This window comes from Pristis pectinata, chromosome 32 (genome assembly GCF_009764475.1).
Source record: "Pristis pectinata isolate sPriPec2 chromosome 32, sPriPec2.1.pri, whole genome shotgun sequence".
In the NCBI taxonomy this organism is placed as follows: Eukaryota; Metazoa; Chordata; class Chondrichthyes; order Rhinopristiformes; family Pristidae; genus Pristis; species Pristis pectinata.
Genome location: NC_067436.1, coordinates 1979019 through 2123197, shown reverse-complemented (window position 1 = coordinate 2123197; position 144179 = coordinate 1979019). Strand labels below are relative to the sequence as shown.

Below are 144179 nucleotides of genomic sequence, written 5' to 3'. Positions count from 1 at the left end.
TGTGTCCATCCCAGCACCACCAACCCCCAGTTGTGCACCTCTCTGTCCCATTCCCTCAGCCAAATTAGTTTAAGCCCTCCCCAAGAGCAGGAGCAAACCCCTCCCTGACCCCACGAGGATGGTGGACCTGTTCTAGTTCAGGTGCAACCCACCCACCTGGTACTGGTACCACCTACCCCAGAAATAGTCCTGGTGATCGAGAAACCTAAAGCCATCCTCCCTGCACCATCTCTTCAGCCACACGTCCATCTGACCTATCCTCCTATTCCTGCACTTGCTGCCATCTGTTACAACATTAGAGGTCTCGCTTTTTAATCTGTGACCTAGCTCTTGAAATTCACATTGCAGGACCTTATCTTTTTTGCCTCTGTCATTAGTACCCATGTGAACCACCACCTCTGGCTGTTTATCCTCCCCTGTAGACTAGAAAATAGAACATAGAACATAACAGCACGGTACAGGCCCTTCGGCCCACAATGTTGTGCTGACATTTTATCCTGCTCTAAGATCTACCTAACCCTTTCCCCCCACATAGCCCTCCATTTCTCTATCATTCATGTGTCTGTCTAAGAGCCTCTTAAATGTCTCTAATGTATCTGCCCCCACAACCTTTGCAGGCAGTGCGTTCCACACACCCACCACTCTCTGTGTAAAAAACTTACCCCTGACATCCCCCTTATACCTTCCTTCATTCACTTTAAAATTATGTCCCCTCGTGTTAGCCATTGCCATGCTGGGAAAACGTCTCTGACTGTCCACTCGATCTATGCCTCTTATCATCTTGTCCACCTCTATCAAACCACCTGTCATCCTCCTTCTCTCCATAGAGAAAAGCCCTGGCTCACTCAACCTATTGACTACCCTGCTACCATTTTGTATGTCACTGCCTCTGACACCTGGGAGGTAACACACCTTCCTAGATTCATCAGCAGCCACAGAATCACCTTCCTCTCCCCCCTCACCATCATCCCCTACCAATATCGCCCTGGACACTTGCTCCTCCTCCCTTGTGGACACAGCCCTGGGCTGAAAGGCATGTTTTCATGTTACATGTCAATGACACTCTCTGAGGAAAATTTATCCTGTGTTTTCCAACATGGAAAAACAGTTCTGGAGTGAGGTGCATGCTGAGACTTCCCTGAAGGCCCATCTGCCTCACTGCATCTGCCTGGTGGTCACTCATTCCTTCTTCTGACTGCTTTAAGTTGCTGGGTGACCAGTCTAAAATCACACTACCCCTGTATCTCTCCGCCTCACAGACGTATTGTGGTGCATCCAACTGGTGTTCAAGTTGATTAACCAGGTAGCACTTCCTATCGATATGGTCGTCCAGGCTGCAAGGCCAGCCTCAGATTCCCACAACACAGGGACTGCACTCCCTGTCACATGTTTACCTTCACATGGAACTTCTTTATGTGAAAATAATTCAAGTGGAAAAGAATTACTCTTAAATAAATTCATAGTTACCCCCTTAATTATTGAACACTAATCACACATCTAAACATTTTGGTTTTATTTTATCTTGAACTATTAAACTATAGAAGTAGTTGAAGTACTCACCAGCCTACTTCCCAATCAGATCCCTCTCCTGCTGCATGTCACTGTCTGAAACAAAGGGGTCACTGTCTCTCACCCTCACATCACTCCTGGTCTCTCCCTCTCTCCCACTCACTATATAATGCAGCCTCTGTCTCACTCTCTAGGTCATACACAATCAATCACTCTGTGTCATACACAGTCTCTCTCTCACTGCATCACACACTCACTCCCACTGCAAAACTTAGAGTCCCTATCTTCATCACACATACTCAACCCACCTCTCACTGTGCAACACTTATCTGGTCTCTCTCACACTACGTCATGCACACTCATTCTCTCACACACTACACCATGCACTCTCATTCTCTCACACTACACCATGCACACTCATTCTCTCACACTACACTATGCGCACTCAGTCTCTCTCACACTACACCATGCACACTCACTCTCACACTACACCATGCACACTCACTCTCACACTATGCCATGCACACTCAGTCACACTTTTCCCACTTCATACACACTCAGTGTCTCTCTCCCTGTGTAGCACTCACTCAGTCTCTTTCTCTCTCAGTAACTCTGTCCCACACACACTCACTTTCTGTCTGTGTCACATACGTACATGCACACTTGCTCACTGGATCACACCCGTTCATCGGCTCTCTCTCTGAATTACACAGTCACTTTCACAGTGTCACCAACGCTCAGTCTCCCTCTCACTGTCATGAACACGTTCCCTCCGACTGCGTTACACTCGTTGAATCATTGATTCAGCTGATCATTGCCCCTCTCAGTCCTTCACATACACACTCCCTCTCACTACATCACCCCCAAACCATCTCACTGTGCCTTACACCCACATGCCCTCTCACTGGGACATACTCAGTGTCTCTCCCACTGTGTGATGCTCAGACTCTCTCTGTCACATATTCTCAGTGTCTGTCTCACTGTCGCACACACACTCCTTCACACTCTGACACGCACACTCAGTCTGTCCACTACTGTCACTCACTCCCTCACCTTGTCACTTTGTCACACTCTTGCTGCTGTCACTGCATCACACCTACACACTCTCACCCTCACACTCATTCCTCACACACACTCACTCCCTCGATCTGCATCATGCACACACTCACTTGTTCACTACATCACACCCATCCAGTCGCTCTCAGTGTCACACACACTCAGTCTCTCTCACAGCATCTTGTACACTCAGTCACGATCTCACTGTGTCACCAACACTCCATCACTTTCACGCTGGTTCATAAAATTCTCAGTCTCCATCTCACCGTAATGGCCACGCGCTCTCTCTGTGATGCTCACCCAGTCTCTCCCTCACCACATCCTGCACATGTCTCTCTCCCACTGTGTCAGGGACACTCTCTCTCACTGCATCACGCACACTCGTTCTCTGACAATCCTGTGTCATGGGCACACGGTCCCTCTCTCCGTTGTCCACACTCAATTTCTCTCACTGTACCACACACATTCAGTGTCTCTCTAACTGCACCACGCACACTCTCTCACTGTACCTCACACTGTCTCTCACTGTACCACTCGCACACACACACACTGTCTCTCAGTGTACCACTCACACACACACACTGTCTCTCACTGTACCACTCACACACACACACATAGTCTCTCACTGTACTACACACACACACTGTCTCTCACTGTACCACTCACACACACACACACTGTCTCTCACTGTACTACACACACACACACACACTGTCTCTCACTGTACTACACACACACTGTCTCTCACTGTACCACTCACACACACACACACTGTCTCTCACTGTACTACACACACACACACTGTCTCTCACTGTACCACTCACACACACACTGTCTCTCACTGTACTACACACACACACACACACAGTCTCTCACTGTACCACTCACACACACACACACACTGTCTCTCACTGTACCACTCACACACATACACACTGTCTCTCACTGTACTACACACACACTGTCTCATGTTGTCCCGCACACTCAGTCTCTGTCTCGCAGCTTCACACATGTAGGTGCCTTGCCTGGTAATGCTCCCTCAGTCTCTCACAGCTTCATGCTCTGTCTCTAACAGTCATGCACACTTATTCCCCCTGTCACTCCAACAAGCACATTCAACCTCACCCTCGCTCTCTGTGTCATGCACAGTCCCTGTCAGCACAAATGCTCGCTGCCTCTCATTGTGTCATGCACACTCATTTTCTTTAACACAGAATCACACACACTTTCTCTCTCTCTCACTGTATTACACACTCAGTCTCTGCATTACACACTCAATCTCACTGTATTACACACTGTCTCTCTCACTGTGCCATGCTCCCTCACCTTGTCACTTTGTCACACTCTTGCTTCTCTCACTGCATCACACCTACACACTCTCACCCTCACACTCACTCATTCCTCACACACACTCACTTCTCATCCCCCCCCCCCAATTCTCACTTTAGTAAAATTCAGTGATTGCAGCATGAAGTATCACTGGAGATAATTCATTACTCAGCAATACTACACTTCGCTCACAGATGTCAAAGTTTCCATTTAAATTCCCAAAATTATTGACACAAGAACGTGAAATAAAAACAGAAAGCGTCAGAAACACTCAGCAGGTCAGGCCGCATCTGTGGGAAGAGAAGCAAAGTTAATATTTCAGGTTGAATACCCTTCATCAAACCTGAAATGTTGACTGTTCCTCTCCCAACAGAAGCTGCCTGACCTGCTGAGCGTTTCCAGCATTTTCTGTTTTTATTTTAGATTTCTAGCTTTTTTTTCTCATAAGAACATAAAAATTCAGAGCAGGAGGGGGCTGTTCGGGCCTTGTACCTCACCGTCATTCAATTAAACCATGGCCTTGATCTTGGTCTCAGCTCTGTCTGTACCTGCCCATTCCCACAACTTAATTCCCCACTGGACCAAACATCTACAGAAAGAAAAACAGAGAGAGATGTGGCTTGCTGGGTGAATCATGTCATTTCTTCTCTGATTTGTTCTGGGTGTTAACTGTCCCTGAGCTATAACAGAGTCACAGAGTCATGCATCAGGGAAACAGGCCCTTCGGCCCATGATGTACATGTCAACCTAATAATATTCACAATACTGTCCTAGAATGGACTCCATGTCTCAATTCTGTCCTCAGAGTCTTCTGAAATGCCAATAGTTGAAAATTATTGAGACAGTTAAAGAGTTGTTTGTTTACATATGATATTTGATATCAATATGGGGCTGCTTAGTTTGAACAGAGGCTAGGAGCTGGGAAGTTTTTAAAGTTCACATTTTCCACACCTGATAGAAAGTCCATTTTGAATGTGTAATCCCATTGAAACTGCTTCCCCACTTAAACATCTGTTGAAGTGAAACGTGTAATCTGATTGTAACTGGTCAACTTGTGTTTGACCACATGGAATGTAATTCAGCGAGTTTGATGTTGTAATATTAAAAATTGTACGGCTGGCATGGACACCTGACAGGAATGGGGAAAGAGGAAGGGGGAGTGTGGAACTCATTCTTACATCAAAGGGAAGCTGCAATTGCAGATGTTTATCACAGAAGCATTTTACCTTAAAGGTAAGACCTCTCTGCCACAAGAAGGATGCAGTCAGGAAGGGTGATCTGCTCTGTCAGCAGGTCACATTGTCTGTGGATTGACCCCAAGGATAGTCACGAGAGTATGCAGGTTCACCTTGTACCGTAAAGGAGCAGAAAGGGAAGGTTATGCTGGAATCAGCCGTTACACTGATTACTGCAACCTCTCAACCACAGCTGAAGGCATTTCACTGCAGAATAAGGAATTCTGTTTCTTTTGTCATTCTTGTCCCTTGGCAGGACTTCTGCCCAATTGGCGGTACTTCAATTACTGGCCCTTTGTGAGCGGAGGAAGGTGTGGGACACACCAGTTATACACCCAGGTGTCCTGTGCAGGACTGGAGATGCTCTCTGCCCTCAGTGAACATCAAGGAGATCCCAGGGCACAATTCAAAGAAATACATCAGTTGACATTATTAACGTGTTGGAGGCACAGTAGAGAGGCTTCCTCACAGATCCAGGGACCCGGGTTCAATCCCGACCTCCAGTCCTGTCTGTGCGGAGTTTGCGTGTTCTCTTGTAACTGCATGGGCTTCCCCAGCTGCTTTGGTTTACTCTCATATCCTGAAGATGTTTCATTGGGTAAGTTAACTGGTGACTGTACATTGCCTTATTGCACGAGAAGATGGGATCAGTGTAGGATCAATATGAGAGGGTTGGTGTGCACTCAGTGGGTCTAAGGGTCTGTTCTGCAACCCATAAGTGCACAAATTGAAAGTTGGGTTTCCAGTGCTATAAACGTTGGGTATATTTCAAACATACTTAATGGTTTGTACATACTTAGCGATCCCAATGTGTGAAAAGCTCAATGGAAATGCAAAACTTTGTTCCAACTTGCAATCAGTGAAATGTTTTAAAGTATTTCTCAGGTGGACAAGTCCTCCCCAGGTTATGACAGGGTTCTGTTCCTGTCAACTGTTTGTAACTTGAACGTTTCTCAAGTCAGAACTGTGGTTGCAAACCGAGTTGCCACCCAGAAGAAGATGCCTGCAGCCCTGCAGCAGCCGGTAAATCCATCCCCATCCATCCCGCCTGTCTCCCAAGCACTCATCCTTATGTATGGGGTGTCCATAAGTTGGATATTCATTACGCGGGAGGACATGTATCTTCAAACTGAAGCCACATTTATATAGGGTTGGGACAAGGGGGTGAGGGAGAGTGTGGGGAATTCCAGAACTTTGCACTCACACAGCTGGATGTGTAGCTGTTGAAGGGAGAGGGGCAGGACACAGGCAAGTGTTAAAGACAACGGTGTTTCAAATACAACATTTGATTTATGTAACTTAGAATTACCTTTTAATTTTCTGGTTTGTGGAACTTCCATTTTACTTATTTTCGGAGATGTGATAGGAATATTTATTGGGCTTCCATCAAATCCTTCCGGTATTTGAAGTGAGCAGTTAACCTCATTGCTTTGAGTGAGTTACACCCTCCAACAAGTTCGCCAAACTATGATTCAGGCTTTGCATGTTGTCCGTACTCAGCAGTCCTGGGAAAACTGCTCCCGTCTACAGAAATGATGCAAATTCCCATTGTAACTCATTCACAAACAGTTAGGCCATGATTTAAAACTTTGTTGCACTGAAGCAGATACCTTGAAATACTTCAAATGGCATGATATGGCTGAAGTTAGTTTTGTAACATAAAATAGATTTTCTGTCTCTCTCCACCTGATTTTTTTGAAGAATTTAAAATGGCTTTCAACAAAAATTACAGAGAACCATTGAATTGCTTCATTGGTATACAGTAGACAATTTCTTAATTTTTTTTAGTTAAGCGTCTTTCAAAAATTGCCGATGAAACTCTTGAACCAAAAAAAATATTGAGCGTCTCATTAAAGGCACACAGATGGACATAATTAACAGAAACTCGCCAACAGAAGAAGTATCTGGATGAACACCTGAGGGGCCTTGTTACGGAAGTCCAGGAAATGAGATTTGGCGCCTGGTGGCTGGAAGGGGCATGTTGTGCCGGTTTCTGAGCTGTATGACTCCATAACAAGTGACACATCAGTAAATTTTATTTAGTATAATTATAATTATATATAATTATATATTATATTTTTATATATTATATTATATTATAATATATTATATATATAATAATATATAAAAATATAATTATAATTATAATAAATTAAAACAACAGGAAACATCAGTAAATTGGGTGCATAAAGAGATGGAGTGGGTAATGTGCCATCTGTTTATGGGCAGAGTAGATTGGGCCAGTGGCTTCTTCCAGTTTGTACTCTCCAACTCAGCAGCCAATCAGAAGCCGTGAGGGGTGACCACAGTTCAGGGTGCCCATGATACGTCACAGTGTCAGGTATGGCAAATGACAGAATGTGTTTCATGTTTGTAGATTTATCAATGAGTTTAGAGGAGAAGATAATGCAAGATAATTCCTGGACACAAGGGATTGTAGCTCAGCTCAGAGCCTCTCTAAACTTGCTACCTTTAGTAAAATGCTCACTGGTTAATAAGCCTGATTTGAATTTGGATGCCCATCTAGTGGTCTGTTGCTTCTTCCACAATTTCAAAATTCAGTTGGTAATTTGTGCCATCTCAGTTACGTTCTCACTGCAGCCTCCAGGTTCAGTAAAATTACCAAATGAACAAGGGCTGACTGAGGGGGTGGAGTCTGATACTGGGTTGACTCCTGAGATGAAGGACTTGATGTGTGAAGAAATTTGAGCAGGGCTTGGGTTAGGGTTACATTGGGCCCGTGCTTATTGGAGTTCGGAAGAGGTGATTTTGAGGGGGATTGGCAGGGTTGATGCTGAGAGGGTGCTTCCCTATCGGGGCATAGGTTCAGAATAAGGGCTCACCTATTTCAGAAGGAGATGAGGAACTTCCATCAGGGAATTATTAATCCTTGGAATTCTATACCCAGTGGCGGTAGAGGAGGGACCGCTGATGAAAACCCCACAAAAACAAGGTAATTTCCTTAAAGAAGCAAGAAGAGATTTAGAGGAAGCAATAAAGTCACATGTGGACCAAGGGGTTTTACAACATCTGGCAACAGACATACGTTCACCGATTTTGCCGAATGGGAAACCGGATGGATCATGGAGAATGACAACTGAGGGTGAAGCATTGAACGAAAACCATTCCAGCATGTGTCCCGACCATTGCTACTGTGGTAGATTTACTCAGCAGCATACTAAGCTCTAGAGCAGCGCCCAGTGTTGGATGTCTCTAATGGGCCAATTGGTCTGTTCCAGTGAGAAAGGAAGTTAAGTACAAACGTGCCTTTACCCTTAAGAGGCAGCAATACACCTGAACAGGCCTGCCGTAAAGCTCCACAACAGCCCATCTCTCTTCCATTGGCAAAGGGCCAAGTGTTTGGAAGGGTTTTCCAGCAGATGTAGATGGCTTGATGCTGTTTACAGACACAACTGAGGAGCAGAGAGTGTTGCTCCAAGAATCGTTACACTCCTAACACAATGTGAGCTGAAGATAAATGCTGGATAGGGCAAAGAGACATACAGTTCTTGGCATCATGTTACAAGGAGGACAGTGAAGCACAGATAAGGCATAAAGAGAAACAGTGCAGGGTCTACCGATACCTGAGCATGTTTCATTCTTCAGCTAACAATAATTCCTGGGACTTACAGAGTATTGCCATGAGTTTATAATGGTTCATGCAGATACCTCTGAATGTACAAACATGAAGTATTAACAGGAGTCAACAGAAAATGTGAGAAAGTCTCGGGCAGCTCCAGCTCCGGATACAACCAACCCCAGGCAGGATGCCTGGCTGGTGTGTGCAGAAGCTCGGGTTGGGGCAGCACTGCCACAGTGAGGAGCATCGGAACCTGAGACCAGGGCTTCTCGGACTTTTATCTCCAACAGAAATATTCATCATGCGAAAAACATCCATGAGTGGTGAGAAGCTAATGGATACCTTTCACATGATGAAAATGCCTTTGCTACCCCAGCTACATTCTGCTGTACTTACAGGAACAGTGCAGTAACTTTGAGAACTGAGCACCCCCAACACAATAATTGGGAGATTGGAGGGTTAAAGGACAGTCCATCCCCACCGTGAATGGAGGGTCTGGGATCATGTGATCTGAAGCTGGAATTGTTGAATCACCCAACCCTGGCAACAGACATGGGGCATGTTGGGAAACCATGTCAGTGTACAGTGGGGAGGTGGGAGGGAGGGGGGTATGAGAGGGGCATTCATCCACAGGGGCGAGAAAAACTGTAGATAGATTCAGCTCTGTGAAAAAGGCAGTGAGGCAGACAGATGTGGAATTGGAATCTGAGTGCAGGTAGTTCTATAACACGATTGTTGTGTTCCTAAGAAACTTCGCATTATGGAAACTAGCTTTATAAAAACAATTGTGTCAATGGAAAAGGAGAGGGGGTAGGGGCTAGGGAGTTTCAGACACAATAACAAAGTTATTTTTCCTGCAGGATTTTCAAAAGTAAAGGAGTTTTTAATAGCTATAAGTTTATTCTGTTACTGCAGGCTAAAAAATACTCAAGGCTGTACGTTACATTATTGAATACACTCTCCTTGCACTAGTGTCAATAGAAGCGATTCCTTGTCAGTTTCCACAGGCCTCCCGTGGTGAAACTTGCAGTCCGTGTTCTTCAGAGACAGTGGTGTCTGATTTCCACGGGGAGGTTACATGGAAACAGGTTCTTTTCTCTGAGACTACTTTTTTCCCCAATGCAGCTTTTTTACTGTTTATCAATTTCCAAAGGTTCTCTAGTTCCCGATTGAAATCGCATTAGAACCATTTCAGGCCGCGTAATAGTCTTCCCAAATTCACCAATCACGTTATATCCAATTTACTTAATGGACACACATGTTACAGTAGAACTACTTGTAGTGAAGTAACAGTATCACTGAAATGACCAGATCACCTGAGTGCAGTGATTCACACAGCTGAGTTCCCACCTCCATACACTACCTGTTCAGATTCCACGTTTGTCCATAATTTCTGGCCTTTTTTGGGAAGAATGAGGATTTAAATCAGCAGACAAAAACTACCTTCAAGTGCTCCATTGTTACAGACAATCCTGCACGTGTTCACAGTAATGCAGGGAAACATGATTACTTGATACAGAAAGTGAAAGCTCATTCTAAAACAGAGCCAAGGTGGGAAGGTAAGAGGAAGGTTGACAAGTTCGTGACAGAAGGTGCTGTGGAAGGGGGTGCCTTGGGATCCCACAGATGGAGAAATCACAATGACCACAGCTGAGCCAGTAGTATTTCATGGAGATACAGGAAACAGACCCAGTGATTTGTGGAGCAGGTAAGTTCATCACCAAACTCTTGGACCTTGGCCTTGGAGCCTCCATTGATAAGGCCTTTGTTTCTGCATGGTGGGCTGCAATGGAAAGTTAAATTGTATGGGATCCAGGGAGAGCTGGCTAATTGGATACAGAATTAGCTTGACGGTAGGAAGCAGAGGATGAGGGTGAAAGGTTATTTTTGGACTGGATGCCCGTGACTAGTGGTGACATGGTGTCATGACAACAAACTTTCCCACAATGTCAGCAAAACAAAAGAGCTGGTCATTGACTTCAGGAAAGGGGGCGGTGTACATGCACCTGTCTACATCAATGGTGCTGAGGTTGAGAGGGTTGAGAGCTTCAAGTTCCTGGGAGTGAACATCACCAACAGCCTGTCCTGGTCAAATCATGTAGATGCCATGGCCAAGAAAGCTCACCAGCACCTCTACTTCCTCAGGAGGCTAAAGAAATTCGGTTTGACCCCTTTGACACCAATTTTTACCAATGCACCATGGAAAGCATCCTATCCACATCTATCACGGCTTGGTACAGCAACTGCTCTGCCCAGGACCGCAAGAAACTGCAGAGAGTTGTGGACACAGCCCAGTGCATCACTGAAACCAGCTTCCCCTCCATGGACTCTATCTTTACCTCTCGCTGCCTTGGTGAAGCAGCCACAATAATCAAAGACCCCACCCACCCGGGTCATTCTCTCTTCTCTCCTCTCCCATCAGACAGAAGATACAGGAGCCTGAGGGCACGTATCACCAGACTCAAGGACAGCTTCTATTCCACGGTGATAAGACTATTGAACAGTTCCCCTATACGATGAGATGGACTCTTGACCTCACAATCTACCTTGTTGTGACCTTGCACCTTATTGTCTACCTGCACTGCACTTCCCTGTGACATTTTACTCTGTATTCTGTTATCGTTTTTACCCTATACTACCTCAATGCACTCTGTCCTACCTCAATGCACTGTGTAATGAATTGACCTGTACGACCAGTATGCAAGACAAGTTTTTCACCGTACCTCGGTACAAGTGACAATAATAAACCAATAGCAATATCAATAGTGGTGCTCCCCAGGGGTCGGTGCTAGGCCCATTGCTATTTGTTATCCAGATCATGTATAAGGCATAGTTAATAAGTTTGCAGATGACATTAAAATAGGTGGTGTCGTTGACAGTGAAGATGGTTATCAGGATTAATGGAGGGACCTTGATCAGCTGGGTAAGTGGGCCCAGGAATGGCAAATGGAGTTTAATTCAGATAAGTGCGAGGTGTTGCATTTTGGGAAGACAAATGAGGGTAGGACTTTCACGGTGAACCGTAGGGCCCTGGGGCATGTTGTAGAACACAGGGACCTCAAGAGTACAGGTACGTGGTTCCCTGAAAGTGACATCACAGGTAGACAGGGTGGTGAAGAAGGCTTCTGTCACGTTGGCCTTCATCAGTCAGGGCACTGAGTACAGAAGTTGGGATGTTAGGTTGCAGTTGTACAAGATATTGGTGAGGCCGCATTTGGAATATCATGTGCAGCTTTTATCACCCTACCAGAAGAAAGATGCCATTAAGCTGGAAAGAGTGCAGAGGATGTTGTTGGGATTCAAGTTATGGAGAGAGGTTGAGCAGGCTGGGGCTTTATTCACTGGAGCGTAGGAGAATGAGGGGTGATCTTATTGAGATGTATAAAATCATGAGGGGCATAGATAGGGTCTTTTTCCCAGGATTGGGGAATCAAGAACTAAAGGACATAGGTTTAGGGTCAGAGGAGAGAGATTTAATAGGAACTTGAGGGGCAACTTTTTCGCCCAGAGGGTGGTCCGTATGTGGAATGAGCTGCCAGAGGAAGTGGTTGAGGCAGGTACAATAACAACATTTAAAAAGTACTTAGACAGGTTCATGGATAGGAAACGTTCAGAGGGATATGGGCCAAATGCAAGCAGATGGGACTAGCTTACATGGGAATCTTTTGGTCGGCATGGACCAGTTGGGCTGAAGGGCCTGTTTCCTGCTGTATGACTCTGTGACTGTCTGTAACTGGCTTCTAGAGCAGTCCGTTAGAATCGGTCATAACATTTCATCCACCCTGATCCTAAACACTGGTTCTCTCCAGAGTTGCTTTCTCGTCCCCTGCTCCACTTCCTGTACACCCATGACTGTGTGGCCAAATACAGCACCAACTCAATCTTTAAGTTCACTGATGACACCACAGTTATCGACCAGATCAACAACAACGATGAGACAGAGTACAGGAAAGAGATCACAAACCTTGTGTCCTGGTGTCAGAACAACAACCTAACTCTTAATGTCAGCAAAATAAAAGATTTGGTTGTTAACCTACTGATGTGGGGGGTGGGGTGGGGTGGGGGTTGGGGGGGTGATCACAACCCTGTCCTCATCAACTGAGCTTCTGCAGAGATGGTCAACAGAGATAGTTGCCTTCTTCATGAAATAGGACATAACAACTGTCCTTAGAGAGGATATTCTTTTGGGGGATCATCCAGTGAGGTCATATGGGTCAAACGCAGGAACAAGAAGGGGATGGTCACTCTGAAGGGATTGTATTATAGACCCCCCATAGTCAGCGGGAATTGGAGGAGCAGATAAGTAGAGAGATTGCAGCTAGTTGTAAACATAATAGGATAGTATTAGTGGGAGATTTTAACTTCCCTAAAAAAGACTGGGCCAACCACAGTGTAAAAGGCTTGGACGGAGTGGAATTTGTGAGATGTGTCCAAGAAAGCTTCCTTGATCAATATATAGAGGGACCTACTGGAGAGGGTGCAACACTGCAAACTCCAGGGCAGAGTACAGGGTAAATGGCAAGGTACTTGGCAGTGTGGAGGAGCAGAGGGATCTGGGGGTTCATATTCACAGTTCGTTGAAAGTTGCCTCACAGGTGGAAAGAGCAGTTAAGAAGGCCAATGGGATGTTGGCTTTCAGACGTCGCGGGATTGAGTTTAAGAGCCGCGAGGTGATGATGCAGCTTTACAAAACTCTAGTTAGGCCACACTTAGAATACTGTGTTCAGTTCTGGTCGCCTCATTGTAGGAAGGATGTGGAGGCATTGGAGAGGGTGCAGAGGAGATTTACCAGGATGCTGCCTGGATTGGAGAGTATTGAATATGAGAAGAGGCTTAAGGTGCTAGGGCTTTATTCACTGGAAAGGAGGAGGATGAGAGGAGACATGATAGAGGTATATAAAATATTGAGAGGAATAGATAGAGTAGACAGTCAGCGCCTCCTTCCCAGGGCACCAATGCTCAAGACGAGAGGTCATGGCTTTAAGGTTATGGGTGGGAGGTTCAGGGGAGATGTCAGAGGGAGGTTTTTCACCTAGAGAGTGGTTGGTGCATGGAATGCACTGCCTGGGGTGGTGGTGGAGGCAGATACATTGAACAAGTTCAAGAGCTTGTTGGATAGGCATATGGAGGAACGTGAGATAGAGGGATATGCGGGAGGAAGGGGTTAGGTAGTGTGAGGGTGGTCTGATGGATGGCACAACATGGTGGGCCGAAGGGCCTGTTTTGTGCTGTATGGTTCTATGGTTCTATGGTTCTATGGACCTCCTCCTAGGGAATGAGGTAGGGTAAGTGGTGGAAGTGTCTGTCGGCCAGCACTTTGGGTCCAGTGACCAAAATTCTATTAGTTTTAAAATAGTTCTGGAGAAGGATACCACTAGTTCACAGGTTAAGGTTGGGCGGCACTGTAGTGTAGCGGTTAGCACGACGCTATTACAACACCAGTGATTGGGGTTCGATTCCCGTCTCTGTCTGTAAGGAGCTTTTATGTTCTCCCGTGTCTGCGTGGGTTTCCTCCGGGTGCTCCAGTTTCCACCCACATTGCAAAGACGTACGGGTAGGTTAATTTGGGTTTAAAATCGGCGGCGTGGACTCATTGGGCCAGAAGGGCCTGTTACCACGCTGTAAATAAAATTTAAAAAAAAATTTTTTTTAAATGTTTAAAAATTTAAGGTCCTGAACTGGGGCAGAGCAAATTTTGAAGCCATTAGCAGGATCTTGCAGAGGTTGATTGGGTGAGATTGTCTGCAGGGAAAGGAGTGTCTGCCAAGTGGGAGGCTTTTAAATGTGTTATGTCAAGAGCCTGCATGTTCCTGTCAGGGTGAAGGGCAAGGCTGGCAGCATTTGGGAACCTTAGTTGACGAGATATATTGAGGCTCTGGTTAAGAAAATGAAGGGGGCATACACTGCACATAAGCAATTGGGAACTAGTGAATCTCTTGATGACGACAACAAGTGCAGGAGTGCACTGAAGAGAGAAGTTTGGAGGACAAGAAGAGGATATGAGAAGGATTGGCAGGCAAGGTGAGGCAAAATCCCAAGAGATTCTATAGGTATATTGAGAGTAAAAGGGTGGCCAAGGAGAGAATAGGTCTTCTTAAAGATCAGCATGGCTGTCTGTGTGTGGAACCAAATGGGAGAGATTTTTAATGAATATTTCTCTTCAATTTTTACTGCGGACAAAATGATGGAAACTAAGGAAAAAGGGGAAATGAGTGGTGATGTCTTGGACTACATATGAATTAGCAAGGAGGAGGTATAGGAGGCCTTAAAGTGCATTAAGGTGGATAAATCCCCAGGGCCTGACCTGGTGCATTCACGGACCTTGTGGGAAGCTGGAGGAGAAATTGCGAAGGCCCTTGCGGAGATCTTTGCTTCATCTCTGCCCACAGGTGAGATTCCGGAGGATTGGAGAGTGGCTAATTTGGTACTGTTGTTTGAAATGGATAGCAAAAGCAAGCCAGGAAACTACAGGCCAATGAGTCTGACATCGGTGGTGGGTAAATCGCTGGAGGGGATTCTGAGGGACAGGGCCTACCAACATTTGGAGAGACAGGGTCCAATTTGGGACAGCCAGCACGGCTTTGTGCATGGGAATTCACATCTGGAAAATCTCTTGGAGTTCTTTGAGGTGGTAACCAAGAGAGTAGATGAGGGGAGGGCAGTGGATGTTGTTTATATGGACTTTAGCAAGGTCCCTCATGGCAGGCTAGTCTGGAAGGTTAGATCACATGGGATCCAAGGAAAGGTAGTAGATTGGATTCATAATCTTCTCAGTGATTGGAAGCAGAGGGTGATGGTCGAGGGTTGTTCCTTAGACTGGAGGCCTGTGTCCAGTGGTGTGTCACAGGGGTCGGTGCTGGGACCTTGATTGTTTCTAACTTATGTATACGATTTGGGTGTGAATGTACAAGGCCTCGTTAGTAAGTTTGTGAATGATACTAAAATAGCTGCTGTTGTAGATAGTGTAGAAGTTTATGAAAAATTACAGGGGGATTTTGATCAGCTGAGTCTGTGGGCTGAGGATTGATGAATGGCTTTCAATCCAGAAAAATGTAAGGTATTGCATTTTGGCAGATCAAAGCAGGGTAGGGCATATACAGTGAATGGTAGGGCCCTGGGGAGTGTTATGGAACAGAAGGACCTAGGATTGCAAGTGCATAGTTCACTGAAAGCAACGTCACATGTAGATAGGGCAGTAAAGAAGGTGTTTGGCACACTGGCCTTCATCATTCAAGGTATTTAGATACATAAGATGTTGGTGAGGCCTCAGTTGGAGTACTGTGTACACTTTTGGTCACCCAGTTACAGGAAAGATGTTATTAAACTAGAAAGAGAGCAGAAAAGATTTACCAGGATGTTGCCTGGACTTGGGGGCCTGAGTTACAGGGAGAGTTATTCCCTGGAACATAGGAGATTGAGGGGCAACCTGGTAGAGGTGTATAAGATCATGAGGGGCATAGACAGGGTGAAAGCACACAGTCTTTTTCCCAGGGAGGGGGTGCTAAAAACACGAGGGCAGAGGTTTAAGATCAGAGGCAAGAGACTTAAAGGGATATCAGGAACAGCTTTTTGCAGTAAGTGTAATGTTATTACAGCACCAACGATTGGGGTTCGATTCCCGCCGCAGGCTGTAAGGAGTTTGTATATTCTCCCTGTGACAGTGTGGGTTTCCTCCGGGTGCTCCGGTTTCCTCCAACATTCCAAAGATGTACGGATTAGTAGGTTAACATGGGTGTAATTGGGTGGCATGGGCTCGTTGGGCTGGAAGGGCCTGTTACCATGCTGTATAAATAAAGTTTTTCACAGTAGTGTAGCAGTTAGCCTAATGCTATTACAGCACCAGCGACCTGGGTTCAATTCCGGCTGCTGTCTGTAAGGAGTTTGTATGTTACTCCCGTGTCTGCGTGGGTTTCCTCTGGGTGCTCCAGTTTCCTCCCAAATTCCAAAAAAAAGACCTACAGGTTAGGAAGTTGTGGGCATGCTACGTTGGCGCCGGAAGCGTGGTGAGACTTGTGGGCTGCCCCCAGAACACTCTACGCAAAAGGTGCATTTCACTGTGTGTTTGATGTACATGTGACTAATAAAGATACTGTATCTTATCTGGAATGAGCTGCAGAAGTAATGGTTGAGGTGGGCACATCAGCGACATTTAGAAGCTATCGAGATAGGAAAGGTTTAGGGGTCTATTGGCCAAATATGGGCAGATGGGACTAGCTCGCTGGGCAACACAGTCAGCATGGACGAGTTGGGCTGAAAGGCCTCTTTTCCTGCTGTAAGACTTGATAACTCTATGACAGCTTCCCAGGCATCCATATCACTAGCAACCTCTTCTGATTAAGAAAGCACATCAGTGTATGTACTTTCTTGGGCGTCTGAGAAGATTCGGCTTGTCCATGAGGATTCTCTCGAACTTCTACAGATGCACCATGGCAAGTATCCTGATGGGCTGCATCTCAGCCTGGGACGGCAACTGCTCTGCCCTGGACCGACGGAACCAGCAGAGAGCGGTAAACACTGCCCAGTCCATCCCAGGGTCCTCACTTCCTTCCATCCAGTCCATCTCCACAGTGCATTGCATCAGGAAGATGAACAGTATCGTCAAGGATGCCTGTCACCCTGGTCATTTCCTTTTCTCCCTTCTACCTTCTGGGATATAATAACAGAGTTGTTGTGATGGGAGATTTTAATTTCCCAAATATCGATTGGCATCTCCCCAGAGCAAGGGGTTTAGATGGGGTGGAGTTTGTTAGGTGTGCTCAGGAAGGTTTCTTGACACAATGTGTTGATAAGCCTACAAGAGGAGAGACTGTACTTGATTTGGTATTGAGAAATGAACCTGGTCAGGAGTCAGATCTCTCAGTGGGAGAGCGTTTTGGTGATTTGGAGATTACAATAGCATTGGAGAGAGATAGGAACAGACAGACCAGAAAGGCGTTTAGTTGGAGTAAAGGGAATTATGAGGCTCTCAGGCAGGAAATTGGAAGCTTAAATTGGGAACAGATGTTCTCAGGGAAAAGTATGGAAGAAATGTGGCAAATATTCAGGGGATATTTGTGTGGAGTTCTGCAATAGGTACGTTCCAATGAGACAGGGTGTTATGATAGGGTACAGGAACCATGGTGTACAAAGGCTGTAATAAATCTAGTCAAGAAGAAAAGAAAAGCTTACAAAAGGTTCAGAGAGCTAGGTAATGTTAGAGATCTGGAAGAGTATAAGGCTAACAGGAAGGAGCTTAAGAAGGAAATTAGGAGAGTCAGAAGGGGCCATGAGAAGGCCTTGGCGGGCAGGATTAAGGAAATCCCCAAGGCATTCTACAAGTATCTGAAGAGTAAGAGGATAAGATGTGAAACAATAGGACCCATCAAGCGTAACAGTGGGAAAGTGTGTATGGATCCAGAAGACATAACAGAGGTACTTAATGAATACTTTACTTCAGTATTCACTATGGAAAAGGATCTTGGTGATTGTAGTGTGGACTTGCAGCAGGCTGAAAAGCTTGAGCATGTAGATATTAAGAAAGAGGATGTGCTGGAGCTTTTGGAAAGCATCAAGTTGGATAAGTCGCCAGAACCGGATGTGATGTACCCCAGGCTACTGTGGGGGGCGAGGGAGGAGATTTCTGAGGCTCTGGTGATGATCTTTGCATCATCAATGGGGACGGGACAGGTTCCAGAGGAGTGGAGGGTTGTGGATGTTGTTCCTTTATTCAAGAAAGGGAGTAGAGACAGCCCAGGAAATTATAGACCAGTGAATCTTACTTCAGTAGTTGGTAATTTGATGGAGAAGATCCTGAGATGCAGGATTTATGAACATTTGGAGAGGTATAGTATGATTAGGAATAGTCAGCATGGCTTTGTCAAGGGCAAATCCTCCCTTACAAGCCTGACTGAATTTTTTGAAGATGTGACTAAACACATCGATGAAGGAAGAGCAGTTGATGCAGTGTATATGGATTTCAGCAAGGCATTTGATAAGGTACCCCATGCAAGGCTTATTGAGAAAGTAAGGAGGCATGGGATCCAAGGGGACATTGCAATGTGGATCCAGAACTGGCTGGCCCACAGAAAGAGTGGTTGTTGACATGTCATATTCTGCATGGAGGTCAGTGACCAGTGGTGTACCTCAGGGATCTGCTCTGGGACCCTTACTCTTTGTGATTTTTATAAATGACCTGGATGAGGAAGTGGAGGGATGGGTTACTAAGTTTGCTGATAACACAAAGGTTGGAGGTGTTGTGGATAGTATGGAGGGGAGTCAGAGGTTACAGCGGGACATAGATAGGATGCAAAATTGGGCTAAGAAGTGGCAGATGCAGTTCAACCCAGCTAAGTGTGAAGTGGTTCATTTTGGTAGGCCAAATATGATGGCAGAATATAGTATTAATGGTAAGACTCTTGGCAGTGTGGAGGATCAGAGGAATCTTGGGGTCCGAGTCCATAGGACGCTCAAAGCGGCTGCACAGGTTGACTCTGTGGTTAAGAAGGCATACGGTGTATTGTCCTTCATCAATCGTGGAATTAAACTTAGGAGCCGAGAGGTAATGTTGCAGCTGTATAGGACCCTGGTCAGACCCCACTTGGAGTACTGTGCTCAGTTCTGGTCGCCTCAATGCAGAAAGGGTGTGGAAGCCATAGAAAGGATGCAGAAGAGATTTACAAGGATGTTGTCTCGATTAGGGAGCATGCCCTACGAAAATTGGTTGAGTGAACTTGGCCTTTTCTCCTTGGAGCGACAGAGGATGAGGGGTGACCTGATAGAGGTGTATAAGATGATGAGAGGCACTGATCATATGGATAGTCAGAGGCTTTTTCCCAGGGCTGAAATGGTGGCCACAAGAGGACATAGGTTTAAGGTGCAGGGGCGTAGGTACAGAGGAGATGTCGGGGTAAGTTTTTTACTCAGAGAGTGGTGAGTGCGTGGAATGGGCTGCCGGCAACGGTGGTGGAGGCAGATACGATAGGGTCTTTTGAGAGACTTTTGGATAGGTACATGGAGCTGAGAAAAATAGAGGGCTATGGGTAAGCCTCGTAATTTCTAAGGTAGGGACATGTTCAGCACAGCTTTGTGGGCTGAAGGGCCTGAATTGTGCTGTAGGTTTTCTATGTTTCTGAGGTAGAGAAGCTTGAAAGCCCAGAGACCAGTCTGAAGAACATGGTGCTGCCACATTCTCAGACTCTAAACTCCACCTCCCCCGGTTAATCTATTATTGTCACTATAGCATTCCTTTCTCCACTACCTCAGTTTGCACTACAGTCTTTGCACTGTTTTGCTGTTTTGTGCACGTTGTTCTATTTGCCGTTATATCTATTATTAGCATGTGCACCGTTTACTCTTTGAGCTTCACGCGAGCAAGGGATTTCTTTACATCCTGATGTAAATGACAATAAACTTATCTGTATTTGATCTGAAAAAGAGAGAAACACTGGAAAACATCAAGTGTGAATAAAAGAGGTAATGCTATTTACAGACAGCACCAGCAGCCCAGAGGGAGGGTCAGGACATCCCAGCGCAGATGAAACAGGGAGAAGAGTAGACGTAGTGAGATGGTGGCTGGTTCAGAAAGGATGTGTGGAAGGTTTTTGTTGCAATGTGTGACCTGTGGCTCATAATCCAGACCTGCAAAGGAGGAAAGTGCCTCTCAGACAGACTGAAGATCAGAGGGCCCTGGCAGTGCAACAGATACATTTTATTGGACCTCCTCCAGCTTCAGACGAGGGAATAAATGCTGCCTTGTTTTAAAGAATAAATTCACTGTATGGGTTAAGGCTTTTGCGTACAAGGCAACCACAGCCCTAACCACAGCTTAGGGACACAGGCCTTTCCAGACGGGAACTGCTGAGAATTATGGAACTGGGTCAAGGAAGTCATTTTACAGGACAGGTGATGCAAGCAACCTTGACACCGTTAGTTATTGAAGGGGAGTGGTGTGTGAGTCATAATCCACAGTTGTCAGGAACTGTCAAACTTGTGATAGAATGATGGAAGACCAAGAAAAGCTTTCGATGAACAACAGAAAAGTGGGAGGAAATCTAACCACTGGTGCTAATGAGTATCTGGGGAAGGGCCTCCCACGCAAGAGGATATTCACCCCACCAGGTAAGACAGGCAGAACCATGAATACTTGCGTTGGTACCTGCTCTGACCAAGGGGCAGGAGAAGGAGGGAGATGAGAACAGGTTTGTAGAGGAAGAGAAAGTTGGAGGACCAAACTGACAGAAAACATAAAACCAATAAAATGGGTTTAGAGCCACATAAACCACATAAACAAGTGGTGAGAGAGGGTACGGACAAGGAGGTGTCCAAGGACTGCCATCTGGCCTCTGCAAGGTAGAGGTCAGTCTGACAGACTACAACGGCACCACCCTTGTCTGCGGGTTTGATGACGTTGGGATTTGTGCAAAGAATGTTGGAGCTGCGGATTTGGATGGGCTGAGATTGGAGAGGAGGAGTGGAGAAGTCAAGGCAGTTGAGGTCGTGATGACAATTAGAAATGAAAAGGTCAAGAAAGAGTCAGAGACCTGAAGGGTGTGTCCAAGAGGCAGGCACAAAGAGGGGTATGAGAGCTGCCACCTGACCTCTGCAAGGTAGAGGTCAGTCTGCCAGACCCCAACGGCACCACCCTCATCTGCAGAAGAATGGGACACTGGGGACAGGTGATGGTGAAAGACTTTGGACGAGCTGTGTAAGGGTCTGTACAATTCTGTGAAGAAAATTAATCCAATAGTTTAAACTGTGCAACTTCCCTAATAGATATAACGGTTCCACATCACCCTGGTGGAATTGTAAAACCCTCATAAGAAGCCAGAGAATGTGAAAGGGACTGTTACAAGTAGAGTGAGACAGTGACTCACAGAGGAGGAGGACCCTCAGGGAATGGGCAGGAGACAACACAAGGTGTCACACATGCCAAGGAGCATTTGCACATTTTGTCAACAGATAAGTAGTTAATTCAAGCAGGGAGATCTGTGGAGCCCAGATTCATTTTCTGATCTGGTTAGAAGCGTGTGATTGCATTGGCTGTTAAAGTTTTATTTAAATTTGGAAATCAACTGTTTATTCTAAGTTTTACAGTTAAAGTTGTGAAGAAGCAAAGTGCAAAGTGTTGAGGTAGTTCGGAACAATCTGGGGTAATCTCACATGTTATTTTCCATAACAAGGTTTTTTTCCCGAAAGGTTGGAGCTGATATTGCTTGGGTCTTTGATACACTGATTCTGGGGTTTTGGAATTCTTTTGGGAAGCTTGTTTAGATATAATTACAGCATTTGTCTTGTAAAATGCAATTCAGAAGTTCTGTTTATTACTAATTGAAACATTTGCTACGACACAGTTTTTCTTGGGTTACTGAGTTTTTGTAAATTAAGAGTGATCAGTATTTTTTTGACTGGTTTGTAAACAAAAGTTAATTTTAGTGGAATAAAATGAAGATGAACATGGGGAGTTGTGAGGGAATTGTGGGTTTCTGGAGGTGGCAGGTCTTCCACTCCCAAGTACGAACCTTGAGCCTCATCCAAAGAGGGATTAAAGCACTAACTGTGGGTCAGTATGAACAACGAAGAGTGTAGTTTTTGTAACCCTAAGGCCTGATTCACAGTGGAAAGATGCCAGAGCTGTTTTCTTTTTTGTGTTTTGCGGATGAAGTGACTCTTAAAGCTGAGGGGCATTCTCGCTGTGTGCTCTGCCTGTGTGACTGAGACAGCTATCATGGAAAATCGGCAGACCAAGCTATTCATTTAGAAAGTATTCCATAATAGACTAAAGAAGTAGCCCCAGTTTTTTTTAAAGTTTTATTTACAGCGTGGTAACAGGCCCTTCCGGCCCAACAAGTCCGCACCGCCCATTTTAAACCCAAATTAACCTACCCATACGTCTTTGCAACGTGGGAGGAAACCCGAGCACCCGGAGGAAACCCACGCAGACACGGGAGAACGTACAAACTCCTTACAGACAGTGACGGGGATCGAACCCCGATCGCTGGCGCTGTAAAAGCGTCATGCTAACTGCTACACTATTGTGCCGCTTATCCTTCTGTATCAGGAAGTCCAACCAGTAAGGCTTGGGATGGGATTGTTTTTGTTAAACATGAGTGGGTAAATGTAGTGACAGCAGAGGGGTGTTTTCTGAGCAGAAAAGGGATGTCTGTAACCCAGAACTGTTCAATGATTTAACACAGATGTTGTCAGGTACATCCAGTTCTGCAACTGACTCTTTGTATTGTGTCAACTACTGGACACAAAACCCTACAAACCTCACACCAAGGAAAAGAAACGAACATCACTGTATCCAATCAGCTGCCTAATTTAAAACTGGAGGAATATGTTGGTCGATGATATCGACCAACTTGAACATGAAGTCCAGACTGAGGAAACCAAACTGGTAAATGACTTTGATGTCAGCCAGCACTTTGAAACAAAGACAGAATGAAACACGATGAGAATTAAGAAACTGCAGTTCATGCTTGTAGCAAGTTGGAATTGAGGAACTACAATCGAGATAAATTGGAGGAACACGAAACTGCAGCTGCTTGAATCCGGAGTGACAAACAAAATGCTGGAGGAACTCGGCAAGTCAGGTAGCATCTGTGGAGGGAAACGTGGACCCTACGTCGGGACTTGACCCGAAACGTCGACTGTCGATCTCTCTCCACAGATGCTGCCTGACCCGTTGAGTTCCTGCAGCATCTCGTTTGTTGATCGGGATAAATTCTTGGAGGATTGTGAGCCGTGTACTGGCTGTGATCCAATTGGTCATTTGGATAGGGCAGTGAAGGAGGCAAGAACAGGAGAAGCCAGTTGGAAGTGACCACTGCTGTGGCCCCCGCTCACCAGAGGATAGACTCCTGTGGTCGGATGCCTTCAGCAAGAATGCATAACTCATGATGAACCAAAAACTGAGCATGTCCTACCCCAGGGTACTGTGAGGAATTCAATTATCAGTGCTGAACTTCTCAACAGTCTGTGAGTGGGAAAGGAACCCTGGAGAATCTGTTTATACAAGGACAAGCTTTTCCTCAGAGCCCCTGCTGAGTGACAATATCACCAATGTAACAGGTCTTCTCCGAGACAACGGGATGGCTCCGGGGAACCTGGCTCGGCCTTCAACAGACACTGGTGGGCTGGAAGATGGTACAAGCAAAAGGGAAGGTTGTCGATCATTTCATCACAGGTGTGAATTTTGGATTAGAGGCAGTAACTCAGAGAGAGGGAAAACAAGAAAAACAAGAAGACATAGGAGGAACATCGTGAGTGGTGAAGTGTGTCTAAGATACTGCAGAGTTACAGGAGGAATAATGTTGTTAAATGGGCAGGTCACAAGGGAACTACAACAGTTAACCACTTGTGCCGAGAAGGAGTTAAAGTGAAGCGGTCTAAGGTAAGGAACACAGAGGTCATGTCAGGTTGCAGCAGTTTGTAATGTTTAATATCTTGGGTAATATCAGGTAACATCAGTTGTCAATTTATTTCAAGTGTTTGTATTTATATTATTCTATTTGTTGCATTTGGTCAGATTTAAATAAACTTTTAAAAAGAATTTTGAGTTGTGCTGCTCTGTGAACCGTAACTGGGTCCCCCACCCCAACAGGTTCAGCCTGATCTCAGAATAACTGCAGGAGAAACCACGTATACAAACCTCCCCTGTGTTTGTGTCACCCCTCTGTTGCGCCTCGAAACAAGGAGCAGATTTAAAGATCATAACATGTTATTTGAGTCCTGAGCAAGTCTTGGGGGGATTTTTGTCTTTATTTTCATGAGGATCCGGATGTGATTTATGTTAAAAACACTGCTGTTGTTAACAGCCTCTCTGAGGGGTTAACACTGGAGCTAGAAAATACAGATCCAGGTCTGAAGCAGAACCACTGGAGCGCACAGCTTACTTCCTGGATCCCATGGCAGCTGATATTGGTATCAGTTCCCAGACTTTCAATCCCTTCCATTCTCTCAATGGGAAAGTATTCCCATTCCGCAGCAGGGTAGTGAACAGCGTTCCTTCCCGTCCACCCTCAAAACCAACGACTTTCTGCGGCATCAGCTGGAACTGGGATCCGATGTTCACAGACACGTGCCTCTGTCTGTAAAGAGTGACATTTGTGAGGAAGGGAGATGCACTGATGCTCAATCCAGGGAACCAAGCAGACCCTTAAAGAACTCTTAAAAAGAACAAGGAGTGCCAGCAGGTGACACACCGGTGCTTAACCCCTTGTTACACAAGAACAGCCTGTCCCCACAAGTACTGTACCCCGGTGTTATACAGTGACAGACCTGTCCCCACCGGTACTGTATCCTGGCATTATACCGTGACAGACCCGTCCCCACTGGTACTGTACCCCGGTGTTAAACAGTGAAAGACCCGCCCCCACCCATACTGTACGTCAGTGTTATACAGTGACAGACACGTCCCCACCCGTACTGTACCCCAGTGTTATACAGTGACAGACCCACCCACACCATTACTGTAACCCAGTGTTATACAGTGACAGACCCATCCCCACCAGTACTGTACCCTGGTGTTATACAGCGACAGACCCGTTCCTACTGGTACTGTACCCAGTGTTATACAGTGACAGACCTGTCCCCACCAATACTGTACCCCAGTGTTATACAGTGATAGACCCATCCCCACCAGTAGTGTACCAAGGTGTTACACAATCAGAGACATGTCCCTAACAATACTGTACCTCATTGTTATACAGTGACAGAACCAAGCCACCAGTACTAAGCATTACGCTTACACAGGAACAGCCAGCCCCCACCAGTAATGTACCCCAGTGTTATAAAGTAGCAGACCAGTCCCCACCAATACTGTACCCCAGTGTTATACCGTGACAGACCCATCCCCACAGGTACTGTATCCTGGGGTTATACAGTGACTGACCCGTCCCCACCAGTACTGTACCCCATTGTCATACAGTAACAGACCTGTACCCACCAATACTGTACCTCGATGTTATACAGTGACAGACCCATCCCCACCGTTACCGTACTCCGGTGTTCTACAGTGTCAGACCCGCCCCACCAGTACTGTACCCCAGTGTTAGACAGTGACAGACCCGTCCCCACCAGTACTGTACCCCAGTGTTATACAGTGACAGACCTGTCCCCATCAGTATTATACCCCAATATTATCCCAATATTATATGGTTACAGACCCGTCCCCACCAGTACTGCACCCTGATGTTATACAGTGACACACCCGTCCTCACCGGTAACGTACCCTGTGTTATACAGCAACAGACCCATCCCCACCGGTACTCTACCTGGTAATATACAGTGACAGACCCGTCCCCATTAGTACTGTACCCCGGTGTTATACAGCGACAGACCCATCCCCATCAGTACTGTACCCCAGTGTTATACAGTGACAGATCCATCCCCACCCCTACTGTACCCCAGTGTTATACAGTGACAGACCCGTCCCCATCGGTACTGTACCCCGGTGTAATACAGTGACAGACCTGTCCCCACCGGTAATGTACCCCAGTGTTATACAGCGACAGACCCGTCCCCACCAGTACTGTACTCGGTGTTATACAGCGACAGACCCGTCCCCATCAGTACTGTACCCCGGTGTAATACAGTGACAGACCGGTCCCGACCGGTACTGTACCCCAGTGTTATACAGTGACAGACCAGTCCCCACCGGTACTGTACCCCGGTGTTATACAGTGACAGATCTGTCCCTACCGGTACCTTACCCCGGTGTTATACAGCGACAGACCCATCCCCACCGGTACTGTACCCCAGTGTTACACAATGACAGACCCATCCCCACCGGTACTGTACCCCAGTGTTACACAATGACAGACCCATCCTCACCGGTACTATATCAGTGTTTCCAATTAATATATGACAAGGAAGTAGGCCATTCCATCCATCAGATCTGTGTGAAACCCTGTCCCCCAATTCTCATATTGGGCTGCTGAACTGGAGAAGACAGGTATTGTCTGTGTAGTCTGCTCTGATGGTCATGTCCCCCAACCTTGCCAATACACAGACCAAGAAGCTTAATGTGCTTGTAACTGCCCCAGAGGGTCATTTTGACTCACCCTACGGAAACATTCTCTCTGTTCTAAGACAGCCCTCCCCCACATCTCTCACACCTCAGTTTGTAGGAAGTGCACCATCGGTTGTCTAACTCAGGCTTTACATTGTTTGAGTATGACACACCTTTTATATGTTAGTCTTGGACAGACCAATTGGTGCTCTGTTATCTCTTATGGTTATAAAATGGATGGTTCAGTGTTCTAGGTACATGAAGCCTCAGCCTCTGCACCCCCATTATCAACAGCATTTCACTGCTCAGAAAGTGCCCTGTGTAGTCCTTTACGATCCATATTACACAATTTACTCTTGCTGTGTTGAAACTAAGTTGCCCAGATTTTTCCATTCATTAAAATACCTTTGCATGTATACTGTAGGTGGAAACATAAGTTACAATACTGCTTTTGCTTATCATCCACTGACATGGAAGTATAGCTCCCTATCCCAAAATCAAAGTACTTAATAAATCAACACAGAGTTGGGATTTGGCACATGTCTCTGAGAAATGCCACTCCACACCCTGACAACTGGAGAACGTGTTCTGTCTCCTGCCAGTCAGCAACTTTCTTAATTAGGTCAATAATCTTTTTTAAAATTCCATAAACTATTGTCTTGAGGGATTTTATTCAGACCCTTTTGAATGTCTCTATAAATAACACCCATTGATATTCCTTCATCCACTATTACTTCAAAAATACTTACAGGTTCATGAGTCAGGGACTACATTTTGGAAATCCACACTGGATCAGCTCAAAATTCCCACTGTTTGGTCACTGAATTATAAACCCTGATAATTCTCCACCTTCAGGTCTTGGGCTGTTGAGTCTATAATTCCCGATTACAACAGCACTGTGGGAGCACCCCTTCCAGCATGACTGCAGCAGCTGAAGGAGGCAGTTCACCACCATCTTCTCAAGAGCAGTCAGGGATGGTCAATCAATGCTGGCCTTGCCAATGACACTCAGATCACAAAAATGAATAAATGAAAAAAATTCTTTCATTTTGGTGAAAATGTTGAAAAGGATGTGGAGTTTTCCAACCTCAAAGAACAATTTCTGAATTGAGAAGATTGGAAAGTTATGGCTGGGTCATCTGCAGTATTCTCATCAACTTCCTTCTATCCCTGGGGTGAACCCACGGATTTGTCACTACATTGCACTGTCATTTCTTCCATTGCTATAGTTTGCTTTTGGTGGATATGGGTTCTCAAACTCCACTTGTTACTGTCTTTAAGGATCTCCTACTGATTTTTGTGTCTGTTTATTGGTCTCTCATTTTCTCAATTTCCTGTTACCTTCGCCTTGTGTCACTCTCAGTTCTCACCTCCTGAGGTTCACTACGACCAATAAGTTCTCCTAATACCTGACCTGTTCTGGTTCATCATCCATTCCAAGACCTAGCAGTCATACCATTCTCGTTGGGTTTTATGGCAAAGAGTCTTTTACGCAATGAAAACACAATTCCTTCTCTTCTCATTGCTTCATCTTGACAGTTTATTTAGGGAATTTTCTCTCCTGAAATCCTGGACAGACTAGCTGAGAAAGCCATGCAGAAAACTCTGCACCATATTCTTTCCCAACACAGAAACTCATGCCGACAACTTTGAATGAAAAACTAATGCAGTCATCGATCTTGAACAAGACAGATCTATTGAATAAGGTATCCACTGAGAATTTTAGAATTGGTAGTAGAACGTAAAGTTTAAATTCCAGGGGACCAATGATCATTTAAGTATACTCAGCTATTTGATGAGAAGTTTGATAAGGATTTACAAAAGGAATCCAACAATACATACAAGTGACAAACAATCTGCTGGAGGAACTCAGCAGGTTGAGCACAATCTGTGGAAGGAAAGGAATTGTTGATGTTTCAAGTCAAAACCCTGTATCAGGACTGCATACAAGTACTCCCCAGCCTACAAACGCCCAACTTATGTACAGCCTGTACATACAAACCAGCATTCGGTAGACCAGGGGAACAGATTTGCCGGCTGTAGGAACTCAGTTCACAGCCCTATTTCCAACTTGCAAATTGTTCAGGTTACGAACTGTTCACATGAACAGAACCCTGCTGTAAGCTGGGGATGACTTGTGTTAGCAAAACCGAAGCCTGAGAACGTGCATGGGAACTCTGTAGATTTTGCCCAGGAGTTGCTGGAAGTTTGCAACAGCACAGGATCCATGATTTGCATTTGAACTCTGGGTCACTGGAAAATGTCCCATATTATATGTAGCATGCTCCAACTGGACACCAAGACTTCTCCTTTACAACTTCTGAATGGTTCACTGAAGCAACAAAGTGATTATCACAGTAGGGAAATGGCTGTCAGGGTGACAGATGTGGTGGGCATCAGACTGGCTACAATTATCAACTACAAGACTGTTATTTCTTGCAGCTGTGTGTGAGCATGTGTGTTGGTGTGAGCTGGTGGGGGGGAAGCAGTGTGAGCTGGCGGAGAAAGAAACAGACTCAGAAAAGGAGCAGATTAATGAAGATTAATGTAAACTATAAAAGGCACTGGTTTGGTTTCAGCTAGAGTATGGTGCCCAGTTCAGGGAAAGGATCCCTGGAGATGGTGCAGGGCAGGTTCACTGGGAGGAGACAAAGGATGAGGGATATGTTAATGGAAAGACAAGGGGAGCTGGGGTTGTTCTTCTTGGAACACAGAAGATCAAGGAGAGATTAGGGTAGGCACGGTAGTGTAGCGGTTAGCGTAACGCTATTACAGTGCCAACGACCCGGGTTCAATTCCGGCCGCTGTTTGTAAGGAGTTTGCACGTTCTCCCCGTGTCTGCGTGGGTTTCCTCCGAGTGCTCCGGGTTCCTCCCAAATCCCAAAGACATATGGGTTAGAGGGGTTGTGGGCATGCTATGTTGGCGTCGGAAGTGTGGCGTCACTTGCAGGCTGCCTCCAGAACTCTCTACACAAAAGATGCATTTCACAGTGTGTTTCGATGTACATGTGACTAATAAAGATAATTTATCTTATCTTATCACACCTTTTCTAGTGGTTTCAGAATTATGAAGGAGTTTTAACATGGTAAAAAGGAGAACAGTGTGCATTGATTGGTAATATGAGGAGAAGATTTAGGATAAGTTATCATGGAAACAATGATTTTTTTTCCCCAAATATATTATGTTGAGAAATATTTGAGAAGAGGGATCTCATTGAAACCTACTGGATACTGAAAGGCCTGGATAGAGTGGACATGGAGAGGATGTTTCCATCAGTGGGAGAGTCTAGGATCCAAGGGCACAGCCTCAGAATAAAGGGACATACTTTAAGACTGATATGAAAAGAAATTTCCCAGCCAGAGGGTGGTGAATCTGTGGAATTCTTTACCACAGAGGGCTGTGGAGACCAGATCATTGGGTGTATTTAGAGATTGATAGGTTCTTGATTGGTTGAGTGTGGGGAGTTAAGGGTTATGGGGAGAAGGCGGTACAATGTGGTTGAAAAAAATCAGCCATGACTGAATGGTGGAGCAGACTCGATGGGCTGAATGGTCTAATTCTGCTCCTATAGTACACAGTTTTATGATCTTAAAATGTTATGGTCTGGAATACACTGCTTGAAAGGGCAGAGAAAACAGATCCAATCATAACTTTCTAAAGGAGCTTGGATAAATAATTGGGAAATTTTTTGAGGGCTACTGTGAAAGTAAGGGCAAGAGCATAAGAAATGGAAACGGGAGTAGAGTATTGTCCCGTTGAGCCTGCTCCACCAGGGAATGAGGTCATGGCTGATCTTCTATCTCAGTGATACTTTCCAGCACCATCCCCATAACCCTTGATTCTCATAACGGCCAGAATTCTACCAGTCTCTGTTTTGAAAGAACACAGTGACACAGCTAGTAGAGCTGCTTCACAGCTCCAGCAATCCAGGTTCAATCCTGACCTCAGGTGCTGTCTGTGTGGAGTTTGCATGTTCTCCCTGTGATTGCATGGATTTCCACAGGGTGCTCCGGTTTCCTCCCACATCCCAATGACATGTGGGTTAGTAGGTTAAGTGGCCTTTTTAAATTGCCCTTAGTATGTAGGTGAGTGGTGGAATTTGGGGAGAGTTGATGGGGTGGCATGGTAGCGTAGCGGTTAGCGCAACGCTATTACAGCGCCAGCGATCGGGTTTCCATTCCCGCCGCTGTCTGTAAGGAGTTTGTACGTTCTCCCATGTCTGCGTGGGTTTCCTCCGGGTGCTCCGGTTTCCTCCCACATTGCAAAGACGTATGGGTAGGTTAATTTGGGTTTAAGATGGGCGGCGCAGTCTCGTTGGGCCAGAAGGGCCCGTTACCACGCCGCAAATAAAATTTAGAAAAAATTTTAAAGGAATTTAAATAAAAATAAAAAATGCTGGAAATCGTTAGAAGTGCAAGTAGAATTTGTGCAGTATAAACAGAGTCAATGACCTTACACCAGTACTGACATGTTAACTGCTTCTCTCTCCATAGATGCTGCCTGACCGGCTGAGTGTTTCCTGTGTTTCCTGTCTCCACACTACATTGCCACAGTTGCCATCCTGAGTGAAACGTTAAACCCAGTGCCAGCTTCTCTCTCGGCAAGGTGTAAGAGAAGAAAATCATGGGAGTTAACCCTTGTGTTCTGGCTAACACTGAACCCACAATCAGCTGCAGTAAAACAGTCGATCTGTCCTTATTAGTGTTTGTGGGAGCTTGCTGTGCACAGATTGGCTGCCATGTTGCTTGCCTCACAACAGTCAAAGAATCATAACATGAAAATATTAAAAACTGCAGCTGCTGGAAACACTCAGCAGGTCAGGCAGCATCTGCGGAGAGAGAAACTGGGTTGATGTTTCAGGTCAAACCTTCCAGAAGGTTAGAAGGTCAACATCTGCTGTCTGTATCACAGAATCAGGGAATATTTACAACACAAAGAACAGGCCATTCGGCCCATTGAGTTCATACAGTAAACAACAACACATCGAGTCCAATTCAATTGGAGGGTCATTGACCTGAACCACAACACCTGTCCCTCTCTCCACAGATGCTGCCTGACTTTATGAGTATTTCCAGTACATTTTGTTCTTGTTTCACAATTCACAAGTACTTCACAGTCACGTGTTCTAAGGTCATGAATGGCAGAAATTTAAGTCATTTTTTTAATTGCTTTCAGTAATGCCTTGCACCTTCTCCAGACACCCACCCCTCCCTGAATCAATATTGTTCTGTAACCAAAGTGTTTACAGCAAAAGGGCTGACACTGTGCAATACAGCAGATAATTTGCGCTGCAACTTGTACAGTTGTGTTTGATCAAGGGAGAGCCCAGGGCTGCACTGCGCAAATACACTGGGAACGTAACAGGAATCGGTTATTCGGCCCTTCAAGTCTGTTCTGTCATTCAGTAGTATAACTCCACTAACACACCTACATGCTTCCCATCACCCTATCCAACAAAAATATTTTCATTACAAAAGTGAAAGACTGCATATGCTGAAAACATGAAACAAAAATCTCCGCAGGTCAAGCAGCATCCATGGTGACAGTAACACAGCCATTGTCCAAGGCAGTGCCCCTCACCAGAACCAAGTCCTACTGGTTTCCACCTCACGATTTCCAATGAACCCTGAAGATCAGTGACAAGAGCTGCTGGCTTTGAAATGTCCTGTGTGAACCAATGCTTTCTGACACCGTCCCTGGATCATCTGCTTCTCCTCCTCTACTGCCAGGGTACAGCAGTGTTTATGGTTTCTGCTGGGTCCCCTTGAAGGCCCCCTGAGCCTGAAGTAGTTGGCAGCACAGCTGGAAGTCTGAGGCTGGCGTGTTAACACGCACACATTCCCTGTCTGAGGGTGACCACTCTCCTGTAGCAGCCAGGAGAGCTGTCAGGCTGGTGGGCAGGGAAGAGCTGCAACTGTGCTCCCAGATCCTGCCCCTTACCAGGTACTAAACCCAGCCACAAGGGGGGAGAGCCCGCACCAGGGAGCAGGGCGCTTCCTCCATTCCCTCAGTACACAATGCACTGATGTCACTGGTGGTCCATTTAACTTCTCCCTTTATTTCTCTCCAATATAACAGGTGGAAACCTGAGTGATCACAGCTGGCAGAGAGTGGATAACACACACACAGCAAGGATTGCCAACCCTGCTCACACCTTGTCTGCAGTGTTGATCAGGTGATAAACAGTTGGAAAACTGCAGTTGAAAAACTTCCATAAAGAGCTGGATCAGCTCACAGAACAGCCCACTACTCACAGGAGGAGCCACCAGGAGATCACCAAACCTGGGCCACCCCCTTGTGAGGTAAACTTTCTGATCTTCAACTCCTTCTGAGAAACCCATTTCATAGTCAAATGGCAGGTTTAGTCCTCTCGAGCAGATTAAGCTGATCAGGAGTTAACAGTACACCTTCAAAGTCAAAGTAGAGTTTATTGTCACATGCACAAGTCCATGTGTGCACAGGTGCAATGAAAAACTTACTTGCAGCAGCATCACAGGCACATAGCATCAGATAAGCAGCATTCACAAGAAAAACATAAATTAAACCCAATTTTTACAAGAAAGAACACAATTAGAACAAAACAGAAACAAGGTCCATTGTAGTGCAAAGTGATCAAAGTGGTCACAGTGTTTGATAGTACTAGTCATTGCCATACTGAGGTAGTGATTAGGGTTGTGCAGGTTGGTTCAAGGAACAAATGGTTGAAGGGAAGTAGCTGTTCTTGAACCTGGTGGTGTAGGACTCGAGGCTTCCATACCGGTTTCCTCCCACGTTCCAAAGACGTATGGGTCAGGAAGTTGTGGGCATGCCACGTTGGCACCAGAAGCGTGGTGACACTTGCGGGCGGCCCCCAGAACACTCTACGCAAAAGATGCATTTCACTGTGTGCTTTGATGTATGTATGATTAATAAAAGAAATTTAATCTAATCTAATCTAATCCTGTCCGATGGTAGTGAGAACACAGTAGAGTGCGATGGTTTGCTTTCCGTTAACTTCAAGCAAGCGATCTCACAGATCGTACAACACAGAAGGCTGTCATGCACTGTATCTGCCAACAAACTCCCCCATAGCCCAACTCCCCCTCTTTTGTTGCTGTCTCAAAAAATATCCCTTTCTAACTTACCTTCAATATTCAGTGCTGTCACTGCCGGCCGCACTCCCCAGTGAGGCACTGCTGGCACAGCAGCAATGCCAGCAGCTGCCACACCTGTATCACTCATCTCTGCACACAGTGCTCCTCCTCAGAATGAGGATGTATTTCAATAGTGCTGGTGTGTTCAGAATCATTTATAACAAGAAAAAAATGAACAATACAAACATAAGAAATCATAACATTTTTCAGATTCCAACCTACCCTACCAGTCCACTACCCTGAGGTCTAGATGTCCCAGGACCATGTTGTACAGTCTGCCCAATGGATGCTGCTCTTGTGTAACTGAATCTGTACGTGTTTCTAGATGGGAAGCTCTTGCCTCGGGTGGGACGGTTTCAAACTGCTGCCCAAGGCCCAGTGTGAGGAGATTAGTGGTGGGGCAGGTGGAGAATCCTTGTATGAGGACTTCAGTGTGGGAGCCCACACACCAGATACCTCTCAGGGGGCTGGATGGACAATGGACAAACAATCTGCCGGCACCGAGGACGTTCATCATTGCCCCAACCTCCAGACCTGAAGCTGAGCCAGCTGAGAGACCCCGAATGACGAGAGTCCTGCTCCAATAGGCTTCACTCTGCTCCGCAGACTCAGCTCTGCACGGTCTGAGCAGGACCCTGCTCACGGTGAAGACCAGTGTGAAGGTGAGCAGGTCACTTCAGAGGAGGGACCAGTTCCTGTGTGCCATCCCTCCGCTGGAGAAGGAGTGAAATCTGCTCGTGTGTGGTCGCACACTTTGTGCAGAACAGCCTGCTGCTGATGTGGCATCTCTTCACTCCTGAGAACTGTGGGCAGACCATGGGAGACATCCTTGTGCCCACTGAGGTCAGCGGCCTGTCCATGAATCCTCGCTTTGCCCCGTGAAGACATCAGCTCCTCCATGGTCCCACCACTGCTCCCCAACAGCGTCGGGCTCCTCGTGTGGCAGAGATCGGAGTCAGACTGTGAGGAAGCAGCAAGACTTTGCATGGCCTCCATCAGCATCTCCCCAGCAGCCATGGCCTGAACCAGTCACTGATCTCCTGTGGAAAGGTGCACATGGCCTCCACGGCAGATGTCGTGGTCTCCTGGTTCCCCGGAGGGCCTGCAGACAGACCCATCCAGGCAGATTGTCATCGCCGTGCTCACTGGGATGGGACGGACAACGTGCTGTGTCACCAGTCGTGTATGGTATCCCCGTCGCAGACCGCAGCTCAGCCCTGGGTAGTGTCCCTCAGTGTCCCCCTCACTACATCTGCTGCCAGGGTCTTGCCTTCTGACACGGTCCCCAGACTCAATGATGCCCTCTGCCCCTTGTCATCCTCCTCCTCCTCCTCCCCCTCCCTCCAGAGCCCCCTCTTCATCCTCCCACTCCTTCCAGTGTCCTCTCCTCCTCCACTCCCTCCAATATCCCACCCTCCTCATCTTCCACTCCCTCCAGGGTCCCCTCTTCCCACTCCTGCACCAGGCCCGTCCCCGGACTCTGCAGTGGAGGAACATAACACGGGAGGTGTAAGCTGCAGACGGTATGGTTTACTGGTGGTGCAGCAGCAGATTTTGAACTTGAAGGGCCCCGTCCCTCACTGGAGAAGGTGAAGGACCGAGTGACCTATGTTTGGGGGAATGACCTATGTTGGGAGTGTTGGGGGTGGAACATCAGTGGTGCAGTGATGTTGGGGAGTGGTCTTTGAGAGACTGGGAGGAAGTGTAAGTTTGTAAGATCCTGAGGTTTGACGGGGTGGATGTGGAGCCGATGTTTTCTTTTGTGGGAGAGTTTAGAACCAGGATTCACATGTTCAAAAGTAAGGCTCAGATTTTTTTCACTCCGAGGTTGTAAGCCTTTGAATCCTCATCCTCAAAGTATGGTGGGCGTGGATCTTGTTACAGTGGAGCTAGATTGATTCTTGATAAGCAAGAGGGTGAAAGGTCAGCACAGGTCAGAGAAAATGCAGGGTTAAGGTGACAATCAGATGAGCCATGATCTCATAATATGGTAGTGTGGGCTTGTGAGGCCAAATGGCCTACTCCTGCTCCTACGTTCAGGTGTCCATTTGTGTAAAAGTGAGTGTGAGAGCATGAGGGAAAGTTTGAGAGAACATGAAACGTTACCATTTACAATAATTTGACATATCTCTGTTGTAAATGATACTGAACACACCAGCACTCGTGAAATGCACCCTCACTGATGACCAGTGGCATCCCTCATTGTGCAGAGATACGTGACGCTGGTGTGGCACCTAGAGAGGCTCCTCATGGACTGCCGCCAGTGGTGTCAGCACTGAATAACCCAGCAGCTAAATGCTGGAGGAAAGATTCCTACTTGGTCAAAGTGCACGCTGCGTATGCAGGAAGGTGTTTGAGCAGCCTGCAGTGTGTTCTGAAACCGCCCCTTCAGGTTCCCCCACATTAGGAGAGCATCTCTTTAAATAATGAAAGAAGTAACAACCATGGAGATGTGTTCCTCCATTCTATTTCATTGTTTAATGAAGGTTGTAGGTTGCACCCAAATACTCCAGATTGTAAAGGCAACAGAGGAATTGTGAGTTGGAGACACAAAAGACTGCAGATGCTGGAATGTGGAGCAACACAAATCTGCTGGTGGAACTCAGTGGGTCGAGCAGCATCTGTGGGGGGAAGGATCTGTCAACGTTTTGGGTCGAAACCCTGCATCAGGACTGAGAGTGGAGAGGGGAGATGGTATAAAGAGTAGAGGGCAAGGGTTGAGACAGGGGCCGGAAGGTGATAGGTAGATCAAGGAGGGATGAAGGATGGAGATGGAGCCAGGTGGGGAAGGGGAGGGCTGGTGTGGGAGACAGCGGCAGATGGGTGATAGGTGGAGGCAGACAAAAACTAGGCTGATGGAGCCAGGTGGAGACAGCTGGGTGGGTGATAAGCAGGAACACAAAGGCGACCAGAGCTGGAGTTACTTTTGATAAATAAGGAAGGTGAGAATGGGAACCATTAGGGGAGTGGTGAGGGGAAGATGGAATCAGAACCACATGGGCAAGGGGAAACCAGTGGGTGATGTGTGGGTAGTAGGTGGATGGGTTCAGGTGGGGGCACAAAAATGGAAGATGGGGGGGGCAGAGCGGGGTATGGGAAAGGGGACAAATGAGTGGATTAGAGGAGGATCAGAGGAGGGGTGAGGTGTGGGGGGTGAATCATACCAGAGGTGTGGGTGACCTAAAATTGGAGAACTCAGTGTACATGCTGTCGGGTTGTAGATGACCCAGGCGGAATGCGAAGTGCTGTTCCTCTCGTTAACACTGCGCCTCATCCTGGTCATGGAGAAGGCCGACGATGGACAGGTCGGTGTGGGAACGGGAAGGAGAACTGAAATGTCATGCAACTGGGAGCTTGGGAGTCCATTGTGGACAGAGTGCAGTCGCTCAGCAAAACAGTCACTTAACCTGCGCCTGGTCTCATCAATGTCCCTGTGGAAGGTGGAGAGGGGTGGGGAGGAGATGGTGTGGCTGGCGGTGGGGTCCTGTTGCAGCTGACAGAAATGATGAAGGATGACTTGTTGGATGCGGAGGCTGGTAGGGTGAAAGATGAGGATCAGGGAAACTCTATCGTTGTTCTGTCTGGAGGCAGGTGTGGTGAGAGCAGAAGTACGGGGAACAGAGGGGATGTGAGATCAGGCTCCATCGACCTCAGCAGATGGGAAGGCATGTTCCCTGAAAAAGGAGGACATTTCAGATGTCCTGGAATGGAAGGCCTCATCTTGAGAGCAGATGCAGTGGAGACAAAGGAACTGGGAGAAAGAAATAACTTCCTTACTTGAGACAGGGTGTGAAGAGGTGTCATCTAAGTAGCTGTGGGAGTCAGTGGATTTATGGTAGATATCAGTGGATTGCTTGTCTCGTGAGCGATCTGGAAAAGGGAGAGAAGTGTGGGAAATGGTTTAAGTGAATTTGGGAGCAGTTCCACATCTGCTATCTGTTCCACATGGCCAACAAAAGGCAGGCGTAGCTGGGGCCCATGCAAATGTTGGAAGTGAGAGGAATCAAAAGAGAATTTGTTCAGGATAAGAACGAGTTCAGCCAGAGGGATGAGAGGTGGAAATATGAGTTGTGGGACCTGTGATGTCATTGGGCACATGGATTACATCAGATGCAGTCAGGTGAGATGTGCCCAGAGTGCTGGGCTAATTTGCCGGCGGTGCAGTCACACCAGGCAGTGTGATCTACATTGGCTATAAATTGCCTTTATATGTTGTCTCCACAGGAGAAGCAGGTGCTGAAGGATCCAACCTCCAGGCTTACATTCAGGTCATCCAACTAAATATAAATGTCCCTGACCCCTGACCCCCGTGTTACAGCCAACAGGGTTACGGACATTTGTCCGTACGGAATTCACAAATCACTACCCAGAAAAACAACGGTAAAATTCACTCATAGTGAATTTATGTGGGGGAAAGTTAAATAAATAAACACAAAATGCAAAAGAAACAACAAATTTTGTCTACTTTTTTTTTCAACTCACATTTCTTGACACATGGTGGTTTTCCTCGCGCGGGAGGTTCATTTTGCTGTTTAGCAGCTTTTTTTAAAGAGTTTTCCACATGATTTACTTTCAAGATGTCTGAAACAGGGCCAGCAAGTTTAAGTGCAAGTTGTAAACCTAAACAACCATTCTTATTTGTTGTGCCTTATATCATTAAAATATATTACCTATGTTCGATATGCATTTAAAAGCATACGTCCTTATGTTTCCAAGTGAGCAGTTGGTCACTTAAGACATTTGCTTTGGAAACTGCCAAGGCAATCTCTTAAGTGGACCCCAGCAGCTGTGGTGCTGTCATTACTATTGAGAGAAAAACGTCCTGTGGGAACGCATCTCTGTTTGTGACTTGGGATTGAATGGGAAATAGGGTTTCGCATTACAGAAAATCATAATACAGATAGTTTTCTAGGAACGCAATACCTCTGTAGCATGGGGGTCACCTGTCAGCTGAAAATATTTCACAACGTGTAATGGTGGACATTTGAGAAGAGGGCAAAGACTTGATAGTCCTTTTCACTGTCTGGCCCATCAAATTTATTCATCACTGTTCTTTGTCCCAGTTCACAAAGCAGAGGAACTGGTGAAAAATTTACCATTTCCACAGAGTGACTGACTCTGCAAACCCTGCTCTCACGCAGCCTTGCAGACACTTGTGTCTGAGCAGCATTCTTTTATACACATTTATTTACATAAAATATACTTTTATTAAACATCTTCTGTTTCTGAGGCTTCGTGAAATTAAATATTGTCCACAGAAGTTTTAGATGGTAAAGTTTTATTTTTGCAGCGAATGATCTTGTTATTTCCCAGGAAGGCACGTTTTTTCCCATTGTCTAGATCTTATACAACACTAAACAACTTCCTGAACTTCAGATAGTTTAATTCTTAAAACTCTGAACAGTCAAATTTACCTGAAACCTGTCTACAAACAAAAGTTTTTAACATGATTGGTACTGACAAGGCATGAGGTGAGCCGATGGAATAGACTGATGAATGAGGCGTTTTCCTCCACAATTAATAGAGATTAATTTTATTTTTTTCAACTCACATTTCTTGATGCATGGTGGTTTTGCAATAATGCAAATTTAACACAAGAACAAAACAGTGCACATCTAATGCATTTCAATCTGCACACAGGTTATGAGTCTAAGTTTGCAGAGGAGGTGAAAATTAGATGCATAACAACTTAAGGTCAGTCTCTCTACATCTTGTTAACTACCATTAAGTATTCCCAAATCCTTTTCCCAAATGCCTCACTCGTCAGTCTATTCCATAGGCTCACCTCATGCCTTCTCAGTACCAATTATGTTAAAATATTTCTGCTCAAATGCAACTGCCTTGAAAGGTTATCCTTCCCTCCACAGATACTGCCCAACCTGCTGAGTATTTCCAGCATTTCTTGCTGTATTTTACATTGTAGTCATTATACAACATCGGACAGGCACTTTCCTGAAATACATCAGCCCTGAGGCACGAGACACTGTTGTTACTGGAGTAACACGTAATATGTTTCCATTCCAATACTAATAAATTAGCAGAGAAACTAGTGGCTTAGGGGTGAAGTAACTTTACCTGCAGCAAAGACCAGGCTGCTCTAAGGTAGGAAAGGTTAATTCAGCATTGACATAATTCCTCGGTACAAGATGGCTCCAAACCAAAGGTTTTGCTGTATTTCCTCAGTTCTGTTACTGATGCTGAGTGACCCAGCAGTGCAGGGTCTGAGAAAACCTCAATGACATCATGTGTTATTAAAATCCAGATATTACAGCACAGTTGGGGCAACAAACTTCTACAGATGCACTGTTGAAAGTATCCTGACTGGTTGCACCATGGTCTGGGACGGCAATTTGAATGCACAGGTACGTAAGAAGCTGTAGAGAGTAGTGGACTGCCCAATCCATCACGGGCACATCCCTCCCAACCATCGAAAGTACCTACAGGAGGTGCTGCCTCAAGAAGGCAACATCTATCATCAAAGATCCCCACCATCCGGGCCATGCCATCTTCTCACAGCTACCATCGGGCAGGAGGTACAGAAGCCTGAAGTCCCACACCACCAGGTTCAGGAACAGCTACTTCCCTTCAACCACTCGGTTCTTGAACCAACCTGCACAACCCTAATCACTACCTTAGTATAGCAACACTATGATCACTTTGCACTCCAATGGACTTTGTTTCTTTTTGTTCCAACTGTGTTCTTTTTTATATAAATTGTGTATAATTTATTTATAATTTGTTTTTCTTGTGAATGTTATATATCTGATGCCATGTGCCTGTGATGCTGCTGCAAGTAAGTTTTTCATTGCACCTGTGCGTACATAGACCTGTGCACAGGACAATGAACTGGACTTCGACGTTGCACTGAATCATTCCAGTGGGCCCAAACCTGAGGGCAGTTTACTTAGTTCTGCAGTGCAGTGCTGAGCACCCAGCAGATCAACAGCCTCAGGGGCTGACTGCTGATTGCAGGGCCTTGCCTCCCACGACGTAAAGTGATAAATGACAGCTTGTGACCACAGCAGATGATAAGGTGTGGGCCGTATACAGTCAACTTCCCAAAGCATGCCTGGCAAGGCCAGGATCCTTGGACACAGGGACAACCTCAAGGTCCCACCTGCAAACCTCTAGTTGCAATTTATTTTTTGAAATGGAGGGACAATGTAAAAACCTCCACTCCCTGACAATAGTTACAAGTTTCTGCTGTAACGCGATCATCAAGTTCCTCAGAAACCTCGTGTTATAGAAGAGTTGTATCACGGCAGAACAGGCTTCAGCTGCCTTCAAAGCACAGATTTAAACAGGTTTTCTCATACACCATCGTGCAGCCTGTGTAGTGTAAATGTTCCCTAATCCACCAATCGCATTATAACCAATTCACGTTATGGAAACGGGCATTATAGCAGAAGTACCTGTGCATTCAAAAGGCAATGAGAACCAACAAAATCATCCTGTCTTTCAGTTTTCAAGGACATGGGAGTGGTTTCAAACCCTGAAGGCACATTGAAGACAGAACACAGCAAAGCAAAGCAAGCAGCAGAAACAGTGAGAGAGAAGGAGGGACAGCTGTCTACAGGTTTCCATTAACAATACGGGTCAGTTCAATGCCCTCCCACCCGGCGATGCCAGCTGGCAATACTGTGAACTCATGGCTCCCCAATGTACGTCACACCCTGGTGCTTACTCCCAGCTCTCCCCCTCTTCTACAGGCTGCCACTCCCTGCTCCCCCGCCCCACAGACCCCTCCCTGATTCCCCCCCAAATCGCACAGGATGTCTCAGAGTCATCGAGTTATACAGCACTCTTTCTGCCCTCTACAGAACCGTCAGTATAATCAAAGCTCATGGTGTAGGAAGTAGCATTCCAAGATTAGTGTTTAGAAGGTTGGGTGGCTAAATGGAAACAGAAAATGTTTTAGTTCTGGTGGGCAAGATGTAACGAGTGGTGTGTCACAGTGCTGGGGCCTCAACGTTTCACAGTTTATATGAATGACTTGGATGCAGGGACTGAGGGAATGGTTGTTATATTTACTGTAGATACAAGGTAGGTAAGATTGGATGTTGTGAAGAGAACATTTGATGTTTCCAAAGGTTAAGTGAGATCTGGCAAATGGAGTATAATGTTGAAGCAACCGTTAAGACAGAGCTGAGGCAAAGTGTTTGAGTGCGGTGAGACTTTGAAACACTCTTCCCCAAAGAGCAGTAGAAACAGGATCTTTGACTATATATTAAGGTGGTGGTAGATGGATTGTTGATTAGCAAGGGTGTTAAGGGTTACCATGAAGTTAAGATTACAACAGAACAGCCACGATCTTGAATGGCAGTGCAGTCCTAATGGTTGTGTGATGCTCTCCTTCACTTGTATCCTCACATCTTGAGATACCTCCAACTGTAATGTAATCTGAGATGGCTGTACCTTTAACCAAGTAGTTAATAGATATGATGAAGAGCCCAGTGAAATGCCACCATCCCACACATACCTGACCACGTTTCCCCAGTCTCCAACCACAAATAGGAGAACCTCCAGTATTGTTCTCCATCCACGTAACCCTTCCATTCCTTCTGTGTCTACTCCCTCAGAAAGCTCTCCACCTTGGTACAGTCGTACTACTATTCCCCGAAATCCTGGGTCACACACACTGACCTGGTAGAGCCACTTGCAGTCAGATCTGAGTGAACATCAAATGGAGCCGTGTTTGTATCTGCCAAGACCGTTCACTGTTCCAGCGAGACCCCCGACTGCCAAAAGTAACACCCACTTTCTCCTCCATCACAAATACTCTTTGACTTCTGCCCTGTCCTCACCACCATTATCAAATGCGAGAAGTTCATGGACTCCACCTGCTTCAAGGAGTCATCCAACATGGAAACCGGCTCTCATGCCCATCACAAGCACAAGATAAGATAGGAAAAGATTTCTTTATTGGTCACATGTACATCGAAACACACAGTGAAATGCATCTTTTTGTGTAGTTCTCTGGGGACAGTCCGCAAGTGTCACCACGCTTCTGGTGCCAACGTAGCACGCCCACAACTTCCTAACCCGTACGTCCTTTTGGAATGTGGGAGGAAACCGGAGCACCCGGAGGAAACCCAGGCAGACATGAGGGAAACGTACAAACTCTTTACAGACAGCGGCCGGAATTGAACCCAGGTCACTGGCGCTGTAATAGCGTTATGCTAACCACTACAATACCATGCCTGCCAGGTCATCAGGTGCGAGGTGTGCTTGGTGCTGGTGTGGCCCATACCCCGCTCCTCCACCGTGGCAGTCACCTGAGACATCTGGGGATCTAAGATGGAGCGGGTCTGACGGGCCACGACACACAAGTCCCTCAGCAACGGTAGGAACAACGTTGCCAATGTCACCCTCATCCTGTTGGCCACCTTTGTGTGAGGCCATCAAGCTGCATGTAGAACGGAAGTATGCAGGCACCAAGTGTCACTACATGTTAAGGTTCTACCTGTCCACGGTGTTGCGAAAGACGGGCCTGGCCCCATTGCTGCGCAATGTCCCAGTCAGTTGGTCCTTGCTGTACTACCTGTCCTTCGTAGAAAGGTTCTTTCATAAAAACACGTCTGATCACAAGTGCATCAGGCAGTGGTCAGCACGGAACTTCCAGCAGGCACAGTGGGAAAAGGACGTGACAGATCCTGTGGATGGCTTCCCAAGGAAACTTCAAAACCATTTGGCAGAAGGCCTCATCACCAGAACTCACCAACAAGCATCGAGACCTTGGCTGGCTGGTGGTGAGAGGGCCCCCCCCCCCCCCCCTCAGATCCTTCCTGTACAGTCAGGGTCTCACCTGCAGGACACACTGCCCTCGGGACCGCGGCGATGGGGATGAGATGGCTGCCCACCTCTTTGTGAACTGTGCCTTTGCAGTGAGGGTGTGGAGAAGGATGCAAGGGTCCTTGTTGAGGTTCGTCCCGAGCACCTCCCTAACAGAGGACTCTCTGATCCACAGGCTGTTTCCAGGGTCACACACTGAGGCAGACATCAGGTGCTGCTGGAACATCATCCACTCACTGAAAGATGTTCTTTGGTCTGCCTGAAACTTGTTGGTCTTTCAACATAGTAAGAAGTCAGAGTCATAAACTCATAGAGCACCAAGGCACAGAAAGAGGGCCTTCAGCCCATCTGGTCCGTGCTAACCTGATCTTCTGCCTAGTCCCATCGACCTGCATCTGGACCATATCCCTCCAAACCCCTCTCATCCATGTACCTATCCAACCTTCTCTTAAACGTTACTATTAAACCCGTATCCATCAGTTCCACCGGCAGCTCGTTCCACACTTGCACCTTGCTGCAGACTGGCACATTCCAGGCTGCAGGAGTATGTGAAGAATGCACTGAAGCTCGATGCAGCCAACGCACTGGGGGGGAAGAGCCATAGTCTGGGATCCTACTCCAGCTGGACACTGAAGGACTAAGTCTGGTGTAGGAATCTTTCAAACACTTGAAGTCTGTATCATCCCAGGAGGCCACATGAGTGGCAGTGGTGCTCTGTGCATGGGATGTGTGAGCACTACCAGTGTACAGAACCGACACCACAGTGAATCTACAGAACTAAACCACACGACAAATGTGAAGAAAACCATACACTGTTTTAATATTTCTTGTATATGTTTTTATGAAAAAGATTATTTTTGAAATTAAAAAAAAATCACAAGCACACCGACCATCTACACTTATCTAATTTTTCTTCTTCTACATTTCCAGGGGGGTGGGGGGGGGGGCGGGAGGGGGGCATTCAGCCCATCAGATTGATACTGGCACACAGGACAATCCCATTCCCTGACTAATTTTCCCTGCACCCCATTCTTCCCACATTGCCATCAACATCCCCCAGAGTCTGCACACCAGGGGCAATTTACAGGGGCCAACTAACCTATCAATCTGAGCATCATTGGGATGTGGGAGGAAACCGGAGCACCCGGGGGAAACCCACACAGTCACAGGGAGAACGTGCAAACTCCATGTGGACAGCATTGGAGGTCAACATCAAACCAGGGTTGGAATCAGAATCAGAATCAGGTTTATTATCACTGACATACGTCGTGAAATGTGTTGTTTTGCAGCAGCAGTACAGTGCAAGGCATAAAGATGTAAAATTTACTATAAGTTACAAACACAATAAATAAATAGTGCAAAAGGTGAATAATGAGGTAATGGTCATGGGTTCATGGACCATTCAGAAATCTGATGGCAGAAAGGGAGAAGCTGTTCCTGAATCGTTGAGTGTGGGTCTTCAGGCTCCTGTACCTCCTCCCTGATGGTAGTAACGAGAAGAGGGCATGTCCGGGGTGGTGAAGGTCCTTAATGATGGATGCCGCCTTCTTGAGGTACCGCCTCTTGAAGATGTCCCCAATGGTGGGGAGGGTTGTGCCCGTGATGGAGCTGGCTGAGTCTACAACCCTCCGCAGCCTCTTGCGATCCTGTGCATTGGAGCCTCCATACCAGGCAGTGATGTAACCAGTCAGGGTACTCTCCACTGTACATCTGTAGAAACTTGCAAGACTCTTTGGTGATATGCCAAATCTCCTCAAACTCCTAATGAAGTAGAGCCGCTGGCGTGCCTCCTTCATGATTGCATCCTTCAAGATCTTGATGCCCAGGAACTTGCTCACCCTTTCCACCGTTGACCGCTCAATGAAGGCTGGTGTGTGTTCTCCTGACTTCCCCTTCCTGAAGTCCACAGTCATTTCCTTGGTCTTGCTGACGTTGAGTGCAAGGTTGTTGTTGTGACACCACTCAACCAGCAGATCTATCTCACTACTGTACACCTCATCGCCATCTGAGATTCTGCCAACAGCAGTGGTGTCATTGGTGAATTTATAGATGGCGTTTGAGCTGCGCCTAGCCACACAGTCATGAGTGTAGACAGAGTAGAGCAGTGGGCTAAGCACGCATCCTTGAGGTGTGTCTGTGTTGATTGTCAGTGAGGAGGAGACGTTACTACCAATCCGCACTGACTGTGGTCCCCCGATAAGGAAGTCGAGGACCCAGTTGCAGAGGGAGGTACAGAGGCCGGGTTTTGATGCCTGTTGATTAGTACTGAGGGGATGATGGTGTTGAACGCTGAGCTGTAATCGATAAACAGCAGCCTGCCATATGTTTTGCTGTCGTCTAGGTACACTGGGGTACTGACGTCTTGCGAGGGTTCACCCTTCTTGAAGGATGTTCTGACTTCAGCCTCTGAGACAGAGATCACAGGGTCCCCAGATGTTGTGGGGAATCACAGGTGTAGTGTTCTTCTCCCTTTCGAAGCATGCATAAAAGGCATTGAGATCAGCAGGGAGTGAAGCATCACTGCCACTTATGCTGTTAGGTTTCGCCTTATAGGAAGTAATGGTCTGCAAATCCTGCCACAGCTGTCGTGCATCCGATTGTGTCTTTAGCTTCGCTCGAAAATGCCTTTTCGCTCTCACGATGGCCTTCCATAGGTCGTACCTGGACTTCTTGTAGGATTCTGGAACGTCGGTCTTGAATGTCACAGGAGTCTCCTGGTACATCCAGGGCTTCTGGTTCGGGAAGACTCTGTACGTTCTTGACAGCACACACTCATCCATGCAGGTCTTGATGAAGTTGATGATGGCCGTGGCATATTCATTCGGATCCGAGCGTGATTACCTGAATATGATCCAGTCCACTGATTCCTGTAAACGCTCCTCCGCCTCCCTTGACCAGACCTTTGCGGTCCTCACCACCGGTGCTGTGGTCCTCAGTCTCTGCCTGTATGCCAGGAGTAGAAGTACAGCCAGGTGATCAGAGCCAGAGTCGCTAATTTGTCAGCTTATTGTCCAGTCCTCAGTAATGGGTGAGCAGAAACGTGCTCCCTTTAAATACTGGGGAGAGAGCAGTGTCATTGATGCACTCTGCATGGACTTCCGTCAGGCCTTTGACAAGGTCCCACATGGGAGGCTGGTCCAAGGGGCTCACAGGATGTGTGGCATAATCGGTCTAGGAACAGGAGGCAGAGGGCAATGGTAGAGGGTGGTTTTGTGACTGGAATAATATCTTGAATCTTCCCAGGGAAATTTCTTTAGTTTGTCAGAATTAAGAGAGGCTTCAAGATGCCAAATAATATTTTAAGTTCCATGGAAGATTTTCAAAACAACTTGAAATTCAAGCCAGTGTAATTGATGTCACTCCTGTATTCCACCACTTCTGTCTTATCATGAAAAATCCTGTGGTTACTGAGCTCCTGAGTTCCACTGCTCCCCCTCAGGACTACCCTATGTCTCACAGGCCTTTCAGGAAGACACAAGAGATTACAGCACCTCGTGTTTCGAGATCAACTGCTGTTTCAACATTGAAATGAAGGTTGCCGGTGGAGTAAGAGGATTCTGTCCATGGTTTCTGAAATGTTCCGTGGGGACTGGTTTTCAAGCTGAGGAAGTCAAACCCTATGAAGTGATTGTGACATGGGTCGTGGAACAACTCACATTAATGGGTTGCAAGAAGCAACGAGACAGGTTCTCATCAACAAACGGGACGCGGGGTGATCAGACACGCAGCACTGGGAGAATGACACGGGAAAGAGCAGGCTGGCTGGCCCAGGGGACTCTGCCAGAAACTCTTACAATGCAGGAGAACTGTGCCGTCGAAAGGATTTCCCACACATGTGAGAGTGGAATCGAACACGGTGCCAAGAAATTGTGGGAGATTGCAACTCTGAGGCTGTGGCGTTCAGAAGATAACAGTAGATGAACTTTCAGCTCAGCCTGTGAGTAGTGAAGTCCCTGATAGGCAGCTCATGGTTGTAAACTCACCCTAATGCACAGGCAGAGTGAGAGGCAATTTGATTCAACACTCACCGCACATTAGGGTCTCCCTGTGATTGACAGACACATTGTCTGCCCATGTCAAAACATTCAGTCTGCAGGGATTACTCACTGGATCGGTAAGGAATTGTACTATGCCAAGGTTTATGCAAACAACAGCCTTCTCCCACCCCAGGAGTGTTATCGAGCTATCACCTGGCAACACACGGCTCACCAGAAGACCCTGGGAAGGCAGAGATGAGGAAGAACTGCCCTTTCAATACCTTTCTTGTGCTCTCCAGTGTGAGGCAGTGCCTGCAGTGGTTACGATGCAGTGGCCTTCACTGGCATGGTGCTCCCAGGAAGAGCAGATGTGAAGCAAGGGATCCGAGTTTGATCTGAAGGACGGGTGGGGCAGGGTGAAGGGTTAGGGCAAGAAGTATGTTGGACCGCTGCCACAAATTGTGGCCGAACCCAGGGCCGACCCTGGACTTCAATCGTGCCCTACAGACCGGTGTGGGGGTTATCTCCCCACGGCTGCTGCTGATGTCCATGAAGGTGTATCCGTAACAGCACTGACCACTCATCTATACACCTCGGTCTCCGGAGCTGGTTCACACAGGCCTCTTTAAACAAAGTTTGACACTGAGCAACAGATATTGGGTGGGATGGGAGGCAGTCTGCAGGCCCTGCAAACCCTCCCACCCTGGGCCAGATGTGGAGGCCTGATCCAGCTGTCCCTCCCAAGCTTCAGACAGCAAGCTTCAGGTGGGACCAGGCCTCAGGGACAGGGCACGGGGTTAGCCCTCGGCATCTTGCTGGCCACAAGACTATAAGACATAGGAGTAGAATTAGGCCATTCAGCCCATCAAGTCTGCTTCGCCATTCGATCATGGCTGATTTTCTTTTCCAACCTCATTCTCCTGCCTTCTCCCCGTAACCCTTAACCCCCTCACCAATCAAGAACCGATGAATCTCTGCCTTCAATTCTCCCAATGACTTGGCCTCCATAGCTCTCGGTGACAACAAATTCCACAGATTCACCACCCTCTGGCTGAAGATATTCCTCCTCATCTCAGTTCTAAAGGGAGGTCCGTTCATTCTGAGGCTGCCCTCGGATCCAAGACTCTCCCACTGATGGAAACATCCTCTCCATGTCCACTCTACCCAGGCCTTTCAATATTCGGTAGGTTTCAATGAGATCCCCCCTCATCCTTTTGAACTCCATTGAGTACAGGCCCAGAGCCATCAAATGCTCCTCATGTGTTAACCCTTTCACTCCTGGTCTGCGAAGGGTGGCAATGCTTGGAATGGGGGTTTTTCTCCTGTCAAAGCAGGTGCTGATTTTAATTGTTTTTAAATGTCTCTGTCACTGAGACATTTAGAAACAATAATAACTGAAGGAAATAATTAAAATAAAAACTAGTCTTAAATAGTTAATTTAAAGCATATGCAAAGTCATAAATAAAAGCACTAAAATAAATCAAAATAATAAAAACATTTTTATTAATAATAAAATTGATAGCAAAGTAACCCTTTTGCTTCCACAGGCCTGAAATCCCCCATTGATACCAGAGCAAGGACACAGCAGTGCAGCTGGCAGGGCCCCTGCCTCACAGCTCCAGTGACCCGGGTTCAATTCTGACCTCGGGTGCTGTCTGTGTGTAGTTCAAACGTTCTCCTTGTGACTGTGTGGACTCCCCCCGGGTGCTCCGGTTTCCTCCCACTTCCCAAAGTCGTGTGGATTGGTCGGTTAATTGGCTGCTGTAAATTGCCCCGAGTGTGTAGGTGAGGGGTAGAATCTAATATAAGATTAAGATTTATTTATTAGTCACATGTACATCGAAACACACAGTGAGATGCATCTTTTGTGCAGAGTGTCCTTGGGGGCAGCCCGCAGGTGTCGCCACGCTTCCAGCGCCGACATAGCACGCCCACAACTTCCTAACCTGTACGTCTTTGGAATGTGGGAGGAAACCGGAGCACCCGGAGAAAACCCACACATGGGAATGTGGGGAGTATAAAAATAAATGGGATTAATGTAGGATTGGTATAAACAGGTGGTTGGTGGTCAGCACGGACACCGAAGTCCGGGAGTGACTTCAGATCAAGCAGCTGAACTGCCAATGGTTTCCTTCAGAACCATCAGCCACTGGAGGTGAAATTCATCCCTTTAAGACAAACGACCAACAGGTCAAAAGGAAAAGGAGAAAAGAGAGATGAAGAGACTTTGCAGGAAAAACACGATGATGCTGGAGGAACTCAGTAGGCCAGGCGGCATCCGTGGAGAAAAGCAGGTGGTCAACGTTTCAGGTCAGGACCCTTCCTCAGGACTGGTGAAAGGTCCTGACCCGAAACATAGACCGCCTGCTTTCCTCCACGGATGCTGCCTGGCCTGCTGAGTTCCTCCAGCATCATTGTGTTTTTCATCTAGATTTCAGCATCTGCAGTCCTTTGTTTCTCTAGCAGAGACTTTGCATGAGGATTCCAGAGCCTCGAGCCCAGGAGCTGAAGATGGCAGCAATACTGTGAGCTCTGGGGTGTGGCAATCCCATCAAACACGAAGCAGTCTGAGGACTGCGGCCACACGTCAGTGATTCTGCGCCTGTCTGGTATTTCACCCTATGAGGGTTTTCACCAACAGACTGCAGTGCAGACTAACGTTACCCCAGTGTGCCACGCACATCCAATGGCCAGCGAGATGGTGGCATCTCTCTAAGCCCAAAGTCAGTGGCCATTGACACACTGGGCTCAGTTAACCTGCTGATCTTCTTGCCTACTGCTCCCCCTCTTTGCTCATGGCCCAGAGCAGCTGTGACATCTTCCACCCAGCCTCTGCAGCTTCCACCTCTCAAGCGCTTGGTTTGCTTGCTGCTGACCCTCTAGCTTGTCACTGGGTCTCACTCTGCTGCAGTGGTGATGCTTGTGCAACGTTTTCATCCGGGTCTGGGGGTAGGGTGCTCTCATATCCCTACGGTGCAGTTTGTTCTGTGGAGAGAGCACAAAAGGAGATGTTACCAGTACACTGTAGGGGCAGGTTCAGAATGCCACTGCTCAAGATCGCACGTCAGGCAGATCCTACACATACAGCAGGTATGAGCATCTTCTCCAACTCCTATAGCCAACATCTCTTGCCAGGTGAGGTGATGGAAGACAAGGGACATTGGCTGAGGTTGCTGACAGTCACATGTCCTATCAGGTTCAGTCAACAGTTCAAGATTTCAATGGCAACAAGTAACAATAGCTTCATCAGATGCCATCCACACTTTGACCTGTAAGCTTGTTTGGTTGCTAGTTAAGTGTGCTTTGTTTAGCATTACTGTATTGGGATCTCTGTATTGTCCATTCTACGCACAGTGCTGTTGTTGCTCTGGTTGATGCTCCCCTCCCCGACGATCTCCTGCAGTGAATGGGTAGGTTGAAAGGAGGAAGGGAGGGAGGTGCCAATGATGCCTCCACCTTCCTCACTGCACCATCCCATTACACCCCTTGCTGGTGAGCGGCAGCATCTGATGGACTTTTCCGATTTGTTAGTCCACTACTGAATGGGAGCTACGCTCTCAGTAAGTTAAAAGTGTCAGTGCATCAAGTTTCAGGCAGCAGGAAACGAGCTGCATTAAAAGGTCTGCATCGTTATTCTGCAGTTTGAGGGATGAGGAGCAACACACACAAGATGCTGGAGGAACTCAGCAGGTCAGGCAGCATCTGTGGAGGGAAATGGACCGTCGACGTTTCCCCTGTGTGACTTTTTTTTGTTTCTGAGACAGGGAAAAGGATGCAAGAGAACTGAAACAGGTGTTCTTAGTGATGGAGTGGATACGTTGACAACTCAGCTTCCTGTCTGACGGACTGGTTAATCCAGAGACACCTGTGGTAGGTCTGGGTGTGAGATTGCACCAGGGACCCGAGGCAAATGCTTCGGTCTTCTCATTTTTAATAGAAACGAGTATCTGCTCCTCCAGTACTGTGTCAGCTGGGTGATAAATTGGAGATGGTGCAATGGCCTAGGAAGACGGTGGTGAGACTTGGTTGTGTTCCATCAAATGTCTTCAGGTGTAGCTGCAGCAGGGGAATAGAAAGGGAACCTAAGACAGATCATTGGAGGATCCCTGAGTGAGGAGAGAAGCTCTTGCAGATGATCTTCTTGCTATGGAGCCAAATAAGAGCAATTCTGATCTGGGAAATAGAGGAGAGATGTTGGAGAAGGGAAGACATAAGGCTACAGACAGATCAAGAAGATAGAGAGGAATATTATTCCGCATGCAGAGAAGCAAAACTGGAATGAAAATCGTGACTGAGTAAAGGACATTTTAGTCGTGTGGCAGAGCCACAAATCAGACTGAAAGAAATGAAACATAGAATCACTGCAGAGTTGGACACTGAATCAAACCACAACGATGCACATTCACAGACTCCAGACAGGAGATGGGACGGACCTTTAGAACAACAAAGAGGTTAAGGGTAGGTGAATATTGTGGGTGAATTACCACATCCATTCCACTGTCTCACCCAGCCTTGTATCACTTGTAACTCACTCAGCTAAAGAAGCAGTGTGGTGAACCTTTGACCTATCCCCTCCCGGGAAATAGTATTGAATAGTCTCAGTGACTGAGCCTCTTGCCCAACTGGGAAACGGATTCCACAGAATGACCACCCTCCCTGTGAAGACTTCTTCTCATCAACTCCTTATTTTGAGACTGTGCCCATTGGTTCTGGACCCAAGCCTGGGGAACATCAACTCTCCATCTACCCTGTCAAGCCCAGAAGAATTTTATATATTTCATTTTCTTTGGGTCTGTTCTAAGTTCTCCTTCATCTTTTGCCAGTGTTGGCATCGTTGTTTCCTGTGACTGCAGATGGAATTTCTGTTAAAAATGTCCTAAAGATACCTCAAGGTTTACACTTTTAAATGTGCCACTTCTGCAGTGTGGAGATCAATGATTAGTGCAGATGGGTGCTTGATGGTTGGCACAGACTCAATGGGCTGAAGGGACTGTTTGCATGATTGTGGAGCTCCAGGACTCAATCACATAACAAGGTGCCACAAATAGCTAGTGACCAGTTAATCTGGTTTGAATACCTTTATTGAAAGGTAATCTTGGCCAGGACATCGCAAGAGCTCAGGTGGAACCCTGTACATCTGCTTGAGACTGGGCCTCAGTTGAAATGTTTATCTTTAGATTGCAGCCTCCCTCCTTACTGTACCAGCATGTCAGCTGCAATCATGTGTTCAGATCTTTGTAGGTTGTGAAGCTTTTTGGAACACCACAGCAGACATCAGCAATCCATCCAGCTTCAAGCCTTTCCCTGAGCTTGACCCTCACTGTATGCTTGCCTGGATATCACACATGTTCCTTGAGTGACGGCCACAGAAAACAGCTTCACACCAGCATTTAATGTTGCAGGGTAGCTTTATTCAAGGGGAGGAAATGACAAAATGAAAACTCTCTCTCAAGCTGCAACCAAATTTAAATCACCTTCAGAACCTGGGCAAGACCTGTGAACATTGTCCATACCCAATTGCTTTTGAGAAGCAGGCTGTGAACCACCTTCTTGCACCACTGCAGTTTCTCTGGGAATGGTACAACCGAAGAGTTTGCAGGCCATTTCAGACAGCATTGATGGGTCAGTCACACTGAGCCGGTTGGGTCTGGACTCACAGGTAATTCAGCAGATTTCCTGACCCAAAGGACATTACTGAACCAGAATTCCACAACAATCCAGTAGTTTTTGTGGTCATTGTTACAAAGGCCCTCCCCAAATTATTAATCTGAATTTAAATTCAACAGCTGCCATGGTGGGGTTTGGACCAGGTCCTCTGGGTTATTGGCCTGGTACGTTACCTGCTGTAGCACCACTGTGCCCAAATTCAAAACTCCTCACAGGATTCTTTATCTTCTTTTGGTGATTAAAAAAATGTTCTGCTGTCCTTCCACACTCAACTCACAAATGTCACTTTAATTCTCCGTCCCACTCTCTGTACCACCTCTTGCACAGTTCCAATTATGCCCAAAATAAGCTCAGGAATCAGCACCATCTCCAACTAGGCATGTTACACACCTCCGTGCTCAGCACTGAATTCAATGATTTCAGATAACCAGCCTTTCCCAGTAACATTAACTCAGTTATTCCCTTTCTCCACAGATTCTGCCTGACCTGCTGAACGTTCCCAACATTCTCTTTTATTTCAGATTTCTCAGAAACTGTTATGCGTCTCACAGTTCCAACATTGCTTTTCCTCTCTCCTTGGTTCTCAACAACCTGCCTCTGCTTATACCTCCTCTGGCAGATCAGCTTTGATTCGCCACCCCCTCTCAGCCAGCACCACCATCCTTTGTGGCATTCAGTCTCCACCCTACCACACCCTTTACACCCCTCCTCCCTCTCTGCTGCTTAAAACATGTTGAATTCTAACTGTTCTTCCTGCTGATAAAACGGCATTGAAAAGAGACGTTAACAACTGTATATTTCAAGCATTTTCTGTTTCTGTATTTTAGATTTGCAGCTTCTGTAGATCTTTGTTTTTCAGCTGGACGTAATATCCTTCTGTTTAACTCAAATGGAGGCACCTTTTGCAGATAAACTCCAATGGGCAAAGCAATAAATTAACAAAATCATTTAGGTTTTGTTTGCTAAAATTAGCAAATTTGCCAATAGGCTCCATCAATTTTTAACGGGGAGGGACAGCAGCCAGAAGTCATGGTACATATTGGTACCTATGACATAGATAAGAAAAGGGACGAGGTCCTGAAGAGGGAATATAGGGAGTTAGGAAGGCAGCTAAAAAGCAGGACCTCAAGGGTGGTAATCTCTGGATTGCTGCCTGTGCCATGTGCCAGTGAGGGTAAGAATATGAAAGTTTGGCAGACGAATGTGCGGCTGAGGAGTTGGTGAAGAGGGCAGTGTTTCAGATTTGTGAATCACTGGGATCTCTTCTGGGGAAGGTATGACCTGTACAAAAGGGACAGGTTACACCTGAACTTGAGAGGGACCAATGTCCTTCCAGGCAGGTTTGCTAGAGCTGTCAGGGAGGGTTTAAACCTCAGGGGGATGGGAACCCGAGCGATAGATGACATGATGGAGCAGTTGGTGTGAAGGTAGATGCATTATATGTAGAGACTGAGAGGAAAGAGTAGACAGCGGATAGGTCAAAAACGCAGTCAGTTGGATGGGCTGTAATGTGTTTACTTTAATACAGGAAGTATTAAGAATAAGGCTGATCAACTTAGAGCACGGATCAGTACATGGAATTACGATGTTGTGGCCATTACAGAGACTTGGCTGTCGCAAGGGCAGGATTGGCTGCTCGATGTTCCGAGTTTGATGTTTCAAAAGGTATAGGGAAGGAGGAAAAGGAGGGCGAGCGAGTGGCATCGCTAATCAGGGATAGTATCACAGCTGCAGGAAGGGAGAACATCGTGGAGGGATCGTCTACTGAGTCAGTGTGGGTGGAGGTGAGAAAGGAAGGGAACTATCACTCTATTGGGAGTATTCTATGGGCCCCCCAATAGCCGCCAGGACACTGAGGAACGGATAAGTAGGCAGATTTTGGAAAGGTGCAAAAATAACATGGTTGTTGTCATGGGAGACTTCAACTTCCCTAATATTGATTGGCACCTCCCTAGTGCAAAAGATTTAGAGGGGGCAGAGTTTGTTAGGTGTGTCCAGGAAGGATTCCTGACACAGTATGTGGACAGACCGACTGGACAAGAGGCCACACTGGATCTAGTACTAGGCAATGAACCTGGTCGGGTGACAGACCTCTCAGTGAGCAAGCATTTGTGGGTGGCACGGTAGTGTAGCGGTTAGCGCTACGCTATTACAGCGCCAGCGATCGGGGTTCAATTCTCGTCGCTGTCCGTAAGAAGTTTGTACGTTCTCCCGTGTCTGCGTGGGTTTCCTCCGGGTGCTCCGGTTTCCTCCCACATTGCAAAGACGTATGGGTAGGTTAATTTGGGTTTAAGATGGGCAGCGCGGACTGGTTGGGCTGGAAGGGCCTGTTACCACGCTGTTAAAAAAAAAATTCGGAGATAGTGAGCACAACTCCCTGACCTTTCGCATAGCTTTCGGATAGGAGCAGATGATATGGGAAAGTTTTTAATTGGGGGAGGGCTAATTATGATGGTATTAGGCAGAAACTTGGGAGCGTAAACTGGGAACAGGCGTTCTCAGGGAAATGCACAGCAGAAATGTGGAGGTTGTTTAGGGACAATTTGCATGGGGTTCTGGATAGGTTTGTCTCACTGAGACAAGAAACGGATGGTAGTGTGAAGGAACCATGGTTGAAGAGAGGCAAAACATTTAGTCAGGAGGAAGAAGGAAGCATACTTAAGGTTTAGGAAGCAAAAATCAGGCAAGGCTCTTGAGAATTATAAGATAGCCAGGAAGGAGATTAGGAAGGGAAATAGGAGAGCTAGAAGGGGACATGAGAAGGCCTTGGCAAGTAAGATTAAAGAAAACCCAAGGCATTCCACACGTACGTGAAGAACAGGAGGATGACTAGAGTGAGGGTAGGGCTGCTCAGGTATAAAGGGAGGTCCCTGTGTGTCTGGAGGCAGTGGAGGTAGGGGAGGTCCTTAATGAGTACTTTGCTTCAGTGTCCGCTAGGGAGAGGGACTGACGAATGTGAGGTCAGTGTAGAACAGGCTAAGGTGCAGGAGCATGTCGAGGTTAAGAAAGCAGTAGTGATGGAGCTTCTGAAAAACATTAGGATAGATAAGTCCCTGGGGCCAAATGGGATATACCCCAGGTTACTACGGGAAGTGAGGAAAGACATTGCTGGAGCATTGTTGATGACCTTTGCGTCCTCCTTAGCCACAGGAGTGGTACCAGAGGATTGGAGAATGGCTTATGTTGTTCCATAGTTCAGGAAAGGTAATAGGGATAATCCTGGGAATTATCTGACTCCAGGACAATATCAGTCTTGGTGCAGCCGTGGCCTTTCAGCACAGGGTCAGTTTTGGGCTCAGAGGAAACTGCTGGCAAGTTTAGCACAATATTAGTCACTGTCCTGACTGAAGAATTGCACTGTTGGCACTATATTATACAAAGCAGTGATGTCCGTTGTACACTCATGGTCGGGCTAATAACACAACATAACAACTTAAAAATGGATTTCTGATTTTTATTAAGAAGAAACATGATCGACATCAGACTAAACGTGCATGTGAAAATTCAAACCTCCTTCACATGGAGCTTCCTCACTGTCAGATTGGAGGGAAGCTTTCAGGTGATCACCCAGTCTTTCTCAGTAAACAGTCCTCCTCAAAGATGACTTACTTCCACTCTGGTCTTGTGGGTTCTGAGGTCAATGTGGGAATCACGGATGGGCTGGGTGTGTGGTTAGTTGGTGAGGTGGTGCACTCTTTCCACCACATATGTAGGACCTCTGTGTGCCCCTGATGCATGACACGGTTGTAATCCCATCCTGAATCCTCTTTCTCCATTTTGATGTGTGATGTGTGTGTGTTTGTGTGCACACATGCGGGGATGGGAGGGGCAGGGACGGGTGGGGGGAGGTGGTGAGGAATGTAACCCAGTGTGAAAGGAGTGGTGAAAAGTTGCTCTTCAGACTGGAGATTCCCTTGTGCAGACAGTGGAATTCCCTTGCCGTCAATACTGAGACCTCCGCTTTTTAAATATACATTTGTACAGGATTTGTACAGGACACAAATTCCGAATAGGGAGACGAAACTTGGAAATGTAGCAAAATACGAAGAGGATAGTGATAGACTCTAAGCAGATGAAGGCAGGTTGGTGATGTGGCAGAGGACACGCAATGCTGAGAAATAGGAAGCGTCACATTTCAGTGGCGTGATTGGGAACAGGCAATATAAACCAGAGGGCACAGTTGTAAAAGGGATACACAAACAGAGCAATCAGGTGGTGCATGTGAATGGTTCATAGAAAGTGGCAGGGCAGCTTGAGAAACTGTTTACAGAAGCACATGGGATTCTGGTCTTTATAAACAGAGGCACAGAGTACAGGAGCAAGGACGTTGTGGTGAACCTTCAGAAACCAATGCTCTGCCACAACTGGAGCACTGAGCCCAGTTCTGGGGAACACACTGTTGGAAGGGTTTGGAGACGGTGGAGAAGGGATTTAGGGTCATATAGTTGTACAGGACAGAAATGGACCCTTCAGCCCAGCACATCCATGCTGACCTTTTACCCACATTAGGGCCATTTCCTTCTATGCCTTGCCCATTCAAGTCCCTGTCTAAATGCCACAAACACAGTAAGTGTATCTGATTGCATCACCTTCCCTGGCAGTGAGTTCCATATATCAACCACTCTGTGAGTAAAAAACTTTCCCCTCAGATCCTCTTTAAAACTCCTTTCTCTCACCTGAAACTTATGCTCACTTGCTTTTGATACCTTGAACACGGAAAAAAGGATTTTGACTACCTACTCTATCTACGCCTCTCATAATCTTCCATCACTCCAGGGAAAACAAGCCCAGCCTATCCAATCTCTCCCCATTACTGAAGTCCTCCAATCCAGGCAACATCCTGGGGAATCTGCTCTGCACTCTCTCTAGTGCAACCACATCCTTCCTATACTGCAGTGATCAGAACTGCACAGAATAGCCTAACCAGTGTTTGTAAACTTGCAACATAATGTCCCAACTCTCATATTCTATGCCCTGACCCATGAAGGCAAGCATGCCCTATGACTTCTTCACCAGCCTATCTCCCTGTGTTGCCCCTTTCAGAGACCTGTGGACTTGAACCCCCAAAGTCCCTCTGTACATCAACATTCCTTCGTGCCCTATCCCTTACTCTGAATGTCCTGCCCCTATTTGACTTCCCAAAATGCATCGCCTCACATTTGGCAGATGGATTAAATTCCATCTGCCAAAATGATTCCAGGGATAAGTGACTTCAGTTCTGTAGATAGATCGGGGAAGTTGAGGTTATTTTCCTTGGAACAGAGGAGGTTGAGGAATCTTATAGAGGTATTTATAAGATATATAAGAGATCTTTATTAGTCACATGTACATCAAAACACACAGTGAAATATGTCTTTTGCGTAGAGTGTTCTGGGGGCAGCCCGCAAGTGTCGCCATGCTTCTGGTGCCAACATAGCATGCCCACAACATAGCATGCCCACCATTCTATTTAGTCATAGAGTCATGCAGCACAGAAACAGACCCCTCAGCACACAATCCCGCACCAACCATCAACCACCAATTTGCATTAATCCTGCGTTAATCTCATTTTTATTGTTGCCACATTCTCCTCACCTCCTCCAGATTCTACTACTCACTCACACACTGGAGAGAATTTACTGTGGCCAATGAACCTACCAACCAGCACACCTGAGGTGAGGGAGGAAACATGTGTGTTCTCCCTGCGACCATGTGCGGTTCTTCCGGGTATTCTGGTCATATCAGATGTTCAATCTGACAACGCCCAAGGTCAGGATCGAACCTGGGTCTCTGGTGCTGCGAGGCAATTAAAATCGTCGGCTATAGACAGAGTAGATGGAGACTGTGCCTTTGGTGGAGGCAAAGAACCAGGGGTCAGTGAACGAAGGTGACTGACATATGGGAAACATACTCACCCAGCGAATGGGTACGTGCAGCCAGGGTCAATCTTATCGTTCCCAGCGAAGCTGGAAAGGCATTTGCATTTGAGGGTGAGGGAGGTGAGAGGGGAGGGGATAGGAGTGAGGGTTGGGGAGGGGATGGGGAGCTGGGGGAGGGGATGGGAAGGGGGCAGGGGAGGGGACAGGGAGGGGATGGGGGAGACTGTTTGACTTGTTGTGTCCAGCTGAACAGGTTCGATTAAGGCCGATCGAATCCCTGGCTCACAGTCTGTTGCTCTGTCTGTGAATGTGCATAAAGTGCTTGCCCAGGTTCTTTGATTGTGATGAAGGCTTCTGCCTCCACCAGTGTTCTTGAGCTACAGACTCCCACTGGTCCCCAAGTGAAGGCAGATCCTCCTCGCCCCTCTGATATCCCCCATTTACAGGTCCCTCAGTGAAGGGAACTAAATCCCTCTGGTTCACACCATTGAGACACAAGGCAAGAGTTGAACCCTTTTTAGAGGTCAGGTTGCCCAGAGGGTTAACGAACAGACTGGTTTATTTGTTCATAAAGAAACAAAAATTATCGTAACTATGATAGAACACAATCCTGCAAGGCATACAAAGTGTAAGAGATGTGATGATCCACTCACACTGAACCCGTCAGTGAAGAGGTGGTCAGTGATGAGCCAAGGCAAGCATGAAGCCTCCACTTCAGAGAGCTCTCCGTTATCTGCCATGCTTTACTCTTCAAGCTTATATATCCCATTTTGAACAGTCCATTGATGCCAGCTGCAAACAGGCAGCCTCTGGGTCCTCTCTGATCGAGCCCTGTGATCATGTTCCTCCACTCTGGCCTTCCTCATGCAGTCTCAGCCTCCCTTGGTTAGGTAACTCCTCTGGTAAGCCCCCTGTGGAGACGCCACCTCAGTGAACAGCAGTATCTGTCCTGAAGTACCAGGGTCACTCTTGCCCTGAGCTGCAATCCACCCTGACGTGGTAATTCCATCCTTGAGCAACGTGACGCAGCCCTGCCTCGGTTCCTCCAGCTGTTGCTGGAGCTTTGAGTTCAGGTTAAGTTCAAAGTCTCAACATTCTTCTTTTCTCTCCTTCCCTGCATCATCCTCTGCTTTTCACCGTAGCCTGACTGTTATCATCAGGATCTACATTTGCGCAGTGATTTTTTTTGGACTGTAGTTCTCCCAACTGGTTCAAAAATCAACCCATCATATCATTGACATCAAAACCTAAAACTCTGCAATATCATGATTAGGGATCTCGGGTCAATTTCCCCTCAGCCAACCTGTTCCAGAGAAAACAACACAACTCAGACAATACTTACTCATAACTACACTGCTCCATCCCGAGCAACAGCCTAACAACCCCCCCTCCTTTACCATCAAACCCTTCCTATAACAGGGTGACTTGAGCTGTAGCCACAACTCTCGATGTGCCATAACTGGAGTTTTGTACAATTCCAACGTGATCTCCCAGCTCAGGCACGGTAGTGTAGCAGTTAGTGTAACGCTATTACAGCACCAGCGACCCACGTTCAATTGCAGCCGCTGCCTGTAAGGAGTTTATACGTTCTCCCCATGCCTGTGTGGGTTTCCTCCAGGTGCTCCAGTTTCCTCCCGCATTCCAAAGACATACAGGTTAGGAAGTTGTGGGCATGCTACGTTGGCACCGGAAGTGTGGTGACACTTGTGGGCTGCCCCAGAACACTCTACGCAAAAGATGCATTTCACTGTGTGTTTTGATGTACATGTGACTAACAAAGAAATCCTATCTTATCTTGTACTCTGTGTATGAGTCAAAGAAAGAGTCTAGTTTGGTTTCTTAATGACTGAAAGGGCGGCATGGTGACACAGCGGTTAGTGGGGCTGCCTCGCAACTCAAGGGACATGGTCTTTACCTCCATTCTTATCTGTGTGGAGATTGCACCTTTCCTCCTTGACCCTGTGGGTTTCCCCTGGGTCCACCAGTCCTCTCCCACATCACATAGATGAGCTGGTAAGTTAATTGGCTGCTTTAACTTACTCCGGAGTGCAGGTAAGTGGCAAAAAGAACCAGAGGGATATTGATGGGAATGGGAGGGAGAATAAGAATTACCAACCTCAGTCATGACCTTCAGGGATCTGTGGCCCTCTTTTCCTCTACACTTCTTTACATCTGCCACTTATCATGAATGTCCTTGCTTTGCGCGCCCTCTCCCATGCATTACCTCACACTTCCTTGGACCGAGTTCCATCTTTCACCTTACCTTCCACCAGCCAGTTCATTGGAGAAGTCAGACCGCCCATTGTAAAGGAGTTGGCAACAGACAAGGAATTAGTGTAACAGGTGTGTAACCACTGGTGTCATTGGCAGTGATTTCCAGAATAATGTATTTAGTCAGACACATGAAACGTCTTGCTAGCGGGGTGCTATGACAAGGATCCAGCTGTTGCCTGCAGCTCACTGTTCACATATTAACTTGCTGGGCTCCACAGCTCAGTCATTTATCATGAGGCTGCTTTAACAACCCAGAGGTGGAAAACAGAGCTGTTATTTTCAGAGCCATTTGTTGCCATTTTTAATGAAAAAGGATTGTGTTGCCAATTCACTCAGTCCTGAGAGAGTTGTTGTTAAAGAGAAAGTTAACTAAGAACTTCATTGGGAAAAGTGTATTTTTTCCATCGTCCCTCAATTCATCAATGACACCTGAGCATAGTTAAAGGCACAGTGCATGCTAACGGAGGCTGTTCAGAAAGGAGAGAGACAGAGTGTTGGAAACGACAGGACGGTTAGATTCACATCTGCTGTGGGGCAACTTTCAGAAACATTATTAAATACATTAGAGTAGGGTGTTTAGAAAAATTCAAGGTAATGGTAAAGTCAACATGGTTTTTGACCAATTAGGGGAGTTCTCTGGAGAAGCAGAGAGTGCTGTGGATAAAGGTGGAGGTACTAGTGTGTTCAAAGGTGGAGACAGTGACAATAACTCAGAGTCATATGACTATGGGGTGGGGTTGGAGAAAACAGGTATTTCTAATGAATGAGGTACATTGAGACATCAGCTTTCATCTCCTGCAAAACTATATTCTGGTGGGAATTGACAGCGGGCAAGTTTAGAAGCCGGTCCTCCGATTGAAGAAGAGTCACCTCTGGGTAAGGTAAAAGTCAGTAAGGACTAAGATGAGATTTTCTTTCACTCTTGGGATCCTCTACCCCCAGCCAATGCCTATTCAAGGCTGAAATTGAATGACTTCTGAAGCCAGAGGTTTGCAGTCAGGTGACCACAAGGACAAGGCAGAGTTTCAACCACCATCTTATTGAACAGTTAAGCAGGCTCATGGACCAAGTGGCCGACTCCTGCTCCTTCTCCTCAATATATTCTTATGCAGTAATTAATTCCTAGGTGTGCAATCAAAGATTCCCTGCAGACCAGGGCAGCTGACTGCTTGGTGAAGTGCAGCAGAACCCTGAACAAGTGACAAAGGAGCTTACAGCAGCTCCACAACACACCACCATTATCACTTCCGAGCTTGCTGCAGCCTTAGTTAACAAACCCAGTTCATGGTCGTCTGGTTCAGGACAGAAATCTTTGCTTCTTGGGCAAGATGCTGAGCAGCAGAAAATTAGGGCCTGCCTTTGACAGATTCAGCACATTTAAAAGTCAGATTCCCAAATTAACAGTAGGAGAGATTTTACAAGTTCACAGTCCTACAACCAGACTTCACCCAGTGAGAGCACTCACCAGAGACTTAACCCTGGACATCAACAGGGGTTCCAGGTTACAATGGGATAAGGTGGTGAACAAAGGGTTCATTGAATGAAACCAGCTCTGGGACGTGACAGTAATGGACACAGATGGACAGGATGCGGCTCATTTCTCTGGAAAAGATATGTCTGAGGATGATTTGACAATGAGTCTTATGAAAGCATAGGTGTGGAGAAGTTGTTTCCCCTGATTGGAAGAGAAAACCTAGGCTCCATAAATTGAAAATGTAGTCATTAATAGATCCAGTAAGACTTTCATAAGAATCATCCTGCCAGAGAATAGTTAGATTGTGGCCCACAACCTAATGGAGTGGACAGATCTAAGGCAAAACTGGATAAATACATTAAGAAGAAATGACTAGAGTAAGCGTCAGGATTAGGTGAAGAGGGAAGGGAGGCAGCTCATGTGGAGCACGATTGCTGACACAGACCATTTGGACTGAACCGTTTTTGTGCTGTCAGGGTTCTGTATGAAATCTGCAGGATGTTCCATCTGGAAAAGTCAATGCCTCTAACCCTTCTGAATAAACTGCCATCTCCCACTGGGACAGTCTGCAGAAATTCACCCAGTGTGATAGAACATCTCCCACTGGGACAGTCTGAAGAACCTCACCCAATGTGACAGAACATCTCCCACTGGGACAGTCTGCAGAACCTCACACAATGCAATATAAATACCAATACTGGCCACTTCACACAGTTCACTCACTATCTAGACATGAAGCCAGGTCTCCTGTATCAAATGGGCCTTCCTTCATGACAAAAAACTCATGCTCCTCACCATTATGACTGACATTGTGTGCTTGATACCACTTTCCAATTCACAGGCAGTTTCTTACTCCCTCTCATACTCCCTTTGACTTTCCTCCAGCAGGTAACAACTTAAAACTTTTGCACAATGAAAGATATATTGTGGAAAGCATTGCTCATTTGTGCCTATGATTGTTAAGATGCCTTGAGAAGGTACACGAGTTTATTAGTGGTAGAAGCAATTTCTGTAGGATGCAGAAGAATGATAGAAATTGGAAAGCTTACAGAGAGCTAGCACAGTTGTGGGCTGAATGGTCTACACCTGTGCTGTATAAGAATGAGATGGAGATACAGGATAGTGGGATCAGTTAAACTGCAAACAAGATAAAGGTATTGCTGACTGAATGAAGATGGTTTTTTCAACAATAAGATCCCACTGGCATATAAGCAGATTCCACAAGTGCTATTGATTTAGGATGCAAACGCAATCACTCCCAAATCCAGTTCACTCACAGCTGTTTGAACACCTGGAACTGATGCACTATTCACAATCCAGAGTACAAGAGGGTTCATTTTGTGTGCTGGCAGTAGGTGGAGGTTAAATCGCACTGCCGTTGATTTGATCTCCTATGTTACAGAGCCTTGGTCCTTTTGGCTCAGATTCTGTGCTTTGACAGGACTTTCCATTTTTCTTCATTTCAGAGTGCTGGGTCTGTTCTTATTGTAGGAAAGTGTCCAGAGTTGGCAGGAATTGCCTCAGGTTTACCCAATGCTCCACTCTTAATAACGTTCACCCAGAGAAGAGTGAACCAACATGCCTGTCCATCATCCCCACCCAAGCCCTTGCCTTCTACTCGAGAACAGAAGATGCAGCACAACCCTTTTACCTGCATCTAACCAATCGGATAGTCCTTCTAGGTGAAACACCATTTAGTCTTCCTCCTTTAAATTCTACACACTGCATTTGCCGCTCATGATGCAGCCTAGTCCACATTGTGCAGAGACCAAACACAGATGGGCTGACCATGTTGGTGAGCACCTAAGGGCTGACGGTCACATGTATGAAAACATTGGAAATAAAAGCAGTCGCAGTATCCATTCCATCATACAGTAATATCACACAGACATACGGCGTGGGAGCAGGAGCAGACCACTCCGGCCCTCAATCCTCTTCCACCATTTATTCAGATCATGACTCATCTGATTGTAACCTCAACTTTGCATTTCCTCCCACCCCCAGTATTGTTTCATGCCTCACTTATTAAGAACTAAGAATCCACCCATTTCTGTCTTAAAAAATGTCAAATATTCTGTTCCCATTGTCCTGAGTTCCAAAGACTCACAACCTCAGGTCCCTGATCCGAAACATTAATGGTTTCTCTCTCCACGGCTGCTGCCTGCCCTGCTGAGGGTTTCAAGCATTTTCTGTTTGGGTTTCAGACTTGCTGCATCTGCAAGATGTTCAGATTTTCATTGCTGTTATCATTCCAGTTGACCTCTGAACTACTCCCAACATATTAACATCCTTCCTTAGATAATAGAAATCTGGATTGTGACAATTGTACACCATACTACAAATGTGGTCTCACCAATGCCCCGTATAACTGAAGCAGAACCTCCCCACTTTCATGTTCAATTTTCATACCAATTAACGTTCGCTTTCCCAATTACTCGCTGTACCTGAATACCAGACTTTTGTGAATCATTCACTAATCCTCACATATCTCTCAGCATCTCCAAGTTTAACATGACACAATGTGCTTCTTTTCAATTTCGCATTTTCCCACATTATATTGCACTTGTCAGATCTTTGCCCACTCATCCAACTGATCCACATCCCTTTGTCATCTCATGGTCACCTCTTCACCACTTACTTTCCTCCCTATCTTTATGTCATCAGCAAATTTAGCAGCCATTCTTCATTCAGTCCATTTATATAAATTGTGGAAATGCGTGGCCCAGTGGTACCTGTGTCACACTGCTCATTCCATGCTGCCCACTGGAAAAAGACCCATCTACGACGATCACCTGTTCCCTGGTAGCCAGCCAATCATCTATCCAGATCTACGGTCACGTCCATCTTTGCCAACGCACCCTTATCTTCCCACACGAGAGCAGCAGATGTTAAAACTACCCCTTACCTCCTCTCCTTCGGCCAAGTCATTGTGGCTGATATTTTGACTCAGTGCAACTTCCCTGCACTATTCCCTTAAAATCTAAATGTTTATCTGTCTCTTTCCTGACTACATGAGGCATCTCAGCCTCCACAGCCTCTTGGGTGGAGAATTCCAAAGATTCTTCAGGCTCCGGGAGATGAAGTTTTCACCTCCGTCCACAATGACATAGCCTTTAATTAGAAACCCGCTAGTCAGGGGAAATACCATTCTTAGATTAGATTAGATTAGATTAGATTTCTTTAATAGTCACATGTACATCGAAACACACAGTGAAATGTGTCTTTTGCGCAGAGTGTTCTGGGGGCAGCCCACAAGTGTCACCACGCTTCCAGCGCCAACATAGCATGCCCACAACTTCCTAACCTGTATGTCTTTGGAGCACCCAGAGGAAACCCATGCAGACACGGGGAGAACGTACAAACCCCTTACAGACAGCGGCCAGGGTTGAACCTGGGTTGCTGGCACTGTAATAGTGTTACACTAACCACTATTAGTGTAACACTAAAGGAACTAGAATATAATCCCAGTTTGCTTCTGTCTTCTCATGTGACAAACCTACCATCTGATGAACCTTCAGTGTGTTCTCTAAATTGCAAGTCTAGCCTTCCTTTGGTAGGGATAGCAGACCCTTACACAATATTCCAGGTGTCCATATCATTGGAGAACACAGAACACAGAACAGTACAGCACAGGAACAGGCCCTTCAGTCCACCATGTCTGTGCCGAACATAATGCCAAATTAAGCTAAAAGATCTCTCTACTTTTGTACTCATATCCTCCTGTAACAAAGGCAATTGCTTGCTGAACCTGCATGTTCACTTTCAGTGATGCCTGTACAAGGACACCCAGGTCTCTCTGAACATCAACACCTTTCAATCTCTCACCATTTAAATACTCTGCCTTTCTATTTGTTCGACCAAAGTGAACGACCTCATTTTTTTTGCACATGACGTTCCATCTGCCATGTCCTTGCCCATTCACTTCGTCTGTCTAAAACCTCACTGTGTGTTCCTTACAGCCCACATCATGAGTCATCAACAAACTTGGATATGTTGCACTTGATCCTTTATTCAAATTATTGATATCGATTAGGCCCCAGCATCAATACCCATTGAGGCACACCAGTGACATTCTCATAACCCAAATATCACCCATCTATTCCTACTCTGCTGTCAATCTGTTAACCAATCAACACCAGTTATATTAACCCTAATTTCATCTGTGATAAGATACCACACAATATCAGCAAAGGACTTCTGAAAGTCCAAATACACATCAACTGGTTTGCCCTTATTTATTTGATTAGTTACAACAAAACATTCCAGCAGATTTAGTCATAGAGTCATAGAGCACTACAGCACAGAAACAGATCCTTTGGCCCATCTAGTCCATGCCAGCCTGGTTTTCTGCCTAGTCCCATCTACCTGCACACAGACCATAGTCCTCCATACCTCCCTCATCCATGCACCCATCCAAACTTCTCTTAAATGTTACAATTGAACCCGCATCCACCACTTACGCTGGCAGCTTGTTCCACATTTGCACCTCCCTCTGAGTGAAGAAGTTCCCCCTCAGATTCCCCTTAAATATTTCACCTTTCACCCTAAACCTATGACCTCTTGTTCTAGCCTCACCCAACCTGAGGGGAAAAAGCCCGCATGCATTCACCCTATCTATACCCCTCATAATTTTGTATACCTCTATAAGATCTCCCCTCATTCTCCTGCGCTCCAGGGAATAAAATCCTAACCTATTCAACCTTTCCCTGTAACTCAGGTCCTCAAATCCCAGCAACATCCATGGAAATTTTCTCTGCACTCTTTCAAGCTTATTGATATCTTTCCAGAACTGCACACGATACTCTAAGTTTGGCCTCACCAATGTCTTAATCAACTTCAACATAACATCCCAATTCCTGGACAACCCTATCTACCTGTGACGACACTTTCAAGGAATTATGGATCTGTATTGTCAGGTCCCTTTGTTCTACCACACACCAGAGTGACCAACCATTCACTGTGTAAGTCTTACTCTGGTTTGTCCTCCCAAAGTGCAACACCTTACACCTGTCTGCATTATATTCCATCTGACATTTTTTTTGGCCCATTTTCCAGCTGGTCCAGATCATTTTGCAAGCTTTGATAGCCTTCCTCGCTGTCCACTACACCCCCAATCTTGGTGTCATCTGAAATTTGCTGATCCAGCTCACTACATTATCATCTAAATCATTAATATAGATGATGAACAACAACGGACCCAGCACTGATCCCTGCAGCACACCACTAGTCACAGGCATCTAATCAAAGAAACAACCATCTGCCACCACTCTCTGGCTTCTCCCACTAAGCCAACATTGAATCCAATTGACTACTTCATCCTGAATGCCAAGCAACTTAACTTTCTGGACCAGCCTCCCATGCGGGACTTTGTCAAAGGCTTAAAGTGTTTAAAGTCCACGCAGACAATGTCCATCACCTTTCTGGTAACTTCCTTGAAAAACACTACAAGATTTGTTAGACATGACCTGCCACACACAAAGCCATGTTGACTATCCCTAATCAGGCCCTGTCTATCCAAATACTTATATATCCTGTCCCTCAGAATATGTTCTAATAATTTACCCATGACAGATGTCAGGCTCACTGGCCTATAATTTCCCAGCTTATCCTTAGAGCCTTTCTTAAACAACAGAACAATATTGGCTATCCTCCAGTCCTCCGGCACCTCACCCGTGGCTAAGGACGTTCTAAATATCTCTGCCAGGGCCCTTGCAATTTCTGCACTAGTCTCCCACAAGGTCCGAGGGGGCACCTCTTCAGGCCCTGGGGATTTATCCACCCTAATTTGCCTCAAGACAGCAAGCACCTCCTCTTCCATAATCCAGATATGGTTCATGACCTCACAACTCTTTTTCTTCAGTTCTCTCAACTCTGTGTCTGTCTCTCGAGTTAATACAGATGCAAAAAAAAACATTTAAGATCTCCCCCATCTCTTTCGGCTCCACACGTAGATGACCATGCTGATCTCCAAGAGGACCAATTTTGTCCCTTGCTATCCTTTTGCTCTTAATATAACTACAGAAACCTTTGGAATTCTCTTTCACTTTGTCTGCCAGAGCAACCTTATGTCCTCTTTTAGCCCTCCTGATTTCTTTCTTTAGCTTTGTCAAATGTGATTTGCCTTCATAACTCCATGTTAGCACTGCCCAACACAATTGTTATTTTCTAAGTGTTCTGTTACCACTCTAATGTGTTTTTAATTCTCTGCCCCATTCCCACACTGGTTTTAGTGTCAGCCTTCAACACTATCCTCATGTAGTTCAGCACAGGTTTAAGGAGAAACACCTCAAGGCTTTCCTGAGCCAGCATGATTAAACAGTTTCACAATGGAACTGCTCCTCCCACTTTAGAAGAAAGCAGCTATTAGCTGCATTGTGCTGTTGCTTTATCTTCCCATTAATGACAGCACCGTGACCCCCACTTGTTTGTACCACAGTCTCTTGGATCATTTAATCTCTCGTGCCGTCCACCCTGACTCACACCTCCCACTCATTCTTCCCCTGTTCCACTCCCTTCACTCGGCAGCTACCTTAACCCAGTTCCTGCATCTTCCAATTCTGACGGAGTGAGGCTGGAAGTCTTATCATATTCCCCAAGGGTGGGTGCACAAACCAGTGGCAATTGTGTGTCTGCATCACAAAGCCAACCAAATGTACCAACCTAAGCAAGGCAATGCTGACAGGTCAAGCAGTCATTGAGTTGTACAACAGGGAAACAGGTCCTTCAGCCCACTGAGTCCATACTGACTACCATACACCCCATCCACTAATCCTACACTAGTACCATTTTTTTAATTCTTCCCCACATTCCCATCAACTCCTCCCAGACATTACCACTCAGCTGCACAGTGGGGACAACTAACAATGACCAGTTAACTTCCTAACCCCCATGCCTTCGAGTTGTAGGAGGAAACCAGAAAGAACCCAAGCGGTCACAGGTAGAACGTGCAAACTCCACACAGACAAAACCCGAGGTCAGGATTGAAGCTGGATTGCATAAACTGCGAGGCAGCAGCTTTACTAGCTGTGCCACTGTGCTGCCCAAACCGCAGTACCGATAGTCTAAGGGTTAGAATACTGCAAGTCACATCAGAATCCAGGATAATCACAAATCAGCTGACATGACAGTGACCGCTCTTCAAACAGTACTTAACCAATTGTAAAAGGCTTTGGGATTGTCAAGGTTGTGAAAGGGACTTTAAAAACACGGAGACACAAGAGATTCTGCAGATGCTGGAACCTGGAGCAACACACACAAAATGCTGGAGGAACTCAGCAGGTCAGGCAGCATCAATAGAGAGGAATAAACAGTCGATGTTTTGGGTCCTGATGAAGGGTCTCAACCTGAAATGTCGACTGTTTATTTCTCTCCATAGATGCTGCCTGACAGCATTTTGTGTGTGTTACTTTAAAAATACAATGTATTACAGTGTAGAGTATCATCAATGTGTGTCTGGACAACTCACTCAGTGCAAATTGAAGCAAATCCTTCCAAAAAGTGGAAGCAGGCAGTCTGGTGAAGATTAGGAGGCTATTTTTTTAAGACACATGAATATGAAGGGAATGGAGGGATATGGATGAAACGCAGGAGGAGGACATTTAGTATAAATTGGCATCAAGATCAGCACAACATGGTGGGCCAAATGGCCTGTTCCGTGTTGTACTGTTCTATGTTAGATGTTCTAAATGGAATTGTATTGCCAGGTTCATCTTCCCAAATGATTTGAAATCACAGAGTTTGAAATTTATAATTTTTGAACTAAATTTGCCCAGTAATTCTATTAAAGTAGTGCTTGAGGGAGTCTATCTGTTCTGTTCTCTGACTGCAAAATGACTTGAGAAAAATGCATTCATTTTTAAGCACAAAAGGCTGAGCAGGTTCCCTCTCAGTCTGCATCATCAGCTTCCTCAAAATTTCACTTCAAGAAAGATAAAAATTAGAGGGTGGCATGGAGAGAAGGGGGTGTCACTGCGCATGTGGTGATGTGGTGAACACAATGCAGAGTGTACAACACTACAACAGAGGATCTACAACACACAGCCCAGCCATTTGAGGCTTCCCAAGAGGCTGAAAGTGTTATGGTCTCAGTTCCTGAACCTTCATTCTGCGGAAGTTTGATCCTGGATTCAGATCTCTCCTTCCTCACCCAATGCCCCTCCTGCCCTCTCTCTCAAACTCTCTCTTACAACTGTCTCCCTCCCTCTCATTTGTTAGAAAAAATGCTCTTTTTCACATATTGCAGGAATGTAGCCAAATAGTTCCAGCTGCAATGTCCTGATGTGCAGTGTGTGGCGAGTGGCTATTGTACAGATCCCATGTGTGGAATATATTCAGGGACGTTATCACAGGCAGTGGATATTTAATAATTAATATGTTTTTTTCATTAAAAAACAGCACAACGAACCTGTAAATTTCTTGTGACTCTTCTGAAGCTTGCAGGCTCAGTTCAGGCTGGGAAACTAACTAGGCATCAGATTTTTCTTGGATTTGGATTTTCAGCATTGAACCACAGCACTAAGAATCTGAGCATCAGAATGCTGCAGAGCCCCAGGTTGCTCTGAGAACATTGGTCCAAGGGGCATGTTAGATCTAGGGGCTACCACAGGACCAATGTAATAAGCCGGTATAGATGTCCCAACTGTGACGAGCCCACTCTCCTGGTTTTATTGGATGATACCATGTCTGTTCTCCTTCCACCCCATTTAATTTCCACATTAATTTTACCCTCTTGCCTTTCCTTTCCTTCTGCCTCCTTTTACTTCCTACTTCTTTGAACTCTTTTACACAGTGCGCATTGTGAGACCACCAGTGACGTAGACCCTAAACCAGTTTATTAATTCACTGATTGTTACAATTTAAGGAAAGTTAATATTTGTCCTGGTTAGAATCATTAGCCCAGAACTACCTAAACCTTAATCTCTGACAGCACTGTGTTACTGAAAATGTTGTCACTCCCTACATTTACATCCGTTGTTAGCTGCATGAGAGTGGAATCACTGTCAAATCCACAGTCTTACTGAAGCACAGCAAAGAAAAAGTTCTCACATATTCACGTCGGACAATGTCTGACCAAGAGTGTGAGCAGCATATCAACACTGCCCACACCCTGCTTCAGCAACTGGTTCAATTACTGCTGATCGCAATCCTGACTCCATCTTAACCACCTTGGTTCTGTCATCTCTGCCTGCAGTGATAAAGGTCTCTTGATATTTCATCCTCCCAGCTTGGCTGATCTCCATATGTTCATGAAGGTGATCAATGTTAGCACAGAACATAGAACACAGAAAAACTACAGCACAATTCAGGCCCTTCGGCTCACAAAGCTGTGCCGAACATGTCCCTAACCTAGAAATTACTAGGCTTACCCATAGCCCTCTATTTTACTCAGCTCCATGTACCTATCTAACAGTCTCTTGAAAGACCCTATCGTATCAGCCTCCACCACTGTTTCCAGCAGCCCATTCCATGCACTCACCACTCTCTGAGTAAAAAACTTACCTCTGACATCTCCTGTATATTTACTCCCCAGCACCTTAAACCTATGTCCTCTTGTGACCACCATTTCAGCCCTGCAGAAAAGCCTCTGACTATCTACCTGATCAATACCTCTCATCATCTTATACACCTCTATCAGGTCCCCCTTCATCCTCCGTCTCTCCAAGGAGTTTCCTCAGCCTGCTTTCATAAGGCATGCTCCGCATTCCAGGTAGCATCCTTGTAAATCTCCTCTGCACTCTCTCTATGGCTTCTACATCTTTCCTGTACTGAGGCGATCAGAACTGAGCACAGTACTCCAAGAAGGGTCTGACCAGGGACCTATATAGCTGCAACAATACCTCTCAGCTCCTAAATTCAATTTCCCGATTGATGAAGGACAATACATCATCTGCCTTCTTAACCACAGAGTCAACCTGCGCAGCCACTTTGAGCATCCTGTGGACTCGGACCCCAAGATCCCTCTGATCCTCCACACTGCCAAGAGTCCTACCATTAATACTATATTCCGCCAACATATTTGACCTACCAAAATGAACCACTTCACACTTATCTGGGTTGGACTGCATCTGCCGCTCCTCAGCCACTGGTCCAGGGTTGGGATCCTTGCTCAGCCCCTACGTTACATTCATCCCACCCCAGATACCTTAACACCATCCCAGACACTTCTCCGTTTCTCACTGTAGCAGCATTCCCCATCTCGTTGAAAGATGATCAAGTTCCTGTATTAGGTGTACTTGGCTCTGTGCTCAAGCCTAAAAGGAACCGACATCCGAACAAATTCTTGAAGTTTCAAGGTAGTTATGGAAAGGGATAAGACTGATCTTCAAGCTAAGGTCCTAAATTGAGGGAAGGTTAATTTTGAAAGTGCAAAAGAGGACCTGGCAAAAATAGATTGGGAGCAGATGCTCGCAGGTAAAATGACATCTGACAACTGGGGGTCTTTTAAAAGTGAGTTAGCAAGTGTTCAGGAACAGCGTGTTCCAGTATGGGTGAAAGAAAAAGATGGTACGATCAAGGGACCTTAGCTTATTGAAGGTTTGATCAGGAAAATAAAGGAAGCATTGTATTATAGCCCCCCACCCCCACCCCCCAATAGTCAACCGAAATTAGAGGAGCAAATATGTAGGGAGATCACAGAGAGCTAAAGGACTAAGAGGGATGTGTTAATAGGTGACTTTAACTTCCCTGATTTTGACTGGGACAGACATAGCGCTCAGGGATTAGATAGGGCAGAATTTGTTAAGTGTGCCTGGGAAAGTTTTCTCAAGCCATATGTGCAAGGCCCTACTGGAGATGAGGCGACACTCAATCTTTTATTGGGAAATGAGGCAGGCGAAGTGGCTGAAGTGTCAGTGAGGGAGCACCTTGGGACCAGTGGCTATAATTCTATTAGTTTTAAAATGGTTATGGAAAGAGAAAGTCAAAGTCCGAAACTGGGGCAAGGATAATTTTGAAGGCATGAGACAGGAACTTGTAAATGTTGATTGGGAGATGTTTAGCAAGTAGGAGGCTTTTTGAAGTGAGATAGGGAGGGTTCATGGACAACATGTTCCTATCAGAGTGAAGGACAAGGTTGGCAGGATATAGATGTTTATTCATTGGTCACATGTACATCGAAACACACAGTGAAATACGTCTTTTTGCTTTACTTGAGAATGTGCTGGGGGCAGCCTGCAAGTGCCGCCACGCTTCCGGCGCCAACATAGCATGCCTACAGCTCCTAACCTGTACGTCTTTGGAATGTGGGAGGAAACCGGAGCACCGGGAGGAAACCCGCGTAGACACGCGGAGAACGTACAAACTCCTTACAGACAACGGCCAGAATTGAACCTGGGTCGCTGGTGCTGTAATAGCATTACACTAACCGCTACACTACATGCCAATCCTGGCTGATGAGGAATATTGAGGCTCTGGTCAAGAAAAAGGAGGCATCTATCCACATATAGATTACCCCTAATAGCCATGCTGACTATCCCCACAGGGGATGTGGAGCCAGCCAAGTGAATACTTCTCATCTGTATTCACCAAGGAGAAGGTCGTGAAGAGCAGTGAGTTCATGGAGGGAGGTATGTTCATTGTCTGAATTATGTCGGTATTAAGAAGGTGGAGGTGTTAGGTGTCTTGGAACACACAAGGATGTCTTAACCCCCAGGGCAGGATGAGATCTATCCCAGGTTACTATGGGAAACAAGGGAGGAGATTGCTGAGGCCCTGACAGGGATTTTTTTACCTCTTTGTTAGCCACAGCTGAGGTACCAGAAGATATCTTTATTAGTCACATGTACATCAAAGCACACAGTGAAATGCATCTTTTGTGCAGAGTGTTCTGGGGGCAGCCCACAAGTGTCACCACGCTTCCGGCGCCAACATAACATGCCCACAACTTCCTAACCTGTACATCTTTGGAATGTGGGAGGAAACTTGAGAACCAGGAGCACTGGTGCTGTAATAGCGTTACGCTAACAGCTACACTACCGTACTTATTTGCCAGCGAGGATATTCATTCCAACAGTGTTATAACTGGGTTCCCCTCACACTCCCCTCCCCAATCCCAAGGTGAATTGACTGTTGGAGACACAAGAGACTGCAGATTCTGGAATCTGACACTCCGGCAGTTTGTGAATTGCCCAGTACGTGGACCAACCCTTTCATTAGATACCAAAGGTAACTAACTCACCAGGCTTCTACCTTAAGCCAAAATAGGTTTTGAAGCAGTGTGATCCATTTGCTCACAGTGGTTACCTTTCTTCTTTGAGGCACTCCTAAAAATCCCCTCATTTTGACAAGCTTTTGATTATCAGTACTAATGTTTCATTACATCAGTTAGCATCAAGTTTTGTTGAGTATCACTCTTGTCAAATGCCTTACGATGTATCACTATGTTCAAGCTACTCTACAAGTATACACAGCTCAGTTTGCATGTTAACACACAAGTAACTCATCTAGTGCAGTTTTTAATTTTGTAGTTTTCATAGATGAAAAGATTTGCAATTTTTTTTGAATAAACACAATTGATTTGTCCTTTTAATTAAAACCCAGGAACCAGAGCTGATACAGTGTCAGGTAAACACCACACAAAAATACAAACCAAACTGCACTCCTTTACCCTTGTGATGATGTTGAGTGTACCGTCCAAGAGCTCTAAACTTAAGTCAAGACTTTAAGTTCTACAAGTACCCTCACGGTAGGGAGATTACACTGTATCAAACCTACACTTCAAGGACTAGTTTACTTCACTACTTTAGTCTCTATGGAAAGGACGAGCTGTCAGTAATCACTCGAGCAGTGGGTCCCTCCTCCCAACCAAGAAGATACTTCCAGCTAACAAAGCAGTTTAAACACAGTTTATTTTAAGTGACACGTTTACTTCTAATAAGTAATTCTTAACAACAACTTGTAATTCACGAAGGATTTCCAAACACGTACAATTCTTACAAGCTAAAAAGTCATTCCAACAAGTTGCAGATGAACAAGTTGTCGGTTGCAAAAACCAAAGGCTGAGGAATGAATTCTAGGTCTTCTTTCTGTAACCCCTTCTCTCTGTCATTCCCCCCTACCCTGACTGCTTTCTAACATATATACTGTTTTTTCACTGAGTTGACATCATTGACATGTTACGTTTTTTCAACCACATTTTAAGGCCAGGTGACTGAAGTGTTTAATGAAGTAAAGGTGGATCCCATTGTTCTCTTGTTTACGTTAAGAGGAATATTGGTTGGAAGTTTAACTTAGCAAACAGCAACATCTTGAGCCTTGGACAATTTCTGCTGTTTTTGCAAAAGGGATTTTTGCTCAATGAGCAACCATTTCTTGACCGTTGGACAGGTCATGCTGCTGTGCTGAAAAGCTGAGGTTAGCAATAAACCTTTTTGGGGCCTAGAAAGTGGATATTCATCACACCCTGAAAACATTGAAAACAGAATGCTATGGCTGATTCCTGACCAAAGCTACCACAGTAATCCCCTCCATGCCCTGTCTGTAGATATAAAAAATATTTTCAAATGGAATAAAAGTTGGGTTCTCAGTAAATGTGGATTTCTACTGGGAATGAAGGTCTGGGATCATTTAAATTAAGGAAAATATTTTCACATGTTGGGTGATAAGAGTAACAGAAAATGCTATAAATACTCAACAGATCAGACACGTCTGTGGGCTGAAACTTTGTCTTTGACCTGAAACTTTAACTCAGTTTCTCTTCTCAGAGATGCTGCCTGACCTGCTGAGTATTTCCAGTGTTTTCTAATTTTATTTTAGGTTCCCAACATCTGCAGCTTTTTTCATTCATACATTGAGTGGTTGAGTCTGAAATGCAGTGCCTGATCGCGGGTCAGAAAGGGAATCAGATAAAAACTTTACAAAAATAACTCAGGGGTACGGCGAGAGAGTCCCGCACCAGCTGTGACAGTGGTGCACCCTGCAAAGCTGCTGCCTCACAGCTCCAGCAACTCAGGTTCGATCCTGACCTCAGCGGATGTCTGTGTGGAGCTTACACGTTCTCCCTGAGCACGTGGCTTTCCCCCTGCGGATGGTCTGGTTTCCTTCTACAATCGAAAGTCCTGTAGGTTAATTGGCCACTGTAAATTACCCCTGGAGTAGCTTTGTGGTGGGAGAATCAGGAGGAATTGATGGACCTGTGAGAAATTGTTTACCAAGGCATAAGTGAGGAATGGGATTAATGGAATTGCTGTGACCTGGCAGAAACTCGATGGGCCAAATGGTCATCTGAAATTATGGGAAACATAGGACTAAATGGATTGCTCTTCACAGATTTAACGGGATGAATGGTCTACCTTTGTTGAACTATTCCCAAAGCATCCCTCGCCCACAAAATTGCCTGTTTCCCCCTGACAGGATGGAGGGTTTATGGCTGATTGTGCCCACTTGTAGAGGTGTTGTGTTGGGGGAGGGGGTGTGGGGTTAAAAATCACAATGCACCCCAAACTCTTGGGAGCAGTCACACAACTGCTCCAGAAGTCAGAGGAAGCAGACCCATGTTTACCCGTCCTGATGTTGACATTACTTCCATTCACTGTAAGTTATTCGGAATCTGGTTTGTTCCATCAGAACCAGCACATACGAACAGCTTCAACAGGTTGCTCACCCTGGGTCTTAGAACCAAGCAGTCAGTTGAAGCTGGCTGAAAGGTTAGACCAAGACCATGAGCAAGTTGAAGGATACCTTGCTGCCTGGCAGTCCTGATGCTGGGAAAAGCCGACTTCCATGACAGGTGTTATACTTGAGCTTCTGTTGTTGTGCTTGCTTAGAAACTTGGGTAAAACCTTGCCTCAGCAAAACCAGCTTGGTCCAAAACATCTGGACACATTTTATCAGTTTCATCTCCAGCAGAAACATGAACGTGTTCGACCAGGACTCCACATTAACACGGGGATTCCCAGCTCCCCCACCCAGAGATATGGAGGTATGTCTGGTACCATTGAATCAGCCCCTTGATTTCACTGTAACTAGGGTAAACATGGAGCATGTTTGAAAGTTAATATCAACCAGACATTGAACTGATCAATTTAAGGCTTCATTAATCTTGTGGTCACTTTTTCTGCACTACAGCAGTGACACATTGTAAAGCATTTGTGACATCCTTGGGCCATGGATGGGTGCCAGATAACTAAAAGTATATCTTTGCTTAAAAGCTGCCTCATCACTTACACCCTTCCAACAAATAATGGAATGAGGCTTGTGCCCACCCAACAACCTTCTAGTTCAGGGGGGAGTGTGCTAGCACCACACAGGAGCCATGCATGGATGTGGTCTAATGTAGATGGTACAAAGTGTCCAATAAACTGCAAGTAGGCAAGACATCCCTACGCCATTGTTGTGAGGATACTCCTGTACTCAATAAAATGCTTCTTTGCCGCTGATGAACTTAACTTCAAGTGAAAACTGGCACAATATTATGTACTAACCTCCAACCCAACTGTTAGTTTTATATCAGCTTAATCTCAAAGCAAACCAAAATGTGTACTTATCCAAGTGAAATATATAATTCCAGTATACTTGGAGAAAATAGTTTGCAATGAAGCTCTACAGAAATTGCTGGCTACACTTCAATCCGATATACTGAATGGACAGACTGCAGGCAGGTCCTAACTCCATGCCCACTCTACAGTCGAACCATGCTTTCCAACTGCTACACAAATAGCTTATTAATCTGACATCATTCCAAACATCCAGGAGAACTGAATCTAATTTCTGGACCAGTAAATGTTATAGTGCTTAAGCTTTAACACACAAGATCAAAACACAGTGACAGACTCATTAACATTGAAGAGGTGGCAATCAAAACAGCTCCCAGGCAACATCATGCGTGCGTTGGTTAAGAATCTGGGCGCTGAGGTGAAGATCAGTTTTATACTTTGCTCACCACCATGTTGCTGCAACACGCTATGAATTTTCGATAATTTATGTACATTGTTGGAGACACCAGTTTGTACACCGGGATGGTCTGACAGAAATGATGATGATTAAGAGACACATTAGCCCTGAGGCCCAGTGTAAACAATCAAAAACAGAACAAGGTTGGTTTATAAACATGTTTATTGCATTTGAAGTCTGTACACATTGGCAAATGCAGTTGTTCAGAGTCACAGAATACTGGCGTTTATCTTTTTAACCAGATTCAAGATGGCTGCAGGAGATGTTAGATCTCCACATGCTCCAAGTCCACAAGGTTAAGAACAAAAGAAACAGAGGCAGAATGAGGTCGTTTGGCCCCTCAAACCTGCTCCTCAACTCATTAAGATCATGGCTAATCTTCTACCTCGTCACCACTTTCCAGCATCAGTCCCATATCCCTTTGAACCCCTCAAATAGAAAGCATCCTATCTGGATGTATCACGGCTTGGTAGGGCAACTGCTCTGCCCAGGACCACAAGAAACTGCAGAGAGTTGTGGACACAGCCCAGCGCGTCACGAACACCAGCCTCCCCTCCTTGGACTCTTGTCTTTACCTCTTGCTGTCTTGGTGTAGCAGCCAGCATAATCAAAGACCCCACCCACCCAGGACATTCTCTCTTCTCTCCTCTTGCATCAGGTAGAAGATAGAGAAGCCTGAGGGCACGTACCACCAGACTTAAGGACAGCTTCTACCCCACTGTGATAAGACTATTGAACGGTTCCCTTTAGATAGACTCTTGACCTCACGACCTACCTTGTTGTGACCTTGCACCTTATTGTCTACCTGCACTGCACTTCCTCTGTAGCTGTGACACTTTACTCTGTACTGTTATTGTTTTTACCTGTACTACCTCAATGCATTCTGTACTGACTCAGTGTAACTGCACTGTGTGATGAATTGACCTGTACGACCAGTGTGCAAGACAGGTTTTTCACTGGACCTCAGTACAAGTGACGATAATAAACCAACACCGATATCTTTCTGTCTCAGTCCTGAACACACTGAGTGCCTGAGCCTGGCAGAGAATTCCACAGAGTCACCTCCCCAGGTGAAGAAATTTCTTCTCATCTCTGTCACAAATGGCCGACCCATTACTAGATACCCCAGTCAGAGGAAACATCAATCCAGCGTTTCTTGCATTAATTCTGTCCCAATTGCACCACCTTTCTTCTGACCTTTGGAATCAGCTCTCCTCACTCGATAATTCCCCATCCCAGAAATCAATCTAATAACCCTTCACTCACTCTCCTATAAAACAGATATTCTTCCTGAGGTCAGGATGCCAGACCTGCACACACTAATACAGCGGGAGCAGGACCTATATAATTTCAGTAAGACATCGCTACTCTGGTGTTCAATATCCAGCATTCACAATTGCGTCTAGGTTAACTTTCAGTGTAATTTGTGCATTGGGACACTTGGGTCCCCTGAACACCAAAACTTTTCAATTTCTCTCCACTTAAAGAATATTTTGATTTTCTATTTTTTTCTATCAAGGTGGATGACTTGACATCCATGTCCTTTCCCATTCACATAACCCTTCTGTATCCACTCTGAATTACCTCCGCATCCTCCTCACAACTCACGGTCATCTTTTGTCTCATCAAGCTTGGGCAGGGAACGTACGCATGGACCCCTCACCCACATTACTGATATGGATTGTGGGTGGTTGGGGCCCAGCACCAATCCCTGTGGAACCCCAGAGACCCAGACTCCCAACTTCTACACCCACTCTCTGCCTGCTGGCCTTTAATCAGGTCTGGTCTCCCTACCTGAGGAAGAATAAATGTTTCTTTTATATAGATGGTGTGCAGTGAAGGTTTACTGGATTGTTTTCTGGGCTGGTGGAATCATCCAATGAGAATAGCTGACTCTGAAGGTCACTCTCAAAGCCACCTGCTCACATGTATTTAATAACCTCTGGCCTGGCACCTAATGATAAACTTTACAAATGTCAAGGTCCCCATTAACCAATCCATTCTACAACCTCAAAAGTACTCTACCAGATTCTTCCAGCATGATCTATTTCCCAAGCCCACATTTACTGTGGCTAATGCTGTGTTAGGGGCTTTGTAACCACTTGCTTAATAACAGATTCCTGCATTGCTCCCACTGTTGATGACAGACCAAAGTTCCCCCTTATTGGGGGCGTGTGTGTGTGTGGGGGGGGGGGTTACATTCGCTACCCTCTGATGTGTGTGAACGTTCTGGGACGGATGGAAGGAAAGGGAACAGCCGGTGCCCCCGCCCCTCCTTGGGATGCGGGTCAAGGTCCGGAGATATATGACCCCTCAGTGTCTCCGGTAACAGCACCGACTCTCCGCTATTGCTGGGGCTTCTCGGAGCCCCCACCTCCCCCCTCCCCCATCTCATTCACGTCCACCACACACCCTCCCGCACACGGCGGGGGTCACTGGGTCGGGGGCTCGACCCTGGGGTTGAAACAGCGCCCGGTCAGTAACGGAGAAGCTGGGGGAGGCGGTTCCAACGCCCCCCTGCCCGATGTCCCTGTCGGGCCGGGGATGTCCCCCGAGCCTCGAACCCTGCGGTCACCAGCCTGGGAGCGGGGAAGTTCCCGGGCACACCCCGACCACGTTCCTTGTGGGTTGGGATGGGGGTCCGGACCCAGCCGAGCCGCCGCTTCCCACCGCCCTGTGCCAGCTGTCTGTCGGGGGGGGGGGGTCCCAGCCCGGCCACTGCCCCCGGTCACGGCTCCGTGCTCTGTCCACCCACTCACTTGGTGTCGAAAGACAAAACCTACGGCTGCTGGAAATCGGAAAGACTCAGCGGGTCGGGCAGCGTCTGTGGGGAGAGGAGCGGAGGTGCTGCTTCACCGAGCTGAAGGTTCCCCGCGCTCTGTGTTTCTAGCACTACACGCGGTGCACCGCCTGACACCAGAATTTCCCACCTCTCTCCTGCTCAGCCCCCTCCCCACCCTCAAGTCCTGCGTCCACACTTCCTTCTCCCCCCACAGATGCTGCCCGACCCGCTGAGTCCCTCCAGCGGACTGTGTTGCTGCAGATCCCAGCGGCCGCACTCCCCCGTGTCTCCGCCTGACATCTTGTCTAACAGTGCCCGTGTCCCCGCAGAGGGGGGTGGGTGACAGACCCCACCAGGCGGAGCACTCACACCCCACTCCCCCCACTGCCCGGGCTGGGGGAGGGGGGGGGGAGGAGGAGGGCCGCAGGGAAGGGCCCAGGGTTCACACCAAGTCCTCAACTGGCGTCTCCGGCTGAGACCGTGCGATCGGTATCCGGGACCAGGACCTGGTGCAGACGTCAAACAACATCCAGAGCGTCCAAAGGAAACTCCGACCGGTGTGACTGGGTGGGTCGCGGTTGAAGACGGTGCACCCGGGACATCGGAACTCTCCTAAAGCAGATACAGGTAATAATATCCACACAGACCAAGCAACCTGATCGGTCCCCGCCCCACCCATCAGACGGCAGTGCAGGGCGCAGGGCCGGTGTACCTGGTTATGGGGCTAATCGCTAAAAAATGTTCGGTGCCCGGCAAAGACCAGACCGGTTCGCCGGCGTTTCCCAGTCCCAACCCCCGGACCCGGCTCGGTCGGTCCCTCCGCGGACGCACGGGGTTCCCGGCGGGACTGGTCAAACCGGGAGAACCTCGCCGGATTTCGCGCGATGCAAATTAAACGGAACTGAAACACAGGGGGATGTGTACATTGGAACTAGTGAGATACATTGCAGCCCGGCCGCACACACCAGCCGCACCCCCCGCCCGGGACTGTGCGTCCGCACAGTGAGGGGCGTCTCCAAGTTACGGACACCTGTTCCTCACTGTCCCGCAGCGAGCTCCGCACAGACACTCGGGGGGGGGGGGGGGGGGTGACATCTACAGAGCTCTGCGCCCCCGTTCTGACATCGCCGACGACAGGACGTTTACTCTGAACACTGGGGCCGGCCCCTCCCGCACTGTCCCCGGGGGTTGGTGTGTCTCCCGTGTGAGCCCGCTCACAGCACCGACTCTCCGCTAACGTCGGGCTTCCCGGCGTCCTCCTACCCCCGTTCACCGCACACGGCGGGGCCGACTGGGTCGGGGGCTCGGGGACTGGGCAGCAGTGACCCTGGGGTTGGAACCCCGCGCCCGGTGAGTAATGGAGGAGCGGGGGGAGACGGCGCCCCCTCCCCCTCCCCCCGGTGATGTCCCTGTCGGGCCGGGGATGTCCCCCGGGATCATCAGCCTGGGAGCGGAGAAGTCCCCAGGGTAGGACTGGGGTCCAGGAATGACTGCGTTGCCCTCAGCCCTGGGGAATTCCCCTCCCACCGCGGATCTACCCGCTGCTCCCCACCCCCGTCCACCGCCGACCCGACCCGGGCTTCTCTCCGCGGGTCTGATCGGTGCCCCGACCACACACGGACCCGCTGCACCGCCGGGTTGAAGCACGGTCCGACCCGCCCCTCACTGCCGGTGTCGCACCCCCCGGGTCCGGCATCAGGACAGGGGGCAGCCGGTTGGTGTTTGTGACCGAGGCCCCGGATCAGTACGGAGGTCGCCCAGTAGGCCCCAGCCCGTCAATGCTGCCGTTAACCCTCCGGGTTAGTCCCGGGTTACGATGCCCACTGTGTGACCGCTGTTCCGCCGGTCAGTGTGGAGTGACTCCGGTACAGACGGAAGGTGCTCCCGCCTGCCCCAGTCTCCCCAAAATCACTGACATCGCATGGAAATTACGTCGTCGCTTCGATGCCGCTGCTCCGGAACGCACCATCGACCACAGGAACATATCGCTCTGCCTCTGCCCCGAGAACACGCCAGGGCAGGGGGAAATATCCAGGCGTCTGGCCTGCGATAAGCTCGGGACAAACGCTGGCAAACAGCCCGTGAAACGATAGGCGAGAGCCGCAGAGACCTGAACCCCCGCCACCCCAGCACAGATTGCCCAGGGAAAGGCCGGGAATGCGGAGTTGCCGGCTCCGCCGCCGTGCGAGGGACCGCGCTCACTCACACAGTGGCTGCTTTGACCAATTCTGAGTCCGACTGTCCGCTTTAAACACTTCGCCGGCAGTAACAATGTTTTATTTAGGCGCACAACACACAGCCCCAACATCTGTGTAAATCTTTGACTACATCACACCGTGATACCTGGACTCAGTCCGCTACGTGTTGGCACCTTTCGGAAACAGATCCGTGGCACTTTAGATTGATAACACATGTGAAACACACCCCGACCTGCAACTCCGGAACACAGACCTTAAAGATAGTGCGAACTCTTCAATTCCAACCATCCAATCGTTCAAAACCGCAGCAACAAAGGTCGTTTTCATTTATTCAAAATGAAAAGAACTCCACAATGTTTGTCCACGTTGCTACAACACATCACTGCCCGCTCTTCACAGCCACAAGACCTGCCGCTCTCGCTGGCGAGGCACCGTTTACAATCACCATTGAGGTGGTTAAAACCAAATAAAACTGTTCAATAACAATCAGCGACCGGGGCGGGAGCAGGGGGGACGGGGAATGAACCGGCGCCGGCCGGGCAGAGGCCAGCGACTCGCTGTGGCCGCGGCTGGCGGGCTCCGGGGCAGCGGAGATCAGAGGCCGTTCACATACTGTGACAGTGTTCACTCTCGGGCTGTCCGCCGGCTCCGGCCGGGGAGCAGCCGGGCTGACTCCCCCCAGCGGAGAGTCCCAGCGACCACTCACCTCCCCGCCTCACTCACAACTTCAGTGAGGTGCCAGCAGCCACACACGCCGCCTGCCCCCCATCACCGACGGCTCTCCCGGCCGCACAGCCGCTCACTCCCGCGGCAGAGGGAGTGTCCGGCTGGTCGCGTCCGCGGGAACGGCGCTTCCACAGCGACCCGGGGATGGGAAGGGGGTCGCTCCGAAACACCGGATGTCTGATGTGTGATCAAGTGGGACCCCGTCCCGCCGCGGGCAGGACACATCAACAGACACCAGAATCCTGGCGTTCCGGGCCACCCACATCCCCTGACCCGGTCAATCACATCCTCTGACCCGGATCACCCCACACCCCCTGACCCGGGTCAATCCCACACCCCCTGACCCGGATCACCCCACACCCCCTGACCCGGGTCAATCCCACATCCTCTGACCCGGATCACCCCACACCCCCTGACCCAGGTCAATCCCACACCCCCGACCCGGGTCAATCACATCCTCTGACCCGGGTCAAACTCACACCCCCTGACCCGGGTTAAACACACACCCCCTGAGCCGGGTCAATCACACTCCTTGATCCGGGTCAAACACACACACCCTGACCCGGGTGAAACCCACATACTCTCTCGGATTAACCCCCACTCCGTAACTCGGGTCACCCCGCCCCCTGCTCACCCCCAGCCACGGCCGGGCCCTGCAGCGGGAGCGGGGCCGCTTTCCCCTTGCCCGCCGTCTCGGTTACCTCTGTTGCTGGAGCAGTTGTGGCGGCGGGCGGGCGCCACCGGATCGCCGCTTCCCGGGAGGCTGTCTGCTGCCGCGGGTGTGGGAGGCGCGGGCTCCATGCTGCAGTCGCCGGTGGCCGTGGAGAAGCGCGGGGCGGGATCCCGGGGACCGGCTGCGGCTGCGGGGGACTCAGAGAGCGGCGGCGCCGGGCAGCCGAGCGGAGAGCGCCGGGTAGCGGCGGCAACAGCGCACAGGCACTGGGCACCGAACGCTCGTCATCCCGGCTCCCTGGGCGAGGACAGCGCCGGCTTCGCCCGCGAAATGAGCCACAGCTATAATCCTTCACACTTCACACATTCCCCAATCAGCAGAGGAAACCGCCAGCCGGGGGAGGACCAAGTGCGGGTACTTAAAGAGTAAATGCAGGCACGGAATGTGTGCGTTGCGTTCCCACAGGCCCTGGGGGGCATTCTCAATGCACATCCCAGCAATTGTCATCACAGCCGGAGCTCACTACACAACACGGCTGCTGCAGCCGCCGTCAGCCGGCAGCCTCCTCTCTGGAAACAACTTTGCCCGCGTTAACTTTCGCGGGATCCGGTGGAGCGGTGCCCCGCACACTGGGATGTTAGTCTGGGGTAGGTGGTGGGGGTGGGCTCACGGGGCCGCGCCGCTCGCTCACCGCCCCCCCCCCCCCCCATCCGCCGGACCGGGATACCTGGGGAAGATGTGCAGTCCGCTGGACCCGCCGGCGTGTCCATGCTGGTGAGTGGGCTTGTCTTATAAACAAAAATACAGACTCTTGGCGCAGCCGTGGGACACCGGTCGGAAGGAAGTCATCTAACGACGGGACATTCGGTGGATGGGGGGAGACTTCGGCTCATTGGTGAAGGGATTGGAGGGAAAACACCCACAGAATAATGGGTACCCGGGACAGTGGAGGTACCCAAGCTCATCTCACCTGACGGTTACCTGGGTGAGCGGCTGCAGGACGACAGCCTGGAGGGTGACAGGCTGAGAGGTCTCCCTCCCTCATTGCTGGCAGACCACACAGTCACACACAGCAGTGTCACCGCACATTCAGTGTCAACCAGCACCCCTGAATTTCAAAGCTCCCATCTGTGGAACCGGATAAAGTTCTACCTTCGTCCCCGCCCCGGATCCCGAGGATGAGGGAAGCTGTGTGAATGGGGAACCGGGGTTTAATCTCTGAGCAAACAGAGTTACACAGAACGGAAATAAGGCCACTCGGCCCACTGCTCTGTGCCGGCCACCTCTATCAATTCCATTTTCCTGCCCAGCACGGAGCGCTCATCCAGATACATCCTCCTAAACGGAGAGCCCAACAAGTTAGAGTCATCAAGCACAGAAACAGGCCCTTCGGCCCACCGTGTACATGTTGACCATTAAGTGCCATCAATTCTAGTTCCATGTCCCAACACTTGGTCGGTAGCCTCCTATACCTTGGTGATTCCAATGTTCATCCAGATACTTCAGTGTTGTGAGAGGATCTGTATCCACCACCTTCTCAGGCAGTGTGTTCCAGATTGCAACCAGCCTCAGGGAGAAAAGAACCTTTCCTCAAATTCCTAACCCATTCATGACTATCGTTTTCCGTCTCACTGAGCCTGCTCTCACTTTGACAGCACTCACTCCAAAAGAGTACCACTACAGGACTGCCATTCGTCCTACCTACACTGGTCTTGTCTTGGAAGTGTGAAACATTCTTTGGGACAGGTTCCAGCTTTCATCTCCTTTTCCTCCAGCACATCACTGCCTTTTCCTGGATTTACTCCAAACTGGAAAATTTCATCAAAATGTTTTCAATGTTCAGTTATCTCCAATCTTCGTGTGCTCCATCCCCAAATCTTACCTTCTTTTCCTTAACTTCTCTATCTCCACCTCTGGCACCAGCCATTATGGATCAGAAGGTCACTGCCTTCCATAGAACAAAAAAAGTCTGCAGATGCTGGAAATCTGAAACAAGAAGAGAAAATGTCAGGGTACCGAACAGGTCAGGCAGCGTCTGAGGGGAAGAAACAGAGTTAACATGTCAGGTCAATGAACTTCCAGCAGAATGAGGAAAAGTTAGAAATCAAGGATGTTTTTAGTTACAGAAGACGGTAGGGGTGTGGAGAACGAGGAATGTCTGTGAAGGTGCGGAGACCCAGAGAGAGTGGATGACACAGGCACAGCTTGGATTTGGGCTGCTGTCAGGGGGTTTCAGTGCATCTTGGTATGAAGCCTGGTGTCAGGTATCTGGGGCTTTAATGCAAAGTGTCCAGGGGATCCCAACAGGGATAGGGTCCCCCTTGTCCTCACCCAATTGGGATAGAGTCCTCCTTGTCCTCACCCAACAGGGACAGGGTCTCCCTTGTCCTCACATTTCATCCCACCAGTCTCCCCCAGTGGATATGCTCTCTCCTCCTCCCCCGCACCTGCCTATCACTATCTCTTACCTGCATCTACCTATCACCACCCTGTGCCCACCCCACCTCCCCTCTTTTGTTCACCCATCACTGCTCTGCTTTTCCCTCCAATATATGGGGCTTCCCTTTTTCCTATCTTCAGTCCTGAGAAAGGATCCTGACCTGAAATGTTGACCGCCTGCTTTTCTCCAAGGATGCTGCCTGGTCTGCTGAGTTCCTCCAGCATCATCGTGTTTTTCATCTGTCTGTAGGTGAGGTAAATAAAGGCAGGTGGATGTTGCCGGCAGAGAAAAAAACAAACGCTGCTGGAATTCTGAGATAAGGCAATTGATAGGATTAGAAAATAAAAGAGAATGCTGGAAATTCTCAGCAGGGAAGAAGTAAAAGGGCAAGCGTTGCACCTCCTGTGGTTCCATAGGTGGAGAGAGGGTGAGAACAGAGGTGCAGGTAACAGCACCAATGTGGTCAGGAGCCCTGCCAATTCTTCCCAGCAGGAGCAAGGAGAGGGGTCCTTTAGTCCTCACATTCCATCCCACTGCTCCACATTCAATGGATCATCCAACATAAGTTCCACCACTTTCCGCATGAGGCACATTTCTCCCTGCAGGACTTTGAAGGGAATCTTCACCCTGTGGCTCCCTGGTTCACTCTTCCCTCACTGCCCACTCTCTTTCTCACAGCACCTTCCCGTTCAACTGCAATTCTCCTTCCATGTGAAACAGTGATTCACTTGTAAATCATTCAATTTAGCATATTGCATTTGCAGCCCATATTGTGGTCTCAGCTAAAATGAAGAAATCAATTGCAGATTGGGTGACAACTTTGCAGAACACAGCCAATTAGTTGACAAGGGTGATCTTCAGCTTCCCGTTGCCTGTCACTTCAATTGGCCACCTCACGTTACTTTGGCTTCTCTACCTTTGGTCTTTTACAAGAACTCCAATGTAAGTTTGAGGAACAGAACCTCATCTTCCATCTAGATATGTCACAGCCCTTAGAACTCAAGATTAAATTCAAGAATTTCAGATAACCAGCCTTTCCAGTTTATATTGTAACTGGCTACTTCTGCTGAAAGGTCATCAACCTGTAAAGTTAAAATTGTTCATTCTCCACTGATGCTGCTTACCTATTGGGTATTCCCAGCATTCTCTTTAATCTCAGATTTCCAGCATCTGCTTAGTTTTGTATCTGAAAATTCCATCATAGTTTTTTTTGGTTCCTTTTCCCTCTGTCCTTAGTCATTTCTTTCTATCTACATCTCCTCCAGACAGATGAGCTATCACCGGCCTCTCTCAGCCAGCACCAACACCTTCTCTCTTTGTCTCCACCCGATCACAGACATTTCCTGTCCTCTCCACCCCTCCCCATTCTCAGCAATGGGATAACTGATTTCTAACTTTTCCCAGTTTTGCTGAAAGGCCATTGGCCTGAACATTAACCCTGTTTCGCTCTGAGTACATCTAGCATTTTCCGATTTTATACTTCCCGTTACTCAGCTTTGCTCCAGCTCCAATTCCTTATTTCCATTGCTCTGTTTCTCTTTCCATTGCACCCATGCTAATGTTGCCACCTAGAACATCTGTACTTTCACATGTCTTCCTATTTCCTCAATCAAGCTTCCCTCTCTATCATGGTAAATAAGGCCCTTTTTCTACTCATCTGCAATTATCCTTTTATCTTCATCCCAGAATTACAATGAGATTAGCCCTGGTCTTCACCTTCCACCCATCAGCTTCACACTCAACAGATCTGCCTCTGGCACTTTCCACACCTCTAGCCCAATGCTACCACAAGACATCTCAATCCCTCCCCTTCCAACCTTCCAAAGGAAGAATGATACCCAGGTTTGGTTATGAAAGCAGGTTGAGGGAACTCGACCTTTACTCCTTGGAGCGATGGAGGACGAGGGGGGACCTGATAGAGGTATATAAGACGATGATCGGGTGGATAGTCAGAGGCTTTTCCCCAGGGCTGAAATGGTGGCCACAAGAGGACATGGGTTTAAGGTGCTGGGGAGTAGATATAGAGGGGATGTCAGGGGTAAGTTTTTTACTCAGAGAGTGGTGAGTGTGTGGAATGGGCTGCCGGCAACGGTGGTGGAGGCGGATACGATAGAGTCTTTTAAGAGACTGTTGGATAGGTACAGGGAATGGGCTGCCGGCAACGGTGGTGGAGGCGGATACGATAGGGTCTTTTAAGAGACTGTTGGATAGGTACGTGGATCTGAGAAAAATAGAGGGCTATGGGTAAGCCTAGTAATTTCTAAGGTAGGGACATGTTTGGCACAGCTTTGAGGGCCGAAGGGCCTGAGTTGTGCTGTAGGTTTTCTATGTTCTATGTTCTATGGTCAATATCCCTCAGAACCCTTTCCCTTTCCCATTCCAACTTCAAGTGTAAGCACAAGGGGAGCAGCCTGCCCTTTCCACAGTTCCCTTCCCTCACTGCAGTGTCCCTGAAATTCAACAATTTCAGATTATAAACACTTCTCCCATTTTTTTCATAAAATTAATAATAAATGCATAAGTTGAAAATATGTGAAATCAATGTGGTATAAAAATGCCATCCCCAAATGTAACATAATGGTACCCAGCCCCTCCTGGTAGTACTGTATTAGGCAACCCAAGTTTGAATGGTAATCTAAGGTTACCTGCTATTACTTTCCCTGGAGCGACGGAGACTGAAGGGAGACCTGATAGGAGTTTATAAGATTATGAGAGGCACAGACAGAATAGTCAGCTGGTATCTTTTTCCCAGGGTCGAAATGTCTAATACTGGAGGGCATGCACTTAAGGTGAAAGGGGGTAAGTTCAAAGGAGATGTGCGGGGTAAGTTTTTTATGCAGAGAGTGGTGGATGCCTGGAATACACTGCCAGGGGTGGTGGTGGAAGCAAATATGATGGAGGCGTTTAAGAGGCTCTTAGACACTCGGCACATGAATGTGCAGAGAATGGAGGGATATGGACCTCGTGTAAACAGAAGGGACTAGTTTAGTTAGACTTTTAATGACTAGTTTAATTAGTTCAGCATGACATTGTAGGCCGAAGGGCCTGTTCCTGTGCTGTACTGTTCTATGTACTGGTGATGTAAAATATGTTAGGTTACTAGTGGTGTAGGCATGCCATTATGTTAATGCAATGTAAATTATCTGGTTAACAACAGTCTAAGAATATCCTACTGTTAATAGCAATATATCAATCAATGTGGTTAAGGGGAAACAAACTTTTATTTGGAAAATACTTCAGCATCTTTCAACCACAGGATGTCACAAAGTAATTTACAACTAAATAAAACCTTTTGTAGACTGGATGGTAGCGAATGTTGTGCCTTTATTTAAGAAGTAAGGCAAAGAAAAACCTGGGAACTATTGGCCAGTGAGTATAACATCTGTGGTAAGTAAGTTACTGGAGGGGATTCTGAGGGATAAGATATACGTACGTTTGGAAAGACATGGGTTGATTAGGGGTAGTTAGCGCGGCTTTGTGCATGGGAGATTGTGTCTAATGAACTTGATTGTGTTTTTTGATGAGGTAACCAAGAAAGTTGATGAGTGCAGGGCGATAGACGCGGTTTATATGGACTTCAGTAAGGCCTTTGATAAGGTTCCATATGGTGGGCTGCTCTGGAAGGTTAGATTGCCTGGAATACAGGGAGAGCTGGCTAACTGGATGCACAAGTCACTCAATGGTAGAACGCAGAGGGTGATGGTGGAAGGTTGTTTCTTGGACTGGAGGTCCGTGACTAGTGGTGTGCCTTAGGGTTTGGTACTGGGCCCATTGTTGTTTGTCAACTACATTAACGATTTGGATAAGAATATACAAGGCATGTAAGCTTGCAGATGACACTAAAATAGGTGGTATAGTGGACAGTGAAGAAGGTTATCAAAAATTACAAGGGGGTTTTGATCAGCTGAGTAAGTACATCGAGGAATGTCAAATGAAGTTTAATTCAGTTAAGTGCGAGATGTGGCATTTTGGAAAGTCAAATCCAAGTAGGACTTTCACAGTGAATGGTAGGGCCCGGGGACTGTTGTAGAACAGAGCAGAGGGACTTTGGAGTACAAGTACATGGTTCACTGAAAGTGGAGTCGCAGGTAGAAAGGGTAGGGAAGAAGGCTTTTGGCACACTGGCCTTCATCAGTCAGGGCAAACAAGCATAAAAATTGAGAGGTCATGGTGCGGTTGTACAGGACGCTGGTGAGGCTGCACTTTGGTATTGTGTTCAGTTTTGGTCGCCCTGCCATTGGAAAGATGTTATTAAACTGGAAAGAGTGCTGAAAAGATTTATGAGGATGTTGCCAGGACTGAGATACCAGGAGAGGTTGAACAGGCTAGGACTTTATTCCTTGGAGTGTAGAAGACTGAGAGGTGATCTTACAGAGGTGTATAAAAACATGAGGAGCACTCACCCAGTCTTTTTCCCAGAGTTGGGGTATCAAGAACTAGAGGGCATAGGTTTAAGGTGAGAGGGGAGAGATTTAAGGGGAACATGAGGGGCAACTTTTTTACACCAAGGGTAGTATGTGTGTGGAACGAGCTGCCAGAGGAAGTGGTTGAGGCAGGTACAATAACAACATTTAAGACAGATGGACAGGTACATGGGTTGGAAAGGTTTGGAAGGTTATGGGCCAAATGCTGGCAAATGGGATTAGCTTGGATGGGCATCTTGGTTGGCATGGACAAGTTGGGCCGAAGGGCCTGTTTCCATACTGTATGACTCCATGGCTCTAAGAAATAATTTCATGCAATGAAGCAGCAGAGAGGGGAGCCAATTGCCTGCAAATTCATTTTTTTCAAGGGTTTATGCAATCCCTCTTTTAAGGTTATTTTTGTATTTTGTTTCACCATACCTTCAGGCAGTCAGTCCAGATCACAAGTCACTACACTGAATAAAAATCTCTCCATTTTGTTTCTGATCCTGTTCCCAATTATTTAAATTCTTGGTTTTTTTTTGCTCCAGATCCCAGCACCTGCAGTCTCATGACTCTTTAATTTCTGTGTCTAGATATCAGCCAGTTGTTGCAGGTTCTTCTTGTCCACTCTTTCAAAACCCCTTTTTTAAAAGTGTCCAATAATTTTCCTTAAATTCTGCTCTGAGAACAACCCTGACTTCCCCAGTCTCTCTGGAACTGAAGACACAAGAGATTGCAGACGTTGGAATCTAGAGCAAAAGACAACCTGCTGGAGAAACTCAGTGGGTCAAGCAGCATCTGTGGGAGGAAAGGAGTTGTCGGCATTACAAGTTGAGACCCTGCTCAGGACTCAGACTGAACTGAGGTCCCTCATCCTCGGAACCACTTGAGTAAACCTTCCCCAAGGCACTGACAGACGTCCGAAAGTGTGGTGCCCAGAAGTGGGCACAATGCTCCAGCTCAGGCACAACCAGTGAGAACAAAAAACTAGCACGCTCCTTCTTATTCTGGGCTTCTGCTTATGAAGCCAAGGACACTGAATGTTTTATGGACAATTATCTGGAGAGAGGATTGATGAACCTGAAGCTTCAGGTGTTCATGTACCTGTTCAATTATTAAAAACAGAAATTGCTGGAAATACAGAGTGAACAAATGTCAACCTTCTTTCCTGCACCACAGCTGCCTTCTGACTTGTTGAGTATTTCCGGGAACTTCTGTTTTTACTTCAGATTTCCATTGCCACACTAACGATTTAATATTGCCATTCCTCTTTCCTCCTGTCAAAATGTAACGCTTCTCCACCTGAGACTGCAGCTTTCAGTTATCAGGCCTTACTTCACTGACTGAAGTTACTTCAGTTAACAGCAGGACACAAACAGCCTGCTTTTAAATAGTTTTTTTTTGAAAAAAATAACATATGGTATAGAGTAGAAAACAGGAAAGTTACGCTGAACCTTTACAAAACATGATACTGGAGTATGTGTTGAAGTCTGGTTGCTTTGTTACAGGAAGGATGTGAAGGCATTGCAGAGGGTCCAGAGAAGGTCTGTGAAGATGGTTCCTGGGACGAGGGACTACAGTTACAAGGATAAATTAGGGAGGCTGTGTTTGTTTTCTTTAGATAAAAGGCTAAGGGGAGATCTGATTAAAGCATATAAAATGATGAGAGGCCCGGATAGAGTGGACAGTGAGAGGCTGTTCCTATTGGTGAAGGAGTCCAGGACTGGAGGTCTCAGGTACAAACTAAAGGGAAAGAGAACTCAGGAAGAGCACAGTGTGTGGTTGGAATCTGGAAGCTACTGTCCACAGATGTGGTAGAGGCAGGTTCCATTTTGGCCTTCAAGAGGGAATTGGATAAGTTGCAAGGCTGCAGTGAAGGGCTGAGGACAGAACTGGAGACTTGCTCTGGTAGAGAGCTGGTGCAGACTTGGTAGGCCGAATAGCCTCCTTCTGTGCTGTAGTCATTCTGTGGTCCCTTGATTCCATGTCTTCACTCTGGAGTAGTAGTTTGTGTTAATGTGCCACGCCAGTGAAAATGTTTAGAAACCAACAGCTATGTGTCACAGGTGACAGGAGACTCAAGTTAATGGGACTTGACACATGAGGGCAAAAGATGTAGTGTAGCACCCTTCACCAGACTGTGCAGGGTACTACACTATTTGTGCATTCAAACTAGACTGGAGCAGCAAACACCCTCACAGATTCACACGTTTTCACTGGCTGCGTGCAGAACTTATTGTACTGAGTAACTCTACCCTTTCCAGTTAAATCTAAACCCCTAAACAAAGAAAATCATTGGGATCAAAAGGCAATAAATAAAGACTCTAATAATGTTTTACCAAATAGATCTGGAAAGGCATTGTGAACCAGGTTAAGGCACTTTATATTACTGCTGTACTACATTGTCTATTTTTATACTTGACAATATAGAGTCCTGGGAAGCAATTCATTAAGGGCAGTATTTTCATGATGTGTGAGGCAAGACTTGGGTCACTGTTAAATCTTGAGTTTGAAGTTCAGATGTGCCCATTTGTGTTCTTATCTTATTGATGGGTCAGAGAATTCTTTTTTCAAAGTCAAAGTTGAGTTTATTGTCATATGCACAAGTATGTGTACACACAGGTGCAGTGAAAAACTTGCTTGCAGCAGTATCACAGGCACAGAGCATTAAATAAGCAGCATTCACAAGGAAACTTTAAATGAAACATAAATTAAACACGATTTTTACAAGAGAATACACAATTAGAGAGAGGTTAGACTCACCCCTGGAGTTAACAATTAAATCCATTGAATATTGATGATCACCTTACAAAGTTCACCCGTGGTTAGGCACGACATTTGGACAACGTCTCGGGACAATTTAAAAGTACATTTGGGAGCAACATCTGATTCTCGATTAAACAAAATGCTTTCACCTGAAGTGAGTGCACAGGTGATGAGGAACAAAATGTCTGCTGGGAAAGAATGTGCAAACATTCCATACTTTAAATGGCTGCTTCCCATACTTTGTGTTGGGAATGAAGATTAGTCGAGGAAGTCAGAAAACTGGTCACAACGATAGTTGACTGTGATTCACTGACTAAAAATCCGGAGGTCGTGATGCAGAGACACAGGTATGAATCCCATTGTGCCAGATGGAAGATTTAAATTAAATCATTAAATGTTTAATTAAATAATCTTCAATAAATAATGTTGGTATCAGTAATGGTGATTATGTAACTACTGGGTTACAGTAAAAGAACACCATTCATGTCCTCTAGTAGGGGGAAGCTGTCATCCTTACCCAATCTGGCCTCCATCCAACGCCAGCCCCACAGAAACTTGAATGACATTTAACTGCCCTCTGCAGTGGCCCCGGTGGATCATCCAGTTGCATCAACTGCCCATGGAGAAGCATAGCCAGAAATAGTGCAGGTGGAGCACCTGATGTTGACCTCGGTACTGTACAAGTCACCCCAGGCCCTGTGGACAACGTAAAGTCCTGCTGGGGACCATCTCGAGCTTTATTCCTAAACCAGGAGACATGTGCCACAGACAAGCTGAGCAGCCATCTGTCAGTTTTACAGAATCATCCCTCACTGTGTACCGGGTTCCTCCATCCCAATCGTTGGGTATGTCCAGCCTCACCAGGACCAGAGGAATGGCACACTGGTCCCAAGGTTGGTAGGAGTAGCCTGTGGAGTCCTCAGCAATGACCCTCATCCCCATTAAATCTCATGGCATCAAGTCAAACCTGGGCAAGGAAACCTCCTCCTGATGACCACCTACCATCCTCCCTCAGCTGACGGATCAGTGCTCCTCCACGTTGAACAACACTTGGAAAAAGCATTGAAAGGAGTGAGGGTGGAAGACCACAGTGTCCATCACCAGGAGTGGGCCTGTCAGCACCACCACAGACCGAGCTGGCCAAATACCCAAGGACGTAACTGCTACACTGGGTGACCAGCAGGCAGTGAGTGAGTCGATGCCAGGGATAAACATCCTTGATCTCACCCTCGCTAATGTACCTGTGGCACAGTTCCTATGGAGGTAAAATCCAGCTAAGGCACCCTCCATCATGTTGCATGGAATTACAAATGTGTGATAGGTACAGAGTAGATCCGGCAGCCACACGGCTCTGTGGACCAACGGCAGAAATGTACACCGCCACCTACAACCTCACTGCCTGACATTTCCCTCTGTCTACCATTACAGTCAAACTGAGGGATTAACCCTGGTTCAGTGAGCAGTGCAGAGGACATACCAGGACTATCCATCACTAAAGTACCAACCAGATGAAACTGCAACACAGAACTACTTGTGTGTTAATTGGCAAAAATAGCAGACTGTAGATGGTGCTGAGCAATCCCACAGGACTGAGGTATCTAAAATTACAAGGAATATAGATAGGAGAGACCGCAGGAAACTTTCCACCTTATCAGAGGTGAATAAAACGAGATGACATGGATTGAGGGTAAGGGGCAAGAGATTCAGAGGGGATCTGATGGGGACCTTTTTCACTTAGAGAGAGGTGAATGGTGAGTGGAGAGATTGATTGAAAGAACCAGCAGAGAAGCAGTTCTGATTGGCTAATTAAGAGGCACAGCAGCCAATAAAAAGAAGGTAAGGTAAAACAGAGGGGCCATTTTTGGAGTAGCCATTGAGAAAGTGGCCAGTGTCAGAGTGGCAGGTGTTTGAGGCTTTGGCTCGAGAGGCTTTGGCAAGAAGAGGCTGAGAAGAGTGACGTTAAGAACAGGTAAGGTCCGTTACTTTAAACTTTTCATACATTGAAATAGGCAGCATGGTAGTCAGGGCAGTGGCATGCTCCTCCTGCAGGATGTGGAGATCAGTGAGATTTGCAGTGTCCCTGAGGTCTACACCTGCGGGAGGTGCGCACAGCTGTAGCTCCTGAAGGACCAGGTCAAGGGACTGGAGCTGGCCGTACCTGGGACTGTCTGGGATGCAGAGACCATCATTGATGAGAGCTTTAGTGAGGTGGTCACTCCTAAGGTTCAGGCTGCAAATAATTGGGTGACCACCAGGAGGAGAAAGGCAGAGAGTACAGGAATCTCCTGTGGCCACTCCCCTCAAAAACAAGTGTACTGTTTTGGATACTGTCGGGGGCAATGTCCTTTCAGGAGAAAGTAGCGGTAGCCAAGACCATGGGACCTCAACTGGCTCTGCTGCACAGCGGGGAAGGGTGAAGGCAGACAGGACTTTAGTGATAGAGGACTGGATAGTCAGGGGGACAGACAGGAGGTTCTGTGGCTGCAAACGGGAACCAGAATGGTGTGTTGCCTCCCTGGCTCTAGGGTCGAGAATGTCTCAGAGTGGCTGCAGAATGTTCTCAAAGGGGAGCATGAGCAGCCAGAGGCATGACATTCTAAATATTGGCACCAATGACATAGGTAGAAATAGGGATGGGGTCCTGTGGAGTGAACATAGGGAAGCAGTTAAGAAGTAGGACCTCCAGGGTAGTCATCCCTGTGCCACACACCAGTGAGGAAAAGAATAGGAGGATGGGGCAGCTGAATGTGTGGCTGAAGGATTGCTGCAGCAGATAGAGATTCAGATTTTTGGACCATTGGGACCTCTTCTGTGGCAGGGGTGACCTGTACAAGAGGGACGTGTTACACCTAAACTAGAGGGGGACCAATATCCTGGAGGGCAGATGTGCTAAGTGCTACTGGGGAGGTATTGGTATTGGTTTATTATTGAAACGTACCAAAGTACAGTGAAAAACTTGCCTTGCATACCGATTGTACAGGTCAATTCATTACACAGTGCAGTTACACTGGGTTAGTACAAAGTGCAGGGTTTAAATTAGGTTGGCAGGGGGTTGGGATCCTAAGTAGAAGTGAAGCAATTGAGAGACAGGATAGCGATAGAGAGGGCAGTGAAAGCAAATTGAACAGGCAGGACAGGAAAGAGCATGGTGAAGAGGAAGGATTAAATTGCATTTACCTCAGTGCAAGAGGTCTGACATGTAAAGCGGATGAACTTAGGGCATGAATGGGTACGTGGGATTGGGACATTATAGCCATCACAGAAACATGGCTAAGGGAGGGCAGGGGTGGCAGCTTAATGTTCTGGGGTACAGGTGCTTTAGGTGAGGTAGAGGAGGAGGGAAGAGAGAAGGGGAAGTTGCTCCCTTTAATCATTTAAAATTGCTCTTAACATGAAGATCATACACACAGGTATACCGATTATATCAACTCATAAATGGAAGCAAGAATATAGCAAGAACTTATTCAAGGTATCAGACAGCAAAGAGAGGTTACCACAGCAGTCCACCAACACATTACCACCATCGCTCTCTCGGCCCTTTCCTTGGCCTTCCCGTAGGGCAATAACGTTTATCTTCCCACCATGTTGCCTATCAACTGGCTACCCAGAGAGCAGCCGTCAATACTGGGATGGTGCAGCTCAGAGCCAAGTATTTAGAAACCTCACTGAAACCTCCAGAATTCTCCCAGGACTGCACCAACTAGATGCAGGAAGGATGTTCCCCATGACCCGGGGAGTCCAGGACCCAGGGTCACAGTCCAGTGGTCAGGGGTCAGACATTTTAGACTGGGATGAGGAGAAGTTTCTTCTCCTAGGGAGTGGAGAACCTGTGGAATTCTCTCCCACAGGAAGCAGTTGAAGCTAAATCATTTAATGTGCTCAAGGAGTTAGATATTGTTCTTATGGCTGCAGGAATCAAGGGATGTGGGGAGAGAGTTGGAACAGGGGATGATCAGCTGTGATCGTGGTGAATGGTGGGGCAGGCTGGAAGGGCCAAATGGCCTCCTCCTGTTCCTAGTGTCTATGTCTCTGTGTAACAGCAACACTCAGCAGCAAAGCTTCTGTGACTTTGACAAGCTGCAGAGTGGAACACTGCAAGTTTTAGTCATTTGGTGCCAGTTCATGAACTTCTCTTCAGACTGTCTGAGCCACCCTGTCGGCTGCTTACCTGCTGTAAAGTGATGAAATATTCTGTTCCTGGGTCAGGCCCTTCCCTACATACTGCCTCCTCTGGTAGCAACTGCGCATATGCTAAACTCTACAACTCCATCACAACTATTTAAAGAGATGGCAGTCACCAAAATATGATCAAATGCAATGTCACTATTTAAAACCTGATACTTGGCAACTGTATGGGATAACTTAAACCTTCAAACTTTAATTAACCTTCACCTCATTGTGGTAGAGACCAAAACTAATTTGTCATTTGGTAGCTACCAATGGTCTCTGAGTGTGGATATATGCAGACAAACCACACTGTTCACATTAAAAATTCATGTTAAATTTAGAGTGCAAGTAAAATATACAGAAGCAACTTTTAAATTAGCACAAAATTAAGCACAACACTTAAACACTAAAATTCTGGAGCAATGATTTTCAGAGTCTTCTTCAGAGTTTCAACGGCTCATAAATATGAATCAGGTTTGAAAAACATTGCGATGAAGAAGTCTCTTGGAGCTAACAAGCTTCAAACTTCTGTCATGTCATTGTGACAGAGGGAACCAAGAAAGATGAGTTGCAGCAGAGTTATTTACCTTTTAATGCCCCATCTAGTGGAAAGATTCCAAAAAAGGTACCATTCTCAATTAATTACATTTGACCTACTTTAGTGTCTTCCTGGAATGGCAAAAGCAGAAACACAAGGGAATCTATCTGTCCACACAGCCCATTCCAGCACCATGCCTGTCCAAACACCAGACATAGTTAGATTAAGGTTCCAGACAGTCTGATGCTTTATCCCTGTTGCTTATTTTTAACAGTGATCATTAGTAGGGTGATGTGGTGGTTGTGCTGCTTAATTCATAATTCAGCGGGCTGAACTTAGAATCCAAATCATACCAGAACATCTAAAGGATATGACTGCAGTTTTAAGGAAAGCAAAACATTGGCACCATGAAGCTACAGCTAGTTGCAAATCTCCAAGTGGTGCACTGATATTCCATAGGGAAGGAGGGGTGCCAGCCACACCCCATCAGTTCCACACTGGACTCCCACACCACCATGGCAGTGCCATCTGAGGTGGCAGAGAGCACTGACTCCAGGAGAAGACTGGAGCCAGAAGACTCATCATCTCAAACAGCACGGAATCAGGCCCTTCAGCCCATCGACCATCAGCCACCCATTCACACTAATCCTACATTAATTCTATTTTTTTATTTACCTGATATTCCCATCAACTCCCCTCAGATTCTACCACTCACCCACACACTGGGGGAAATTTATAGCGGCCAATTAACCACCGGACCCGCACGTCTATGGGATGTGGAGGAAATCCACACAGTCAACTGGAAGAACATGCAAACTCCACATGGACAGTAGCCGAGGTCAGTATTGAACCTGAGTCTCTAGCACCGTGAGGCACTGTGCCACCCTCAGGGAACAGTCAACGGGCAGCGCTGAAGGAGCACATCACTGAAAGAGCAGCACTTGTGGAGCACTGCACAGGAGTGTTGGTGGAGCAATGCATTGAAGGAATGCAGAACTGAAGCAGCATTGAAGGAACATTGAAGGACGGCACGGTAGCGTAGCGGTTAGTGCGATGCTATTACAGTGCCAGCGATCGGGTTTCGATTCCCGTCGCTGTCTGTAAGGAGTTTGTACGTTCTCCCGTCTCTGCGTGGGTTTCCTCCGGGTGCTCCGGTTTCCTCCCACGTTGCAAAGACGTACGGGTAGGTTAATTTGGGTTTAAAATGGGCGGCGCGGACTCGTTGGGCTGGAAGGGCCTGTTACCACGCTGTAAATAAAATTTTTTAAAAACTTAAAAAATTTGAAGGGGTGCAGTGTTGAAAGAATGCGGTGCTGAATGAGTGTAACACGTCAATCCAAGCATGCTTTTTGAAAGAGTGGCAGCAAAAGGTCAGTTTGAGTTTTGACAAAAGTGCACAGTCCTCCCGGGCTGGGATATTGCACGTATCACTGACAGCTCAGCATTACCTAAGATCACCAACAACTGCAGCCGCAGGCTCCCACTTAAAGCCTTGGCCATGCTGCAGCTTCACAGAAAAGGTAAAATGAGAATTGCTAATGAATGGGCCAATCTAACGAACTACAATCGAGTATTCTTTAATCATGATTCATGATGCATGTCATTATAAAGCACCCGACAGCTAACGATGAAGTCCTGAAGTTAGCTAAATCTTTGAAGCATAAACTATTCCAGCACAGGAGGCCATTCAACCCATGGAGTCCAGGCTAGCTCTTATGTTTCCATTCATCTGCCTTGTCTCTGAAGCTCTGCAAATTCGACTATTTCTCAAAGGCACTGATTTCACCAACCAGCCAGGCAGTTAATTCTAAACACTCTGAGTCAAAATGATTTTCCTTGTATATCTTATGACCAAAATGTTAAATCAGTCCATGGAACATAATGAGGTTTCTGCAAGAACAGCAGCCAATTTGCTCCAATAATTGTAGTCTAACAGATAACCGGGCAATTGGTTACAGTAATGTTGATTGAGGGATAAATGTTGGCTCAGGGCAGTGCAGAGAAGCATCGCTAACTTTTTATTGTATGGAAAGCTTCATACTCACCTGAGAGGATCATTCTGTGCTCAAATGAATAAAAGTGCTCCTTCACTACTGTGCTCTTTCAGTGTAGATGCACATCGGTGCTACACTACTTGTGCTGCATTCCCTCAGTGCTGCGTTCCCTCAGTGCTGCGTTCCCTCAGTGCTGCGTTCCCTCAGTGCTGCATTCCCTCAGTGCTGCATTCCCTCATTGCTGCATTCCCTCAGTGCTGCATTCCCTCAGTGCTGTATTTTTTCAATGCTGCATTTCCTCAGTGCTGCATTTCTTCACTGCAGCGTTGCTTCAGTGCTGCATTTCCTCAGTGCTGCATTCCTTCAGTGCTCTAATCTCTCAATGCTGTTTGCTCTCAGTGCCACAATCCTTCAGTGCTGCATTCCTCCAGTGCCACGTTCCTTCAGTGTCACATTACTTCAGTGCTGCGTTCCCTCAGTGTTGTACTTTTTCAATGCTGCATTCCTTCAGTGCTGCATTGCTTCAGTGCTGCATTTCTTCACTGCTGCGTTGCTTCAGTGTTGCATTTCCTCAGTGCTGCGTTCCCTCAGTGCTGCATTTCCTTGTGCTACGTTCTCTCAGTGCTGCATTCCTTCAGTACTGCATTCCCTCAGTGCTGCATTCCTTCAGTGCTGCGTTCCTTCTGTGCTACATTCCTTCAGTGCTGCGTTCCTTCAGTGCTGTTTTTCATTAATACTGCAGTCCTCCTGTGGCAGTACACTGTCAATTCCATCTCCATCGGTTCCAGCTCCTTGCATGTTATTCTCCCCCAGTGCTTGATCCAACAGTGCTGCATGACCTGTGTTTCTGCAATGTTGCACTAATTCATTGCTGTGATCCTTTAGTGTTGCTCTCCTTTAGCTCTGCACTCCTGCATTGCCATGTTCCCTTCATTGCTGCAACCCCTCGCTGCCGTCCTCCAGCGTTGCACCCCCACAGTGCGACAGTGCTTTGCTTTGGGAAAACTGGATAATGTAGGAGAGTGGAATTATAGGCCTGTAGTGTGTCGGGAATTAACCTGCACGCACAGCAGCAGTGTCAGTTGTAAAGGCTTCTGTTCCAGTCGATCAATAATGAATGACAGACATTCTATTCTATATTCTTTGGTGGGCTTGGTGCAATGGCCATTCTGTCCATCCTGAGACACTACAGTGTTACCGGTGATGTGATGGAGATAAGGGTGTGACAGCTGGATGCAGGGACAAGCAGGACCTGCACTGTGGGAATGAGGCTGATGATGGGAGAATATTACAAACACAGGGCTGAAGACTCTCTCAGTACCGTCTGCAGGGAATGTCGGCCTAAACAACATCTGTACAGAGCACATGGAAGTAATGGGCTAGTTAGAAGCTGGTTTCCATAGTTCCAAGGTAATCAGGACAATGGTTGATCAACCCCAGGGTAAGAGGTTATTACAGGTAGTCAGTGCACTGGCAATCACTCCTCAGTTTATAAGTGTGTGTCTGTGCATTGGAAGAAGATGTTCTAGCTTATGTCTAAACAGAGTCATATCCTTCTATTCCTTGCCTACTTAATGCCCGAGGCATTCTGTACATACATCAAGAGCAAAAGGATAACATAGGAGAGGGTAGGACCACTCAGAGATGAGGGTGGGAACATGTGCTTGGAAGCCGAGGATCTGGGCAGGGTCCGAAATGAGTGTCGGTATTCACCAAGGAGAAGGACATGAGGATAGTGAGATCAGTGTGGAGCATGCTAATGTGCTAGGGAATTTTGAGATAAAGAAAGAGGTAGCGTTGGGTCTCTTGAAGAACATTAAGGTGGATAAGTCCCCAGGGCTTGATTGGATATACCCCAGGTTATTGAAGGAGGCAAGAGATGAGATTGCAGGGGCCTTGACCAAGACCCTCACGTCCTCTCTAGCCTCAGGCGAGATCCTGGAGGACTGGCGAGTGGCTAATGTTGTTCCTTAGTTCAAGAAGGGAAATAGGGATAATCCTGGAAATTATAGACCGGTGAGTCTCAAGTCAATGGCAGGGAAGCAACTGGAGAGGATTCTTAGCGATAGGATTTTTAAGCATTTGGAAAATCATGGCCTAATTAGGGACGGTCAGTATGAATTTGTGCGGGGCGAGTCATGTCTGACTAATCTGATTGAGTTTTTCGAGGTGACGATGAAGATGATTGATGAAGGTAGAGCTGTGGATGTTGTCTGCATGGATTTTAGTAAGGCGTTTGACAAGGTCCCTCATGGGAGGCTCATCGGGAAGATTAAGATGCATGGGATCCGTGGTGACTTGGCCATTTGGATTCAGAATTGGCTTGTCCATAGAAGAGAGAGGGTAGTGGTCGATGGGATTTATTCTGGCTGGAGGTCTGTGAACAGTGGTGTTCTGCACGGATCCGTATTGGGACCTCTGCTGTCTGTGATGTATATAGATGACCTGGATTAAAATGTGGATGGGTGGGTTAGCAAGTTTGCTGTTGAAACAAAGATTGGTGGTGCTGTGGATCGTGTAGAAGGTTGCCAAAGGATACAGCGGGATATGGAGCAGTTGCAGATATGGGTGGAGAAATGGCAGGTGGAGTTTAACCCAGCCAAGTGTGAGGTGTTGCACTTTGGGAGATCAAATGTAAAGGGACAGTACACTGCAGGACCCTTAACAGTGTTGATGTACAGAGGGATCTTGGGGTCCAAGTCCATAGCTGCCTGAAAGTGGCTGCACAGGTTGACAGGGCGGTAAAGAAGGCATACGACATGCTTGCCTTTATTAGTCAAGGAACTGAGTTCAAGAATCAGAAAGTTATGTTGCAGCTTTATAAAAGTCTAGTTAGGCTGCACCTGGAGTACTGCATTCAAATCTGGTCACCCCATTTTAGGAAGGATGTAGAGGGTTTGGAGACGATGCAGAAGAGATTGACCAGGATGCTGCCTGGGAGTAGAGGGCATGTGCTATAAGGAGAGGTTGGACAAACTTGGTTTGTTTTCTCTGGAGTGGCAGAGGGTGAGGGGAGACCTGATCGAGGTTTACAAGATTATGAGAGGCACAGATAGACAGTTGGTATCTTTTTCACAGGATTGAAATGTCTAACACTAGAGGGCATGCACTTAAGGGGAGAGGGGGAAAGTTCAAAGGAGATGTGTGGGGCAAGTTTTATTTGCACAGAGAGTGGTGGGTGCCCGAGATGCGCTGCCATGGGTGGTGGTGGAGGCAGATACGATAGAGGCGTTTAAGAGGCTCTTCAATAGGGACATGAATGTGCAGAGGGTGCAGGGACATGGACGTTGTGGGATTCCCAACATCTGCAGCTTTTTTTACTTTTGAAAAGTCTGCAAGAGACTAGATGACAATGGTCTGAGGGTACAGGTGAACAAAAAGTCTAAGCATAGGATAAATACAGAACAATTACCAGGATTTACCAGGATGCTGCCTGGATTAGAGGGTATGTGCTATGAGGAGAGGTTGGACTAACTGGGGTTGTTTTCTCTGGAGTGACAGAGGCTGAGGGGAGACGGTTTATAAGATTATGAGAGGCACAGATGGGGTAGATATTCAAAGTCTTTATCCCAGGGTAGAAATGTCAAATACGAGAGGGCATGCATTTAAGTGAGGGGGGGGAGTTCAAATGAGATGTGGGGGGGCAAGTTTTTTACACAGAGAGTGGTGGGTTCCTGGAATGCACTGCCAGGGGCGATGGTGGGGTCAAATATGATGGAAGCATTCAAGAGACACACAGATAAAGGCATTCTGACTTGTACTACATCCCTCTCAATTAGGTTCTTCCCAAGTTAGTTCTTCAACTTTGACTATCCAGAGTTATTCCCAATAATGTGAAGACTAAAGAAACTGCAGATGCTCAAATCTGGAACAAAAAACAGAACGCTGGAAGAACTCAGCGGGTCAAGCAGCATCTGTGGAGGCAAAAAATGTGAGTCGAGGTTTTGGGTCAAGATGTCGCATCAGGACTGAGAGGGTAGAGGAACGGTTGCCAGTGTATAGCAGAACAAGGGCTGGTAGGCGATAAGTGGATTTGTTATAATATCTGGGATATTGTAGTGGCTGCTACCGCGATGCAAGAGTAAAGACACGAGTCTGCAAGCTGTAGAACAAGACTGATTTATTTACCCGCCTTGCGCGGGCCTTTTAAGCGGCACGGTTCCCGCCCTCCAAAAATGGAAATGACATACGCGCTACGTCATCAAAACTTTTCGCGTGCGCGGGTTCTCCCCCTTCGCTTGGGGAAGACGAAGGCCCGGCGCCAGCTTGGGCCTCACCGCTCCGACGACGCGCGTCCCGACCACCGAGTCGGTCCGCTTGCGTGGACGGTGAGTCGCCACAATATCACAGTTAAGACTACCTTCACTCAGGAGATACATCAACTTTCAGTCACTGTAGCTCAGCTGAATCAAAATAAGTAGTAATAATGACAACAGACTAATTCAGGTTTAATGTTTTTTGACAAAATTTTCATTTCTTCCAAGTCGTTGAAAGATCCTTTTCCACTTTGCCGCAGTCCTGCTCCTGGTTTTACTCACTCAACCTTCTCCAGCACCGTCACACCATTGATTGATACAGAAATGTGATTGTTCAGATGCCTAATTGAACTCAACAGAGATTTGGAAAGGTATCTGTTGCATTCTTAAAGCAGGATGCATGGTTGATATTTATTGCTGGCATGATGGCTCACTGGTGAAAAAAATCATTTTCCAGTTAGGTTTTTGGGATGTGTTTTCATTTTTTACTTATTAAAAAAACAAAAAAAAACCTCAAGTCACTTTCTTGTAATAAGACTGAGTTTCTGAATTTACTAATAGATAAATTCACCTCTAATCTCTCTGGTGTATGTGCAGTGACTCAGAGCTTAGGCTCTGGAGGTAATTTTGGCGTGGGGTTTCTGCTTTGGGATCCAGGTGCACATTGTATTCATGAACAGTACCAGATTAAAGAGGATTTCTCAACTCTCATTTATCTTCGACCCCAACAGTTTTCAACCAAATAAAAACAGTCTCTCACAAACTAGGGCTGTGTTTCAGAACTTTTAACAGTTACTTGTTTGACAAAGTTCCGTGACATATTTACGAGTGGTAAATTGATGCAGCTTGATTAAAACAGCATGTTTATCACAAAAAGAACAATTTGTAATAACAGTAGCAATTTACCACCTGTGAATAACCGGAGCTTTACGTTACTGAAAATGACGATTGCACACTGCAGCACAGAGACCTATTTGTTAGTTATATTGATGCCCTGACAGTCCTTTCGTAAAATTTTAAAAATACATGCTCAAAAACTTTAAAAACATCATTATTAATGTCTTCATGCTCAGGAAAACCAGCTGCAGTTTTGGAGTCTCTCTGCAGGCTATAATTAGCAGATACTCACAATGGTGATGAATTCTATCTGGGCTCAGGCCAGTTTTGGGGTCAGGACCAGTGTTTCCAACTTTAACACTAATTCAAAAATCATGGAAGCTTAAGTTGCATCAAACACAGTTTCCGTGTAAAATTCTGTGATCTTTTGCATTGGTTATGCAATTTCAGCAAATTGTGCCAAAGATCGTCTCTACTCATGTTTTATTGATGAAACAAATGTGTGGATTGAAGTAACTCAGTCAGTTCTTGTAGAGATATTGAAAATGTTAACTCACCTTGCTTCTCCATCTATGATGAAGGACCCCCTGAGTGTTTCCAGCATTTGCTGCTTTATCTTTGCAACAACCACATTAATGTTTACATGTGACATTTTACTTTGCCACACATTTATTCTTGTAACTGATGTGATTACTGCCACTCATTATGAAAAGGACTGTTAGTGGGGCTTTCCAAGGTGAGAGGTCTCACTTGGGCCAAGCTTGTGATTCATCACATATTACAACAAAGTTAGTGGAATAAAAAGTAGGTTTTTGAAATAATGGCTCCCTGCAGTAAATCATAAAGCAAACTCCATTTGAAAATGGAGGTTATTGTGTTACAGGCATCATATATTATGCTATTATGTATAGCCTGCAAGTACTGGAAGGATTTTGTGTAATATGCTTCATTCTAGCCTGTATTTATAAATGATTGATCACCCTGACAACAGCTGTGGAAAGTGCCGGTAAACCATTTTTCTTCTTTACTGGGGAAGACAATATTTCAAATCGATACAATATGCTGCACAGATATGAAACCGTGTCTGTGATAAGGCAGGAGTATATGTGCGAACTAAAATCAATCATCAGGTCTGACAAAAAAAAGTTTCCACAGGAATAAAAAGAGTTGGCCAGATTTGTTCAGCTAACCAAAGCGAGCACATTCTGAACAGAGTTCACTTTCAACTCATCCCTGAAGTTTTCCATGTTCCCAGTAGCTGCTACAGCTCAGTCACTTCACCTTGTTGCATTTCATCCAGCTGTTACACTGCACAAAGGTACATTCTCCAACACTATGGTCATGAAAACTGTGTAATAGAATATTGGAATGACCTAAAACATACATATTAATTAATGTATTGGCAAATGCAATCTTTTTTTAATTGATTGACGTCATTGTAATTCCAAGATCAAACCGTGACAAAAAGAAGGAACAGTTGAGAAATAAAAGTGTAAAACATTTAAAACAATTTTCAAATGTCCTCAGCCTGAAAATTTCCTCATGTTCTCCACAGATGTTACCTGACCTACTGAGTATTTCCAAAACTTAATTTCAGCATCTATTTCCTTCAGAGGAATGCAAATTACAGGGTGATACTTCAGAATTGCCAGGGGTTGTTTCCAACTGGTAAAGGGTCAAGAACAAAGAATTAAAGATTAAGTGCAAAAGACTGAGCACAGAGCACAAAAGAAAACTTGCACAGGCATCAGGTTTAGCTGTTGAAGGAGAAACTGTGTCAACATTTAAGGTTGAACTGGCTAGGTGTAATATGTGACTCGACATAATTAGGAAAGCACTGTCTGCGATGGCTTGGCCCTGTACTGGTGCTCCAATGTATTGCTAAGTACTTCTGCAGCAAAGGAACATTTGCTATTTGACAAAGGGATGAGAATTAATGGATTTTCATAAGTCCATGAAAACAGGATGTTTGTGAGGTGAGAAAATATAATGACCATACTCATGCACTCTTTCAGAAGAATCAAATGACACTGTGTTGGGCTGTTGGGTCTTATTGAGTTCAGACATTCTGCAGTTCACAAGTGCTGAACTGGCCTGTTTCTGTCACCTTAATGAAGCTCAAAACTGTCTGCGTTGAGAGCTCCAGTTGTTGCTGCAAAGAATTCATCCCCGGAATAAATTCATTCTAATGTTAAATTCAAGTGTAATACAGAACATTTCCTGACCTTCTCTTTGAACCTGAGTTCCTTTAAGGAGTGGCTGACTGAATTGATGAACCGAATGCAGAAAAGGGAGTGTGCGATATTTCACAAGACTTGATTCGACATCTCCCAAGTGACTTCCTGAAGTATTCTGCATGCGGAGTAGGAGGAAGGGCAGGAGCAGGGGTAGAGAGCTGGAGGAAGGACAAAAATCAAGGGTTGAGCTGCAGTACAGTAAATCAAGTTACAGTTACCGTGCAAGTTCCAGAGGTCTGGGCCATTGGCACACACATTTGAATCCTACCAGGAGAGTTGAGGAACCACAAAACTGCTGGATGTCTGTAAAACCCATGCAGCTTATTATTGGCTCTCAGGCAAGAAAACTTCTCATTCTTGCCCAATCTGGCTCCAGGTGACTCCAGTCATTCGTGCACTTGCCTCTCATGCATTCTCTGATCAGGGAGCCGTCGAGGATGGACAATAAATGCCAGCCACATCCACATCCCATGGAAGAATAAATTTACAAAAAGATAGGGACAGACTGGAAATGCAGTGGCAAAGGAGACAGAGCTGGTCACTTTTTACTTTTTTGTGTACATTGACTATGTGTACTGAAAGGCAACTGTAGTGATTGCTGCTGTTGCTGTTCGACCACTGCTGTTGGCAGAATCTCAGATGGTGAACGAGGAGGTGTACAGGAGTGAGATAGATCGGCTGGTTGAGTGGTGCCGCAACAACAACCTCGCACTCAACGTCAGCAAGACCAAGGAATTGATCATGGACTTCAGGAAGGGGAAGTCGGGAGAACACACACCAGTCCTCATTGAGGGGTCAGCGGTGGAAAGGGTGAGCAGCTTCAAGTTCCTGGGCATCAACATCTCAGAGGATCTATCCTGGGCCCAACACATTGATGCAATCATGAAGAAGGCACACCGGTGGCTCTACTTCATTAGGAGTTTGAGGAGATTTGGTATGTCACCAAAGCCTCTTACCGATTTCTGTAGAAGTACGGTGAAGAGCATTTTGACTGGTTGCATCACCGCCTGGTATGGAGCCTCCAATGCACAAGATCGCAAGAGGCTGCAGAGGGTTGTAGACTCAGCCAACTCCATCACGGGTACAACTTTCCCTGCCATCTTCAAGAGGTGATGCCTCAAGAAGGCAGCATCCATCACTAAGGACCCTCACCACCACACGCACCCTCTTCTTGTTACTACTATCCAAGAGGAGGTACAGGAGCCTGAAGACCCAAACTCAATGATTCAGGAACAGCTTCTTCCCCTCCACCATCAGATTCCTGAACAGTCCATGAACCCTTGTACACTACCTCGTTATTCCATTTTTTTGCATTATTTATTTTGTAATTTATAGTAATTTTTATGTCTTCGCACTGTACTGCTGCTGCAAAACAACACATTTCACGACATGTAAGTTAGTGGTCATAAATCTGATTCTGATTCTGAAAGGCAATTGCTGTGGTTACAGATCTAGTAAGGAGTGCTTTAATGGCTTTAGGGTAAGCTAGATGAATTAATGAAAGTTGCAGGTTCAAGTTAGCACAAGGCAATGGCCCAGAAACACTTGCCAACTTTGGCAAGTTCCCAAAGGAAAATTGGTGAGCCTGTAACTTGGTGAGTGGATCAAGAAATCAAGGATGAATCCAGGTCTACCTGGTTTCCACATGGTAATGGGATTCTACCCAGGGCAAGCAGAAGTCTTCTGTGAGTGCACTCCAAGAACGCTAGGGGATTGTAACCATGTGTGCACATGACAATTATAGGAAACTAAGGAACAACTTTAACCCAATTTACCTGTCTGGAACGTAATGGTATTGAACACAATGACTGCCTGATTTCCATCCGGACTTGCTTTTGAAATTGTGAGTCACTACAGTGCTATTGAGAACTCACTGTTATTTTTGGGGACTGCAAGAAATGGAGTTTCTCAGGGATCAGTATTGGGGAACATTGCTGTTTTGGTCTGTATTAATGATGCAAAGAACAGTTTCTAAATTTGCAGATGACACAGGTATTGTGAATGATAAAGAGGATGGTGACAAATTGCAGCAGGCCGTAAGGAGGCTGGTGGAATGGGAGCCACATGGCAGAACGCATTTAAAGTGGAGAAACTTTGGCCGGGAGAATGAGGAGAGGCAACATAGAACAAGGGATGTTGTTCCAAAAGGGGTGTAGTAGCAGAGGGAGCTGGAGAATGGATGCACGTCATTGAAAGTTGAGAAGGTGGTTAATAAATCGTACACAATTCTGGGCTTTATCTATAAAAACAGAGAGTATAAAGGCAGGGAAGTCATGTTGCAGCTTTACAAAGCACTGGGCTGGCCTCAGCTAGAGAACTGGCTTCAGTTCTGATTGCACCACAGGAAGGATGTGAAGGTGTTCGGGAGGGTCCAGAAAATGAGGATGGTTCCTGGGATGAAGGACTACGGTTACAAGAATAGATTAAAGTTGGGACTGCTTTCTTGGAGAAGAGAAGGCTGAGGGGGGATTTGGTAAACATATAATGATCAACAGAGTGGAGAGTGAAAGGCTGTTCCCACTGGCAGAGGGATCAATGACTGGTGGCCAGAGGTTTAAATAATGGGGAAGGGAATGAAGAGGGAATGAACGGCCCATGAACCCATCAACACTACCGTGTTATTCCTCTTTTGTACTATTTATTTATTTTTGTAACTTATAATAATGTTTACGTCTTATGTCTCGCACTGTACTGGTGCCGCAAAACAACAAATTTCACAACATATGTCAGTGACAATAAACCTGATTCTAATTCTGAGAGAGATGAGGAAACATTTTTTATGTGTTGTGTGGCTGGAATCTGAAACATTTTACCCACAGATGTGGCAGAGGCAAGTTCCACAAGTTCCATTGTGACCTTCAAGAGGGAATTGGATGAAAGTGTGGTGTGGAACAATTTACAAGGCTACTGAGAAGGGGCCAAGGTGTGGAACTAACACTCAGGTTGCTCTGGTAGAGAGATGGCATATGTACGATGGGCTGAATGGCTTCTGTCTGTGCTGCCACCACTTTATGACCCTATGATTACATCCACTGACAATGAGGCATCTTGAGCACCAGCCACTAAGGAACTTTGGAGGCCCTTGGTGTTGTGAAAAGGAATGAACATGCAATTTTAGCAAAGAATTAAGGATGAGTTTGTTATAAAATTTTTCAGGATTTGTAGATTCAGAGATGCCATTTTGAATCAGAAAACTGCAAATATTAATGCATTATTGAAGAACTGGGAGAACGAGAAAATCAGGAACTGTAGAACTGTCAGTTTGACATAAGTTGTGGGGAAGTCAGTGGAATCTATCGTCAGAGACAGGGTGACTGAACATTTGGACAAGTGTGAGCTGATCAAAAGGAGTCACTGTGGATTTGTGAAAGGTAGGTCATGTCTAACTAATCTCGATGCATCCTTGGAGGCCAGCTCCAGCCAGTTGTAGAGAAGTGTCTGTGGATCTTGTCAATGTTCCAGAAGACAACTGACAACCTTTTGTACAAGATAGTATTAATAATGAAAATACATGAAATTGGAAGTACCCTTGTGATGAGACAAGCAGTTGGGTTTAATAAAACATTCTCTGATTGGTAAAATTTGACATCTTGTGTTCCCCCAGAGATTGATACTGGGACCTCACTATTCAACGTGTAATTTAATGACTGAGGGAAATGAATAAAGGCCTAAACTTCTGTTTCCTTCTGCATTTTCTTCAGCATTCTGTGATCACAAAAATTGACATTCCTGGAGTGAAATGCAGTAATCTCGTTTCCATACAAACATACCGACAGATGAATTTGGAGCAGAACCGGGTCACTTGGCTCCTGGAGTCTGCTCCAGCATTTAATAAGATCATAGCTGATCCATTTGTAACCTCAGCTCTGTATTCCCACCCACCTTTGCTTATCAATGATCGATCTACCTCTGCCTTACAAACATTCAAAGACTCTACCCCTCGAGGAAGAGATTTCCAAAGGTTCCAGACCCACTGGGGGAAAAAAATGTTCCCCTCACTCTCTGAAATGGGTGACCCCTTATTGTTAAACAATGACCCTGGCTCTATATGGTCTCGTAAGACAAAACATCCACTCCCTATTGATTAGTCAAAACCCCTCAGGATCTTATGTTTCAATCAAATCACCACTCATTCTTCTAAACGTCAAAGGCACAAAGTCTAACCTGCCCAACTTTTTCTCATAAAGTAATCCTTCTATTCTTGGAACTAGTATAGGAAACCTTCTGAGCTGCTTCCAATACATTAACATCCTTCCTTAAGTAGGGAGACTAATACTGTACCTGATATTGCAGATATGGTGTCACCAATATCCTATATAACTATAGAATAACTTTCCCATTTTGTATTCAATTCCCCCAGCAACTCCGGAGAATTCCTAATTACTTACTGTACCTGGATACTAGCCTTTTGTGAATCATGCACTGGGACCCCCAGATCCCCTGCATTTCAGACCTCTGAAATCTCCCACCATTCAAAAAATATGCTTTTTCTCTGTCGAAATGGACCATTCCCCAATTTTTCCTTTTTGTTCAAATTTTGCTCACCCACTTACCCACACCCACATTTATTCTGCAGCCTTGTGTCCTCACAACTCACTTTCCAGGATGTTTCTCCTGGAATGGTCAAGTGGAGCGGCCATTGTGGAGCAGCCATTGTGTGAGTGAACAGTGTTAGTGCAGGGAGCTGAGGCTTTGGCTCAAAAGACTTTGGCGTGAAGAGGCAGAGTAGGTGAGCGGAGGCTGCTGGTAGGTTTTCTTTCTTTCTCTGTTATTTGTAACTTTCTTTGTATGGAACAGTGGGAATGGCAGTCAGGGCAGGACTCTGCTCATCCTGTAGGATGTGGGAAGTCAGGGAGACCTCCAGTGTCCCTGAGGACTACACCTGCAGGAGGTGTGCCCAGCTGCAGCTCCTTACAGACCGCGTTTGGGAGCTGGAGCTGCAGCTGGATGAACTCCGGATCATTCGAGAAGCTGAGGAGATGACAGATGGGAGTTACCAGGAGGCAGTTACATCTAGGCTGCGGGATGTAGGTAGTTAGGTGACCGTTGGAGGAGGGAAAAGGAATAGGCAGTTGGTACAGGATACCCCGATGACCGTTTCCCTGGGTAACAAGTATATCGTTTTGGATGCTGTTGGGGGGGGGGGATGAGTCACTGGTGGAGAGCCACAGCAGCCGGCTCTCTGGCACGGAGTCTGGTTCTGTGGCTCAGAAGGGAAGGGGACGGGAAGAGGAATGCCATAGTGACAGGGGATTCATTGGTTTGGGGGACAGACAGGAGATTCTGATGGTATGTCGCCTCCCAGGTAGTGGGGTCAGGGACACCTCAGATGGAGTGCACAGCACTCTTAAGGGGGAGGGTGAAGAACCAGAAGTCATGGTGTACATTGGCACCAGTGACGTGGGTAAGATAAGGGATTAAGTTTTTTTTTATTTACAGCGTGGTTACAGGCCCTTCCAGCCCAACGAGTCCGCGCTGCCCATTTTAAACCCAAATTAACCTACGCGTACGTCTTTTTGTAATGTGGGAGGAAACCGGAGCACCCGGAGGAAACGCACGCAGACACGGGAGAATGTACAAACTCTTTACAGACAGCGACGGGAATCGAACCCCGATCGCTGGCGCTGTAATAGCGTCGCGCTGACCACTACGCTACCGTGCTCTGCAGGGGGAATATAGGGAGTTAGGAAGGGAGTTAAAAAGCAGGACCTCAAGGGTAGTAACCTCTGGATTGCTGCCTGTGCCACAGGCCAGGTAGGGGAAGAATGGGAAGATACAGCAGACTAATGAGTGGCTGAAGGGTTGGTGCAGGGGGCAGGAGTTCAGGTTTGTGGATCATTGGGATCTCTTCTGGGGAAGGTATGACCTGTACAAAAGGGACGGGTTACCACTGAACTGGAGAAGGACCAATGTCCTTGCGGGCAAGTTTGCTGGAGCTGTTGGGGAGGGTTTAAACTAGGTTGGCAGGGGGATGGGAACCAGAACGTTAGTTTAGAAGATGGATCAGTTGGTGTAGAAGTAGATGCGATGTGTACAGAGAAGGTGAGGAAAGATAGGCAGGGGACGGGGCATAAATATAATCAGATAGATGGGTTGTAATGGGTTTACCTTAATGCAAGAAGTGTTAAGAATAAGGGTGATGAACAGAACACGGATCGGTACATGGAGTGATGATGTCGTGGCCGTTACAGAGACTTGGCTGTCACAAGGACAGAATTGGCTGCTTGATGTTCTGGGGTTTAGGGGTAGAGGAGGTGGAGGGGTGGCATTGCTAATCAGGGATAATATCACAGCTGTAGGAAGGGAGGACATCATAGAAGGATTGTCTATTGAGTCAGTGTGGGTGGAAGTCAGAAACAGGAAGGGAGTGATCACACTATTGGGAGTATTCTATAGGCCTCCAAATAGCCGTCGGGACACTGAGGAGCAGATCGGGAGGCAGATTTTGGAAAGGTGCAAAAATAACAGGGTTGTTGTCATGGGTGACTTCCATAATATTGATTGGCACAGTGCAAAAGGTTTAGATGGGGCAGAATTTGTTAGGTGTGTCCAGGAAGGGTTCCTGACACAATATGTGGGCAGGCCAACTAGAGGAGAGGCCATACTGGATCTGGTGTTAGGCAATGAACCTGTTCAGTTGACAGACCTCGCAGTGGGCGAGCATTTTGGGGGTAGTGACCACAACTCCCTGACCTTTAGCATAGCCATGGACAAAGATAGGGGCAGACATTATGGCAAAGTACTTAATTGGGGGAGAGCAAATTATGATGGTATTAGGCAAGAACTTGGGAGCGTAAACTGGGAACAGATGTTCTCTGGTAAGTGCACGGCAGAAATGTGGAGGTTGTTTAGGGACCACTTACATGGAGTTCTGGATAGGTTTGTCCCGCTGAGACAAGGAAAGGACGGTAGGGTGAAGGAACCATGGTTAACAGAGAGGTGGAAGGTTTAGACAAGAGGAAGAAAGAAGCTTATTTAAGGTTTAGGAAGCAAAAATCAGACAGGGCTCGAGAGTTTTAAGGTAACAAGGAAGGAGCTTGATAAGGGACTTAGGAGAGCTAGAAAGGGGTATGAGAAGGCCGTGGCAACTAGGGTTAGGGAAAACCCTAAGGCGTTCTACATGTATGTGAAGGAACAAGAGGATGACTAGGGTGAGGGTAGGACCACTCAGGGACAAGGGGAGGAAAATGTATCTGGAGGTGAAGGAGGTAGGGGAGGTCCTGAATGAATATTTTGCTTCAGTGTTCATTGGGAGAGGGACTTAGACAGATGTGAGGTTAGTGTAGAACAGGCAAATGTGTTGGAGCATGTTGAGGTTAAGAGAGAAGCAGTGTTGGAGCTTCTAAAAAGCATTAGGATAGCTAAGTCCCTGAGGTCAGACAGGATATACCCCAGGTTACTATGGGAAGTGAGGGAAGAGATTTCTGGAGCATTAATGATGATCTTTGAGTCCTCCCTGGCCACAGGAGTGGTACCGGAGGATTGCAGGATGACAAATGTTATTCCATTCTTCAACAAAGGTAAAAGGGATAATCCCAGGAATTATAGACCAGTGAGTCTTACATCAGTGATGGGAAAACTAATGGAGAGGATTCTTGAGGACAGGATTTACGAGCATTTGGAGAAGCATAGTCTTAGTAGTGAATATGCTATATATGGATTTTAGCAAGGCGTTTACCAAGATTTCCCATGGTAGGCTCATTCAGAAAGTACGGGATCCATGAAAAATTGGCTGTGTGGATTCAAAATTGGCTTGCTCACGGAAAGCAGAGGGTGGTTGTAGAAGGGGAGTATTCGACCTGGAGGTCGGTGACCAATGGTGTTCCACAAGGATCTGTTCTGGGACCCCTGCTCTTTGTGATTTTTATAAATGACTTGGATGAAGAAATGGAAGGATGGGTTGGTAAGTTTGCAGATGACACGAAGGTTGGTGGTGTAGTAAATAGTGCAGAAGGTTGTCGTAGTTTGCAACGGGATTTAGACAGGATGCAGAGCTGGGCGGAGAAGTGGCAGATGGAGTACAATCCGGAGAAGTGTGAGGTGATACACTTTGGAAGATCGAAGTTGAAGGCAGAGTACACGGTTAATGGCAGGATTCTTAGCAGTGTGGAGGAACAGAGAGATCTTGGGGTCCAAGTCCATAGATCTCTCAAAGTTGCCGCACAAGTTGATAGGGTGGTTAAGAAGGCGTATGGTGTGCTGACCTTCATTAGTCGGGGGATTGAGTTCAAGAGCCGAGAGGTAATGTTGTAGCTCTATAAAACTCTGGTTAGACTATATTTGGAATATTTTGTTCAGTTCTAGTCACCACATTATAGGAAGGATGTGGAAGCTTTGGAGAGGTGCAGAGGAGATTTACAAGGATGCTGCCTGGATTGGAGAACATGTCTTATGAGGAGAGGTTGACCGAGTTAGGACTTTTCTCTTTGGAGCATCGGAGAATGAGAGGAGACTTGACAGAGGTGTATAAGATTATGAGAGGCATAAACAGAGTGGATAGCCAGCATCTTTTCCCCAGGGAGGCAATGGCCAATACTAGAGGTCACCTGTTTAAGGTGTGTGGAGGAAAGTTCAGGGGAGATGTCAGAGCTAGGTTCTTTACACAGAGAGTGGTGGGTGCCTGGAATGCACTGGTAGGGCCAATACGATAGGGTCATTTAAGAGACTATTAGATAAGCACATGGACGAAAGAAAAACAGAAGGTTATGGGAGGTGAAGTAGAGGGGGGATAGATTGAATGGGGATAAGGTTTATATAGATCGGCACAACATTGTGGGCTGATCTATATAAACCTCATCCCCATTCAATCTATGGTGCTGTGCTGCACTGTTCTGTGTTCGATGTTCTATGAATGTGTAACTCTTGCATGGATGATGTGTGCCTGGTGCCAGATGTGCACCCAATGCCTTGGGTATCTCTGTTTTGGAGTTGTTGGCTGAAATTTAGTGACGTTCTCCAATGCTCCACACTCATCAGTTACAACCATGCCTGCAGCTGCATTATTTAAAGGCATACTCACACTCTCTCCTGCAGTCTCTGAACCCTGAATGCTACCTGCTCATTCTGACGACAAATCCTTATCACCGGTGATGACTGCTGATGACTTCCACTGCAGTTCAGACCTTGGAAACTATTTCCAATGGACAACTGGATGGTGTGCCCACTGATGTTGTTGCAAGATTGAAAATTGAACCAAAGACATCTAAGGTGTCACTGGAGACTCTGAGGAAGGAGTCACGTTCGCGCTTACTACAGAAGCTCTTAACGCCCTGGGGTCTGCAGGGACCTGCGTTTCTGCCTCAGCCTTTGAGAAATCGTGTCCGTGGAAGCTAATGTTTACCAGTATGGTCAGCATCTGTGCCCTGCCCATCCCAAGGCTTCACTCATGCCTTTGCTCCCCAGTGGTGGAGCACCAGCAAGGGGCATACCTGAGAGGTGGTTGGAAGGAGGAAAGGCTGACGTCCTGAGGAGCAGTCATTTTCAAGTGTCATAGAGTTATACAGCATGGAAACAGGCCCTTCAGCCCAACTCATCCATGCTGAATAGGCTGCCTTCCAGAGCTAGTCCCATTTGCTTGCATTTGGCCCATAGCCCTTTGAACCTTTCCCATCCATGTACTGTCCAAATGTACTTTAAACGTTGTAATCGTACCTGCCTCTACCACTTCCTCTGGCAGCTCGTTCCATATACTTACCACCCTCTCACTTTAAACCTATGCCCTCTAGTTTTAGGCTTCCCTTCCCTGGGGAAAAGACTGTGACCCTCCACTCTATCTCTGCCCCTCATGATTTTATAAACCTTTCACCCCTCAGCCTCCTTTGCTCCAGGGAAATCTGTCCCAGCCTGTCCAGTCTCTCGTTAGGACTCAAGCCCTCCAGTCCCGGCAACATTCAAACTCTGCACTGGCACCAGGATTCCCAAGGCTGGCCCGAGGTAAGAGGCCTTCATTACTGATCAGTGGTGACCCGGTCACACGATCATCACCAGAACCAGCCAGCCGCAGTGAAACCTCTGTCTGCTCTGTGCTGACTGCATTGTGGAGGGGTGAGACATCTCCCTGAGCCCCAGGTAAACGAACCGCTCACGTCAGAAACAACAGTCCCAGAAGCAGAGCTCTGCTGGGGTCCATCTGAGAGCTATAATGGCACAAAGATTTTGAACGGCCTCAGCCTGCCATGAGGGTGGAAGGTTGATCCGTCAGTCATCGTGTTGCTCCTGTGTCCAACTGAGGCTGATCCACATGTGCATATTATCTCTGGATGAAAGTGACGGTCTCCTGTCAGCACATGAACCCCCAGGAGATGTGCGAAATGGATTCCTCCATGCTAAATGATCATCCAGAGCCTTTGGGATAACAAACTAGACAATGCTATTGGTTAGAGTTATAGTGCAAAAGGTCAAAATATCCAAAATTAGCAGAATGAAGAAGGAAAAGGATGAAGACACAAGGCTGGAGTCTGGAGCAAAAGACAAACTGCTGGAGGAACTCAATGGGTCAGGCAGCATCAGTGAAGGAAAATGGACAGTAAACATCCAGGTGAAGGAAATGCCAACTGTCCATTTCCGTCCAGCAGATAGTTCTTTGCCCAAGGAATAAGATGAAGACTGTCTGCATGTTTCTGGCAGCTCATTCTCCAGATCCTGCCATGCTGGTACTTTGACTAAGGACCATGACCAACACTAATGTTTGCCTGCAGATTCCAACAATGCAGGCAACCATTGACTTCCCATTGGAATAATCACTGAACACTTGACAGAGTTACCAAATTATTATAACAATGTAGAGTTATGTGACGTGAGGAATCTGAGTGAGGGCAGTCCAGTCAAATGCCACAAGTTAGGGAGCCAGATATCATTGGGACTCCTCCTGTCACCTACCAGCCTCTATCCCACCCCCAGCCCCTTCTTCCTCTTCCCTCTCAGTCTTGACGTAGGGCCTCAACACAAGATCTCGGTTTACACCTTTTGCCTCCACAGATGCTGCCCGACCCGCTGAGTTCTTCCAGCGTTGTGTTATTTGTTCCAGATTCCAGCGTCTGCAGTCTCCTTTGTCTTCACGTTATTGGGAATAATTCTGGATAGTCTGGGAAGCAGCTAACCTCGAGGGATGTAGCACAGGTAAGGATCTGCCCGACACATGAGCATCAAAAGACACTTGAAGTTTCAATTAGAATCAGAAGGTACTTGCCTGCACAAAAGGGTGTCCATCAGATGCGTAAAACAGAACAGCCTATAGGATTGAAAGTACTTTTTAGCTACAGAGAGCTGTTACCATTATAGACCATCACACTCCTGGGAGCAAATACCCTTTTCAACACAATCCAGATGAAAGAAAAGCAGATTTTCCAAGGATTAGTATGTCAAACTGTAAGACGATGTCACTAAACTTGTGCACATGAATTACCGATTACTTAAACAACCCTAATGATTAAAGTGAATGCCTCCCAATCACATCACCGCACCACAACAATGAAGCAAAGCTCTAGCAAAGAAGCTTCCAGAAACAAAAGACTCATCACAGGTTAAACATGGGAATCTGTCCTTGCCTTTATAGTTTCCAGTTTCAAGATTGAAGACCTTGGTTTCAGGTAAACTACATCATTTTTAACGTAATGTAAAATTCTTTCATATTATGGTCATTCTTGCCCAGCAGTCTTCAACAACCGGCTTATTAATGAGGCCTTTCTTGATGCACATTACTGGACCCAAGCCTATTCCCAAATCAACTTGTCAACACAGTGAAATAAAAGCAGGAACTGTTGGAAATACTCAGCAGGTCAGGCAGCGTCTGTGGAGAGAGGACCAGAGGTAAGGTCACAGCCCCTTTCTCAGAACAGATGCTCAACATTCTATCTGGTCCAGGTCCCGGTGAAATGGGAGTGCAGAGCAGCGGGCAGACGTCGAGGCTGGCAGAGTTGTGAGTAAACGCAGGAGGCAGGGCCGGTGCTTCGGGGGCAGCGCGGGAAGGAGTGCACTGAGTTGGGGAAGACGGCGGCTCATGGACACCAGATGTTAAAGAAACAGGTGAAGGGGACTGCAGACACTGGAATCTGCAGCAACACACAATCTGCTGGAGGAACTCAGCGGGTCGAGCAACATCTAGTCATGAGTGTAGAGAGAGTAGGGCAGTGAGCTACAGTAGCACTCACTTCTACTGTGATGAAGTGCTTTGAGAGGTTGATTATGACTAGAATTAACTCCTGCCTGAGCAAGGACCTGGACCCACCACAACAGGTCTACAGCAGATGCAATCTCATTGGCTCTTCACTCTGCTCTGGAGCACCTAGACAACAGCAAAACATACATCAGGCTGCTGTTTATCAATTACAGCTCAGCGTTGAATAGCATCATCCTCTCAGTATTAATCAACAAGCTTCAATACCTGGGCCTCTGTACCTCCCTCTGCAACTGGATCCTCGACTTCCTCATTGGGAGACCACAGCCAGTGCGGATCGGTAATAACATCTCCTCCTCACTGACGGCATCCATCATTAAGGACCCTCACCAGCCAGGACATGCCCTCTTCACGTTACTACCATCGGGGAGGAGGTACAGGAGCCTGAAGACCCACACTCAATGATTCAGGAACAGCTTCTTCCCCTCCGCCATCAGATTTCTGAACAGTCCATGAACCCATTAACACCACCCCGTTATTCCTCTTTTGCACTATTTATTTATTTTTGTGACTTATAGTAATTTTTATGTCTTTATGTCTTGCACTGTACTGCTGCAGCAAAACAATGAATTTCACGACATATGTCGGTGATAATAAACCTGATTCTGATTCTGAGATTCTATCCATTTCTGCTCGGTGACTGACCCTCCACGACTATCTCCATGTGAATTCCAAATATTCATAGTTTGGCCGCATCTGGAGTATTGCACGCAATTCTTATCACCCCTTTACGGGAAGGGTGTGGAGGCTTTGGAGAGGGTACAGAATAGGTTGACCAGGATGTTGCCTGGAGTAGAGGGCATGTGCTATAAGGAGAGGTCGGACAAACTTGGGTTGTTTCCTCTGGAGCACTGGAGGTTGAGGGAAGATCTGATGGAGGTTTATAAGATTATGAGAGGCATAGACAGAGTAGACAGCCAGTATCTTTTTCACAGGATCGAAATGTCTAACAGTGGAGGGCATGCATTTAAGGTGAGAGGGGGTAAGTTCAAAGGAGATCTGTGGGGCAAGTTTTATTTGCAGAGAGAGTGGTGGGTGCCTGGAATGTGCTGCCAGGGGTGGTGGTGGAGGCAGATACAATAGAGGCATTTAAGAGGCTCTTAGTTAGACACATGGATGTGCAGAGAATGGAGGGACATGGATGTTGTGTGGGCAGAAGGCATTAGTTTAGTTCGGCATTTAATCACTAGTTTAATTAGTTCAGCACAACGTCATGTTCCTGTGCTGCACTGTTCTATGTTCTATCTCTGTGTAAGGAATTTCTCTTGATCTCCGTACTGAATGACCAAGCCCTTTTTTCAGACTGGTTCTAGGCACCCAGCTGGGGGAAACGTCATCCCCATATGCACCCTGCCAACCCCCAACATGTCCTCAGTATTTCACCCCTCATGCTTCTCAGCTTAAACTCTCTTCAGGACAGTTACCCTTCATAGGAGTCATCCGGTGACTCCTCATTGCACTCCCTCCATCATAACTGTATCCTTCCTCAGGTGGGGAGACCATTCACTTGGGTCCTATATAATTGCAGTAAGACATCTTGTCCTCAAATCGTCTTGCATTAACTATCCGCCTGTGGTTCACATCTGGAACCAGCTGCCAGAGGAGTTGATGAAATCAGATACAATTACCACATTTAAAAGACATTTGGACAGACACTTAACTAGGAAAGGAAACGGCCCTAGGATACGGGCCTAATGCAGGCAAATAGAATTAGTGTAGATGGGAATAAAGGTCAGCATGGGTTATGGGCCAAAGGGCCTGGTTCTGTGCTGTAGGACTCTGTAACTCCTGACTCTGTACCATAGAAGCACAGAATATAAATGTTGGGATGTTATGTTGCAACTTTTAAAGACATTTAGACAAAGATTTTGACAGACACTTGAACAGGCAGGGTACAGAAGGATACTGACCTCGTGAGGATAAATTAGTGTAAATGGACAGTGAGGCTGGCGTGGATGTGATACAACTCTATGACTCAGGTCCTCTGAAGAGCTTTCAAACTTTCGTCATTTCAAAACTACTTTTGAGTAAATGATGGAGAGATTTTCCTGCCCCCAGAGGTTGCTCAGTGTATGGAACCCACAGCTTGAGAAGATGGGAGTGGCAGCAACCATCAGCACACGTGACCGAGCCTTGATGTGTACCTCCGGGACCCGAGGGGCAGTGGGTCTAGTACGGCAGCAGGAATTAGAGTGGGCGGCTCCTTCTGACCGGCTCGGGCATAATGGGCTCTCTGTCTGGCCCGCTGACATTTGCCCCATTGTGATTCCCCACCCTTGTTCATGACTGTCACCTCACCCCGTCCTGTCACTACCCCCATCTTCCTCACCACACCCAATCACCAATTCATGCAGCAGCCCCTTATCACCCTGCCTAGCATGAGCAAGGAAAGTGTGCCACATCGAATCTGCAGCAGAACTTTCTGTGCCCCCACAGGGTGTGGCAGAGGCAGGGCCCTGAGGTAATGCAAAACCGGGACAATCCAGCGATCAATTATTCAGCAATCCTGGTTTAGTCCAGAATGTGAGCCGGGAGACCAGAGAGCAAGTGGGATGTGTGGCTGAGCCGGGGCTCAGGAACGTGGGCCAAGTGTGCAGCTGGAGCTGGGGTCAGGAGTCTGGGTCAGGGGTCAGGGACTGGAGCCGGGGTCAGGGTCAGGGGTCAGAGGCGAGGGATCAGGAGCTGGGGTCGGGGTCTGGAGACAGGGTCAGGGTCAGGAGCTGGGGTCAGGGTCAGGGGTCTGGAGCCGGGGTTGGGGTCAGGGTCTGGAGCTGGGTTCGGGGTCAGGAGCTGGGGTCAGGGGTCAGGGTCTGGAGCTGGGGTCAGGGTCTGGAGCCGGGGTCAGGGCCTGGAGCTTGGATCAGGAGCCAGGGTCAGGGTCAGGAGCCAGGGTCAGGGGTCTGGGGTCAGGGTCTGGAGCTAGGGTTGGGGTCTGAAGTGCTCGTCTACCTCCCACTGCCTCTAACCTCAGCATGTTCACTGGTGAGTTTATTATACTACGGTGTTAAAAAAGGTGAAATGAGTTACAGTGGCATGCAGAAGTTTGGGCACCCCTGGTCAATATTTCTCTTTCTGTGAATAGTTAAGTGAGTGGAAGATGAACTGATCTCCAAAAGTCATAAAGTTAAAGATGAAACATTCTTTTCAACATTTTAAGCAAGATTAGTGTATTATTTTTGTTTTGTACAATTTTAGAGTGAAAAAGGAAAGGAGCACCATGCAAAAGTTTGGGCACCCCAAGAGATTTGAGCTCTCAGGTAACTTTTACCAAGGTCTCAGCCCCTCATTAGCTTGTCAGGGCTATGGCTTGTTCACAGTCATCATTAGGAAAGGCCAGGTGATGCAAATTTCAAAGCTTTATAAATACCCTGACTCCTCAAACCTTGTCCCAACAATCAGCAGCCATGGGCTCCTCTAAGCAGCTGTCTAGTGCTCTGAAAATTAAAATAAATGATGCCCACAAAGCAGGAGAAGGCTATAAGAAGATAGCAAAGAGTTTTCAGGTAGCCATTTCCTCAGTTCGTAATGTAATTAAGAAATGGCAGTTAACAGGAACGGTGGAGGTCAAGCTGAGGTCTGGAAGACCAAGAAAACTTTCCGAGAGAACTGCTTGTAGGATTGCTAGAAAGGAAAATCAAAACCCCCGTTTGACTGCAAAAGACTTTCAGGAAGATTTAGCAGACTCTGGAGTGGTGATGCACTGTTCTACTGTGCAGCAACACCTGCACAAATATGACCTTCATGGAAGAGTCATCAGAAGAAAACCTTTCCTGCGTCCTCACCACAAAATTCAGCATCAGAAGTTTGCAAAGGAACATCTAAACAAGCCTGATGCATTTTGGAAACAAGTCCTGTGGACTGATGAAGTTAAAATAGAACTTCTTGGCCGCAATGAGCAAAGGTATGTTTGGAGATAAAAGGGTGCAGAAATTCATGAAAAGAACACCCCTCCAACTGTCAAGCACAGGGGTGGATCGATCATGCTTTGGGCTTGTGTTGCAGCCAGTGGTACGGGAAATATTTCACTGGTAGAGGGAAGAATGAATTCAATTAAATACCAGCAAATTCTGGAAGCAAACATCACGCCGTCTGTAAAAAAGCTGAAGATGAAAAGAGGATGGCTTCTACTACAGGATAACAAACCTAAACACACCTCAAAATCCACAATGGCCTACCTCAAGAGGCACAAGCTGAAGGTTTTGCCATGGCCCTCACTGTCCCCTGACCATCTGTGGATAGACCTCAAAAGAGCAGTGCATGCAAGACGGCCCAAAAATCTCACAGAACTTAGAAGCCTTTTGCAAGGAAGAATCGGCAAAAATCCCCCAAGCAAGAATTGAAGGACTCTTAGCTGGCTACAGAAAGCGTTTACAAGCTGTGATACTTGCCAAAGGGGGTGTTACTAAGTACTGACCATGCAGGGTGCCCAAACTTTTGCTTCGGGCCCTTTTCCTTTTTTGTAATTTTGAAACTGTTAAAGATGGAAATAAAAAAGTAATCTTGCTTAAAATATTAAAGAAATGTGTCATCTTTAACTTTATGCCTTTTAGAAATCAGGTCATCTTTTACCCGCTTAGCTATTCACAGTAACTGAAATTTTGACCAGGGGTGCCCAAACTTTTGCATGTCACTGTATATTCTGGTATTAATAGAAGTAGCATCCAATAGTCTGGAAAATCATGTCATTAAGCATCACAAAGGTCCCAATGGTGTCGGACTATTGGAGTTTTGCTTGTTTATGGTCTGTGGCCCATTGGCCAATCCGTGCACCCACCCAGGCATCAGTTGTTTATTTTGAACTGAGCCAAATGTTTGTGTTGGCTGACAACCCTGGTTGGATGCACTCTCGTAATTTTAGTTACAAGACCTCACTCTTCCTTGACAGGTTTGACTCCCACCCATCCAGCAGCCTTTCTCTCCTCTCTCCAAAGTTGCTTATTATTCATAGACGTATTCATTTAAGAACTATGCCCCATTTTATACATGCCCTTCTGTTCCTCTCCTGACTGGGAGATTCATCTTTGTTTCCTGGAGACACCTGGGTAATTCTGGGGGTTTGGCCATTCATTCCGAGCCCCCATGGCGAGCAGCAGACACAGTGAAAAGGTTGTTTGTTTGACCTGTCTGTCAGTTGTCGTGATATCACACTGATCACTTTGTACACCTGTCTCTCTCTCCTGGCTTTTGTTGTATAGATCTTTCATGCTGAAGCAGGTTTCTGTCAGATTATCCCCTGTAAATCTTGGCTCCCTCAGTAAACAATGCCACCCAGTGTTCTCAAAGCCAGGGCACACATTAACCCTCGGAGCTGTGCAGAGTCACACAGCAGGCCAATAGGCCCTTCGGCCCACCGAGTCCGTGCTGACCATCAAGCATGCATTTACACTAAGCCTGCACTATTCCCTTTTTATTCTCCCCACAGATTCAACCCCTCACCTGCACACAAGGGGCAGTGAACTGTGGTCAATTGACTTACCAACCCACACATCTTTGGGCTGAAGCACGTCCCCTGTCCTGCAGATGTCTTTCCATAACAGAGTTCAGGGTGGAATCTGGTGCTGAAGGGACCCACCCACCAGAGCAGTTAACCTGGGAGTGTTGGACGTGGGATTTGAAGGATGTTGTGTCCTCTGTTGTTTAGCCCCAGATATTTCCTCACACACCACTGAATGGGGGAGCAGGAAGGATTAAACAAAATGAACTTACATTCTCTGGAGTTTGGAAACATAAGAGGGTATCATGTTGAGCACACAAAATTCTTATGGGGCACGACAAGATGGATGCAGGGGTGGTGACCCCTGGGTAGGATGTCTGAAGCCAGGGGTCACCAGAGACTGACCGTTAAGATGGGAGATGAGAAGAAATATCTTCACTGAGATGGTAGTGAATCTTTGGAATTTTCTGCTCAAGAAGGCTGTGATTTGAACTGTATTAAGGTAATCCAATGAGGACTGTCCTGTGAAATACTTCATTCAGTGTCTACAAAGACATCTCATACTTTGTTTGTCCACATGGCAATGGATAGTAAGGGCTTGTGGCAAATTATTTTTTCTAATGATCAGGTTGGAGTTTCAGGCATCAGTCTGGTTCCATCAGGCACATACTCCTTCAGCTCCCGTCACTACATCATACAGATCCCAACATGGGAGGTGCAAACTTGCAAACTCTCACAGAACTGAATATCTACGAAGTCAATAACAGAATTTTAAATTTACATGTATCAGCTAAAAATGACTTCACATCTTGGAAGTAACAGGAAGGAGGAATTCCTCAGCTTTCTGTAATGAGATTTAAAGGGGATGGAAGGTTTATAATGGAGGCTGCTCCTGTGCTAACTAGAAAGTGGGGAATGTGCGAAGTTGCAGGTAATTTTGAGTCTGTAAACAGACTCAAAATTTTGAGATGTAAACAGGGTGCCGGTGACTCTTTTTTTATTCCCTTTAACCTTCATTTCAATCTCTGTTTTCAAGTAAATCAATTCCTTTGTAGGATATCACATTAGTTTTGATGTTCAGGAACAGAGCTTTATTTTAGTTTAGATGTTATTGATAATAACAATAAAAGCATCCCAAGGATTTATTTAATTTCAGTTTTTATTTCTTTACAGTAATAAAACTCTGTGTTGAGTATCTTTCAAAATGTCAACAATGTATTTTGCTTTAAGTGTAAGGCTTCAGAATGTGATTGACCAAAGGCACTTGTTTACAGAAGAACAGTCAATGGTGTGACTGGTGACTTTGGGGGTCATGGGGAAGTAGAGCAGGTGTTATTTATATCATTGTTGAAGTTTGTTATAGAAACTGAAAGTTCTTTTTAAAAAGCAAAGATGTATGCTTTTGCTAAAATTAGTTGGGAAAAAACTCCTGAAGGGCACCAAAAATAAACAAAAAACAAAATTTGTCAAGACCTGTTGGAGTGATGCAAGAGTGCTACATTTGTCAGATGGATGCAAGCCCTGATTGTGTAATGTTGCCAGATAGTTCTGTGGAGATGCAAAGTCCCAGGAAACAAAAATCCAACTGTTCCAAGTTAATCTGCAGGCAATGGAGTGATTTTGCCTGAGTCTTATTAACCCAGGTGTTCTAACTCTGAGAAAATCCAATGTTATAAATCATTTTCAAAATGAGGGTGTTGCTGGCAAGTCCAGCAATTATTTCCTATCCTTAATTGTCCTTGAGGTGTTGTGAATTGTCTCTGTGAACCACAGCAGTCCTTCTGGTGAAGGTGCTCCCTCAGTGCTATTGTGAAGGGAATTTCAGTGTTTAGACTCACGGGTCAATGAGAAAATGGTGATATATTTCCAAAGTGGGACGGTGTGTGACTTGGAGGAGAACCTGCACCTGCTCCCCTTGTCCTCCTTGACGTTAGAGGCTGCAATTTGGGAGGTGCTGTCAGAGTAACCCAGGTGCAGTGGTACACACTGTAACTAAGTGTGCTGATTGCAGAGGGAATGAACGTTTAGGGTGGTTCATGGTGCCCCGATCAAGTGGTTTGCTTGTTCTGGATGGTGTCAAACTTCTTGAGAGTTGCTGGAATTGCACATCCAGACAAATGGAGTCCATTGCATCCTATTGCAACTCATGCCTTGTACATGGTGTCAGGTGATTGGTCTTGAACTGGCCTGTCTAATAAGGTTACCAAATGTCCCTGTGCTATTGGGATTGTTCAGATATTAAGTCCTATGTCCTGGCACTGATCAAAATCTGTCAGAACATCATTTATCCTGACATTTTATGTTTGCTGTCTGCTCACCTCCTGTGACCAGAGAACAGTAAATGTTGGAGTGGGATTGGGAATGTAAGTGCACTCACAATGCAGCAAGGCGCAGAGTTTGCACTGAACTGCATCCTGAGCATTTAAGCAGCACAAGGAGCAGTGTGGCTGGGTTAGTCCGAGCTGCCTCCACTCCAGCCAGTCATTGGATCAGACTCCCAGGACAGCGCTGCTTCTCAGTGCTGCTCCCGCAGCACGAGCCACACACCGTGTGTGAGGAAGGGCAGAACTGGGAAAGGAAAGAGTGGCCCCGGTTATCTCAGCCTCCCCCCACCCTCCATTCACCTCTTTCTCCCACCCCTCTCCTCCCTCTCCCTTCTCCTCCCCTCCTGTCTTTCATGAACCCTCTCGCTCTCCCGTCCACTCCCACACATCCCCTTCTGCTCCACCTCCCCTCCACCTTCCCACCCACCCTCTGTACTGGTGTTCTCCCTTCTCCCCCCTTCACCTGTTCATTTGGTTCCAACCTCCCAAGCGGTGGACCTGCCGGGACCAGCAGCTGTACGTGGGCAGCTGCCTGCAGTCTGGTAACAGCAGTAGGGGTCCTGGGTCTGGCTCTGTTGGAGAGTCTCGGGCTTCGCATTGGGGGGATAATCATGTTGAAGGCGATTGCCACCACTGGGGGTGAAGAGAGTCCTTGGACCAGCTCTCACCGTGGAGGAGGAACCTGGGTTTGGGCTGGTCCAGAATTCAGAGCCAAACCTTGCCACAAGCATCAGCTGAATCCTGGCATCTGCCAGCAATGAGGGGTGGCGTGTCCTTTACCTGACGGTGTTGGTTGGGAGGGAAGGAAGCTCCGGAATTGTGCAGCAGAGGAACAGGCCATTCTGGCCCATCTTCTCCATGCCGACCATGGTGCCTAACGACACTGATCGCATTTGCCCCCATTACTTCCTCCGGCAGCTCGGACGACATGATTGCACTTGGTTCTGACTTTCTTAAGGGACACTTAAAAACAATGACTGCTAAAAGCAAATTGCTGGAGGAACTCAGCAGGTCAGGCAGCATCTGTGGAGGGAAATCGACAGTCAATGTTTCAGGTCGAGGCCCTTCATCAGGACTGGGTTCCCAGCAGACATAACTTGCCAGATACAATAATTCAGGCGAGGCAAGCTTCTGCCTCAATGAGATCTATCAGAGTTACTGTAGAATGGTGCATACGTTTGTGCCTGTATCAACACAATTCTCACGCAGAACATCATTTTTCAGAATCCTTTCCTCATTTTATCACTGGGGATGTGTTTGGAGCCTCTGCCTCCCAGTAGTATTTGTCTCCCTCCATTCATGACTGGATGTGGCAAGACTACAAAGCTTTGATCCGATCCATCGGTAGTGAGTTTTTGTATAGAACAGTACAACACAGCAACAGGCCCTTCAGTGCACAATGTCTCAGCTCTGCCTGTTACACGATATCTGCTGTTTAATGGCATCGAGTCTGGTATTCTAGCTTCACCAGCTTGGCCCCTCATTTTAGGTCTGCTTGGTGCTGTTCCTGGCATGTCCTTCAGGACTCCCTGCTGATTCGAGTTTGGTCCTCTGCTTCGACTGTAATGGTGCAGTGGGGGATACAGATGATGGTGATGTATATTTCTGCTGTCGGTCCACAAGGATGGCCAGTTTTGAGCCGCCAGATCTGTTCTAAGTCTGCCCCATTCAGCTCATCTCAAGTGCCACACAACATGATGGAGGTTGTCCTCAGTGTGACTGGAACTTGGTCCCAAGGACGGTGCGGAGGTCACTTCTACCTGTACTGCTTGGACAGCTGCAACTGCCACACCTACAGGACCAGGGTTACATCAGGGAAGTTTATCTCATCGTGGTTCACCCGCTACCTGCCACAAACCAAGTCCGGCAGTGGTGGTTCTGCCAAGGCACTGTAGCGGTTAGCGTAACGCTTTACAGTGTCAGCCATCCGGGTTCAATTCCCGCCGCTGTCTGTAAGGAGTTTGTACGTTCTCCCCGTGTCTGCGTGGGTTTCCTCCGGGAGCTCCGGTTTCCTCCCACAGACCAAATACGTACGGGTTAGGAAGTTGTGGGCATGCTATGTTGGCACCGGAAGCGTGGCGACACTTTGTGGGCTGCCCCCAGAACACACTATGCAAAAGATGCATCTCACTGTGTGTTTCGATGTACATGTGACTAATAAAGAAATCTTATCTTAGTGACAGGCTCGGGGGACAATCTGTGCCCTTCCTTCTTCCGGGTATTTCCTCAGCTGAGGGGCGGTGGTAGGTGGTAATCAGATCGTTATTCTCCAGCAATCAGTGCTCAAGTCAATGCTTTGCTTTGATGTCTGGAAATGATGTGGTCATTGGAAAACTGATTAAAATTTGCAAATTTGTCGATTATACCAAACTTGGGGGTGTGGCAAACTGTGACTATGTCACCAGCCAGCACCGACAGGGCAACGAGGAGCAGAATGGATGGGCAAATGGCAGATGGAATTTAATACAGAGATGTAAGTGATGCATTTCGGCAGAAGGAATTGGGACAGGCAGCTTGTGGAAAACTGAGGGAAAATTGCAAGGATCTGGGGAGAAAAAGCAGGTAAGTCGGCTTATTGATTATCCCCTTAAAAGAGCCGGCACAAGAACGAGAGAGGGAATGGCCTCATTCTATGCTGTCCTATTTGATGTGACAGGGTAGCAAGAGTGAGAGAGGGCAGGTTGGAAACTTGGCATGACTGGAAAATAAGGAAGGGACGAGATGGCGGAGAGTCTGAGAGGGAAAACAGATGGCCAAAAGTGACTCAAATATTTTAAAAGGCAGAAAATAAAACATTTATTATTTAATTAAAAAATACTATGTGCAAATAAATTCACTTTGTTTCAGTAGTGATCTTGCAGCTGTTGCTGGATACGTCCTTCCACAGAAGCTGTATGGAAGTGCGTAAAACCAGACAGCGTTCCATTTAGGATGTTGCAGTCAGCTTGGACGCTTTCTGCAGCAACTTGATCTTCCTCTCCTCTGTTCTGAACACAGCCCCTCACGGTGTCTGCGGTCTGACCATCCTTAGTACATGTGGAGGTGGCGTGTCGCTACAGCTGCTTTGATTCGGACACTTTTCACTGGATCGGAGAACAGAAAGCAGATCTCCTTGCAAACGGAATCTGCAGAGAACTGTACAGCAAACTCTGCTGCTCCATGGTACATGAGAAATCCTATCAATGTGACAGCATTTTCTCTTATCTCTGGTAGGGGATTCGTGAAGAAGGCAGCACAACTCATTATGTAGCAAATTATCCTGTCAGGCAAATCTTCACTGATATGCCTGGACACCTCGCTCAAGTATGCTTCATAGACCAGCGTGGGGTCCTCTGGTGACAGCTCTTGAAACATTTTGCTTAGGTTCTCTGACCCCATGCTTGGAGCCATCAGATTCAGCACTGACTTGCAGACTGTGATCACCTCACTGCTCTCATCGTTGAGATGCAGCAACAAACTGATAAGGATTGGATGGAGGTGTTCTGCTAACACAGGGTTCCTCTCTCTGTTACCAAATCTGATTAGTTTCCCAAGAACTTTAAATGCAGAAGTTCTCAATTTTTCATGTTCATTTTCAAATAAAGGCTCGATTGTAAGTGCTACATCAATCAAACTGGAATCTTCAAAATGCTCTTGCAGTGAATCTAGGACCTTGGAAATGCTTAACATGGCCTCAATTGCCATGAGATTATTGGATTTCCAGTACTTGTGTATCACTGCAATCAATACAGACAATAATTTGCTGGTGTACTTTTCTATGTTTTGGGCTGCTCCAATTGCAGTATTTCCTAAACCCCTTACGGCAAGTCCCTGGATAGTGGGAGAAGTGTCAATCAAACACCGGAGCAAGCTTCCCACAAGGGTGTCTGCAAGTGACAATTCCAACACCACTCTGTGATTTAAAAGCTCAGCAAAGAATGCAACCACAGCAATTCTCTGCCGCTCCTGCATATTAGCAAGGAAAGGAATAAGTTGCTCCACAATACTGATGAGGTGAGGGACGGCACACACAGCCATCGTGTTGGCCAGCAGCATAATCCCCTCGTGGTTCCTCCCTGGACTCTTGATCAGATCCCAACCATTCTCTTCTGTAATGTTTGCAATGTCACACTTTCCACATCTCAGGATAGCTTGAAGTATTTCAACAACATAATGGCAAATGTCAGTGTTGCCAGGTTTGTCAGATGGGGTGAAGGACTTATTTTGTTTTGGAATTCTCAGAAAATCCCTGGGGCAGAACTGGACACTGGAACTGAGGTAAAGCAGGATAACAGTGAAGAGCTGGGGAAACAGAGTGTTTATTGCGTTCTCGGAGCCGGGGCAGCATATCATTGCATGAAGGGCATGAACAACAGCTAATGGCTGATGTGTGGTTAACACCACTTCTTGAAACTGAGACTCACTGTTGTCATCATACATTAGCTTTAAGTAATTGAGCAGGTATTGGATAGACGTTGTGGCGAGTGTACTGTCACTCAATAAGGATCTCCATATATCATCCATATGTGTTTGAAGTGGAATTTGGTATTTGAGGAGATGAGGCAAAACCATCAGCACATTTTGTGAAGCTAGAATGGAAATAGAACGTGTCACAAAACGTGTTATTTGTGGCTGTGTAATCAACTGCAGTTGATGATACAGAACTTTGATTATCCCAGGGATGTCAGTAAGGATGGTTCCACATTTCTCAATGAGAACATTCATGACAATAGAAGCCACGTAGGAACCATTCAATTGCTCGTCAGTTAGTCCTTCAGAAATGGTGAGGAGTAGAGTATTCATTTGGTCATGGGGCACACAATTAGACAGGACTGTTCCAAGATCGATGTATATGTGATAGAGAGTTTCAAAGTTGGTGTCCTTTAGTCCATCCTTAATGGCCTTCAGATGTTCCACATCGCTATCTTTGTGGTCCATAGGAAACCCTTCAAGCCGTAACTGCAAATAAAGCAGTACGTACAAACATTCAACGGCTACCTCCCTTGCAATAAGTGATGGATCTGAGCATCGAACCACTATATATCCAATCATTGTCACAAAATTATGGGATGGAACTTTATCATTAATGACACCTGTATCCAGATAAAATGTCAGGAGATGCAAAGTCATCATCAAGGAATTTTCTCGTTCATAGTTCTTTCTGGATTCTATCCAAATCATCAGGAAGTTAAAGAGACATTGAAGACCATTAGGTGACAAATCCAAATGTAGAAGTTGCCTCAGAAGATCCTCTAGAGACATCAGTGTTTCTTTGTAAATCTCCTGCCTCTTAATCTTATCTCTGCTTTCACTACCCTCCAAAGGTGGCAAGCTGAAAGTACTGTGCAGACATAGCTTAACTAATTCATCATGATCACTTAATACAAATAAAGGCTCCACCATTAAGAGGCATGCACATGCATCCATAGCAGCCTTTCGAATGTAAGTTGTCACTGAGTCTGTTGGCTCGGCCTTGATGAACTCCTGCATGTAGGTCAGTAGCTCAATTTTTCTGGTCAGTTTGTAGGCAGGTTGCCCTTCTGTGTGCTGGAATACTCTGGCCATAAGGGTTATAGTCTTTATCAGACTTAACTTCATAGTTGAGTCCTTGACCTGAACTTTCATTCCCAAAATCTTGATGTTGAAATGGTTCAATATATTCGGTAGAATATCTGTCTCTATTCTCGGCAAAATAATTTCCTTGGGACAATGTAGGATTAAATATCCATAACATAAAATAAGTGTGCTTTTCACTTTCATTATTTCAATGCTACCTTGGTCCTTCATTATCTGGTAGAAACTTGCAGTCTTCTTAAAAATATTCAGTTTTGAGCAATTTTTCAACACAGTCAGGGTAATATCTAAGTGAGTTTGGGCACAGCAGCCAATCCCAGTAGCTACACCTTCCCTTTCTAAATCTTTGTCATGTTCAACAATTTGTAGCATCACTTGAAGTTTCTTCTTTACCACTTCGTGGCTCTGGGTCAGCTGCAGCACTATCCCGAGGCACCTGTACAGAAACCCCTTCTGCTGTGGAGAGCAGTGGCATCTGTGAATCTGTTTGGTCACTACCTCACTCAGCTGGACAATCCAAACTTCGTCTTCTATCTCCTCCAACGTCTGGGATAAAACCTGAAGTAGTTTCTGTTCCCACTGATGTTGGAGCAGATCATCCTCTGAAAATTCCTGCAGATATTGAAGCAAATTTGGGAGTTCTTTGTCCCACACTTTCACAGCTGCTGGGTGAATGTTGATACCCAGGACCCAGAGTAAGGACAGAGCAGGAGCACCTTGGCCTCTCCCCTCATAGGGTGAAGATGCCACGGCCAACAGTCGAATCAGCAAAGCCTGGCGGTTTGGAAGATTGGCGTGTTCTTCGTAATTCAGAACGAACTCTGTTTCCCCAGCTTGCTGTTTCTTACTTCCCAGGTGAGCCAAGGAACTACAGACTGCAGCTAAAGCATTGGTGTACCTTACTGGGATAACAAACTCCAATAGCAATGGCCAGAGAACATTGTCAATCATCAACGTTGTGGTCAATTTTTCCAGCAACCTTTCATACAGGCTCCTTACTTCTCTGTCCGTCACGATACTGCCATGCTCCTCTGTGCTTTTCCTGGTCTTGTGACATTCCCTGTCCTCTCCTGTGGGAAGTGCACACTGCTCAATGATAAATCGGATCAACTCCACTCCACCTTCCAGTTCCAGGTAACTGTGACTGGCCATTGTGTACATTAGCTGGCTGAGTAAACCCTTCACTCGGTTGCTGTTTCTTAAAACAGACAGCGTCATACTATTCATAATCTGACTCTTGTGACCATCCATGGATGAAGGGACAGTATTGATCAGATAGTTCAACACTACCAAAGCTCCCAGTTGAAGTTGCTCACTGGACACTTCCAACTGTAGCAGAAGGAATTTTGTAATTTCTTGCACAAAGGCTGAAGTTAGAATCTGAAAGCAGCAAAGGATTTTATTTTGAAGGCATTCTGACAATGAGTTGGTGGGTTGACCCATTACAATGCAGAGTTGTCGATGTAACGTGATGAGCAGGTTCTCCAGGTGAGACAGCAGCATTTTGCTGTTCCTTTCTAGGGCAGTATACAGTATCCCACACAGGCCCTTAGTGATGGAGAGATCACTGTAGGACTTTTGGTACAAGGATAGGATGACTGGAATTAGAGTGGGCAGCTCATTCTCGATCTTATTACTGGGGAGCAGGTAAATGATCTGGCCAATTGCTTCCACTACCCCTGTGGTCATTTTGGGGTCCCTTGAGTTCAACCAGGAATGGAAAAGAACGTCATAAGCACTGGAAAGCTCGCTGACGTACGGATTCTTCCTGATTGGAAGATGGTGGTCTGAGGTGTACGTCAGAATGCTCTTGCTTAAATGACCCAAGGCATAACAGATGACCCACCGCATTCTTTTACATGTTTCCACATGCAGTAAACAGAGGATGTTTTCCAACACTGGCTTCAACAAAGGGACTACACTGTGCACGTTTTCAGAGCACAAGTTTGCCAATGTTAAGATCACGTAGAAATTAGCCGGGGTCTGTCGTTGAATCATTGACTGCAGTTCCGTGAAAACTTCAGTTGTGAAACTGGAGCCCAGAGTCAGTAGGAGTTTACTTGCTGTTTCTCTGTGAGCATCGTTTACACTTGTTATTTTGGATATTTCCACTGAAGCCATTAAGATGATTTTTTTGGACAGTGGGCGGCTCAAATGTCCAGTGTTCTCCTTCACAATCAATATAATGCTCTTCAATAATGTTGTACGCTGTAACAAAGGCAAACTCTGGTGCTCTGTGAGAAACTTGTGAAGGAACAGGAGAACCCTTTTTCGTTTGGTCTGCCCCAGTTCCTGAAAAGACTCGATCATTCTCAGCCTAACCAGCTCACTGCTGTCAGGAGACAGGCCCAGAACTGCACTCATCCAAGCTTCCACCTTCATAATCACTCCTTTCTATAGTTCCCACTCCCGGCAATCCGAAGAGTGCACTTTCCTCCACTCTCGATGTGATGCTTTCTTAATTCCTTGGCTCCTTGCAAACAAAGACAACAGAGGCAGGGAACTTACTGTGAGAATTGTTTCTTCGTAGCTTAAGGATCCAGGCTCTTCACAAAATTTCCAATCTGGTGCAGACACAAAATATTTATTTTTGTTTGGAGAAGCTCTGGAAAATTAAAATTATCCTCTTGGATTCCCCAATTATACACCAGGCAATTGTTAATCAATTATTGAACTAAATTTTCTTCCTGTAGTTAAAGTTGATGTATCTTCTTCAACTTAATATTTAACACGTTGATATGAACTTACCCAGAGGTTTATAATTCTTTTTTTTAGTTTTAACTCAGTCGGAATGGATTCTGTGGTGAGTGTTTCAGGGGGAGTCTTGGTGTAAGCATCTTCTTGTAGGGTCCACAGATTTTGGAACAATGGACTTGGTTTTGATGTTCCAACTTTACCCGAGTGCTCCTTTGTCCTTGCTCAGCGCTTGTTGATCTTCTCTTCATGGATTCCTATTCTGATAGTTTTGAACCACTTTGATGTTTTGAAAAATGTTGTTGATTATGTTGAAAGATTTTGATTTTAGAATTGCAATCCACCGGCTCAGACCAGCATTGTACGGCTGCCTTTACAAACAGCCCACATCTTTACCCAGCAGCAGCCTTTTGCTGCCATCACCATCTCATTGTGATGTCCTGTGACTCGAGCTGTCACATGACCTTTCAGGAGATGACCTCATTACCGAGCACAAACTTATTGACTGTGCCATTGCTGAAATCGCTTTTAAAATATTTTTCAGACTCTTTGTGAAATGGGATGGAAGAAGTTGTTTTCTGGATGTGTGAGCATTTGAAGAATCCAGCACCATCCTCTGCGTTACTGGCCTAAGAATGGAGAATTGAATTCTGAGGTACATCGGTGTCAATTATAAGATGAATTCACGTTTATCTATTGTGAAAGGGAATCCTTTCCTAAAAAGTCTCAAAATCTCTTGATCCCTCTACTTCTGTCAGTAGAAACATTTTCTCACTAAGTTATCCATCATCAGCATAAGACAAGCTGAGGGACCTCAAAAAACAGTCAAATAAGTTGCCTCTGGCCTGACCCCTCACCTCATGACAAAACAACACTAATAAGTACTTGTAAGACTCCAAGAAGGTTTTGCTAATTCTTTCTAATTTTCTGTTTCAGCAGCAGCTGGATGATTGTGGCCAATCTTAGCCGTCACACTTCAGGAACTGTGGCAAGGATGTGGAAACTCTAGAGAAGATTTGCAAGAAGTTACAAGGGACGAAAGAAGTTGGGATTGTTTGCTTGGACTGGAGAAGTTTAATGATAAATTTAATAGAAGTCCCTTCTTCTTAGGTGAAGATGATTGATAATTGGTAGTGTAAGGCAGGTACAGTAGTGTAGCAGTTAGCATAGGGCTATTGCAGTGCCAGCAACCCGGGTTCAATTCCCGCCACTGTTTGTACGTTCTCCCTGTGAGTTTTCTCCGGTTTCCTCCCACATTCCAAAGACGTACGGTTAGGAAGTTGTGGGCATGCTGTGTTGGCGCTGGAAGCATTGTGACACTTGTGGGCTGTCCCCAGAACATTTGACACAAAGATGCATTTCACTGTGTGTTTTGATATACGTGTGACTAATAAAGATATCTTATCTTAATGAGGATAGAGTGAAGGATATTGTCTGCATGGGCTTTAGTAAACCTTTTGACAAGGTTCCTAGGCTGGTGCAGGAGATTTAAGTCACATGGAATCCACAGTGAGTTGGTAAATTGGATATAAGTTTGGCTTGATCGTAAAAGACAGGGTAAGTGGCAGATGGTGTTCTCTGCACTGTCTGTGACCAGTGGTGTTCCGTGAGGATCAGTATTGGATCCTACATTTGATCTGGATGAAAATGTAGGTGGTCTGATTAGTCAGTTTGCAGCCACCACAAAAAACATGGTGGCATTGACAACCTTCCTCGTTATCCACAAAGGATACAGCAATTTATGGATCAGTTGGAAATTTAGGCAGAGAAATAGCAGATGGAGTTTAATCTGGACAAGTGTGGGGTGTTGCACTTCAGGAGGTCAAATGCAAGAGGAAAGTATACAGATGGTAGGAGTGTTAGGAGCACTGATGTACAGGGGGGTCTTGGGGTGCAAGTCCACAGCTCCCTGAAAATGGTAACACAAGTGGTTAGGCTGGTGCACTGTGCTTGCCTTCATCGGTCAGGGCATTGGGTATAAAAGTTGGGAAGTCATGTTGCAGCTGTATAAAACTTTACAGGAAGGATGTGGAGGTTTTAGAGCAGTTGCAGAAGAGATTCACTGGGATGTTGCCTGGATTAGAAAGTATTAGCAATAAAGATAAGTTGGACAAACTTGGATTGTTTTCTCTGGAGTGTCAGAGACTAAAGGGAGATCTAATAGATGTTTATAAAGTCACGAGAGGCATAGACAAGGTAGATAGTCTCTCTCAGGATGGAAATGTCAGATACCAGAGGGCATTGGTTTCAGATAAGAGGGGGAAAGTTTAAAGGAGATGTGCAAGTCAGAACTTTTTCTTTAAAAAACCCAGTGGTGGGTGCCTGGAACCTGCTGCCAGGGGAGGTGGTGAAAGCAGATATAATAGTAGCATTTAAGAGGCTGTTAGACAGGCCCGTGAACAGGCAGGGAATGGAGGGATACAGACCATGTGCAGGCAGAAGGGATTTGCTAGATTGGCATCATCATCAGTGCAGACATGGTGGGCTGAGGGCCTGTTCCTGTGCTGTCCTGTTGTACATGCTGTCAAGGTCTGAAGGGCCTACTCCTGTGCTGTCCTGTTGTACGTGCTGTGTCAGGGTCTGAGGGCCTGTTCCTGTGCTGCCCTGTTCCATGTGCTGTGTCAGGCAGGGGATGAAGATGACTCTGAGGTGGCTGGTGAGGCCAGTGTGGGATCTGCAGATCCTTCCACAGGTGGGTCAGTAGTTAGTGAGGTGGAGCACTCCCTGCACTGCTGGTACTTAGCTTGTTTATTCCTGATGCAAGGGCTCGATTCTCATCCCAAACGTTCCTCCTCCACAGGCCAGGAGTTTCTGGCAGTCACAGCAGATGGTGCATTTCCTCAAGGAAGTTTTGAGTACACTTTTGAATCTTTTCCTCTGTTCATCCGGTAACCTCTTCCCATGTCAGGACTCAGAACAGAGTCTGCTTCAGGAATCTGTGTTGGGCACACAAATGATGTCGATTGACTGACATACCCACTGATGTGTGACTAGGTGTAACTGATATGCACCTTAATCTTTCTTGGGCAGAAGTTAGAGTCCTCGATCAGCATGGTTCAGTACACAGAAGTGTGCTGGGAATGTTGGCCTGGGAGAGCATGCTGACATTGGTTTGTATATCCTTCCAGTGAATTTGGGGAGATTTTGTGGAGACAATGTTGATGGTAGCTTTCCACTGCCTTGAGGTGCCAGGTCTCAGAGAATGTATGATGGAAGGGATCACTGCTGCCTAGTAAACCATGTTTTATGCCAGGTCTGAGACCTTAATCTTTGACTATTCCTTTCTTCAGTTGACTGAAGGCTGTGCTGGTGCAGTGAAGGTCATGGTGAGTTTCATCACCAATGTCTGCCTTCACGCTAAGTGGCTGCTGAGATATGGGACAACTTTTATCGATGTACCATAGAAAGCATCCTATCTGGATGTATCATGGCTTGGTACAGCAACTGCTCTGCCCAGCACCACAAGAAGCTGTAAAGTTGTGGACACAGCCCAGTGCATCAGACACCAGCCTCCCCTCCTTGGAGTCTTTTTACCTCTCATTGTCTCGGTGTAGCAGCCAGTATAATCAAAGACCCCACCCATCCAGGACATTCTTCTCTCCTCTTCCATCAGGTAGAAGATACAGGAGCCTGAGGGTACATACCACCAGACTTAAGGACAGCTTCTACCCCACTGTGATAAGACTATTGAACAGTTCCCTTATACAATGAGATGGACTATGACCTTACACCTTATTGCACTGCACTCTGTAGCTGTGACACTTTACTCTGCACTGTTACTTTTTTACCTGTACTACATCAATGCACTTTGTACTAACTCAATGTAACTGCACTGTGTAATGAATTGACCTGTATGATCAGTTTGTAAGACAAGCTTTCCACTGTACCTTGGTACAAGTGACAATAATAAACCAATACCAATGGGAAGTGGCCCATATTTGTGTCTCGCTGTGAATCTTTACATTTGGAAGACTGTGGTACAGTGGAGCAGGTTGGTAGGGGACCCTGGTCTTGCTGATGTTGAGTGCAAGACCAGACTATGTTTTGGTGAACAAGTCAATGTCTTGGAGCTCAGCCCATCCTCAGCCCTCTACTCCCTGTACACAACTGTGGTCAGATTCTGCTCTAACTCCATCTACAAGTTTGCAGATGATACTGCCGTTGTAGGCCATATCTCAAACAGCAATGAGTTGAAGTACAGGAAGGAGACAGAGAGCTTAGTGGAATGGTGTCATGACAACCACCTTTCCCTCATTGTCAACAAAACTAAAGAGCTGGTCTTTGACTTCAAGAAAGGGGGCAGTACACATGCACTTGTCTACATCAATGGTGCAGAGGTCGAACAGGTTGACAGCTTCAAGTTCCTGGGAGTGAACATGAACAGCCTGTCCTGGTCAAATCATGTAGGTGCCACAGCCAAGAAAGCTCACCAGCACCTCTACTTCCTCAGGAGGCTAAAGAAATTTGGTATGTCCCCTTTGACTATCACCAACTTTTACCAATGCACCATAGAAAGCATCCTATCTGGATGTATCACAGCTTGGTACAGAAACTGCTCTGCCCAAGACTGCAAGAAGCTGCAGAGTTGTGGACACAGTCCAGCGCATCACAGACACCAGCCTCCCCTCCTTGGACTCTTGTCTTTACCTCTGTCTTGGTGTAGCAGCCAGCATAATCAAAGTCCCCACCCACCCAGGACATTCTCTCCTCTTCCAACACAGAAGATACAGGAGCCTGAGGGCAGCTTCTACCCCACTGTGATAAGACTATTGAATGGTTCCCTTATACAATGAGATGGACTATGACCTCAATCTACCTTGTTGTGACCTTGCACCTTATTGCACTGCACTTTCTCCATAGGAGACACTTTGCTCTGTACTGTATTGTTTTTACCTGTACTACATCAATGCACTCTACTAACCCAATGTAACTGCACTGTGTAATGAATTGATCTGTACAATCAGTTTGTAAGACAAGTTTTTCCACTGTACCTCAGTACAAGTGACAATAATAAACCAATACCAATCAGATGCAAATGTCACCTTCCTACTGCTTCTGCACCATTGAGGACTGGGTGACCTTGCCTCTGGAGTGTGTCACCATAGGTTGAACAGTTCCCCCATGAGTTCTGATTAGCACAGCACCTGCTGGAAGTTTGTTGGAGGCAAGGTGCAACATTGTGGCAAAAGCACAGAAACAGGCCCTTTGGCCCATCATGTCAGCACAAGGCACAATGCCAAATTAATTAAATCTCCTGCACCTGTATGTGATCCATTCCCCTCCACTCCCTGCATGATTTAAAAAAACTCCTATCAGATCTCCCCTCAGCCTCTGAAACTCCAGAAAAAACAAACCAAATTTGTCCAATCTCTCCTTATAGCTCTTACCCTCTAATCCAGGCAGCATCCTGGTGAACCTCTTCTGCACCCTCTCCAAAGTCTGCATCCTTCCTGTAATGGGGTGACCAGAACTGCACACAGTACTCCAAGCACAGCCTAACATGACTTCCCAACTCTTATACCCAGTACCCCAAACAATGAAGGCAAGCATGCTGTACACCTTCACCACCCTATCCATGCATGGCCACTTTCAGGGAGCTATGGACTAGGACCCCGAGATCCCTCTGGATGTCAGTGCTGTTAAGGGTCCTGCCATTAACTGTGTACTTTCCCCTGACATTTGACCTGGCAAAGTGCAACACCCCACACTTAAACTCCATCTGGCATTTCTCTATATACTGCTTTCATAAATTGTGGGATTGAGTTCAAGAGCTGCAAGGTAATGATGTAGCTCTACAAAACTCTGGTTAGACCACACTTGGAGCACTGTGTCCAGTTCTGGTCACCTAATTATAGGAAGGATGTGGAGGCGTTGGAAAGGGTGCAGAGGAAATTTACCAGGATGCTGCCTGGATTAGAGTATGCATTATGAGGAGAGACTAAGGGAGCTAGGGCTTTACTCATTGGAGAGAAGGAGGATGAGGGGAGACATGATAGAGGTGTACAAAATATTAAGAGGAATAGATAGAGTGGACAGCCAGCACCTCTTTCCCTGGGTACCAATTCTCAATATAAAAGGGCATGGCTTTAAGGTAATGGGTGGGAAGTTCAAGGGAGATATCAGAGGGATGTTTTTCACCCAGAGAGTGGTTGGGGTATGGAATGTGTTGCCTGGGGCGGTGGTGGAGGCAGGTACATTGGTCAAATTCAAAAGATTACTATACAAGCATATGGAGGAGTTTAAAATAGAGGGATATTTGGGAGGAAGGGGTTGGATAGTCTTAGGCAAAGTTTAAAGGTCAGCACAACACTGTGGGCCAAAGGGCCTGTATTGTGCTGTACTGTTCTATGTATCCTTCAACAGCCCTCTACACTCTCCACCAATCTGTCATCTGCAAACTCACTAACCCATCCATCTGCATTTCAATCCAAGTCTTTTTTTAAGAATATAAAAACAGGGCCCAGCACTGAGATAATATATATCACAGAGGACCCAGCACTGGTTGGGAAAACTGTTGGGGCACCGACAGACCTGTGAGACAGTCCTCACTCACAGAACATCACTCCACTGAAAAGCATTGAAACCATGGCAGCAGGAGGGTTGGGATGCAGAGGACTTTTGGTTTTTGGTACACTGAACTACATTGGTCCTGGACTCTTGACTGCACAAATAGCACCACACTGGTTCCCCACCCACCCACCACACTGAACCTGATCAGTCCCTGTCTCCAGCCATACATGGAACCTCACCAGCTCCTGACCCCTGCACACTGATCAATGATTCATCAATTTCTGCCCAAGAAGGTTTGAGGTAATTGGGAACAAATGGGGGGGGGGGGGGGGGGTTGTGAATGAGGAGAGAAGAGGAGAGGAATGTTCCTACACATGATCTGAACTGCACTGCCTGGAAGGTTGGTTGAAGCAGATTCAACAATGAATTGGATGAATCTTTGAAGGGAGCAATTTTGAGAGGTGTAGGGATAGCATGAGCTTCATGGAAAAGTTCCTTCAAAAAGCCAGCACAGAAATGAAGGGCTGAAATGCCTTGCAATCAATGGTGTGTGGCATCCTATAATCTATTCACAGGCTCAATATACCAGTTGCACTGCTCTCAGCACCAGAGACCTGGGTTCCATCCCGACCTCTGCTACTGCCAATGTGGAGTTTGCATGCTCTTCCTCCACTTTCCTCCTATATTCCATGGATCTGTGGGTTGGT

General features: G+C 46.5%; 2 protein-coding genes across 2 annotated transcripts; both read right to left on the bottom strand.

Annotated features, from left to right (window-relative positions):
- Positions 1-50060: 50060 nt before the first annotated feature.
- On the bottom strand, positions 50061-129584 carry LOC127585159 (uncharacterized). The gene is made up of 4 exons (XM_052042374.1): positions 129496-129584; positions 86378-86479; positions 85170-85497; positions 50061-50586 (listed from the first exon to the last, which is right to left on the bottom strand). Exons 1-4 carry the CDS (start codon positions 129582-129584, stop codon positions 50395-50397), a joined length of 711 nt encoding a protein of 236 aa, XP_051898334.1. The 3' UTR covers positions 50061-50394.
- Positions 129585-131742: 2158 nt separating this feature from the next.
- LOC127585158 (maestro heat-like repeat-containing protein family member 1) lies at positions 131743-136650 on the bottom strand. Its single transcript, XM_052042373.1, has one exon. The coding sequence runs from the start codon at positions 136648-136650 to the stop codon at positions 131743-131745; it is 4908 nt and encodes a 1635-aa protein (XP_051898333.1).
- Positions 136651-144179: the final 7529 nt, after the last annotated feature.

Bases quoted from the DNA above. Each gene is read 5' to 3' on its own strand.
- LOC127585159 (XM_052042374.1), bottom strand. From the start codon at position 129,584: ATGGTCGGCATGGAGAAGATGGGCCAGAATGGCCTGTTCCTCTGCTGC. The intron at 86,480-129,495 runs GTAAAGGACACG...CTCTCCGTTTAG, and splicing joins CTCCCAACCAACACCGTCAG to GAGGATGTATCTGGATGAGC. The intron at 85,498-86,377 runs GTAACTCTGTTT...GAATGTGTGAAG, and splicing joins TGGCCTTATTTCCGTTCTGT to TGTGAAGGATTATAGCTGTG.
- LOC127585158 (XM_052042373.1), bottom strand. From the start codon at position 136,650: ATGAAGGTGGAAGCTTGGATGAGTGCAGTTCTGGGCCTGTCTCCTGAC.